This window comes from Rhineura floridana, chromosome 3 (assembly GCF_030035675.1).
Source record: "Rhineura floridana isolate rRhiFlo1 chromosome 3, rRhiFlo1.hap2, whole genome shotgun sequence".
Taxonomy (NCBI): Eukaryota; Metazoa; Chordata; class Lepidosauria; order Squamata; family Rhineuridae; genus Rhineura; species Rhineura floridana.
Genome location: NC_084482.1, coordinates 3,912,396 through 4,039,070, shown reverse-complemented (window position 1 = coordinate 4,039,070; position 126,675 = coordinate 3,912,396). Strand labels below are relative to the sequence as shown.

Below are 126,675 nucleotides of genomic sequence, written 5' to 3'. Positions count from 1 at the left end.
GGCCAACTCAACAAAGCAGACCTCCTCATCTTTCTACCCCAACCGCCCCTCCAATCATGTACCATGGCCTGTTCCATAATAGCCTCCAGAACTAACTGGGCAGAGAATAGAGGGATGGCTAGCCTGGGACAGCTAGCTGCTTGCCCACCCCTGCAGAGTCTCATGCTGAGGCTAGCTAGAGACAGAATGTAGGATGTGGGAAAAAAATCTCCCTTGGCCTAGCCCCAATAACAAAGAAGCAACACATAAGGCACAGCTACAGCCTTTACTTGAAGGGTATTAAGGATGGAGTGAGTTCTGACAGTATTATTTATTTAAATTTATATTCAACCCTTTCTACCAGAAGGAGCCGGGGTGACAAACAAGCAACAAAACGCTAAAAACATCTATAAAAGATGCATGTATGGGGTTGCCACCCAGTCATCCCAGCAGGGCTCATGTGGTTTTTAACAGTTCCATGACAAATGGCTACTTCCAGTTGTCCTGTCCCTCATAGCTTCACCTCTGTGCTAGGGATATCATCACTGCTTGCATAACCATCTGTCTTGAGGACTTAAGGAGCCATCTGGAACAAGTAGGCTGGCAACCTCACAAGTGAACAGCTGCCACCACTGCTACACCAGGTGTGGGGAACCCCTGATCCTCCAGATGTTGAACTCCAACCCCAGCATCCTTGGCCATGCTTGCTAGGGCTGATGGGAGATGGCATTCACTGACATCTGGAGTGCCAAAGGCTCCACACTCCTATATTAGACTGATGGTAGTGGCCTTCCTTTTGGCCTGCAGAAGCCTGAGTATGGGGTAGGTCCTGTCTGCTTCATTGATGGACAGCTACTTACAGAAAGCAAAAAGCAAACATGGAGAAATAGAACAATGTTCAATGGTCAGTAGCTGGTAGGTGTGGTTTCTGGACCTGGACGTAGAGTGGGTGTTTGTGAGGAAGTGACGGGAGAGAGAGTGGGACCACATGAGTGTTCTCCTAGTGAATTGCCCTCGGCCCATCTCTTTTGCCCTCCCCCATGGTGGTGTTGAGGAGGAGAGAGAGATGTCTGTGACTGAGGCTTTCCCTGTAGTGACAGCTTGTTCTGTTGTGTGCATCTAGACTGTGATCCTGCAAGGCAAAAGTGCTCATGAGAGCTTAGCAGCGTGTGGGAACGAGTGTCTCCTGTGTGTGAGTGACATTGTTCCTTGTCATTGGGGGGGGGGGAAGAGTGGTAGACCAATATTGTTCAGACATTAGACAATATTCATGTATGATAGGAGGGGTGTTCACATGTTACATTCAGTGAGCATACACAATAGTTGACCTGTACTGTTATTCACATGTAACATTCAATCGGTGCGGAGTCTGTGTTGTACCAGTGTATACATAACTGAGCTGTACAAATCAACAGGTGTACACTCTTCCAAGCAAATGCTTGTACGTGTGAAGAGTCTGCTTGTACCTGTGTTCACCGTAGCACTACATGTGTGAACAAGCCCGTGGTAAAGTGGGTAGAAGGGAAGAGACGGCAGAGAGTTTCAGCTGTTTTCCTTTGTGGCATGGCTGCCCCCTTCTCTCACTTACTGGGTGGGGTGCCCTGTCCGTGCATCTCCAGTTGTAGGAGTGGAGTGGAATGGAGGGGGGGTTGCTGTGGTCTCTTGTACCCTGACACAGAGCACCTGTAAGAATTCTAGGAAGACGAGTGTTAGGAATGTGCTCAAGTTTCTAACTGTGGTCTGGGGACAGACTCTTGGTGCAAAGTGCTCCCTCTTTTTGGCAAACTGCCTTTTCCCAATAGATTCCATCACCAGAACTCTCATTTTATGTTCTCCAAATGGACATGACGTCAGAGGGATATAGCCCCAAGTAGCACACCCCAACACCTAATTATGGCATCCCTGTTGGAAGCTATATATGCAGGTTCTGGTGTGCTGTGACTGACTACAGAGTTACGCCAACTCTTTTTACACTGTTGTCTCAAGGTGGGTGGGGCTGGCAAAGGGGCACAAGCTTCCTTGTTTCATCCCTTTCTCTATTGAATCCTACCGTGATAAGAAAGTGATCCGAAGGCTTGTAGGTAGGATTTGATGCAAATCTGTTCGTCTCTCCATGTTGTTTGCTACCTTTATATTGGTGGAGTGGGTGCACATGTGTTTCCACACATTTTGGCTAGTACAGATCAGCTCTGCCAGCCTACTGGGCCTTCCACCATATAGTCTTTTACCTGGCATGTCTCAAGTATACAGTGGGCCATTTTAGTGTAGCGGTTAGAGTGTTGGACTAGGATGTGGGGAAACCAGTATTCAAATCCCCACTCAGCCTTGAAGGTTGCTGGGTGACCTTAGGCCAGTCTCAGCCTCACCTACCTCGCAGGGTTGCTATGATGATAAAATGAGGAGGGAAAGAACCATGAATGCCACCTTGAGCTCCTTGGAGGAAAGGTGGGATATACATGTTATTTTTTTAAAAAGGATTGCACCCTTTATCTCAAGTAAGTGTGCATTAGATTTCTGCTTAAAACTTAGAAAGCTAGATAACACTTTCATATTGAAATCTGATATTAGCTGTGTAGCAGCACATTGTGATGAAAAAGTCCAGTCCGGTGAAGTCTAGAAATTTCCATTTGTATTTTGCAACTTATTTCAGTTCCTCTTATCCTACCCATATTTATTCTGAATTATTTTTTTTCATTATAATTGAGCAAGAAATGTAGTATGGGGAGCTGGTTAACTTTGAGGCAATCCTTGCTCTCTCCTCTTTATAATTTGTGCTCTGGCCTTAGGCAGAAAGAACTGCTGGTGTTTTTTAAGTAAAGCTCATGCTGGTAAATGCCCTGAGAAGAGCCTGACTGTAGCCATTCTAGGATCAGAGGGTTGAAGCTTAAAGGAGGAAAGTTAGAAGCTTGCTTGTACCATTTGGGAATCAGCAAGACTCATTGGAACCTGAAGCATGTGATACAGTCCGTATTCATACTGAGCAATTTCCTAGGGATGTAACATTCAGATTTTTCAGCAGTTTGCAAGCTAATTGTTCCAACTCACTTCCTCTTTTTTGGGAAGGAGAAATCTGCAGACATGACTTAAAAATTAAAAAGCACTTTGACCAAATATGTATTCCAGCCCCCACTCCCCCATGATTAAGTTGAGAAAGGCCCATACTTTTTTAGGATAGTTGGTGTAAATGTGTTTATTATCTGATTTGCTGTATAGCAGCCTGCTGGGGATTTACTTTATTTGTCTCTGGATGGGGTTGTTTGTTTATCTGTTGCCTTCCTAGGTGGCTGTTGTAGTAAAGTTCAGCACTTTCAAAGTATGTCACGGGCATTTTCTTCTTGCAGTCTTCACAGATAGATAATAGTTATTATTCCAGTGTTCCTGATGTAGGGAGGGGTGCTAGGACTGAGTGCTAGTGGTTTACCTAAGGCCTTGTAGCAAGCTGATGGCAGAGGCAAGATTTAAATGGGGGGTCCCTAACTCATAGTTTAGTGAGTCACTATGCAACACAAGCACCCTTTCTAATAAAAATATTTTTTCAAAATGCAAATTCACAATGGTTACTATCCACTGGTTGACTCCCCAAATAATCCCCAAATAAACTAAGAAACAGGAGCCAACCCTCCTCTCCTGAAAAAATAAGGAAAGGAAACATACAAGGGAATAAATGTTTTGCAAGATTTCTGTACGCACATATCCTGATCTACATTAGACAGGAAATTTGCTCCAGTTGTGCATGGATTTTGGATGAATTGCACTTTGCTGACATGAATTTGCACTTTGCTGGTTATCAGGTAAACAACCATTTGCATTCCAGCAAATAAAAGGGCAATTCAGTGAATCCTATCATAACAATAGCAAACCTCATCTACAGTCACTACGCATTCTCACTGAGCTCAGCTCATGTACTAAACAGTGCATGCTTAATAGCCTAGCTGAGCCTAAATAGATGATATGACTGCCACCTACTGGATTAGGAAATCCTTCTCCTCCAGGAACTATATCATTATGGGATTTATATTCTGCTTTTTTACAAATTAAAATAGGTGTTCTCAAACTTTCTATCCCCAGGACCCACTTGAGAGAGAAAAAAAATAACTGTAGCCCACCAGACACAAAATGGCAGCAGATGGAGGAAACTTTAGCACAATTAGCTGACAATTACTGACATCACTTTCTAATGACATCAAATCCATTTTTGGAAATCGATATACTCCTTGCAACAACATTTTCCTCGTGGCAAGGGATCCATATCTCAAGTTTCCTCAAGCTAAGTACAGTACTCTGGAGTTGTGACTCAGCCTCCTCATTTTAGACAGAATTTGCTCATTCAGAGGCTTTAAATGAAGAAGGCCTTTTTTATATATTTTCCCTCTCCTACCTCTCAAAAGTATTTTACCCATCTCCTGTAATTTCTTGTCTCATTCTCCTTTCATACTTAGCTCAACTGCCAGTTTCATTCATCCTCTCCAGATCTTTTACATTCACTTCTCCCTCCTATAAGAGCTTTCTTCTCTTTTCATCTTTCTTTCTATTACCAGATGATGATGATGATGATGATACATCAATAATATGATTAACATTTTATCTCACTTTCTAATTTCCTTTCACATGTCCTTTGGCCCTTTCCCCTCAGAGGAGGGAGACCTCCTCACCACCACCCCTGGACTTCTCTGTCTCTTGATCACCTTTACTCAGCATGCAAGGTGTTGCTGGGGTTGGCATTGGGCCAACCAAAAGGCTGTGGCACTGAGACCCACCTGAAAGTGGCCCAAAGCCTACTGGTGGGCCCCGACCAGCTGTTTGAGAGACATTGCTCTAAAACAGGGGGAAGGGCCATAGTTCAGCTATAGCGCATCTGCTGTGTGAGCAGAAGGTCCCAAGCTCATTCCCTGGCATCTCCAGGCGAGGCTGGCAGAGGCCTCTAGAAAATACTGAGCTAGATGGGCCAATATATGACGGTCTTTGAGGATGACCTTGGTTCCTATGAGAAAAGCAATCCTCAGTCCATTTAAGGCTTGAAGAGGCAAAATTAGCATTTGAAATTGGGCCCAGAAACAATCCAGAAGTGGTGTTCTCAACAGAGTATGCTTTGCAAAACCTGATCTCATCAGATCCCTTCTTGTATTTGCAGAGAATATGATGCAAATCACATTTGAAAAAAAGCTGTTTCATTTAGGTGTCAGCAGTACGCTGATGATACCCAGCTCTATTTCTCTGTAACATCTGAATCAGGAGAGGCCATGCAAGCCGTGGACTGGTGTCTGGACTTGGTGGTGGGCTGGATGAGGGCCAATAAACTGAGTCTGAATCCTAGCAAGACAGAGGCACTGTGGGTTGGTGGTTCCCGAGTTCAGATAATTGGACAGTTGCCTGCTTTGGATGGGGTTGTACTCCCTCTGAAAGAGCAGGTCTGGGGGTGCTCCTGGATCCATCTTTGTTGCTAGAGGCCCAGGTGACCTCAGTGGCTAGGAGTGCCTTTTACCAACTTCGGATGGACCGCGGCTGTTTCTGGACCAGGATAAGCTGACCACTGTTGTATATGCACTGGTAACCGCCAGGCTGCACTACTATAATGCGCTCTATGTGGGGCTGTCCTTGAGGTTGGTCCAGAAGCTGCAGTTGGTGCAAAATGTGACAATGTGACTACTCACTGTGGTAGGGTATCGCCACCCCACTGCTGAAAGAATTGCACTGGCTGCCCATTAGCTACTAGGCTAAGTTCAAGGTTCTGGTTTTGGTGTACAAAGCCCTGTACAGCTTGGGACCAGGATACCTGAAAGACCGTCATACCCCTTATATGCCCAGTCGATCACTGTGCTCTGCAGGTGAGGGGCTCCTGCAGATACCATCTTATGTTATTATATGCACCTCATTTTTTTTGTATGGTTTATAAATATTTAAATAAATAAATTTACTTCTCCCAACTGCCTGTCCCCAATATAGGGACAAAATCCATAACCTATACTCCTAGTAGCCCCCTTATCCCAGCACTCTTGCCATTCTTTTCCTAAATCTGCTTCAAACAATATTTTAAATGCCTATTTATGCCAAATGCAATTCCAGTTTATTGCCCACAAGCAACTGCTCACTTGACTGCTGTGTAAACTTTCGATACTCTCAAAATCTCAGGACAAATGAAAAACAGCCCTGAATAGTCCTCAGAATACACTGGTTGCCTTGGAACAGCAATTTGTGACTTCCCATCCGGGCTATTATAATGTGCTGTATGTGCGGCTGTCCTTGAAGATGGTCTGAAGGCTGCAATTAGTGTAGAATGCATCTGCTAAGCTGGGATGTGTCACTGGTCTGAAAAAAGCTGCACTGGCTACCAGTGAGCTACTGGGCCCAGTCCAGCAGGCTCTTCTTATGTTCTTATGTTAGCACTAGCATATAAAGCCCTAAATGGCTTGGGACCCAAGTATCTAAAAACCCAGGCCTTCCCAGTATTAAATAATCTTGGACTCTATAGACTTTGTTGGTGGTGCTGCCATCAAAGACTTACCCAGCTGATCTGTGATAGGGTCTTTCAGGGCCAGTGCCAGGCATAACTGGGCCCTTGGGCACCAGCCTGCCCTGGGCCCGTAGTGCTTCCTTGCACGCCACCCCTACCTCTGCCATTACCTCAACATGAATGTCATGTGTGCTGTGTGTGCATGCTTGCCATCAACCAAGATGGAGGCAGGGGCTTCCCTAAGGGGTTGATGCCCCTGCTGCCATTTTGATTGATGGCATGCATGCACGCTATGCTACATGGTATATGCCTGCCATCAACTAAGATGGCAGCAGGGGCGGCAGCCCCTTAGGGAAGCCTCTGCCGCCATCTGGTTGATGGTAGGTATGCCTGCGCAAGCCCACACAGCATTCACTACTACAACAGGAAAGGTAGGTGGGGTATGCGGACAGGTGTCACGGGCCTGTGCAGTTTATATGGGGGGCTGGCAGCTCCCTCTCTGTGATCTGTGGCAGGGTCAGGAGTCGACGCTGCTGTGGAATGGAAGTGCTACCCCCCCACCCTAAGGAGGGACCCTTCAAGGGCCGCAGGGGCCCTTGGTCAGGGCTTGACCTGGCTGCCCTCTAGTGCTGGCCCTGGGGCCTTTTCAGTGGTGGCTCCCCATTTGTGGAATGCCCTCCCCAGTGTGGTGCGTCTGTCTCCATCACTATTGACTTTCAGGAGGAATCTGAAAACATTCCTGTTTACCCAGGCATTTGATGACTGAAGGGGACTGTTCTTGGCAACACAAGTATCAGTGGCAATTATATAATGTTTTTAACTGTAACTGTGTTGTAGACTGTTTTTTCTTGTTAAATTGTTTTGTTGATATGTTTGGCATCCTGGGCTTCTTGGAAACTAAGGTTTAAAAAATGCCCTGCCCATATACGCAAGATTTTTTAAATTTTATTTTACAATGTATAAAATTTTTCAATGACACTGTATGAGACCACACATACACATGTATGTACAATAAGAGCTCCTATTTTTAACCGCTCCAGATCTATCTACACCTTTCCTCCTTGCCAATTCCCAGATGAATGAAAGACCGAAACAAGTTGCCAAATGGAGAGAAATCCAAAAAAGACTATGCACACATAAAAACAGTCTGGCCCCTTCTGTGCTTTTAACAGGCATCCTATACGCAGAAATCTGTAGGTTAAAATTTTCATGGCATGGAGCTAAACTTAATCTGCTAGTTAATGGGAATTGAACTGCTGTTAAAAGGCACCCAATGAAAGAGTTGGCAAAAAGATTTCCCACTCATTTATTGTATTAATATTAGTGCCACCTCCAAATAATATTTAGCATTTGTATGTGTTCAAGGCAGAGCTTGGAAAAGTTACTTTTTTTGAACTACAACTCCCATCAGCCCCAGCCAGCACCATGCTGGCTGGGGCTGATGGGAGTTGTAGTTCAAAAAAGTAACTTTTCCATGCTCTGGTTCAAGGTGTTTCAAATATATATAAAGAACTATTAAGGGTGATTCAGTATCATTTTTACAGCTCGTTTTGGAGAAGGGCATGGGTGCAGGATGAAAGTGGTTTGAATATTAGGCAGGCACCATCTCTATCTTTTCAGTGCCTTTTGAAGACTTTCCTTTTTCAACAAGCCTTTTAGGTTGAGCCCTATCCCAGTCTACGTCTGTGTCAGAATTGCTTAATAAGTTTTTTTAATAATGTTTTTAACCCTTTTTAAAAGTTGTTTTTTTAAAATGTTTTTAACACTGTTTTGTTTTAATGTATTTTAAGATCTGTTTTTATGATGTTTTAAAGTGTTTTTAGCGCTATGTTTGCAGCCCTGGGCTCCTGCTGGGAGGAAGGGCGGGATACAAATTAAATAATAAATAAATAAATAAAATAAAAGACCACCCACTGAATGCAAGGAGAGGGACCATGTGAACTGGGAATTTCATGGTACACTGCTTAAACCTACTGTAAATCAGCAAGCATCCAAAAATGCGATATTTCTGAGAATTTATTTGTTTTTATTGGTTTATTTTCTGCTTCAATTAAATGTTCGCCTACGCTTTTCATTAATGTAAAGGTTAATAAGTTCAGAGTGAAGACTTTGAAGCCTGTGATTGGCTAAATTCAGCAATCCAACCTCTTCTTTTAGATGCTACTGGTTCCCTACGTATCATTCAGCCTACGTATCATTCGGCCTGATAGATAATTGGATAAACTGGCAATCAATTAAAATTCTTCAGCTGTGGAAACCATTGCCCCAACCTATGATTTGTTCTGTTGAGTCTAAAGGATCAACGTCACGTCTTCCTAACCTGGACCCGGGCGGAAGAACCAAAACAAATAGAACCATAGATGAATAAATCAAGGAAGAGGAAGAGAAGAGTAAGCAGCGTAGTTATTGGTCAGAATGACAATCTTAGATGCACCCTGATTGGATGCCAAGGAGGTCTTGCTTAGACTGGGACTTTTTTTAATCGCACGAAAAGGAGGGACTACAATGCAAGCTTTGTATTGAGATTGGCTAGCTGCTTTTTCTTCTCAGCCCAGGCATTGGCTGCGGGAGATGGACGCGTTCTTTTCCCCACCCAGTCTTTCCTCCAGTTCTAGATACTTTAATGGTTCCAGCTGCCGCGTGAGCTGAAAGAAGGGTCGCTGTCGCCGCTGCTATGAATATCCGGAATGCGAGGGTTCGAGACCTGGGGTGACCGGAGAGGGTGCTGTTGTGGTTGGCGGGGTGGTGTAGGGACTGGGCTGGGGCAGAGGGGTGGTATGAGGTGGCGGCCTGGCTTGGACTTATTCCGCTATGGGGAACAGGCGAAACCGGCGAAGGCCCTTGTCTCCCCCTCCTTCCACTAAATTGATGTAAATGCAAGCTCTGATAAACTGAGTGTTTTGAATTTGGCCTCCGCATGCAAACTAGCTTAAGCCGATCCCAGGCTCCAGTTTAGTAACCGCCATCTCTGTCCCAAGGAGGTTTACTTGTCAATCTTAAGTCTCATTGATTTTACGAGAACTACATTATTGAATCAAATCAACATCAGGGATGATGAGCTGAACCTCCATGTTAAGAAGCAGTGCACCACTCAACACCTAGGGACAAACTGGGGTAGCCATCATCTTAAGGCACTTGCTGGTGAGCTCCCAGAGGCATCTGAGTGATTGCTGTTAGAATGCTGGATGAGATGGACTAGATGTGCCCATCTGCTTCTGGCATTCAGAAGTATATGTTTCTGAATATGGAGGTTCCATTTCACTTGTGTAACTAATAGCCAATGACAGACACATTTGTGGTCAATTTGATCTCATGAGGCAGTTCTCATTAAATCAGTAAGATTCGTATTTTGATTGCTAGTCCAGTATGTTATTTCCAGGAGTGACTAGCCAAGTGCTGCTGAATTTGAAATACGGAAGACAATCCACAAGGGATGGGGCATAATCTTCATGCTTTTAAAGTTTTCCAGGTTTTGATTGCCCCATATTGTGGCCTGCAAAATCTCTTATTCAGAGATATATTGCCTCTGAATAAGGAAGTTCCATTCAGCCATTGTCAGACCCACCTGAGGGGAGGGAGCAACAAGATTGGTACAGGTGTCTTTGCTGTGTCTCAGTTTTTCTTCCTTTTCCCACCACTAGCCCGAGGATCTGATGAACATGCAACACTGCAACCTCCTTTGTTTGCCAGAGAACTATCAAATGAAATATTACTTCTATCATGGACTCTCCTGGCCACAGGTGACTCCCTTTACATATCATCAATCAGCAGCCACTAGGTTTTTTTAAGGCTATGGAGGATAATGGGCCCAAGCACAACCTTGTCCCTCAGAGGGGCCTAACTGCAAATCTTGTCCTCCAACCATCACCACTTTTCTTTTTTCTCTTTATATTGGCTACCATGGTGGTAGCAGGGTGACCCTTCTCCAAAAGTTCCTTCTTGCCCAGGATCTTTCAGTCACTGTCCCTTAAGATGTGCCCTGTCCCATAGCCTGGGAGCTAGGCCTCACTTCTCACCTCCTCCTCCTGTGAAATGGCCATGATGCCTAATAAGTGACAGGGCAGGTTTTACAGGCCTCCCTCCTGCTTTAATTAGCTACACTTGAGATTTGATTGACTACTCAGGATCTTTACATTGTTCTTGACTGTTTTGTCACAGGGCCCAACCTGTGCCTGCTGCTACATGAGCTAATTAACACGCATTATGCTGGCATGATGTTACGGGCTAGGAAGTCTGTGCTTCACATCTCACCTGTGCCACAAGCTCACTGAGTAGCTAAAGGTTGCTACCCAGACAATGTCTCTGGGGCTGCTGTGGTGGTTCTGGGCTGTTCTCTTCCCACATAACCTGTCATCTGCCCCCTCCTCTGTCTGCTTTGCATCATACTTGAAATTTTCCTTATGACAGCAGGTGGGAAAAGGGAAGATGACTTGGCTGAGGTTGAGGGTGGTGATGAAAAGACAAAACTCGCATGACTCCTGCTGCACTGGAGACTAACTTGTGCACATTCCCTACATTTCAGCCTGTCAAGGTTGCAATGGTCTGCCTCCATCCCATCTCACCCACCCAATATGGAGATTATAACCATACTCATTTGCTTGTCAGGGTTGTTCTAATAAAGAATAAAATTAAGTATCCTAACCTCCTCCTCTTCCTCCAAATGAAATAATATATTTGAAGTGCTTTGAATACTCAAAATAATGATATATAAATGCTGAGTAGTACTCAGCTCAAACGCTGAGGTGGCTGGCTGGCTGGGATAATCTGCCCTCCCTTTGGCTTGCCTGCAGAACAGCAGCCCTTTGATCCAGCTCCCAGAAGAAGAGTTGCTCCTTCTCTCAGGGCACTGGAGCCTCCTGTCATGCCTGGGGATGGTTGTGGTGCCTCTGGCATGGGGAGTGTCTTGTGGAAGAGGCTTGATCGTTCTCCCTCTTTGGACTGCTAACCATCTCCTTGCTCTCCCCCCAGCTCTCCTACATTGCCGAGGATGAGAACGGCAAGATTGTGGGCTACGTGCTGGCCAAAATGTGAGTAGGAATATTGATGTGGACGGCTTTGGTATGGATGAGTGGATGTTTTTGCACTGTGTCTCCTATACTGCAGCTGAGGAGGAGGCTCCAGCATATGTTAGCGTTACACATAAATTTAAGAGTACATGCCTAAATCCTGATTGGGCAGATGCTCCTTTTTCCCCCTTTGGCAGCTGGGAGAAGAGGGAATTCAGTCACCTAAGTGGGATCTTGCAGGCTGGGGATAGGTGGGAAAGGGCAGAGAGGCATATGAATGCCACTCTTGTGGGTACCATCAGGTGTTAAGAATACTTGTTATTATCACCTCCTGTCCCTCTTTGGAGCGTGACCCACTTCCAGCATTCCAACAATGGAAGTGTTAGCTTTGGTTCTCTGGCCTCAGAGTTGCCCTCCTAGTTTTGGGGAAGTCCTTGTTTGCTTCAGCACAGAGAGCTGAGTGTTGGCCATGGCATGGCGTCATTCAGGTGAAGTAGATGGCCTTGAGTCTAGCCACGGGAAACGGGCCATGAAGCTTGCTGTATCTCATCTCTGTATCTCGCCTATGTCACAAAGTTGTCATGAGGACAAAATGAAATAAAAGGAAACATGTTGCACCTATTCTCGGCCCTTGGGAATTAGTTGGGGACAGGAAGCTAAAGAAATACTTGAGAAGGAGTAAGCAAAGTCATTGGGGAAGGATGGATATATGTGGGGGCTTTCCCCTTAGTTGTTTATGTAATTCCCTTTAATAACGTACATGTGTGAAAGCCTTGGCAAGAAATCTTGTGGGAGGGGAAAAGCTCCAGAACAAGGTTCTGAATCCTACTTGGAATACAGCTCTGCTTCAGCCAGTTACTTTCCCATGGAGTGTGGGTTCTTCTGCATATTTTTGCCAGGTTCCTTGCGTGAATTCTGGAGTGTATCTGTGTGATGTTCTTGTAGGGTTTTTTTAACCCAAATTGAAAAGAAGTGGAAAAGTCCAAGGAAGAAGATTACGTTCCAGATGTACAGGGTGTGTGATGAAGAGACTGGCACGGTGAAGAGAATGGGGTTGCCGTAGTGTTGTTATTGATTCTTAGCTAGGGGTGTGTGTGTGTGGGGAGGGAGGGTTGGAGGTGAGCTGACTTCTCTCTCTTCTCCAGGGAAGAAGACCCTGATGATGTCCCCCATGGTCACATTACATCCTTGGTAACACCTCCTTGCCTTTCATTTTCTAATGTTACAACCTCAGGACAGGCCTTACATTTGGGATGAGCTGAGTAGAGACCAGTGGGTTGGAGGGCTGGAGCTGTCTCCTTTCAGCAGGACTTCAGATCTTTTATTAGGACTGTCCTAGGCAATCAAATTGTGCGGATGATGAAACATTTGCAAGGGGAGAGGGCAGTGTCATGAGATCTGCTGACAATGGCTAGGGATCATCCTCCGAGAGCCAGAGCAATAACTCTGGAAGTGAAAGCTAGAGGACAGAACTTTTCAGTTCCTGCCATTCAGGTCAGTGCCCAGAGCATCCATGTACACCCTCCTTGACAGGCAAAAAGAGTGAAGATGAGGGGAAGCAGTTTTCTCTTTTGATAAAATGTTCTTTACTATCAATTCACTGTGATCTACAGACACTTGTTTACACCAGTGGGATTCATACCACCACAGCAAAGAGATGGCTGGCATAGCATTAGTGTGGGCATCCCAGAGCTTAATTTTAGAAGCAATCAAGCGGAGGGTGTCCTGAGGTAGAAAAGTTTATAAAATTATTCAGCTAGAGGGCAACCTTCATTCTGGGGAAAGCAAGGCACCAGGTTCTTCCTCCTAACTGCCTGTGTTCTTCACAAGGCAGTCAAGCGTTCCCACCGACGCCTGGGCCTGGCCCAGAAGCTGATGGACCAGGCTTCGCGGGCCATGATTGAGAACTTCAATGCCAAGTATGTCTCACTGCACGTACGTAAGAGGTGAGTCTCTGTTCCTCCTGTTTCTCTTTGCTGGGCTAGCCTTCCAAAGAAGTAAAACACAAACCATTCTCGTTACATAATTGTTACTCTGGGCAAGTGGCTAACGGCAGAGCTGCCACTCCTTCCCCCCTTCCAAATACTTTGTGGTTATGCACAGAGGAAGCATCCATCCTCCTGTGCAACCCTGATGGGTTGTTTTCAAGCCAGTGCTGTTTCCTCTTGCTGCATATTTGGGAAGCAGGCATCCAGTGATTTTTGTCTCTCTGTGTCTGGGGTTCCTTGTTCCTGGAGACCTCTTGACTTCCTATCAAGTCCCCCCTCCAGTCCTCTCTGAGCTTAGGTGGGATCACTCTCCTCATAATCCTTTTGTGGGGTCCTCTAAGGTAGATGCACTTTAGGAGAGGGGGGCAAAGGAAGGGCACGTGGGAATCCCTGGCCTTCCTGCAGTGCCCTTAGTCCTGAGATTAGTTCCACGTTCCCAGCCTTCTTCGTTTACCAAGCCACTCTTTTTTTTTTCTTGCTTTGCAGTAACCGTGCAGCGCTGCATCTCTATTCCAACACTCTCAATTTCCAGTGAGTACTATGAGGGCAAGGTGTTCATTGCGAAAGTGTGGTGAGAGTGATAAAATTTGTTGGAAATTGAGGTTTGGACTCCAGACTGGTTGGTGAAGCACTGGTTGGATTTGAGCAAGTCGTTCTCTCTTGGCATAGATTACTTTATCTACCTGTGTGGCTAAAGCTCCCTTCAGAGTTCTTCGGCCGGCAGGGGTACGGGTGGGAGGGGTTTAGTACCAGACACAGTAAGTAATCTGAGATGACTTGTATTCCCCAAAAGCTCAGCTTACTGTTAACCAAAAAGGGTTGAAGCAAGTTCTTGTTTCACTCGGTTTCAGCTTCAGCAATGTGTGATCTCACGTATAGGCATTTGTCTCTGCCAGTGTTCATAGGAACACAAGAAGCTGCCTTATTCTGAGTCTACACTGACTGGCAGCAGCTCTCCAGGTTTCAGGCTTGGGCTGTCCAAGTAGGGCTGGGAGACACTGGGGCTTGAGCCTTTCTGCATACTTTACCGCTGAGCTGTGGGTGCATTTTCTTCTGGGCAACCTTCTGGAGGCCACATACCAGTCACTTGTGGGTGGAGCCAGAGGCAAAAGTGGGAGGGGCACCAAATCCCTTGATACAGTAAGCTATTTTCTACTTGCACAACTCTCTATCCTCCATCCAGGCAAGCAAGAGGCATCTGAGTTTAAGGACACCCTGCAGCCAGGTGAAAACACTCATGGAGAGTGTGAAGCAGGGCCAATGAGGGGTGTGGCCTGGGAGGAGGGGGTGTGGGTAGGGAGAAAGGGTAGCCTGCAAAGAGACCCAAGGACCAGAATGAGAAGCTTGGAGGGCCGCATTAGGAGCTGAGCCTAAGGTTCCTCACCACTGGTCTAAATTGTGTGACAGAAGCTCTCCAGGGATTCAGACAGGAGTCTTTCCCAGACCCTCTCGGAGATGCTGCATTGAGCAAGGGCTTGGACTTGATGGCCTTATAGGCCCCTTCCGACTCTACTATTCTATGATTCTATGCCAGGGATTGAACTGAAGATCTTTTGTATGCACAGCATGGGCTGTGCCACTGAACCACAGCTCCTTGTTAAGCTGAGCTTACGTTTCTTCCATGGTTCCTCTTTCTCGTGACCTCTGGTACCCATGCTGCCTTGCTGCTCTGAATTTCTCCATTTGGCACCAGGGCCAACCTCGCAAACCACCAAACTGGTCTGTGTATATTTCTGTCAAGAATGAGTAGGAACACAGCAAGCAAATCTAGCAGATTTATTCAAGTCAGGAACTAGTTTGAATAGAATCAAGACTAGCCCAGTACTTTAACATGGACTGATTGTTGTGGCCTTCCAAGGTCCTAAACAAAGTTGAAGTTTCATCTGTGCAATATGTGCTGAATCCTAGTCTACAGTCTGAATTTGTGTAAGCCTGAATGCACAGCTTCATTTGCTTTGTAAATATAACCAACAGGAAATGAGGGTTAAAAAGATAACAAACTCTCTGATTAAAGTAGTTGCATATTTTTTTGGGGGGGGGATTGTTTAGGCACTGGGAAGTCCCCAGTGCTAGATATAAACAGTAGGTTAGAAAAACATTGATCTTAAAGGATGACAAATGTGTTTTTGTGACTTCTTGAAAGGTTCCCCTGCCTTTCAGACTCCTGCTTACCTTCTCAAAATATTGTTACTTAAGCATTTATATTGAGGATAGCGAACCTGCTGTTGGACTCATACTCCCTTCAGCACCAGTGTGGCCAGTCGTAAGGGATGATGGGAGCTGTAGTCCCCCAAAATCCAAAGGGCCACAGGCTCCCCAACCTTGAGTTATATAGTGGTTTTTCAGGATTCAAAACACTTCATGTGCCGTCTCTCAGTAATATTTACCACAAGCCTGTGAAGTAGGCGCGTATTGTTATCCTTATATTGCAGGTCGGGGTCTGAGGCTGAAAGACTAGTGCCCTGCCTACAGTTGCTTAGTGAATTCATGGCTGAGAGGAGATTGGAACTGGGGACTTCCCAGCTTGCACACCTACCTCTTCTACATTAACAACAGCTGTGAGCATGCTTGCGGCAGGCTTCTTGGACTTGACTGTGATGGGTTTTTTTCAAGTGAGGTTAGCTTCCTTGCTCTCTCCATTAGGATCAGTGAAGTGGAGCCCAAATACTACGCGGACGGGGAAGATGCATACGCTATGAAGCGTGACTTGACGCAGATGGCGGACGAGGTGAGCACAGACCCCGCTGATCCCTTCCCGATACTGGCGTATGTGTCCGTCCTTGGCATCCCAGCTCTGACGCTGCTCTTCCACTGACTACAGTGGCCCTTCAAGGCAGTTAAGCAGCTTCAACAGGTTGGCAGCCAGCCTGTCTCCTAGTAGGGGCAAGAGCCTAGCTTGCGGTACATCCATTACATCAAAAGCAACCTGCATAAGCCAGGTTCTTGGCGGTTGAATACCGAACTCCCTGGGGACAGGCAAAGCAGCCTGCAAGGGGTCCTAAGCAAACACAGGGAAGTTAGAGCCTCTGGCTGCCTTTCTTCATCTCATCTCAACCTGTAAAGCTAAGGGGAGAAGGGGAGTAGAGGGCAGAAAGGGGGGGATAAGAAAAGTAAACTATTAGAAGAAAAGTGTCTCCTGCATCCCTGTGTGTTGGCAGACAACATGGGTTCTGCATAACTAGCCTATGCACCAGCTGTGGGGAACCTCCAGCCCGTGGGCCTAATTAGGCCCACCAGGCCTCCTCATTTGACCTGTGAAGCTGTTTTCTCCAGGCCACGCCCACCTGCCCATACCTGTTGTCATATATGTCAGGTGTGAGGCAGGTAAAGACTTGGCTGAGCCAAAAGGCGGTTTGCAGGCACCAGTAATTGGCAATGACTACAAAGCCTGGTACACCTGGGTTCACAAGTGCCAGCAGTCAGCTGATGGTTGGATCTTGCAAAGCCACATGCATGGTGCTCTGCTAGCTCTCACAATCAGTGGATTGTCAGGGCTTGTGAAGCATGTGCACAGTGCTATGCAAGATCTTATGATCAGCTGATTGGTGCTTTGTGGGCTGTGCCTTTGCCTGTGCAGCTTGATTTCAGACTTGGCCTGTCATGGGTAGTGGGAGATAATGGTCCGTTTCATTGACTGGATCCTGTTTCCTGCTCGTTATACAAAATGGTTGGTAGTCACACCTCTGACTTGTGGCAGCCTTCCTCCCAGTTCTCACCTGTGTCTCCTCCCCATCTCTCATCTGGGGCACTAATTTTGATATTACTAAAGTCTGTTTCCACTAAATGTCTCTTCCAGTACTGTCTTCAAGGAAACAGTGGCTTTATCAGGCTCCAGGGTGATAGGTGTGGAGTGAAGCAGGTGGAAATGCCCAGCCCCTTGATGTTACTCCTCTCCATCAACCACCTCTCTCTAAACTTTAAAATTTCCCTGCTCTTATTTTTAAGATGAGTAGGTAGTGGATGAAAATCACCTCATATGTATATACATCTTGATAACATCAGAGGGGTCTGAATGCGGGTATCCTGTTAATCACCTGTGTGTGGTTGATCTAGGATGCTTGAGTTCGGAGATTTGGAAAAAACCCTTACTTCATTGAGGCCATTTTTGTACACATCATTTGCTAATTAGTTTCATTTAGTTCACCCATATTCCCTTTGTATATCTGTTGCACATATATTGTATTTTTTTAAAAAAAATTGACACAGTATTTAGCCTCTGGAAAAATTGTATATTTGCTCCAAATGGGATGGCACTTTCCATTGCTGTGGGGCTTGATGTTGTTACAAATGTGTTGTAGATTGTGCCTGTATATTGTTATGATGAACAAGAGAGCTTTTGCCCCATGCATCTGCCCGATTTTTAGAAATGTTGTCGGTTTTATTCCTTTTTTTAAAAAGTGTGCCCACACCTATTTTTGGAGGCTGTGTGTTCCTCTGCTGATCAACACCTACGCAAGAGTACTTATCCAGTTACAGACAAAAAAATAAAATGGCAGCAAAGCTAAAACCTGCCAATTCCCGTCCATTTTGTCTGCTTTTAGGGTTTTTTGTTTGTTTGTATGTTTCAGATTCTTGGGAGGCTTTATGCCTCCCTCTCTCCTGTGGTGGAGTGCACATGTAGCCACATTTAAAAGTGTGGAGGAGTTAAAACACCAGCAAGTTATACATATGTGCTTCCATTTTTGAGCTAGTGGGATTTCACACTATTTCTGTACAAGAGGGTCTCATGGGAGTATTCTGGAGAGTCTAAAAGTGGTTGGAACTTTCTTTGGACTGATTGCTTAGAGGCTGTTAAAAATATGAACAGTGGCAAGTAACTTCGAAAGCAACCCTGCATAGTTGCTTGTGGAAGCCCCTGTTCTCCTGTGGTCTGACTTGATTGGGCTGTCTCCTGGAAGTAACGCAAGACCACTGTAACTCAAGCCAGGGGTTTTGAGGTTGATTCCGTGGTCATGTCTGAAAATTGCTTAAGTATAAAAAATCCAACTGCAATGAGCATCTTTTTTCCCCTCACAGCTGCGGAGGCAAGTGGACTTGAAGGAGAAGAACAAGCACTCTGTCCTGGGCTCCATTGAGAACAAGGGTGGTGACCACAAGGCCAACCACGTGGGCGAGTGCTGCCGGGATGACAAATGCCCAGGAACCGTGGTGGGCACTGGGCCTGGGGCTGAAGACAGTGGGGACAGCAAGGATGTCAGTGAGGTTAGCGAGGCCACAGAGAGTACAGATGTCAAGGACAGCTCAGAGGCCTCTGACTCTGCCTCCTAGCAAGGACTTTCACCATGCCCTTCACTCCAGCTGAAGGATTTGTATGCTGCAGAGGATCTTTGGGCCCTGTCTTTGACTAGGCGATAGGCTTCTACAGGTGGATTGGAAATAAAAGTTTACAGAATCAGAAACTTGTGTGTTGGTGTGGTTTATGTGTACTCTCAACAAAACTCAGAGACAAATGACAAGGCCCCACAGTTCTTGTTAATGTAGCCTAGTACTTTGGCCCATCCCCCTTCTTCTGTACTCTAGTTACTTACAGTGATCTTTGCCGTCTAGGGTTGCCTTTATATAAGACACTGCCCTTTAGATTTCCAGTAGGAGAAAGGCAGCTGTGCCTTGGTCCTGTGACCTAGCTATCTCCATGTCTGCCCCCTGCCCCCTCATCTGGTGTGGTGAACAAGGCTCCAGTGTTGTGGACGAGTGTCAGACCAATACCAGGGAGACAGGGTTCAAATCCCCGTTGGGCAAGAAGCTCTCTGGGTGAGCTTGGGCCAGTCACATACTCTCAACCTAACCTATCTTTCAGGGTTGTTTTGAGGAGAAATTATGGGGAAAGGGATGAGAAGCATGTATGCCATATTGAGCTCTTGGGAGAAAAAGTGGAATATAAATATTTCATTATTTAACACAATCTATAGATGGCTCAAAATATCTTCAGTGATTTACATAAAATAGTATAAAATATTTATCAAAAATACTTTTTTTAAAAAAGACAATGAAATTACCAAATTATAGATAAAATCATTGTATTTGCATTTGCAAACAAGTGTACATAATAAAATTTTGCTGCCAAAAAGTTTTGTGCAAAACTACAATGAAGGTGACTATCTGGTTTTAAGTGGCAAGGAGTTCCAAAGCATGAGTGTTGCCATGGGGGGAAAAATGTGTGGAACAAACATAACACCCTTTTAAAAATGCATGTTTCAAAGACTGAAGCAGTCAAGGTGGCATATATGAGGTAGGCAAGCTGCCATTGATGGAAGCTTATCCACTTTCCGATCTTGTTCAGAACTCCATTATAAAGTGTCAATGAGCTCCATTTGGAAACAGATGCCTTAAAAGAAGGTGTCCTGAAGGTAGATGGTGGTCCAGATGTGGAAGCCAGTTGCACATCCCCCCAAAAGGAGGACAATATACACAAATTTGCATTATATTCGTATTGGCTAATTTGTATGCATACATGCAAATATAAGAATCCTTACTTTAAATAGAAATGCAAGTTGCCTCCACATAGTGGGGAATGCTGTGAGCTTCCCTGCTCAATCTGCTATCCAATGTTGATGCAGGGTTCATGACCACTCTTCCTGCTCTCCCCTCCAGGTTCTTAAAACAGGTTTGGACTGGTTGGACTGGACAGCCCTTCAAACGGAGGACTGGCCTCTGCCATGTAGGCCTCGTGGCCACCCTAAGCCCGAATCACAGGCCACTATCTGATGGATCACCTAGCAGTCTGCCGGTTGCAATGCTGGGATTCCCGCGAAGAATGCTGAAGCGGGCAGGCCTCCATCTGATGCAGCAAAGCACTTCTTTATGTTCTTAAGCAAGCGTGATGCATCCTCAGGATAACACTGATTAGTTATGCCTGAGCCATTAAAAGATCCTAAGGGTGCGCTCTTGCTTTGTGCTTCTAAAACATATCGCTAGCCCAGAGGGATTTTAGAGACAAGAGAAAAAAGTCGACGCAAGACTCCGGCGAAGTCAGACCACTCCTGCATAAAAAGATTTGCCGGAACGGCAGAAGCGCCCTCTTTTGGTCGGCGCCGTAGAATGGCATGAATAGGAACTCTGCGTATCTCAGCGCTCTAAGATTTCTTCCTGCCCTATCTCTGATTGGCCTCAGAGACAGTTCGCCGCGCGCTAATTGGAGACTCGACAGCTCTGGTCTGTCTTCTAATTCCCCGCCCCTTCAGAGAAAAAGAAAAGGGAAGGGGGGAAAAGGCAGGCCTGCACGTGGAGTCGAATTGAGCAAACAGGAGGATTAAGTTACGTGTGATTGCAGACTTCACCAATGGGCGAGGCTCGGGCTCTGAGCAAAGCTGAAGCAGTGCGCCTCGGCCCGCCCGACTGGAAGCAGGCTTGTCATGCCCTTCTGTATGCACCTTGTCCCGGCCGCCTTTTCGGGAAGATCCCGTTGCGTTTCGCGGTGCTGGTGAGAACTGAGTTTTGGTGGAATGGATGGTAGTAAAAAAAATAACAAAAAAGAGCGAAAAGGGCGTTTACAAGTAACGGCTAGCTTGCTCTAAAAGCTCAGCCCCGTCACCCGTTTTTAATGTCAGGGCTCGGTGCATGTGAAATAAAACGGAAGTGTTCCTGAATGTGTATAGTGTTTACCTCTCCGTCCGAGGAAAGGTGGGATAAATAAATAATAATTAGTAGTTCCTGTAAATTTGAGGCCTAGTTGTGATTTTCCAGAGGAATAGCCCTGCCAGTCTTTTGTGGCAGTTTGAAGATTCAAGTCACATCCACACCATACATTTAAAGCACATGACATGTTTTAGAAATTAAGCTGTGCAGTTTAGGAACTCCGGGTATAAACAGTGGGATTGATTTTAATGAGCTTTTGGGGGGGCAGGGCAGGGAATAGGGAGCCTGAAGTGGGCAGGTGGACTGTTTTCTTACTAAGATGGATAAGCCATCAACAAAGTGATGAGTGTGGTCTGTTGAGAAGAAATCAGGCTATGCTTGAACTCTATAAACCCTTGGTTTATGTTGATCATCAAGGGATGATCTTGATCTGAAAAAAAATAGTAAAAGATGTCCATAATTTCCTTTCTTAGTCTTTCCTAGCAAGTCTGCCCATAATGATTAACATTTATGTAGTGCTTTCAAATGTTCAAAGCACATTACGTGTGTTTATCTTCTTGTAATTCTTACAACCGTAAGGTAGATATTATATATTATTATCTCTATATTACGGGTGGAAGACTCTGAGACAGCGAGTGAGAATGAGCGGCTTGCCTAAGGCCACTTGGTGAGCTCCAGGCAAAAGTGATATTCGTACAAGGGACTTTCAGATATTTAGCACAGTCGCTTAGTTGCTACACTAAGACAGCTCTCAAGCATACCCAGTTTAATCCATAGTGCAATGAAAGTTAATTTTCACCCATATCAATTTCTGGGTCTCTTGTTCATCACCTGTGACTTTCTCTAGTACAGTTTCCCCCTTGCTTGTAACATCCCTGCATACAGGCATTGTTGGAATATAGGAAGCTTGGTCCATTTAGCTCAGAATTGTCTACACTGACTGGCAGCGGCTCTCCAGGGTTTCAGGCAGGGGATATTCCCAGCCCTACCTGAAGATGCTGGGTATGAACCTGATACCTTCCTGCATGCAAGGCAGAAGCTCCACCACTGAGCTACATCCCTTCCCCAAACTCATCTTCTTCTGTCTCCTTCTTAGCTAGTAGTACTGTTGGGCTCCAGCAAAGGTTATTTGTTACAAAGATGATTCCACATTCTTTGCCTTTCTCCCCCATGCTAAATACATGTATTTCCTCATTTTGTCAGGGTTGATTGCTCTTCCTTTGACACAGGAAGTTGCCCTCAAGGGGTTGCACTCAGTTCCTGCTTCCAGGCTTCCCAGACATCTGGTTGGCACTGTATGACCAAAATGCTGGACTTGATGGGCCTTTGGTTTAATTCAGCAGGGCTCCTCTTATGTGCTCTGTGCACTGCCTATGACATTTTATTTTTGAGCACTACTGCACCAGGGTCCAGGGTGTGCATGTGAGCTAGCAGGCTGACTCTGTTCCCTTTTCAGATGCAGATGCGGTTTGATGGACATCTGGGATTTCCTGGTGGATTTGTGGACCCAGGGGACATCTGCCTAGAAGAGGGACTGAATAGGGAGCTTCATGAAGAGTTAGGCCCTGGCGCTGCTTCGCTGCATGTGGCTGAGAGTGACTACTTGAGCTCCCATGCCTCCGAGAAGCCACAGCGAGTAGTGGCACACTTCTATGCCAAACAGCTTAGCCTGGAGGAGCTCCGGACTCTAGAGGACAGGGCCACTCAGGCAAAAGATCATGGCTTCGAGGTGCAAAAAATATGGGGGGGGGATGCCAGAAAAGGAAAGCTGCATAGGGCTGTGTGTATTCTGCATTAAGTATTATAAACATCTGTATCAAGGTGATCCAGTTTTTTTGCCAAGATCTGCTGAAGTCTGCAGCTTGCATGAATCCAGTAAACTGAGGGGATTTTACAGAATCTTGCATTATTTATTCTGCCCTTAACAGTCACGGGGTGGGAGAAGGAATTATGCAAGGTACTGAAGCCCCATCCCTGACCACTGGAAATCTTATTCAGCAACTTATCTGGGGCTTGAGGTTTCACCAGTCTTTGCCCAAATACTTATGAGAATGTTTTGGAAGCCATAGGGACTAGAAACTTAACAACAACAATTATATTATTATTATTCTATTCTATACTCTTGCTGAATGCACGCAGCCCTGGTTGCATCATGAAGTTGGGGGGATTTTGTTAAGGAGAGCAGGGTTCAGAAGGGGGTACTGTGACCTGATTTTTCCCTTCTCTGTTGCTTCAGGTGATGGGGCTTATCCGTGTCCCCCTCTATACCCTGCGTGATGGTGTTGGGGGGCTTCCAGCTTTCCTTAGCAACACTTTCATTGGCAATGCCCGGGAGCAGCTGATTCATGCCCTGGACATTCTCCAGCTTGTGCCAGGAGAGCAACTTCAGAAGGCTGTTACTGTGGCCCAGAAGAGACCTTGATTGTCATTGGTGGTGGCTATCACATTCCTTCCCCTGATGGTTATGTAACTGGATTCCCCCAAGAACATCAGACTCTTGAATGCAGCAGCTGTAAGGGAGAAATCCAAGAACGTGGGAAGAAAGGTTTTCCCTCTCTTACCTTCTCCCCCTGTGCCCTGTGTGAGTGGCTCACTGCCTCTGAATCTAGCCTAAAATGATTCAAATTTCCAGGTGGTTGTGTGTTTAAATTACTGAAGATTTCTGTCTGGCTTGGATCTAGTTAGGCAAGAGTTAAGAGTGAAGCCACCTAGTCCTCCTCTTGCCTTTGGAGCATGTGTGTTTGTATATAGATATATATGATACACATGCGTGCACATATACAGGGTTTCTTGGATTTGGAGAATGATACTACAAATAACGCACTGACTCATCTATGGCTACTATTTTTCCATCCATAAACCTGCTGCTTCCTTGAATTCCAGTATTTGTATATCATGGAAGTTGGGTTTGCTCTCCCCACAAAAAACCCATTGCACATCCCTGTTGGTTTATTACTTTATTATTTCATAGTTGGAGTCTGTCTTTCTAATCTTAGAATGGTGTAAGACACTTTGCGGTTCTTTACCTCTATTTTATTAGCTCGTTAGGAAGCTGATAAAAGGATGCATGTAGGACAGCATCTACCTAATTAATGGTGTATGTAAAGGTGGAACTGTATTGGAACTGTATTGGACCTTAATTTAAAAGCAGAATCAAAGACATGACAAAATAAGCACATCTTTATTTGGGGATGAAAGCTCAGCAAGACTGTTGCTGCTACAGACTGAGACCTGCTTCCAGTCTCCACTTGATCACTCCTCCCGAAGAGCTGGAACTCAAAACAAGACTTCTTGTCTACCCCTCCTCCTCCTGAGTTTCAGCCAACAAATCTGGAAAGTACTCCCCTTGATCCTTGGCAGCATAAGATAACATAAGATTACCCCTAGATTTGTAAACTTTCATCATATTCACATGATAAATGCGATCTCGCCTTGTGGAATGGGGATAAGCCAATAAGTAATTAGTGCTATTCAGCTTTTCCTGGATGATCAAGAGACCTTCCCATTGTGAGGTTAATTTGTTGCCTGACACTGCCTTCAGGACAAGTACCTCAGCTCCAATTGGAAAATGACAGACTTTGGTTTTTCTAACATATAGGGCTTTTTGCTTTTCCTGGGCTCCTTTTAAATTCTCCTGAGCCACTTCCCAGGCCCCCTGCAGAGTAGCCTTTAACTTCTGCAAGTAAGCAGCCACTGGAACTGGAGAGGAACTAATCTTGCCCTCCCACTCAGCTTTCAACAAAGGGTCCACGTATCTCCCTCCCAAAAAGTAAATAATTGGGCGTGAACCTCGTGCTCTCCTGAATGTCATCATTATAAGAAAACATGGCATAAGGAATTCCCACATCCCACTCCCCAGGATGCTTCATGACATATGCCTTCAATAGTTTCATAATGGATTGATTCAATCTCTCACATAAACCATTGGTCTGATGCGAGCCAGCTACCGAAATCAAATGTTCTACTCCAGACACTTCCTACAGCTTCTTGATCAACTTAGCCACGAACCCTGGACCTTGATCAGAAACAAAGTCTTTGGAAATCCTAGTCTGGAGAAAATTCCCAGCAAAGTTTTAGCTATACATTGTGCAGTGATACTGGTTAGGGCTATTGCTTCCCCATATCTTGTTGCAAAGTCTATGAAAGTTAAGATGAATTTTTTTCCAGATTTGGATGTGGGCAGAGGACCAACCATATCAAATGGCTCAGTCATAATTTCAGACACTTTCAGGGGCGCTTTTGCATGATCTTGAGGATATCCTGTGCGTTGGCAGACGTCACAGTGGCAGAGAACTCTCGGACCACCTTGCTTATCTGAGGCCAATACAGACTCTTAGTGATCCTAGATAGGGTCCTCCTGACCCCAATGTGAGCTCCGAAGACTGACCCGTGGGCCAGCTCCAGCACATCAGCTCTGTACTCTTGCGGCACAATCAACTGTTTAGTCACTTTCCAGTCTATTGCATTCCCTTGAGGGATGAACTCTCGGTATAACAGTCCATTGGACCAGAAAATCCGCAACCTCACTTTATCAGATATGGCGTTTGGGGCATTTTCTGTCATTTTCCGACTTTCTTCTAGACTGGGGTCTGTCTGCAATGCTTGCTTAAATTTGTCAGAACTAGCAACTCCTTTCCCCAACAACATATTAGATTCCTCTACTGTAGTGGCATTAGCATCTGAATGCCCCTCCTCTGAGTTAGGTGCCTTTCCTTTCTCAGCATCTCTGCTTTCATTAGGCATTGCTATGGAAACTATCCCATCGTTAGTGACTCTAGCAGAGTCTGCCTGTCCCAGTACACATTCCTCTTCTAGTTCTGCTGGCTGTTCAGCCTTTTGGACTTGACTGCGCGTTATAACTTGCATTGAAAGTCTTTTAAAAGAAATATCGTTCCCCAATAAAAAAATCCAGGGAGAATTATTCTGGTGGACCGTAAGGTTCTGGTCCCACTGCGCTCCTTTATTGCAAATGGGAATCTTAGCCACAGGAACTTCCACTGATGCTCCCCCATACGGGTTAACAGTAAACTTCACTCCTGGTAGATATTGATGAGGCTCAACCAAACTGCTTGCCACTGAGCTTAGTTCTGCGCCGGAATCCCGGTATGCATGAACAAGAATCTGGTTGATATAGGTGGACTCTGTAAATTGTTTAACAGCCCATGCCTGTTGCCCAGGCTCAATGAGGGTCATATTAACATGCTCTGGGGCTTGTCCTCCCAGCCCTTCTCTCTGGGCTTCTCCCTGGGGCTGCTTAGTAACACTTACCACTCTGGTGCTGACAGAAGCGATGGTGGCACCTGGTTCACCAACTGGTTCCCTTAGGGTCCACTCCTCTTCACGGGCATCCTTAGAAGCTTGTGCAGGAAGTCCAAGGGATCCACCCCCTCCTGGCTCTGCCATTTCTGTACAGATCACCGGTGCAACGGTAGGAGCTTTGGGGCGCGCTCCTGCTGGCTTTTTCAGGGGGTTGGAACATTGCCTTTTTACGTGTCCTTTTTCATGACAAAGCAGATTACGTCAGTTGGGGAAGTAGAAGGTGTTTGCACCCTCGTAGGATTCTTTTCCTCTCCTTGCGGCTTCAACGGGCTCCAAAACTTCTTTCTTCCCTCTGCCTCCTTTTCCTGTGGTTGCTGTTTGAAGGCTCCCGGCTTCTTAAGAGGCTGAAAATGCTGGCTCTCGCTGCCACGCCCACGGTTTGCAGCTAGCTTGTCTGCAAGTCGACCAGCTTCCTTAATGGTCTTAGGACCTTGGTCCCGAACTATGCCAAATCTGCAGGAAGTCCTTGATCAAACTTTTCCCTCGCCATCAGATCCATAAAGTCTTCCACAGTAGCAACTCCTGCAGCTTCTTTCCACAAACGCAGGGCTTCCCACCGCTGCCACCATGTCAAAGATCCATCCACCAGGGTTCCTTACCTCAGTACCACAAGAGGGTTCTTTGCTTCTGAGAACAGTCCCCACCCCACTGGGTTCCCACTTCTCAGGCACACTTCTCCCTTTCCACAGAAGTAATTATCCCTGGTATTCACTGCCACCACCCTTCTTTCTAAATTCTTTCCCTGAGTGAAGGGACCTCAGAGAACTATGTGATTTTAGAGGGGTTTACCCTCAGTAATCAATCCGTAGCGTTCAGCCTTCCAGCACTAGATTTAGAATCCTTAGTTCCAAGCCAACACAAACCTTTTATACAAAGATTGTCTATTTAAGAGTAGATACGTTGGTATATACAAAAAGAGAAATAGTAGTTTGATTCCTTAAAGCTAATCACCCTCAGGCGACACACGGTCATTGGCATAACAAAAGGAGAGATGTTCAATACAGACACGAAACAAAAGAAAGACTTATCTTAACTAAGATCCTATACTTACATCCAAGTAACTCTATTCCTTCGTGGAGCAGCCAGGTTCCCAAATGGCTGTCCCTGTTACACGTCAGCGAGTCGAGGTTGATGGAACAAGGGGGAACTCTGTTTTGAAAGAACCTCCTTCATATTTATGGGTTTCTTTTCCTCAACAAGGAGGGGGGAAAGTAAATAGCCATATCCCGCCCCTGCTGGGGATCCCTTCCTTTGAAGTCTTTGAAGATTGAGAGAGCTAGACAGCATCTACAACATCCCCTCTTCCTGACTTTTAATCCCAGGAAGCTGATAAGGTGTAACACCTAAGAATCAGTTGCATTTCCTTGCAAGGTTGTAAATTGCCTGTCTGACACTGAGCTTCGGATCTTCCCCAGTAGGGAATCTTAAGGAAGCCACAGGCTCCCAGAATTCTCTCTGGTTGCCTCACTTCAGCTTGACCAAAGTTAGCTATTCTTGACAGATTCTAACAGCTCTCTGATTTCCTGCTGCTGAGAACCCCTTCATGGTACCTCAAAAACCACTTTATAATGAAAATGTGAGTGTGAGCCCTGTGTTTACAGTAGCAGTTTCCCAGAGGCTCTCCATGCAGCCTCCACTAACTGGATTATAGATGGTGTCAGCAGGAGTGGTTTAAGTGAGCGTGATAGGCAGGAGAGCGGGCAAGACTGGGTGATTGGGGAGAGGCAAGGCTGTGCTTTCTGGGCTGGAAAGCAAAGCTATTACTACCATGAAACTTTGCTCCTGTTCCTTCCCCTCTCACAGAGTTCCTCATTTTTCTCCAGTGTCAGCTATGGTCTGCTTGAGCAGCCCTGCGATGCCTGCTGGCTCCTGAGCTGCAGGCCTTACGCTGTTGCAAGAACTCCTTTTTCTCCCTCTGCCCCTCCAGTCTCTTTTGCCTGGGAGAGGAGTGTGAAAATACACACTGAATAGATCTTCTGTGTGTGTTTGTATATAAATAAAGCCACATATATGTAATTTGGGAGGTGTGGTTTTGCGGGCAGAGGGTGGATAATCCCAGCCTTAAGAGTGCCTGTTCAGCTGCTTTGGGGTGGGTGTGCATGCAAGGAGCCATCTGAACTCTGCTGAGACAGCGCAGGGTGTGGAATTGTAAGCAAAGCAGCTTCCTGTGATGGGAAGTTCCTCTTGCAGTGGGCTGAGGAGTGTGGAAGCTCCAGTTGCAGCTTGTCTGTGTGGCTAACTAGAGAGAGTTCCAGCCATACTGGGTCATTGTGATAGGTCACAGAGGGCAGAAAATTAGGAACATTAATCTTTTAATTGAACCAGTTTCTGTTTCTCTTAAACACACACACAGTGCAAAGTTGTGAATTCTACAGTTTTTTTAAAAAAAAATGTATTGGTGTATTTTTAAAACTGATTCTGCCTTTCTACTCCTCTAATCCCTCAAGGCAACAACATTATTTTTAATCATAACTGTTCAACTAATTACATATTTTAGTTGATTAATATCTCTTCCTTGGTCATTCATAAATTAAATTTAAATATATTTGCATATTGTTGAAACTAAAACAGAAATACTGAAGGACAGCTCTAAGCCCTTAGCTATATTACAATTAAGTGATGCCCTGTGAATCCAGGTCTCCTGGTGATGGTTTCACATCACTGGCAAATAACCAAGCATTTGATGGATAATTGAGATGTGCAAGCGATCTAAAGCAAAGATTTTATCCCAGGATAAAGGACCACATAAACAAGAGCATCCTAGTTCAATACCTGCCTGGTATTGATCACAGCTATGTTCTGCCCTGTGAATGAAAGAGCTACTAGGTACTGCTGTAATACATTAGGACTCAATTGGAAGGGCCAAAAGACAATCTAATCCAGACTTCCCCAACCTGATGCCCTCCAGATGTTTTGGATGCCCAACTCCAATAGCCCTATTCAGTATGGCCAGTGGTCAAGCATGATGGGAGTTGTGAGCAACGTCTGGAGGGCATCAGGTTGGGGAAGGCTGATCTAATCAAATGTTTAAAAATTATTTATAGACCACTTTTCACCATAGATAGAAACTGCTTTATGCATGTCCACTTGACTGCATCATCAAACCTGATGACTTGCATGTAGAATATAAGCCATCACAGACAAAACTTTCAGTATTTGCCTTGGATTCATTTCACAGATTCATCTACTAGTCACCAAGGACAACTCTACACAATTGCTGCATATAACAATGGTGTTGCTTCTTTCCCAGACGCTTGTACCCACCTAATGTCCACACACGTTTACCGTGGGACTCCAATGCTACTGGTATAAGCCCAGGTTAATTAGCCTGTTACCCCACAGAACGTGTGGGGTTGCCCCGAGTAACAGCTCCCAACTACTGAAGGTACATGTGTGAGCCGAGTTTTAACTCGTTAGTATTTGCCAAGAAAGAGGACGGTAGCTTGGAGGTTCAGTTACTCCAGCTCAATTCATGCACAGGAGGAGAAGGGTATGATCTGGTGGTGCAACAGTCGCTTCTCTCTCGGGCTTGTGTCTGTGTTGCCACAGCGCTGGGCAGAGTGACACAAAGCATTTGGCTCAAGCCCTGAGGGAGAGAGTGCGCCTGGCACGGGCTGCTGGTTGTGGCTGGCACGGCGAGGAGGGGAAGCCAGAGCGCAGCGGGTTAACGGCGCCGCCGCTCCAGCTTCTGCCTCTGGGGAAGGGGGGAAGGGAAGGGAAAGGGGCGGTGCCTCGCCCGGGAGCGCGGCACACCGCGCCGCATCCCCTCTGCGCATCTTGCGGACAGGAGGGCAGCGGCCCTGCTGCGCCCAGCAACCGCTGCGATGAGCGCGCCGGGGAAAGCGCGCCGCGAAAGAGGCAGCCTGGCGGAGTACGAGACGCAAGTGAAAGGTGAGAAGGGGGGGTGGATGTAAGGGGAGTCAAGCGGCCAGGTGTTGGGGCAGCTAGGGAGGCGGTGGCCAAGGGGCGTATGTATGTGCGCGCGCGCGCGTGCCTGTGTGGTTGCAATGTGGTAGGTAGGTGCGTGGGTGGGGCCGCACTGAGAGAGGAAGGGCAGATGGCGAGGTATGGGGCAGGAAAAGGGAGATCAGGGTGCTGTTCTGTATGGAGGGATAAGGGGTGGGTGGGCCTGCGTGTGCAAGAGGGCCAGTGGAAGGCCAGGGGTTGAGAGGGCAGTGTGCACAGGGGTAGGTCCCTTGCATTTGATGGTAGGCGTAGGGGGTGGGCACCTGGTGGATGGTCATTGCGCTAATGCAGCGCCGGTGGTGTGTGTTAGGAGCAGCATCAGAACATCTGCCTGCCTGCGCAGGGGTTGGCGACGGCAGTGGCACTCTGTTCCTTCCCATCTACCTCTGTGCTTGGTGACTTGGGTGGCCCAGGCCACACAGTTGCTCCACCATCCTAATCTGCCATCCCCCCCATTTTTGGGATGCACCCCCATCAAATACCATCAGCATCTGATTCTATTAGAGCTGCATGTATGTGGATGCAAAAGGACCGTCTCTCCCTCCCCAACCTAGAGAAATGTGACCCAGATTTTGCAGTCTGGTGGTAGTGAGGAGTGGCTGAAATCTAGGGTTCTGTTTTCAACTCTGGGAAGGGAGGAATGTGGTCAAGTGGCTGTAGGCAAGATGTGGGTTCCTAAGTAAAAAGAAAAATGTGTACTATGCCAGACTGACAGGAAAAGAACCCAGGCGTCCTGGCTCTTTGTAACCTCCCTCTGCTGTTAAACACTAATTTCCACTTCCCCTGTTAAGACACCCTTGCACAGCAAAGCTGTTGATTGTAATGCAACATCTGGGTTCCGGTCGTTCAAACTTCCTCTGCTCTGAATGATTCTATCTCTGCCCCAACGCTCTCAGCTGCTTCCCTCCCAGTGGCACAGCACTATTCTGGGTACATGGTGTCTCGGTTTACGATTACAGCACACCTAGATTGCAAGCTTAGAGTCCTTGTGGTGCTCAAAATGTTTTGACTTGTCCCTGCTCCAATAGACACCAGCAATCCTGTCATCAGCGCACTCGTCTTTATTCCAGGGCCAGTTCAAGGCATTTTTGGGATCTGAGAGGTGGGAAGGCCAAGTGTCCCCTGCACCATACATAACATAGGGCACCATGACACTGTCCACAAGAGTCCTGTGCCAGCCCTGCTGAAGTGATCAAGAGAACTGTGCAAGAGGACTGCAATTCATTTTAAGGGGTATTTGTGCAGAAAACCAGCTAGTGGGTTGTTCCCCATTAGGACAGCTTTGTCTTGCCTTGCCTTAATGGTAGCAGCCTCCACTACTAGGCCTCATTTCCTCTTTGTCCTGCCGCACTGCTTGGTTCTACTACTTCTACACTTTCCTTGCTTTATAAAGCTGGAAACAGAAACTGTTCCCACAGTTGGTGCATCCCCCCTCTTCCCAGTTCTTCCGGGTGAGCGAGAACTCAAACTTTACAATAAGGGACATTGAGCAAAAGAGAAGTAGAGAGTGGTTTTAAATCTTCTTCAGTTCATTTTAAAAAATGAATTTCCACCCCTACCCCTCAGTAACAGAAGCTGCCCTACCATGAAGCAAAATGAGAGCTGCCCAAGACTGACCCAAGACTGTTGCTGCCTGAGGCAGAGCAGGAAATGATGCGTGCATTGCACTGCCTTGTCCCCTCAAGTCAAGCAGTGTAGTACCCAAGGCCAGTCAAGCTATTTTGGCACCTGAGGTGAAAAATCCCCCTCCCTGGCAATAAAAAAATACAACATAAAAAAATGAAAAAACTAACCATTTGCTTCCCTTTCATGACACCCCAAAACTCACTCTGCCAGGCAGAGCGGTCATTCTGCAGCTGCTTCAGGTAGCAAGTATTACAGCAGGTTTTGACTGTCTTGATTTGATAAGCTTTTCAAAGGTTTGTAGACAGAAGAAGCCAGAAAGATGCCTTCAAGATCAGAGCCAGCCCAAGAGATTTTGCTACCTGAGGTGGAGCGGCAAGTGGCACCTCTTTTTCTTCCCCTGCTCCCCCAAGTTGTACCCACGGTTGGCCAAATTATTTTGGCACCCGAAGCAGAAAGTCTCTCAAGCAGGAGCAAAAATAAAATAATACATTTAAAAGTAACAAATTGGATTTTGACACCCAAAACCAGCTGTCTGGTGCATCCATCTTACTCTGCCTAATGGTAGGGCTGGCCCCCTGGCTCATAGGTGCTTACCAGGGTGGTTACTTCAGGGCGATGCCATCTTGGAGAAGATGGCATGTTCCTAGAACAAATGTTCTAAATGTGAAGGGCAGCAGCCACCACCTTGGAAGTTTCCCTCCACCACCGTGGGGCAAAGACACCAAGCAGATGTGTGTGTGTGTGTGCACGCGTGTCAGAATGAGAGGGGGGGGTAGGCAAAGGAGGAGCTACCCAGAGTGAGGAAGCAACTTATTCCTTTAGCGTCAGGTAGAGAAAGTGCTGACTGGGTCTGCTCTAACAGCGTAGTTATGTTTTAAATATTGTGATCTATGATCAGGGGAGGTGAAAGCTTGTAGGTAAACTGTGGTCTAGTTTATGCCATAGTTTGCAACCTTGCTCAGCCATATACTCCTTGGTGGCAGCATATTGGGCAGGCTCCTATGTTGTTATTTATTATATAATTTATTAAGATGAGTTATGCCCCGCCCTTCTATTGCAGTTATAATACGTAGGGCAGCTTACAATATGCATTCAATAGATAGTCAGTGAACTAATGCACACACTCTCTCTTTCTGAAGAATAAGCTTTGTTCTTAGCACTGCAAAAGAAAATGTTGTTACTTATAGTGAGCCCAGGGGGTATGATGGGCTATAAATCTGACTACAGGCCCTTGAACTTCTGACCCCTGCACTTGTCAGTGCAATTGCACCAACCCTTTCCTCTCCCGCTTCTGCTGCCACCAGGACTGGAACTGGAGAGCATAAGAAGAGCCCTGCTGGATCAGGCAAAAAGGCCCATCTAGTCCAGCACCCTGTTCTTACAGTGGCCAACCAGAAGCCCCTGGGAAGCCCACAAGCAGGACCTGAGTGCAAGAGCACCGTCCCCTCCTGCGGCTTCTGGAAACTGGTTTTCAGAAGCATACAGCCTCTAACTGTGGAGGCAGGGCATAGCCGTTATGGATAGCAGCCACTGACAGCCTTATCCTCCAGGTGCCTCCAAGAGGGCTGAAAATATCTTCCTATCTTGTCTTCCATGCCATGCCACTGGTACTTCCACCTAGATGCCCTGTTCTCATGCAAGTATTAACCCCGTTCACAGTTGGGGTGAGGGAGGCCCTCGATCCTCCTCATTTCTTTCTCTCTCTGTCTCTCCAGGCACCAGCAGCCAACTCATTCTCCTTTATCCCAGACTCCCATCTGAGCTTTCTCTGCTCATTGGGTTGAGTTCAGCCTCCAAACTGTCAGGTCTGATTTTTCAGAGGCTAGCAAAGGAAGGGGGTCCCCTGGCTTCTTGGCTCGGCTCTTGTTCTCCTCTTGTTTCCTTCTCCTTACCCTGCCTTTGCACCCAGCTTGGATGATCAACTTTTGTCCATCAACCAGCTGTCAAAAGGAGCAGCTGCAAAACCAGTGTGTGAGAGGCCAACTGCCTAATATCCGATGAACCAACAGAGCCATAGATGTGCTGTTTGTCACAGAGCATCACCTCTTAGGTCCTGCAGTGGTTTAACACTGACTTTCTGCAAGCATGGTGGTTGTTGAGTCTGTGGACCATTTCAGTGCACAGTACAAACCACATGCATGCCATGACATTTTAAGAGTGTATGCTTGCCTATGTAAACATAAAGTTTTTTCTTTCCAATTAATACAAACGGCCACTAGGAAATGATTGGATTCTCTCTTGCATGGATTTTAAAGCCGTTATTCCTATGCATGTGCATCTTTCCTATCTGATGTGATATTTGTATTTTTCATGCTTGAGAAGCTGGTCTCAGTTGAGCTAGTAGCGTTATGCATGTCCATAGCTTGGTGCTTGTATATATAATTATGCTCGGAGTTGTGGCTATTGCTTTGCTTACCATACCTGGACACACCAATGCTGCTACAGCTATTTTGCATGTACTACATGCAGTTTTGTCTCTGTATGAAACATAATTTGCTGCAGCTAGGTTGGTGTTTACAGTTCCACCTTTGTATGTGTTAAGTCGGAGTGTACAGATAAGCATCTTGGCCTGTATATGTGATTCATTTAATGTCTAGCCTTGCATTCTAGAATGTCACTACCTGGACTGTTGCTGGATGATTGTCCCAAACTGGATTTTTAAAAATCTATTCCTGCTGTGTAGAAAGAGCAAAGTATAGGAATGTGACAATGGATGGGGATCCCCATTTAGCTTTGTAGGCATGTGTAGCAATTTAGCAGTGCTTTAACAGTGGTGGTCCTGCCATGAGACTTAACAGACTTTTTGTAAGACACTTGCTGTCTGAGATGAAGCAGCAAATTACACATACCCATAATCAGCAGTCTGAGATAGTTGCCTTACTCTGCCTAATTGTAGGGCCAGCCCTAGGGAAGTAGGCAATCTAGACAGTTGATTTTGAGTGCCACTAATGATGGCACAGTTAGGGAACAGATAGATATAACATTTTGACCTAAAGGGCACAATCTATTTTGCTTGTAGACAGAGACAAATGACATTTTGCTGCCTTTAAAAAAATATTATGCTAGAATCTGTTGTTTAAATGGCATTTGTCATGATGCAGGGATCTGCTGTGTGTTTTCCCTGAGTCATGTTGAAGTGTGAAGATGTCACAGAGCATGTGGGTATCTTGTAAAATGTTGGTGGTAGGTGTGAGAGGTTAATGAGGGATTATGATGTTTACTAATTACCTGTTCTATAAAAAATTTACATTGTTTGTTACATTGTCTGTTTACATTGTTTAAAATGGGACTAGCTGCTAATTTAGTTCACTGGTGCAGTGGTGCCTGTAGTGACAATGTACCCAACTGATGTATCATGAGGCTATTTTCTCCATTTGGGGAAAAAAATCTAAAACTTGAAATGCCATGTACATCTATGGACTTACAACTTTAGGGACAGATACCTGGGTGTCTGTCGGACTTGTAATAAATAAAAGAGAAAAGGCATTTATTTTAAGAGCCATGCTATGATGATGGCACTTCCAGATGGGAGTTGATTGTGGAATCGGTGCAGCTCATGCCCACAAGTTTTCCCCCCAGCATTCACATGGAGTCGTCGTCATGAAAATGTCAACCCATACTTTTTAAAAATTTAATCCAGATTTTCCCTACTGGGAGGAAGGGCAGGATAGAAATCTAATAAATAAATAAATAAATAAAATAATAAATAAAAATAACTTTTTATATATCTGCAGTTGCTGTTGGTGCAGAAGCTTATTAGCACATTATTGTTGGGTACTTTCTCATGTCGATGGAGTGACATTTCAGTGAATGATCTCTCACACTGCACCCCTACTCCCATTTACTCCTCACCCAGCACAGCGTAGCCGTTTTGTTTCCAGAAGGCAGCAGTACCAAAGGAAAGAAACCCATTTCCACTTTTTGCAACATATCTGGTTTGAAGGAGCTGTTCTCTCAAGATCTCCACACAATAAATGTGGAGGATTACCTGGGAGGAGACTGTAATTGCAGTACAAGCATTGGGCTTTAATTTTTTTTAATAAATAAATAAATAAATACAGAGGTCTTGCAAAAGATCTCTTTATCACTGTTGTGCAGTACATAAGTATTATGATGATGATGATGTATTTTTTTAAAAAACACAAATGATAATGGGTATTGCTCCCCTCCCCAACAAAAGCATAAGCTCAATTTTACCCACTGTAAAACTGGCTGATTAAGGTTGGTCATATTTGCTTTTGCACACTTTCTCATTCTTTTTTTTTAAGTGTGTGTGCACAGGTACAGAAATACTCACATGCAAGTCCAGAATGGGAAAAGATAGTGAAGTGATAGTGAAGGGTGGGGGAGGGGAAAAAAAAACCCACAGCCTGGATGCATTCCTTGAAATTTATTAGAAATATATCAAATGTACAAGTATTTGGTATCACAAACAAAATTTATGTAGTTTCAAACAAAGCAATCCCTACACACCCAATTACATCTGGCGTGGAAATTATGCTGTGGCTACACTATTGGAATGGCTTCCACAGCCTAGATGTCCTCTGCGCAGGAGGAGAAAATTATACAACCAGAAAACACAAAAGCAGCCTGAAAACGGCAGACAGTCAGTCCCAGCAACCCTGGAAGCACCACCAAAGCCCACCAATCAGGGAATGTGCTGGCAATAATGTCTGCATGTCACTCATATATGGCGAGTGCCAATAAATTTAAGACTGGGGCAATGGGAGTTTCCTACTATTGTGAATAGTAGGCATAGGGTTAGGAGAGGCCAATTTCCCCATGCTGTGATCCTGATTCTGCTTTCCCATCCACAGTAGTACAGATAGCTAATTTTAGATTCTAGACTTCGATGGTCATGTGTACTGCTACACTTATTTTAAAATGGGTTAAGTCAGCCCTGCTCTGTTTAGGGGCCCTCCTTTTCAGTGGGCCCTGGACATCTGCCCCCAAATCCTGCCCAGGTGGCACCATTGCCCCCCAAACCCTAATGCCAGCTATTTATTAAAGGAATATGAACTACACAAGGACAAATGATGTGACAAATGTCATGTTTAGTTTGGGTTAACACAGTGGTGTCTACATTTCTTACCTGCAACCTTAGAGGAGGGCAACAAGGATGATCAGGGGACTGGAAACAAAGCCCTATGAGGAGAGACTGAAACAACTGGGCATGTTTAGCCCGGAGAAGAGAAGACTGAGGGGAGATATGATAGCACTCTTCAAATACATGAAAGGTTGTCACATAGAGGAGGGCTGGGACCTCTTCTCGATCGTCCCAGAGTGCAGGACACGGAATAATGGGCTCAAGTTGCAGGAAGCCAGATTTCGACAGGACATCAGGAAAAACTTCCTAACTGTTAGAGCCATACGACAATGGAACCAACTACCTAGAGAGGTAGTGGGCTCTCCGACACTAGAGGCATTCAAGAGGCAGCTGGACAGCCATCTGTCAGGAATGCTTTGATTTGGATTCCTGCATTGAGCAGGTGGTTGGACTTGATGGCCTTATAGGCCCCTTCCAACTCTACTATTCTATGATTCTATGCAAGGAACTCATTCTAAATTAATTTGTCTGCCAAGAAACCTCATTGCATTGGAAAGGCTTCTGAGGCATGTTCTATGGTACATTTTCAGATTACGAGGGGACCTATTGAAGTTTGTTGGTCCTGACTGTTATCCTCGCATGAGCACAGAATGCTGAACACTTTCCTGTCTGACCATGTGCTGCAGATGGGAAATTAGTAATGCTAATAGCAAGCAAGTTTCGAGAAAGCTGGTCTACCCTTACTGGTCTTTTATTTACTTTACTGTCCCTTCCCCTGCCCTCCTCGGATTAATATGAATCAGGGATCAGCCCTTGAACACATATGAAATAATAGTAAAGAGTCTCTAAGCATGTTCAGAGTGCATTTTCGTAGTCACTAAGTGATATAAAATCCTTGCATGTGAACTTGGAATTAAGAGTGTAGGGCTCCTAAGCCAAAGTTTGTGCCTCTTTTATTATTGCCTCTTTTTCTTTTCTCTCTTCCCCATGCACTCCCCCTCCAAGGTTTGCTGCCTTTTCTTGAATCCTACAGCTGGCAGAATTTTTAAAACTGGTAGTGACATTTCAATTTTTTTTAAAGTGTCTCTTGATGCTGTCTCTAAAAATATAGGTGCAGTCAAGGGAGCTAACATGTTTTTTAAAGATGCTAATTATTAGATGGGTTGTCAGGAAAAGGAGAGAATTGTGCTTGCAGCTGGGTTGGCACATCATAGTTAGGTGTAGTAGCAGCAAGGTTTTGGTGTATGTTTAGCTTAAACTTGCCAACAGACACTGAGGTGTTATAGAACTTTCCTCTCTGGTCTGTTTCATTATTTAACTTTCCAACCAAGTTGGCACTCTGGGTGAGGTTGGGGAAGTGAGCATATGAATATGTGCCTGTGTCTGTAGAGCTGTGTGGCTATGTGTGCGTGGGTGAGAGAGGGAGAACATGAGTGTGAAAGCATGCGCATGTGTCCCCAGGCCAAATAAAGCTGGCAAGGTTCCTCACCTACGCATCTAAACTCAGCCTTTGTATATGCTTCCTCAAGGGAGGTGTGAGCTCTCTTAGATGCACCTTTGCCCCAACCTAGCTTTTGAGCAAGGAGGGGAACTTGTATTCCAGATCTGCTTCATTAGTCATGTCACATGTTATTCAAATCAGAAGCAAATAGGGTTTCGCTTTGCCACTGAGTTTACACTCAGCAGGAAGCTGAAGCAAACCATGATTTATTATTAGTGTATCTGTCTTAATAATAGGCGCGCTTACTTTCTAAAAATGTGTTTGGTTCATTCACATTTTGCAGTTTAATAGTAGCCTAAACAAAACCTGGTGCTAAAATAATTATGTGTGTAGCAGCCCCAAAGTATTGGGTTCTCAAATAGTGGGGAAGGCCATCTTGGGGAGCATGGCAAACCCGGAGAGAGCTGCTATAAGTTCCTGTGAAGTCCTCTCCAAGCTAAGGGTTTGGCATTGCAGTTGCTCTGCCTTGAAGTGGCAATCCTGGGATGAATGAGGTGCTTGAGGAGGGAGAGACACCAGCCTCCATAGATCTTTCTGTGCATTGCCGTGGGCAATGGTCCATATGTGCTCATGTCTGGGGCTGCTGCTGCTGCTGCATTTTGTTGTGTAACAGGAGAAAATAGAGTAGGGTTAGCAGTCTAAACTAGAGAAGGTCAAGAAATGCTTTGTAAACTCTATGTTTGTATCTTTAAATCAGGTTGCAGTGGGAGCATCAGTCAAGAGCACTGTTTTGCTAGTTTTATATGGAGGTAAAATAGTAGCTTTTAAGTTTGTGTCCAGATGGTGGCGTTATCTTGCAAACGAGTCGTACAGGTCTGATTTTTTTTCTGTATGTGCGACTGGCACGCAGAACTCCTATACACGGGTTTCTTTCTGTCACTATAATCATTGCTATTCCACCACTTGTCATTCACTCCATCGGGCATAGCATTTCCTGGGTATGTTTTTTGTCCTGTCCCATCCCATAATTACTCCTCCCCCGTCTTCACTACTTATTTACATTCTGGGCATGCACATGCAGGGGTGTAGTCATCCAGGGTCTCAGGGGATCTTAGATCCTTACCTTTGAGGGAGCCAGATCCCAGCAGGGTCCCTATGTCTCCAGCATCATAGTAGTCAATCAGCATGAAAGGGAAGTGTGTTAGCCACTGAAGAGAGTCTTCTAACATGCTTATTTGTCTTTTCCTGCTGATTGGAGTCAATTAGAATGAAAGAAGGTGAATCAGCCACTGAGAAAATTCTTATCAGTAGCTAACATACTCCCCTTGCATACTGATTGGCTCCTAGGGACTTCTGTTGCTGTGGAAGATGGTATTTACAAGGATTGCATTCTCAACCCAGCAGCAAAAGGGGGAAGATATGTGCTTTTGTTCCAGCCCAAATACAGGAGTAGGGAGAGGAGAAAAAAGGGAAAAATATGTTGGGAGTGTGGAGTGTGTGTGATGGTGTTTCAGCTTTTAATGATGTTGTATATTTATGTGTTGTGCATGGTAAGGTGAAATGCAAATGGATATGCCTGAGAATTTGTTTGTCATGCAGAGGTTAGGATGAGGAATTTCTGTGCTTAAGTTTCCTCCTAAAACTCATAAGCTCTGCCCAAATGCAGTTACTCTGAGTCTTAGTATGGCTGTCAAGAAGGGAAACTCAACAAAGGAAGTTCCTTACCTTACAGCATAATGATAATGATAATGTATGAGTGGGCTCTCTCTTAGTTTTTCTAATATTCTAAGTATGTGTGGAAGGAGAAGGGGGTGGAAAAATCCCTTCCTACCTTCCAGAAAGTGACAAAGTTCAAAGGGTTACAAATTCCTGTGCAAAATGAGTGCCTGGCCTGCTTAGAGAGTGTAAATTCCTTCATTTAGGAAAAGCAGGCTTTGTCTTAACCGAGCAGGAAAAAAGCCCCGCATGAAATGGAGGTGGGAGCCTATGTACACAGCAGTTTTTTAAACGTTTGTGTTTTCCTTTATTGCTGTAGGGCTTTCTGAGTCAGTTATGTAGACCCCAACAAATGTCAATTGCACACAAGCCTTTATTAGTTCCTACATCAAAAAGCCAAGACAAATTGTGGAGAGTGAGAATTCTATAATTGCAGAAGAAGAGACAGTGGATCCTGATGATAGCATCCCATCTACATCATCAAGCTGTTTGCCACCAGCAGGAGATAAACATGTAGACATTGAATTCAGTAATTCAAGCAATATCTCTGACAGTGAAAAAGGACAATCAAACGGTGACAGTGATAGAGAAGCAGAAAGCAGTATTCAAGGCTGGCCAGATTATTCTATATAATCTTAGAAGGGGTGTGGCTGTGACGGGGCATGGCTGTGACTGTCATGAAGGGACCCTGCACTTCTGAATTTGCCACTATACTACTGCATGCATGGACAACAAAAAGGAAGAGGAAAGGAGGGAATCCACAGCTCCTTCAACCTGGGCTCTCCCCCATCATCACCACCAACTTGCTACAACTGCCATATTTCAGGCTGGCTGCCTGGGTCAAAGGGGCATGGAACTCATAGTGTGGCTGTCCATTTATTACTTGCCTGCTCCTACTCCTGTAGCTGCCAATCCTCATTTATATCTTGATGAGCCAATTGTTTTTTAAAATACAGACAGGAACAGTTTTGTGCAAACCCTCTGTATTAACAATAAAAATAATCATAAAAGGTTTGGCTCTATCCTTTGAATGCAGTAATTAGTGGAAATAAGCTAGATTTGCTTAGGTGAGGAACAAATGGAAGTAGCGATTATGACGATAGGGAGCTCCCACCAAAACATCACCACTCATGTGACAATCTGCCCACCAAAAAAATTAAAATAAAATAAAATGGCATGCTAAGGACACACTGACTACAAATGTGTACTGGGTTATATTTTTTCATTGGATTTCTTTCCATAAGGGGAAATCTGAATTAAAGTACAGTCAGATATTTTTTATAACAACAGTGCCTTCAAGGACACTGCAAAGAACTTCTGAACATGAGCTGTGTGGAAGCACCCTAAGAGAGCTGAACATGGTTTGAGAGAGACTTCGTTTCTTTTGTCTTCTGGCCAAATAGGTTGTACAAAGCCATAACTTTGAGCAGTGGAGCCACTATGGCAGTGTACTCTCCAAGTCAAGTACGGACATGCCTATTCCTCTCCAGAATCTAGCTTTGTGTGAACTGATTCTGCCACTTTGTAGCTGAAGTCTGCTGTGCACAGCACTGATTGGTCTGTAGTGGTGACATCTTAAACCCACTTCCTCTTCTTTCCTCTTCTCTGCCATCCCAATAGCAGTTTTGCTGCATGATTTTTCTTTTAAAATAAATACAATTAAGTGGTAAACAAATGTTTACATTACTAAATAATCATGCAGTGGTTTAAAGAACAAAACATGCAGGAAGGGGCAAGATAAGCAACTCAGTAGCTATCCCTGTTCTATGCAGTGTAATTGCAGGCTCACTCTAAGAAAAAGATGAGCCCTGTTTATAGGTGTATTTTTATTTTTATTATTTAATTTATTTCATACACACCCCAAGTTTCTGAAACAATAAAAGAGCTGTTTGACAAATGGAAAAGTAGGATGAGTGTACAAAAGAGCAACCCCTCCTTTCAACTCTCAGGGGGAAGTAAATAACATATCTCCAACCTCAGGTGTCTTACAAAAAAGACCTCTCCAGGCAACCTGTTTATTCAGCATTCATCCTGATTTGCTTGGACAAAGCTTATGCGGAGGTTGGATTATTTCCAGTCTTAATTAAGCATTCAACCTGATTTGCTTGCAGAGTGTAGGACAACAGAACGCTTTCATCCACTTTAACTGCATACACCCAAAGTTCCAGGAGGCTTGAATCCCTCCCACAAAATAGTGACCGTCTAGAGGCACCCAAAGAGAGCTATAGGACCCCAGTACCCCCAACCAGTTCAGATACTGTGATCTTTGCTTCTCTCTTTCAGAAATGCGCTGGCAGATGGGGGAACAAGTCCGAGGTCTTGACTCTCAGGCTGAGAGTCGCCAGCAGTTACTCCAAGATGTGGCTGACTTCCTGCGCCGGAAGGCTGAGGTGGAGCAAGAGTATTCCCGGGGACTGGAGAAGCTGTCGGAACGCTTCTCAGCTAAAATTCGTGGCTCCAAGGAGCATCAGAATTTCAGGTGGAGTCTTTGGGTTCTTCAAAGGATGGAAGGATGCTGGCAAAGTTGGAAATGAGGCCCCAGAACTATGACAACTGGCTAGTGGGAAGTGTAGGAGCTGAGGAAAGAACGACTAGAGATATTTCTTTCATTAAAACCTTCCCCTGAGAAGATGTGAGGCATTCTTTCCTGACAGTAGATTAATGAATGTCAGAATTTTGCCTTTGTCTGAGTGGTTATTTTATAATTTTAAAACATGTCCTTAAAACTACAGTTGGAGGGAATGAGTGATAGGGTATGGGATGGAAGAAAGGAGTAGGCTACTAATGAGGGTGGGTGGAGGACAGGGAACAGGGCTGCATGCACACCATACACTTAAAACACATTTAATGCACGTTTTCCTCCCAGACAATCCAGGGAACTGTAGTTTGTTAAGGATGGTGGAAATTGTAGCTCTGTGGGGGGTAAATTACAGTTCCCAGGATCCTTGAGGGGTGCCTTAAATATATAGTTGCATGCACACCATACATTTAAAGCACATTATTTTTCCTGAAGAATGTTGGGAATTGTAGCTTTCTCCTCACAAAGCCTTGTTTGCTTGTTTCAATAAGTCTAACTGTGGGTGTTTTTCTGAACACTCTTGAATATATTCATATTTTGGTATATTCATATTTACAACAAATAATCAAAACATCTCATACCTCATGATACTCCCAGGTTATCCCACAAGCAGACACAATGATGCGTGTCGTCATTAAGGTACTGTGTTGATGCAGTGCCACCACAGCAACACCATCCCCTTCCTCCAAAATAGAGAATTGTGATCTTTCATAGCTAGTGGGCAGCTCATGTAGATGGTCAAATCTTTATCTTACAATAAAGTAATAGAAAGTGAACAACAAACTGCAACATTTGGTACTCCCGGTATAAGGTAAAACTTGTTAACTTCTCATTGAGTATGGTGGAGTATGGTGAGTATGAAACAAGTTACACTACAAATATATATTAGATTTATATTTGTGTAAATTCCTAGGCTGCCAGTAGTGAACCCTGGAAACTATAGTTTGGTAAGGGTGCTGAGAATTCTGTTAGTGATTCATAAGTGCCCTGGACTTGAGGACTGACAGCTAAACCAGTTTTAAACATGTGGTGTAGATATGTCTAAGGAGTGATTGCCGTCACTGAGTTGTGAGAAACGTGTGCTTACTGTGAATTGACCAGTGATCAATGGTGACAAAATGAATGGTGATCATTCATTAAAAATATTATTAGAAACACCGTATTAGAACGACAGACCATTATTGTTATTTATTATTTATACAGTACCATCATTATACATGGCACCATTTATTTATTTAAAGCATTTCTATCCCTTTTTTGATATTTCAAGAGAGGTTGCATAAATATTTTAAAAGCAGAGGTGAAAAAGAAGCCATGCTAGCTGGGGAAGTTGAAGTCCAACAACATCTGGAGGGCCAAAGGTCCCCCATCCCTGCCTTACAGTCTAAACTTTGATAATGTAGAACAAAGCAAAAACAAGAACAGGGTATGGTCTGAAGCACCTTGCTGAAGCTAAGCAGGTTTGGTCAGCATCTGGATGGAAGACCACCTGGGAACTACATGTATGGCGCTGTGGGTTCCTGGATGAAAGAAAGGTGGGGTATAAATGTAATAAAATTAAATTAAATTTAAAAGGAGCACAAGAATAGGAGAGACAATAGAGGTGAGTAGTTCATCCAATCCAAGATTAAAGAGCATCCCTGTTTCCCTGCAGGAAGGACCAGAATCTCCCATCCCCTTTGAATTGCTGGTACACAATTCTCAACCAGACGCGACAGGCAAGCCGGGATCATGGTGCACTGAGCGAAATCTGCACAGGCCACTTGGCACTGCGGTTGGTGCACATCAGTGAAGATGTTGGGAGGCTGGCCCGTAAGGTAGGTACCTTGGATGGTAGAAGGGTAGGATCCTGATAAGGCCACTTTCACAAATCAAGAAAAGATGGTGCTAGGCCTGAAATAAGGTGCTATGTGGTGGCAGTCACTGGCCATTGCCACTGCCTCTGCTGAAGCCTCACTTTGTCCTCAGCCAGCTATTTTGCCTAGTTTAAAATGTGAATGTGTTAGAAAGAAGCCTTTTTGTGGCTCCCCAACTGCTTCCAGGTTAATTTCAGGAGTGGTTGGGGATTGGGAGCCATTTCTGTGGTTGCTAGGCAACTGTGGCAGACATCTCCCTTGTTCACCCATAAGCTGGCAATACAGCAGTTGGTGATCTCAGTCATGGCTGTAGAGGCAAAAAGCTAATAATGGTGGGTTGGGAAGGGGGGAGAGAGTATGTAGTTAGGGAGGAAGTGGCATACCATCATGGCTGCCAACTGTATCTCCTAGGTCAGTATGCTACTTGTATTTAGACTGTCCTCAAGATAAGTGTGTGTACAATCCCTGACTACTCTGCTCCCTACTCACAAAGCTCAATGACACCTGGAATAGAGGGTGTCCTCTCCCCACACCTTGTGTCAAGAATCCAGATGGAAGTGTGTGTGTGGTTTAGATTTGGTCCTTTGCTTGGCAAATGCAGCTTTCTACTTCTTCCTTCTACTGTTTCCCTTCACTGTCTCCTGACGTTGTGCAAGAGAAAATGATGCTCAGGCTCCAGCCTGGGTCTGATATCATGGAAGGCCATGGTTTCCTGCTACTTGAATGAGTCTGCGTGAGCACTGGTATTGCACACTATCCCCCCTTCCCCCTTTTCTTTCATGGCTGTGAGGTGATTGAAGGCTTCCACTTTAAACAAACACACTTCCTTGAGTTTAGACATCATTGGGAAATGTAGTTTGTTGTTTGTGAAAACTAGTCAAGATCTGAAACCAGGGTTCCACATCCTGGTTTGTTTTCACTAACTAAAGCAGGGGTGGGGAAAATACATTCTGAAGTATAGTTCAAAGTATAGTTTCTTGCGTTTGGATATCACTTTCACATAGAGGGAAACCATGGTTTACCATTATATCTGAACTGGAACTGCACAAAGGTAACCTATATTCTGTGCAATGAACAGCTGAATTCTGTGACATTTATCAGTTTTGGAAATTTGTATGTTTGCTTACATTCTGCTTCTGCTAGTTATGTGGAAGAGCAAGAAACTATGTAATGCACTGAAGTCCTGCCTCTTGGCTATTGGAAATCCTGTTTAAACATTTGCCAAGCATTATTCACACACTTGGAAACCTGTCTTCATAACAAGGACTCAAAACTTGCTTTATTAAAAAGCAAAATTTGAGATTCTCAGCAAACTGCAGTACCAAATTCCATGTTTTTTCCTGCATTTGTGCAGAATCACACATAGCCTGGGAAGACCTGTCTTAACATTTATTTGTTTTTATTCCCTGATCAGAGCAAAGAGATGGAGCAGCAGATGCAAGATGAGCTACTGAAGGCTATTTCAGAGTTACAGATGGTAAGTGGGAAGCAAGAACTCCTACCTTGTAACCACCACCATTCTGATTGCTTATGGTACTGGGTCAGTGATGGCAGTGGTGGAGTGACACTGGCTTCTGTGCAGCAGTGGGAGTATACAGACCTTTGTGTGTAATTTTGTAGTGCAAAACCCCTGTAACTTCCCTCTAGGGCAGCCTTTCCCAACCAGTGTGCCTCCAGATGTTGTTGGACCACAACTCCCATCTTTCCTGACCTTTGGCAATGCTGGCTGAGGCTGATGGGAGTTGTGGTCCAACAACATCTGGAGGCACACTGGTTGGGAAAGGCTGCTTTGGGAGTGCTGTTGTTCTGTAGATAGTGCAGTTTTTCCAGGCAGTGAAATAGAAGCTGGCCTGCATTGATATTGTCAAGACTGGGCTGGGACCATGGACCGCTTTACCCAAATCTAGAGACAGAGTGTGCATTCTCAGATCCAGGGCTGCTGAGATCAGTACTGTTCTTAATATATTTATTAATATGATATGAAGTGTTTTGATTGTCCTAATATTTTTGAATGACTATTTACATGTTGATTATATATCTTGTTTTCGTTAAATGAAATACCTTGAGAAGTTTTGCCTGTTTTCTATTCCGACATTTTGAATCACTTAGTATGGTTTATCATGGAAAAAGTGGCATACAAATAAGCTGATGATGCTGGTGCTCCATTGACCATCCTTTAAAGTCTGAGTGAGTGCATTGTCTCAGGTAGCTCAACGGGGAGGTCCCAGCAGCAAATAGATGAGGTTCCTGATACAAGCCATGTCCTTCGTCTTCAAGAATCATTAGGATGATGCTATTTTGTACGTGGGTGAGAACACAGTACTGCACTGATCACCATTGCAACAGCAGCATTTGATATGGTTGCATGAATGTTGCAAGCAACTGTTATTTATGTAGTTTGTGATGTCAGTTGGGACGAACATATGAAGTGCCTTATTCTCAGGTAGAGATCGTTCTTAGTCCTGCTACCAAAGGTGCTTTCCACTGGGAATGTCAGAGATTTATCCTGGAACTTTGCTCATGTAAAGCATGCGCTCTACCCCCTTCCCATGAACAACCCAGTTCTTCCACAGAGGCAGCCCTGCTGTAAGGCAAGATGAGGCAGCCGCACCAGGCCACAGATTTTTCAGTGCCTTTAAGGTTGCGCAGGAGGACAAACAGTATTTAATGTACTAAATAATTTTCATCTACGCTTGTTAGGCTACTTGGAGGATTTATAGTTCCCTACTGACTTTGAATCCTTCCTTTGCCCCTGGTCTGCATCTCCTCCAAAAAAAATCTAACTGCGGGTCTGTGATTGCATCGCAGCTACGGGCAGAGACACCCTTACTGTTCTGCCGGTTCCAGTGCATTTCCACCTCTCTTTTCTGAAAACTGGGGCACACTATGCTAGTCAAACCCCACCTCTTTTTACTGTAAAACCTTTTGGGAGTAGCCTGAGTGTGTTTTTTAAAACATTTGCTTCAAAGAGATTTTGCAACTGATCAGCAGATCAACCCTCCCTCCAGGTGTTGCCAATGGAAATGCTTTGCTGTAGGTGACTAGTGTGCTCACAGCCTTAAATGCAATTTGAGGCCTACTCTACATGACCATGTAGAAAGACACTAACATTTGGGGTGCCTTATTTTATATCCTGGCTGAAGCCCAACAAGCTGTGGGTTGGTCTGCTTTTTTTGATGGTCACTGTCTCCATGCAGGCCATGAAGTCTTATCAGACATACCACATTGACTGTCTGAATGCTGAGGCCAAGCTGCGTGAGGCGGAGCGACAGGAGGAGAAGCGCAGTGGCGGGAGGCACACTGACCCTGGGGGCTCCCCTGGTGGAGCAGGCCTTGATAGGCCCCGTCGCACCACCTCACTCCGGAAGGTTGAGCGGCTGCTGGAAAAGGTAGGGAGAGGAAAACTATCAGGTAGTAGGGAGATTGTTAATGAAGCATGTGAGGCTTTCTAAAAAGATGCTAGAAGGTTTAAATCATTAGGACTACAATTCCATGCACATTTACTTTGGACTGGAGTAAGGTTGATTGAACAAAATGCATAGGTTTTCTCATGCAGGGTAGTCAATTAATTAAAAATAATTTTATATTAATTGTCTGCTTTTTAAACAAATGCAAACAATAGATACATGTTATCAAAACCTCCAAGATACCTTTCTGAGATATTGGGGTGGGCTAGGTTTTATTATCATTGTCTTTAGATTTTTAATGTCTAATGTATTTGTATGTTTATTTTGTATGTCGCCCAGAGTGGCTGGATAACCAGCCAGATGGGCGACTAATAAATTTAATAATAAATAATAAATAAATACTGAGGTACATATGAGAGAATGTTGAATATAATAAAAATGACCACTACATTTTGCTCCCTGAGATGAAGGGATGCACCTCCCCACATGCTACATGCAGAAGCTGGTAACTGGCACTTAACTTCAACACTGCCAATAGGATAACATCTTCCATTGCACCTGAGGACAACAGGGTAGCTTTGGGGTATGCAAGACAGGCCCAATGGCTCTCACACTGTCACTCCCTGCCCCCTAGCATTTGCTACCTGAGGGGGCTACCACTTTAGGTCCAGCCCTGAATGGGACTTAATCCCAGTTAAGTGGGTGTAACCTGGTCAAACTTGGGCTATAGTCTGCCCATTGTGGCCTCCTGCTAATTAGCAATAATTTATTTATTATCTATTTATTATACTTGTATACCGCCCCATAGCCGAAGCTCTCTGGGCGGTTTACAGTAACTAAAAACAAATACAATTTAAAATACATCTTTTAAAACACAATTTAAAAACTTAAAACAATATAAAACACATGCTAAAATGCCTGGGAAAAGAGGAAAGTCTTGACCTGGCGCTGACAAGGTAACTGTTGGCGCCAGGCGCACCTCGTCATGCAGATAATGTCATTCTATGAGCTGTAGGCCACAGACCACTTCTGTTTAGAGGACTCTTCCTTCTGCTGTTGGCTGGACTGAGCAGTCCGTGGATAGTATGAGGGAAATTGCTGCCTTTGTGTGTCAGGAAAAAAACATAGTCTGCACAAGGCCCAAGCTTCTAACTAGGGAAGGTGGGAGAGGATGGGGGAGCTGGCTGCAGTTTGAGCCTAACTGATTCTCCAACCACTGCAGAGACAGTCTAAGTTCCTGGAGAGCAAGCTGAAATGTGCCAAGGCCCGGAATGACTACCTGTTGAGTCTGCACGCCGCCAATGCAGCCATCAGCAACTATTATGTGCGCGATGTTGCTGACCTGCTAGATGTGAGTCTGTCTTCCTTCCCAACCTAGTGCAAGCAAGATAAAGTTAGGCAGCACAAAAACCAGTGACTCCTATTTAGTCATGCTATCTCTGTGGGGTGACAAATGTTTGTTCTTTACATCATGCCTTGGGTATGTTTGTGTGACAGATGTATATTGCTTTTATACCAATTGTCAGGGCCTCCTCCTGCCCCATTTTGAGGGGAGACTGTAGTTTGGTGAGAATGTTGAGAGGGCTCCCTAGCCGCTGTCAAGGAACAACCATTCCTAGGATTCCTGGGAGGATGGAGAGAGAAAGAAGTATGACTGTTAAATTACTTCAAGCCTGTAGAGCAGATATGTGTTAGAGGAATCAGTGCCTTCACCATGCCTTCCCTTGAATAATTGACTGGTGTTTCAGAAAAGGCCATGTCTGCAGCAGACGAAATGCTCCCTTAACAGGCAGCTTTCTCTCATTTAAAAACACCAAGCTTCTAGTTGTCATCGTTCCAGGGGGGAAAAAGCTGTGAAAATATATGGGCAACTTCTTATACCAGGTTGGAAACACCAACTGGGGGCTTATAAAGGGGTAAGACTTCTGCATTCTGCTCAGTTTCCTCCACTGTTCTAGAATTCCTAACTTTCTGACCATGAGAAGAAAAAACCAAGACCCAGAAGATTACAGATCCTGTAAAGCTTTTCTCCCTTCCCCACCCTTCTTGCAAATCAACCTGCATAAGTGGCCATGGCTTCATTTGCAGTGTGCTATCAATTTCATTATGTGTTATGTTTATATATTTAGCAGTCTCTGTTTTCTGACAGAGGCATTTGTACCTTAAACAGCTGCATAGGAGAGAGAAATCCAACAGGTATAGCTTTCCTTCATCGTGGAGCTGTCAAAACAGGTAAAGCTGTGCTTGCTATATGTTGCAGTTCTCCCTGTTATGAGGCAGCTGTTAAAGGCTCAGGAGCCTCTCTCAGAAATGGAACTGAGCAACTTATCAGAAAGTTCATCTTAGTGGAGTGGGGTGGGGTGGGGTGGGGGGCAGCATGTGGTTTTGTTTGAGAACTGACAGTGTCTTTTTAATCTCTCTCTCATGGTTCCCAGTGTTTTGACCTTGGCTTCCACCTTTCTCTGGGCAAAGTGCTGAGGACTTACCTAGCAGCAGAGTCCCGGGCCCAAGCATCTTGGCAACAGGGTCTGTGCACCATTGAAGGAGCAGTGGATGCCTTGGACCCACTGGGGGACAAGTCCAGGTTGATGGAGGCCAACGCTGCAGCTTACTGTCCTCCTATGTGCTTCGACTACCAGCCTCATGAGGGTGACGAGGTGGGGGGCTGCTCATTCCTGTCTCCTTGCAGGACTTTGCCCCTTTTGTCTGGCAGTTACTCTTTTCTTTTCATCTCCATCCCCCTTCAGGTATCTGAGGTCCGGGCTGAGGGTCCCTTGAGAAATGAACTCGTCTCCCGCTTCCAGCACATTCAGGCCCGCCTTAACGCCATCACCCTGGAGACAGACGAGGTGGGTATCAGCAGAGAACAAAGTGAAGCCCCCTCCCCTCTGATATCCTTGAGCTCAGAAATTTCTAAACGGTAGCCATGGATATTGATGGTGAGAGCTGGGATTGATATTGCACAAGACATAGGCCTGGTTCTCACCGAGATGGTAAAGATGTCTCTTCAGACTTCAGGTTGGGGCTCATCTGACTAAACGCTCCTCCATGCAAAACCAAAGCATAGCAAAAAAAATGCCTCCACCTAAAAAAAATAGATTTAGCCTGTAATCCAGACCCCAGCCGGGGAGCAGCAGGGCTTCACTGAGTGGCGGAGCCACCACTGTATTCACTACGCTGCCACTCACACCAGCTTATGTGTGGAGGGACACACATAGCTGCACTAGCCTAGAGCTGGGACAGCAGCTAAGCCTGAATTGGGCCTGATGCCATCACATGATGGCAGTGGGGCTGGATCAGGATCCAATGGAAGCCCCGGCCAGCTCAGCTCCTCTTCTGCAATGGCTAGGGATGTATGAAGACAACGATTTCTGTTTTGACCTCTCTTTGTCACTGCCAGCTCTGTTTCTGTTCTGCTGCAGGGTTGCTTTTCACCAAATAGTATGCTATTTGTCTCACTGCCCGCTAATTTGCATAATTTACATAAGTTATGAATTTAACATAATTAATGGCATAATTCCACACCACTCATTTCCATGTCAAGGAAATGTCAAAACAACGTAAAAAAGCCTGCCATTAATTATGCATTGATTGTGGGCTTAAAAACAACAACAACAACTTTGTCCCAAACCTGGGACAAAAAAAAAGTGAACAGTGGCAATTTCTGCTTCTTTTTCCGTTTCTGATGGAATTCTCAGACATCCCTATGTAATGCTCCATTGCGGGGCTTTCATGGGCTGCTGCCAGCAGTGATCCCACTAGCAGTGCTTCAGTCTGCCCACACATTTGGCAGGCAGAATGTGGAGCTCTGCAGTGGTAGAGCAGCACTGGTGTCACTCCGCAGGTGGAAGCCAGCAGAGACCAGCAGGGCCTGAGAGCAAAGGCCTCTGCACAATTCAGTCACTACCACCCCAGCCCTGCACAAAGGTAGGGTTGGGGGGTTGGATTGCAGTGTTATTTATTTATTTATATAAAATTAATACCACTTCATAAAATAAAAAAATCCCTAAGCAGTTTACATAAAAACAATAAAAATACAACAATATTCAATAAAATTTACTAGAAACTTTATAAAAATTAGATTAAAACAAAACTATGTATCACAAATAAAACTGAGCAAAACAAAATACAACATAAAAATTAAGAGTCAGAGTGCAGGGGAGCTTGGGGAAAGATGTCAGACAAGGGTTCTAGCCCAGGCTACTCCCTGACATGATGGAAGGATTTTATTGTATTAAGAAGGCATCCTATCATGCCAGATTTCACACCTAGCTTCAGTCTGAAGTGGTACAGCCCAGACACAGTTTTTCCCACTTGAGTGGAACTGTGTCTGAAATGCATAGCAATTATTCAGTAGTGAGCACTAAACACTCTGCACATGTTCAGAAGAACTGGTTAAATGGATGGGAGCCAGTGGACTTCCATGGTTTTGCCCTCACCAATCATATAACACTTTGCTTTTTTCTCCCATACAAGTTAATGACAGTCCTCATTTAGGTGGGAGAAAGTAAGGAATGTACATACTGGCAGCAGTAGATTGCAGAAGGAGGGAGCAGGAAATCTGCATCCCTGGTGGCCCCTGTGTCTGTTTTGAGGGACCAGGTTTTGTTTCCTCTCAAGAGGTGGTGGGAGGTTGCAACTCATCCCTCCAGAAAAACAATGTGCATAATAGCCACAAGCTACATGCAGGATCACTGCTGTAAGACATTAGTTATTTCAGAGATGTTTGTGGAAAATTTAGGAAAAGTTTATTTTAGGGACACTGTTCTGTTGCTTCCATTCCATCTCCATTGTGAACATGGGGGCACCCAACGCTAGTCAAACCCTGCCCCTTTTTTCTGTAAAATCTGGCAGGATCAGCTTGAGTGCGTTTTTATAAAATTTGCTTCAAAGAGATTTCACAACTGATTGGCAGATCAACCCATTCCCCCTCCAGATGTGGCCAACAGGAACGCTTTGCTGTCAGCGACTATAGTGTGCTCACATCCCAAGTCAACCCTTCCTGCACCCACTGATTTGCCTATGCAAATCGCTCCCCCTGGACTTTTGGGACCTGCTGGGTGGAGGTCCTTTAAAATAACTGCTGCTGGACAATTGCAGGGGATATTTTATTGGGTAGGGGGAAATTTAAGCATTCCCCGTCCACCCATCTTCCCAGCCCCTGTATTAGCATTGCAGGGCGCAGTACTGAGTTCCCTCATAATGGCTTGCAAAGTTCCAGCAGTCGACTAGGTACCTTCTACTGCAGAGGGCTCTTGGTCTGGAGTTTTCTCCTTCCTTTCACAGGTGAACAAGACTCTGAAGGCCACCCTGAAAAGCCTGCTAGACCTGTTGGCAGCGGAGGAGCCAGAAGCGCTCGATGCCTTTCAGGGTTGTCAGTCCACGGAATCACTCAAGTCTACAGGCTCTGATGCTGGTGGGAAGCAGGCATTGGCGAAGCGCCGGGCCAACCAGCAGGAGACGGAGAGCTTCTACATCATGGTATAGTTGTTGATTCTTGGAACGGTGAAGTTCAAAGCACTCTTGATAGATGTTCTCGCAAAGGTGAATCCCCATGACGAGACCCAAACCCATCTGCTCATCAACCCTTTGCAAATCCCACCTGTGCGATCCAGTCCACAGTGTGCTATGGTGGAGAGTGGTGCATGGGTGGAAAGAGCCTTGCAGAGCAGAAAATTCCTGATTACTAAGCAAGAGAGCCAAGCACAAGTCAAAAGAAGCAGCCTGAAGGCCCCTGGGTTTGCCATGGGAGCAGACAGCTTTCCAGCCCTAACTCTGGTCAGCCAGTTCAGCCGCTGAGCATGAGCAAAATCTGTTTTTGAAACAAAAAAATGGTTGGAATGGGCTCAGCTTCATGGCATCCTAACCTTCTACTTGTAGCTATTCCTGATCCCTCCCCCCCCCCGGAAAACTCTGTTTATGTTGTGAGGGAGGGGATTCCTTCCCAATTTCAGTAAACTGTCATGTGGACATCAGAAGAGCTGTTGCCTCTAGGCATTGTGGGCCGTTGGGCATGGCACCTTCAGAGGTCCCTGAACCTTCAAGGTTGGACATGCAAACTGAGAATTTTCTTTTGGTGTATGTGATTTTCTTGGGTATTCTGTGCTAAGTAGAAATGGTTGCACCATTAGAGTGATGGGCCCTGGCAAAAATGCCCAACCTTGCCACCTTCTGGAGCTCACCCTGATCACAACATATCCTGCATAATTTTACTCAACACTGCACTGAGCCTGCTCAAGTTGTCTTTATTTGAGCCAGAAAGTTCAAATGCTCCTTTCTTAGTATGGAGTATAATCCACCAAGACGTTCTGTGACAGAAAAAGAGGAAAGGAACTGAGCTAGCCCAGGACATTGTAGTAATTGAAATGGAAAATCCAAATGGCACCTTCTTTTAATTAACATATATTTATTTATTATTACATTTAAATCCCACTTTTCCTCCAAGGAATTCAAGATGGTGTACATGGTCTTCCTCCCTCTCCTCATTTTATCCTCACAACACCCCTGTGAGGAAGACTAGACTGAGAGACAGTGACTGGCTGAAGGTCATACAGTGAGCTTCATGGCTGAGAGGGGAAAAGAACCCTGATCTTAGTCCATCACTCTAACCACTATATCACACTGGCTTTCTTGCTAGCTGTCTCATGGGACAAAATCCACCAGGAAATTCTCCTGCTCTGTTTGCATGCTTTCCCTGTTCATTTCAATGGATCTTGCTCTGGAGAGCTCTCACGCTCTCCCACTTTTAAATATGCCTCCGTATCTCATGCCCCAGCTTGCTTTACAGCAAGGCTGTCCCTGGTGAGGTCCTTTTCTCCTTAGCTTGTCTAGAGAAGACGGTTCTTCACAGTGCCAGAGCTGTAATCCCAGGTCTTCTCTGTTTAAGACCCTGAGCTCTCTTTGCTGCTTTCTCTGATAACAGACTTCTTGGTGTCTCTTGTGCAGAAATTCAAAGAATATCTCTCCGGACGAAGCATTCAAACAAAACTGCAAGCAAAGCATGACCAGATGAAGGAGGCAATAGAGAAGGGTGAGAATGTGAAGAGTAGATTGCCAATCGTGTCATTTTAGCCTTTGGCTAGATGCAGCATTGGAATTTGGGGTGGCTTTTGAAGCACAAGAAATATCTATAGTTTCAGACCTGTTTAACTGCCCAGCTGTCTCACAAAGAATCCTGGGAATCGTAGTTTGTGGCGTATTGAGAATCTCTGTTAAGAGGCCTCCAGCCTCAGCACAGAATTACTGTTCCCAGGGCTTCTTGTGGGAAAAGTAATGGCAATTATAGCAGTGTAAAGGTGAAGACAGATGTCCCTGTGAACAGGAGTACATGGAAGGCTTTTTAGATGAGCCTTGCTCTGCCAGTCTCCACTTGTTTTAAAGACACTCACACACACACACAACACACACACACACACACTCAGCATATGCATCAAATTCTGGTTGCCTCACCACCATATTTTAGGTAGGCTGCCTGTTTCTCCCCTCCCTCCAAAGTCCTGGCATGTTTACCTCATTACATGTAAATTCAGCACTTTTAAATTATTTGGGTTTTCACACTGTTTTTAAACATTATAAAAACTGATCCAAGAAGGGAAGAAATTGCTTTTCTGTGACTGAAACAAGTGCTGCCCAATCAGCACTGTGCACAGTCATGCTTGAAGAGCAAGGGAGAAGGAAGCTTAGTGATTTGATTGGCTGGGCCTTGGGTCAATCTGTACAATTCTGGTTTCTGATGAAAGCCAGAAGGACAGGTTTCCTCTCTGAGCCTAGTCTGGATGGGAAGGCTGTAAGTGGCAAGGGAGGGCACTTCCATGACATGCTCACTGATAAAGATGTGAACATCTATCTTCATACTAAACCTGAAGTGTAGATATGGCTAAAGAGAACCAGGACTCCAAATGCTAATTTCCCTGTCTTCCATCTTCTTGCTCTCACAGGTGCTGCAGTGGACCGAGAACTTGCCAGGTAAAAGGAAATATAAGGAGGGGGGGAGTCATGAAAATTGTGGCTACTCACACGGGGTGGGGGAGGGGGATTGATGGGAGCTCTGTTTATTGTCCCTTTCCCTGTGCACAGTTGGGCAGCGAAGACTTCCTCTGTCCCATTCTGTGGCTGAGGAACCAAGCCGAACTATGGGAAGGAGTCCAGTTCCATTTCTGGGGGGTAGTCTCTGATATCTTCCTTCCTCCCCACACTACACAAATGTGGGTTCCAGGCCACAGTCCCAGCGTATCCGGCGTTCCCGCCCTCCCTCGTGCTACCATCACAAGCTCTTCGAGGGTGACCTGCAGGCCTTTTTGGAGGTACTGGTTGCTGCCCTGAGCTTATGCCCTCCTGCCCAGCTTCTTCTAGCCCTGCTTTCTTGCCCTACTGCCTAGTACATTAACTCTGTGCTTACCTGGCCTTGCTTTTGCTCTGGCTCTTGCCAGTTGCTCCCGCTGCTCCCTCCACTTGTTAACGTGCTTGCTGACTCTGTCTCTCCTGTCTGTGCTGCCCCAAGGAGGCGGAGGCTGCAGGCACGGAAGCAGGTACATGACCGGGGGGGGGGGAGGAAGGAGAGCAGATTAGACCAGCAAAATGGCGGGCACAGAGAGGATGCTTAGCTAGCTTTTGCAATGTGGCTTTTTCAATAGTTTTGCAAAAGTATCCATGTGCGTATTTGTGGTCTGTAATGTGTACGCAAGTGTTTGTGGGAACATAAAGTGATGCTTTTGCATGAGCGCATGTTTTGCACACCGAGATGCATGAGGCTGCATCCCTGTGGGTGCATGTGTATGACATTGCGCCCTGCCTGTGTGGGTTTTGCACATGCTGTTTACCATCTCTTTGTTGCTGTTTCTTCTTTGCTTGTAACTGGGAGCTCTTGGCCTGCTCTCGTGATGAACAGAGGACATATGTGGCCACTGTCACCACATATTACCCTTTTTGTGATGGCCTCTTTCAATCCATTGACTGAAATGGGAGGGGGAGACTGTGCTTTGGGGAGGATGGCAGCAGCAGGGAGGGCTTTTGGGGGTTGAGAAAGGCTGGCGGAGATGAGCAGGGGCATTTTCCCCAGCCCCCAGAATGGTTTGGGGAAATTGCCTAACTGCTCCAATTTTTATGAGAAGAACTCCAGCCATTTCCAAGGAGGTGAGTTTGAAAGAGCTTGTCCATCCCTGCTGGTGTGGTACAATGTGTGACATGAAGTTGCTGCATTTTCCTTGCCGTTGCCAGCAGCCAGTGATGTGAGGTAGGGGTACGGAAGCACACAACGTGGGAGGCATCTTGCCACACACACGTAGCCAGGAAGAGGGGAGAAGTGACACAGAGCAGCGGCAGCAGCAGCAATGTGGCCCTTTTAACATGTCGTTCCGGCCATGTACACTTACATAACAATACTTAAGGTAGCACAAAAGAGCAGCCAAGAATGTTGTCAGCTCCATCGTCTATTCTAATGAATAAATAAACAAACGTTCAGGGTATCATCATCCTATCCCTGATGATGGTGCAATAATTTGCATGGGTTCTAGGGGTCACATTGGGACCCCCCCTAAATGGCCTGGGGGAGTTAATGTTTGGCATCCCTTAGTGCAGGGGTAGCCAATGTGGTATCTGTCCTCCAGATGTTTGATTCTAGGTCCAGTCAGCCCCAGCCAGCCTGGCCAATGGTCAGGAATGATAGGAACTAGTTTAACAACATCTGGAGCCTTGACTATCCCATCCCTGCCTTAGTGGGAGAATCATATCCCCTCATGCACCACCTAGTGCAATTTCTAGGCCACAAACACTGCAGCAGGGTAGGGGAATGGCCTGTGAATGGAAGATTCAGCTGACATATGCTTGGCATTTATTCTTGGCACATCTGCAAGAGCATGTTTACCTCAGAAAGGCCATGCTTTCTTTCTAATTTCTGCCCCCTACCTATTAATTTGTTGTCATGTGGGTGCAAAGAAAGGGGGAGATATATTGATAACCTAGAGCTGTGAAGGGAGCATCTTACCACCTTTGTTTGCCTTTACTATAAGATTCTGGTCAGAGCATAGCAATTTTCTATGGTGGGGCATAATCAGGGCTGTGTGTACACCGCTTTGAAAAAAGTAGAACTGAATTATTTGGCCTGCACAAGTCATGAAGGTAAAGGGAAATTGGGCCCTTTTTGCACAATTTATTCTGGTCTTGCTAATCATGGGGAGAGGCAAGGAGCTATATCAGGCACTGTAAGCCCAGCCCCAACTACTAGGAATCTGGTTGAGTGATTGCATTTATAACTCACCCTTCCTTTAAAGAACTCAGGGTGATGTACATGGTGGATCTTTTCTCTATCCACCCACCTTTCCATTTTACCCTCACAACACCATAAGGTTGGGTAGGCTGAGAGATAGCAACTGGCCCAAGGTGAGTATTTGAACTCAGGTCTTCCCATCACTCTCATCTCTCTAGAGAAAGACAACAGTCTTCTTTCGGAGAGTTGAAGGTGATATGAAAGAAAGATCATGCTTGTGGTATGCGTGTGTTCATCCATCTGGAAACAGGTTTTTTAAATGGTTCAAAAACTTTCCAGATATGACCAGATCCTGGGTCAAATGAAATACGCTTGTACTCTGTGAAAATAGAAGCATGTGATAAATATAGCACTTTCACAGTTACGTTTCATATCTATTATCCTAGTAATCCTTACAATAGCCCTGTAAAGTAGGTCAGTAGTATTCGCATATTGCAGATGGAGGGCTGAGACTGAGAGATATGTACTGAGAGAGAGAGGGAGAGAGAGAGAGAGAGAGAGAGAGAGAGAAGTTTGTCTAAAGCCAGGTAAAGAATCCAAGGTTAAGAATAAATGTGAACTGGCAATTACAATTAATTTGCTTACCCTCTACACTACACCAGTCGGGATAGAATAAAAATGTAATTATTAATAAATAAGTATCTTCACAATCAAGACAGCTAGAAACTTTTTTTAAAATTGAAAACTGAGATTATTAGGAATTTGAATTCTGTATCCAATACTGCATTCTGTGCTTTTCATGGGCTCCTGTGAAATGGCAGCATACATACAGTGGGCTGTAATGAAACTGCACCATGACATTCTGCTTTCCTTCCCATAACTCCAGAGCTCAGGCCAGGCAGTCCCCCTCGTTGTGGAGAGCTGTATCCGCTTCATCAACCTCCATGGTAAGAGCTGTGCTAAACCCCTCTCCTTTAAAATGTTCTTCTTTGGGGATTTGGACCAGGATCCTAGTCTTCACAAGGATCTCCAGTTTGTGCACTGCTGTGAGTGGATCAGAGCAGTAAAGGTAACAGTTCTATTTCTTCATTGAAAAAATGTGACAGTCCCCCCTTCTTCTCCCCAGGGCTCCAGCATGAAGGCATTTTTCGGGTGCCAGGGTCCCAAGCACAGGTAGCAGAGATTCGGAATGCTTTTGAGAAAGGTGAGTGGGAGTGCTTAAAGGTGACACATTGTGCAGAGTAGAGAAAGGATAGAGACACACTTACTGTTGTGCCAATTCCAGTGCGTCTCTACCTCTCTTTTCTCAAAACTGGGCACATGACACTAATCAAACGTCACCCCTTTTTACTCCTAAAACCTTGTTGGTTCAGCTCCAGTGTGTTTTTTAACAATTGAGATTCAGGGAGGTTTCACAGCTGATTGGTAGATGGACCCCTTTGTCTTCCAGGTGTGGCAATGGAAACACTTTGCTGCAAGCTCAGGCAGAGACACTGATTGGCCCAATGCTGCTGTGGGTGGTCCTGAAAGGTCAGAAGGCAGCAGTGGGGAAGGGAGGTATGGCCAGCAGAGGGCAGTGTTGCTTCAAAACGCAGCCAGAAAAACCATTCAGGCTGCTTTTGAAGGGGCTAGTGTGCCGACAGCCAGAGAGAGAGAGAAGGCAAATTCATTGTGCAGTGGGGTTTGGCAGAAGGGGGAGAAATAACAGGGAGGATCTTAGTTTCCCTTGGGGCACAATATAGTGGCTGTATTGAACAGAAGATGCACTTCACCCATGAATCAGTGCAGCAATGAAGGCATAGCTGGTAAGTAGTGGAAGACTGTAGCAGAGTGACAGGGGTGCTGGGTCTGGAAGGAGCTTGGGACTACCACCAGGGTTTAACTTGAGCCACATATGCCACTGAGCTTGTGCAGACTTGGATTGCTTTTTCTTCATTGCCTAGTTGTTATTTTACTTACAATATTTATATCATGCCCAATGAGTAAAGTTCCCTGGGTGGCTTACAATACAAGTTAAAGCCGTAGCTATCCTCCAAACACTTGGAATTGTTAGGGGGAAGTCCTCCTTTTGGGTTAAAGGGAACCCAGGAAGTTACCTTATACCAAGTCATACCATTGGTCCATCTAGTGTCAACACTGACTAGCAGTGGCTCTCCAGGGTTTCAAGCACCATGGGATTCTTCCCAGCCCTGCCTGGAGTTTCCACGGATTGAATTTATATGTACATGCGTGCAAAGCGCGTGCTCTGCCTGCTGAGCTATGGCCCTTATCCTAGAATGACTTCCTGTGCAGGTTCAATCCCACCCATCTTTCTGTCCAAATCAGTCACCTTGCTTTGACTCAATTATGTATTTATTGCTTCTGTAGTATTTTATTGTGTTTTTTCAAAAACCATACCCTAAAGGAATCTCAAGGCAGGTTCCATGCACAATCATCATCTCCTTTATCCCCACAACAGCCCTCTGAGGCAGGTTAGGCTGGAAGATGCTACTTACATCAAGGAAAAAGTTTGTCAAAGAAGTTTCATGGCTGCGGAGGGATTTGAAATGCATCCTACTGCGTCTGGGTCTATCTACACACCATACATTTAAAGTACATCCCCCACTCCAAAGAATCCTGGGAGCTGTAGTTTACCCCTCACAGAGCTATAATTCCCAGAACACTTAACAAACTACAATTTCCAGGATTTCGGGGGGGGGAGTGCTTTGAATTTGCTTTAAATACATGATGTGTCTTCAGCCCAAATGTAATGCTTTTGCGCCTGCAGCACAGTGGTTCACAGACTAATAATAATAGTAATATTTTTTCTTGAAAAGCAGGTTATAAATCTGATGATGGTGATGATTAAACAGATTTATTAACTGCTTTTCAAGAAAAAAAATCTTCTCAAAGTGGCTTACCAAATATGCGAAAACATTATAAAATATAAATTAAAACCATTTAAAAATGTACTTCAAATCATTTCAAACGTAGTGCAAACAACAAGAACCCAGAGCAGCCTGAACATACAAAACCGGACCACAACAGCATTTCTACGGCTCATTGTACCGTCGACCACTGGAGGCCATAGAAAAGATGGGAATAGCTTCTCTAGGCCTGCCTGTATCCTGAAGATACACTGAAGAAAGATTATCAAGTTCATTGATAAGGGTGAGAAAATAATTGCTGAATGCCTTGTGTCTCTCCACCACAGGTGAGGACCCACTGGCAGATGGCTACACACAGCATGACCTGGATTCAGTAGCTGGAGTGCTGAAACTGTATTTTCGGGGGCTGGAGAAGCCACTTTTTCCTAATGATATTGTTCCTGAGCTGCTGGCAACAGCCCGTAAGTGAGTGTGTGTGTGCGTGTGCGAGTGTGTGCGTGCATGCAGAAGAACCATGTCTGATCCTGCCTGTTCACTGATGTATAATGCATACAGTTATTAGTGTGCAAGAGACACATTATTGGGCTGCCGTTATGGAACACGTGTCCCTGCGGATTGCCAAAATGTTTCTTACAAAATTGAAAGAAAGCTATAATGTTACAGTATGGAATTTCTTTCTCTCTCACAACTTCTGAAAACAAATTTATTTTCCTTACAAGAGATTAAAACTGAGCAGAGGCCTGATAAAAATGCTTTATGTTTCACATCTGGAGCATCCCTAATTTAAAGAATTCACTTACTATATAACTGTAATAAGGGGAGAGTATTCTTTTGGTCTCGATCTGGAAAGAGGCATGTAACTGGGCCAGAGGAGGTGGAGGCAGAGATGGTGTTTGGAAACACATATCTCCAAGGGCAGGGAGTCCCTACCAATGAGAGGCCCTCTGCTACTCCCCTCTCAATGTTGTTTAGGCTCCCAAATTGTTTGCATGTGCATCTTCACACTTGCAAAAGGAAAGAGGGAGACAGTGGTTTTATGGGGCTGACCTCTGTCAGTGCAAAAGGTATTTTACAGAATAACATAAGCAGAGAGAGAGAGAGAGAGAGAGATCTGATCCCAGTAGTCTTAAATATTGACAGTGTTGTAAGGAAATGACAAATGGAAGTCAGGGAAAAGAGGAACAGGGAAACAGATGAAAGGGCACAAGCTTTGGAGCTGCACAGACTCTCAATTGGGCAGAATGGAAAAGTAGCTAGTTTTCAACCACTGGAACAATGGAATGGTTTAATCACGCAAGCATTTCCCATACTTTTGAAGGTTAAAATATTTAGTGCTTCAAGCAAGAATACTTCACCAACAAACAGGAGGATGCAGACCAGGAACTGAAGTTTTCAGCTATTTGTTTGTCTGCTCAGTAAGCTTATGAAACATGACTCTGTGCATTGTGGTTATGTAAGTCCAAGTCCCATGTGTGCTGCCACCTCTGATATTCTCTTTCCAGAACTGGAGTCTTCAGCTGAGCGTATCTCTCACCTCCAGGCTCTCCTTTCCCAGCTCCCACCCGCTGTACTGGTGGTTCTGCGGTACCTCTTTGCTTTCCTCAACCAGTGAGTTTCCAGGTGCTGGGTGGCTACGTTTAAAGTGTTTTTAGTGCTTTGTTTGCTGCCCTGGGCTCCTGCTGGCAGGAAAGGCAGGATATAAATCAAATAATAAATAAATAAATAAATATGTTCTGTTACCTGGCAATGATCTGTCACTGCTCCAGACAGGGTGCCATACAGCCTCCCCCCCCATGTGATGCCCCCTCTTCTCCCCTCAGCTTGTCCCACTATAGTGACGAGAACATGATGGATCCCCACAACCTAGCCGTGTGCTTTGGCCCCACCTTGGTGACTGTCCCTGCAGGCCAGGATGCTGTGTCGGTGCAGCCCCACATCAATGAAGTGGTGAAGTGCCTGATTGTGCATCATGAGGCTATCTTCCCTGGGACCAGCCAGCTGCCCGGGCCCCAGTATGAGAAAGTCATGGCGTTGGCCGAGGAGGAGTACTGGTATGAAGGGGCAATGGGGAAAAGGGTGACATTTGCACATGATTCCGCGCAGCCTGTAGTGCTAGCCGCTCCATCCCATTTGAAAGGCCCCTGCAAGGAAACGGTAATTGTCACTGCCTCTGTGTCTCCTCTTCTTGTTGACAGTGATGTGCTGCAGCTGGAGGCCACAGCAGAGGAGGCAGAGACAGAGGGGACCCCTGAAACGCCAGCTAGCGAAGATGGTGAGTAGTGGTGGCGAGGACTGTGCACAGCCAAGGTTATCATGGCTGGCTCAGCTAGCTGCTTTATTGCCCTAAGTGAAAATGAATTTTTTCTCTGTCTCTCTTGCCCCCACCCCACCCCGTATTCTGCATCCTGCTATGTTATGGGGCATGCTTTCTTCCTCAAGGGGGGGAAAGGGGCAGGGCAGGGGAGGAGTCATGTTTTCCCTCTTAAGGATTTTCCCCAGTTGCAGCCCCTTCTCCCGTGCTTCTGTGAAGGAATACTTTCACTACTTTGGAAAGAGGGATGAGAAGCTGCAATCAGGGAAAACTGGGGAGGGGTAACACACTTGCTCCTATACTTCTGGTACTCACTACCACCAGACATAGTGATGACAACTAATTTAGATAGCACTTACAGAAGGAAAGAAATTCATAGAAGATACGTGTATTAATGGCTCTTAGCCATAGGAGATACATAGAGCCTCCATGTGCAGTGGCAGTATTTATTTATTTATTACATTTATATAACGCCCCATAGCTGAAGCTCTCTGGGAGGTTTACAGCAATTAAAAACAATAAAAACTAATATACAAATTTTAAAACACAAAAAACCAATTTAAAAACACAATTAAAGAAAAAGTATACCTCCGACTAAGTACTGGCTGCTGGGAAAAAGCAGAGTAGCCATCGCCTTCATGCCTTGCTTGCTTGTGAGCATTCAGAGGCATCTGGTCGACCACTTTTAGAAACAGGCTGCTGGATAAATGGACCCTTGGTCTGACTGTTCTAAGAAGGCTATTCTTACAATACTAATAGGCAGGGGTAGTCCAGTAGAGCAGGAGGGTGGAGAACCTGTGGTCCTCCAGATGATGTTGGACTACAACAATTGGACCTCTGGCCATGCTGGTTGTGGCTGGTGAAAGTTGGTGTCAAACAGCATCTGGAGAGCCACAGGTTCCCCACTCCTGCTCTAGATGATGTTGGACCACAGCTCCCAATTCTCCCTGAAAATTGGCCCTGCTGGCTGAGAGTAACGGGAATTGAAGTCCAATGGTATATGTGGGGTCTGGGGTCTGTGAACACAGGTTCCTCACCCCTACTCTAGGAAGTGCAGGGTAGGCATTGCACTTGGACATCTCAAAGAGCTCTAAAACTCTTGTTTCTCACACTGAAGGGCCATCAGCTGCTGTGACTTCTAAACTGAATTGTCTTGCAGTTGGAAAAAGAGAAAGAAAAGCAGGCAAAATACATGCGTGAGTTTCTCAGAGGTAGATGAATGAATCATTTATTATGGTCACAGACCAGAAGATTAAAATTGGTTTAAAAAGCTACAAAATTTTTAAAACCATTAAAATATAGAACACAACTACTGGTAATTATTGCAAACCAAATAAATACAGATTAAGCAGTTTGTTGGTCAGAGGACTGGCAGCATTTTTTCCTAATTTGAATTGCGATAAAAAAGAGCTTTGCAACACTTTCAGTAACAGAGGGTGAGACATCCCTTAAACAGAACAATACTAAATTTGCAGAAATACCCCTAGGCAAAAATATTAATAAAGGGGAAACTTTCTTCTTTCTGCAATCATTGTACAAATTACATGACAGTAAAACATGTTGAACAGTTTCCACTGCACCTGCTCCTCTAGGACAAGTCCGTTCGCTGGCTGGAATTTTGTTAAATCGTCCTTTTAACAGTGTTGATGGCAATATATTGAAACGGGCAAGAGTAAATGGTCTCCCGTACTTTGGAATTGTCAGGGAATATAAGTATGAAGCTGCAATAATTCCATAGTTGTTAAAATTATTATAGAGTAATGGTGAGCAGGATTTATTAGCAGCAATTCTCAAATACTGCAAGTCTAAGTATTAATCTTTGGCCGACAGAAATCTGGGCCATCTTAAGCCTGTAATTACCCAGCACTTCAGGGGAAAAGCCCAGCTTAGTTATTTCCTTCCCATCTCACGCATCCAATGACTCACAAAGGAGTCCGAAAGCAGTAAGGGAAGATAGCTCCCAGGAGCTGCTAAGAAATGTGGCGTAACCACCATTTTAGGGCATCAATCCAAACAACTGTGAGGTGAAAGCTGCTCTTAAAATACTTGGAAGAAACAAATCACCAGGAACAGATGGCATACCAATAGAGTTGCTACAAGTTACTGAGACTGAATCTGTTCAAATTTTGACAAAAATCTGTCAACAAATATGGAAAATAAAACAATGGCCCACAGACTGGAAGCGTTCAATATAGATAGATAGATAGGTAGATAGCTTTATTACAGTCATAGACCAGCATACAAATACACATCTTCAAAAAGCAATTTTCGTTAAAAGTCAGAGCTTGACAGTTCTAACAAAGTCTATTAAAAACTAGTTCTAAACCTTATACAAGCTACGAAATTACCAAACTTCTTCTGCAGAGAATGGCAGCAGCACAGAAGCTGGCTACCTTGGCTGATACTTGGGGAGTTTGGTCAGATAAAAGGAATTTGACATAAAAAGCCTCATCTCTGCCAGGAATTGTTTGTAAAATTGGGGTGATTAAAATGGATCAAAGGTCACGATAAAATAAGCAATGTAGTAAAACATGACCTACAGACTCTATAACCCCCTCATCACAAGGACACACCTGCTCATCATATAGAATTTTTTAAACCTGCCATCCAAGAGTGCAGAAGGTAAGATGTTAAACTTGGTGAGCGTAAACACTTTCCTAGATTTAGGAATGGTTAGGGTAGCTAAATAGTGAGCAGGAACAAATGACCTTGTGTTAAATCTAAAATCAGGGTAAGCTGTGGCCAAGGATAAATGACTTTGAAATTCAGTATCAAGAATTCGTTGGAGAATGCACGTTTTTGCTTTGGAGTAGCCTAGCGCAAGAATCGTAGAGGGAGAAAATCCTAAGCTTAATAGTTTAGTGTTTAAAGGTTTTTTCCATTTTGACTGAAAGACGTCAGTTAATGTAGATGGAGCCAGGCCCACGGGTGCAAACATCATTTTTAGCCAAAATTTAATTTTGCACATCCATATACGGGCTTCTATCGTGGTGAGCCCAGCTTCTAGACATAGAATAGGGTTAGGACACAGCATGGAGTGCCAAATATAAATCTCAAAAATTTAGTTTGGACAATTTCAAAAGGGGCATAATTATCATAAACACATATTTGTGAGCCATATAGCAACTGAGCAATGACTTTGGCAACAAAGACCTGTATGACTGACACCCTTTAGAATAATAATAGGAGAGGAGCACCTTTGCACTGCTCTGAGCATTGGCAGTGGCGTTTTTTGCTCAATATACATCCCAGTTCCAAAGAAAGGGGATCCCAGGGAATGCAGTAATTATCGAATTATTGCCTTAATATCCCATGCAAATAAAGTAATGCTCAAGATTTTACAGCAAAGGCTATTACCATATATGGAGCGAGAAATGCCAGACGTCCAAGCTGGATTTAGAAAGGGAAGAGGCACCAGAGATCGTATCACAAACATACGTTGGATAATGGAACGGACCAAGGAATTTCAGAAGGAAATCACCCTGTGCTTTATAGATTACAGGCGGGCCCCGCTTATATGGCGGGGGTCCAGAACCTTAAAGCGGAACCCCATTGAGTATAATGAGGCACATCACGTGAAAATGCCACCAAAATGCAGCAAAATGCCGCAAAAGCGCAAAATCGGCTTTAAAATGGGGAATGAAAGCCACCGCATTAGCGGAACACCAGGAAGCGAAGCGCCAGGAAGCGGGGTCCTACTGTACAGCAAAGCCTTTGATTGTTTAGATCATGAAAAACTATGGGATGCTTTAAAAGAAATAGGGGTGCCGCAGCATCTGATTGTCCTGATGCGCAAGCTATACTCTGGACAAGAGGCTACTGTAAGGACAGAATATGGAGAAACCGATTGGTTCTCAATTCGAAAGGGTGTGAGACAGGGGTGTATTTTATCACCCTATTTATTTAATCTATATGTAGAACATATCATACGGAAAGCAGGATTGGACCAAGATGAAGGAGGTGTGAAAACTGGAGGGAGAAATATCAATAATTTATGCAGACGATACCATACTACTAGCAGAAACCAGTAATGATTTGAAACGAATGCTGATGAAAGTTAAAGAGGAAAGCAGAAAAGCAGGACTACAGCCAAACATCAAGAAGACTAAAGTAATGACAACAGAAGATTTATGTAACTTTACAGTTAACAATGAGGACACTGAACTTGTCAAGGATTATCAATGCCTTGGCACAGTCATTAACCAAAATGGAGACAATAGTCAAGAAATCAGAAGAAGGCTAGGACTGAGGAGGGCAGCTGTGAGAGAACTAGAAAAGGCCCTCAATTGCAAAGATGTATCACTGAACACTAAAGTCAGGATCATTCAGACCATGGTATTCCCTATCTCTATGTATGGATGTGAAAGCTGGACAGTGAAAAAAGCAGATAAGAGAAAAATCAATGCATTTGAAATGTGGTGCTGGAGGAGGGCTTTGCGCATACCATTAACTGTGAAAAAGACAAATAATTGCGTGTTAGAACAAATTAAACCAGAACTATCACTAGAAGCTAAAATGATGAAACTGAGGTTATCATACTTTGGACACATCATGAGAAGACATGATTCACTAGAAAAGACAATAATGCTGGGAAAAACAGAAGGGAGTAGAAAAAGAGGAAGGCCAAACAAGAGATGGACTGATTCCATAAAGGAAGCCACAGACCTGAACTTGCAAGATCTGAACAGGGTGGTTCATGACAGATGCTATTGGAGGTTGCTGGTTCATGGGGTCGCCATAAATCATAATCGACTTGAAGGCACATAACAACAACAACATCCAAACTTTACAGGAAACTGATCGAATGCCTACTTCCAAGTAGATGGCAGGATTGTACACGTAGGGAGGGAGATCCAGTAATTTCCTAAGAAATACATACTGGACTCTTTCTATTTGAGAATTAAAGCCCAGGATCCAAATTGGTATGCTGTAAATGAGCTGGGCCAGAGTCTTTGCTTTGTAAGTTTGAATAGCAGAGATAATGTATTGACCACCTTGCATAAAAAAGAATCTTAATAAGCTGCTGACTAAAATTCGCAGAATCAATTGCCTGCCTATGTTGTTGAGACCAGAGACCAGAACTTTGCATTTTAATCCCTAAGTATTTTATATGGGAAACTTGCTCAATTACATTACCATTTAAAATCCATTTGTAGTGTTTACGAGCTTTAGAAAACACTAAAACTTTAGATTTACAGTAATTAACAATCAGAATATTATTAATGTAGTAGGTGCCAAAAGCAGCCGATAACCTATTTAACTCTATTCTGGACAAGGATAACAATACAGCATCGTCAGCATACAAAAGCAATGGTATTTCAACATTAGACAATTTGGGAGCATGAGAATCAACATTATGAAGAAATGGGGCCAAATCATTTAAAAATAGATTAAAAAGAAAAGGGGCCAAAATACAACCTTGTCTTACCCCCTTAGTAATTTTTATTTATTTATGAGATTTGTTAGACGCCCATCTGGCAGAGGTTAATTTGCCACTCTGGGCAACTTACAACCAAACACAAGTACACTCCATATAGACATAATCAAAATCCTAAAAATTAGAGATTAAAAATTAAAAGCTTTAACTATAAATTTCTACAAAACACTGTCTATGATTGGATATTAGTAATGGTGAGAAATGTCTGAAAGAGAAAGGGAAATAGAACAAAAGCACATCACCATCTTTTCACAAATCAGTTACAAACACAGAATACAACAGGATAATAAATTAAAGGGTATAAACTGTAATGCTAACATCTATATCCTCAAATACTTCATCAAGCATTGTTGAAACTTTACTCCAATTCAGGCGGTCAAGTCCACACCCAATTTTGGGCATAGAAATACAAGTTACAGCATTATTAAGGCAATGGATTTTCATAGCTTCCAAGCTCTTCCGTAGATTGTCATAGGTAGGCTTATGAAAGTATTTGTTCTTTGTAATCAGATAGAACACATATCGATTCTCTCTCTTCAGAACAGCCACATCCCCAGTCTTCTTTCTCTTCTTTTGCCAACCGGGCGCTAGCCATGATAGTATGGAGGACTTTTCAAGATTTTTTCAGATATAAGAACAAGGAAAAAAGACACAGAAATGCATCCTGCCCTGCACATGCGTAGAGCAAATAACTAAAAGTAGAAGGAGGGGAAGGGAATGAAGTAACAAGGATTGAATTAGTAATTTGACCGTGCTCCTCACATCTAACTTGGCTGGACGTCTGATTGTATAAGGATTTGATGAGAAATAATAAACGCTTGTCCATACCGCTGTTCTGTAATTTAACCCATAGCAGATCTCTTGAAACCAAATCAGAGGTAGATGTTATTGGAAACAAAAAATGAGAAAGCCCAGATTAAGGGGGAGCACACCAGCCCTATGTCCTAGAACAGGGCTAGGTTGTGGGCCCCTCTTTTGCCCTGCCTTACCCCATGTGGCAATTTAGGCCTACAATAAAAGGCTTGTGTGAATGAGAGTGCGTTTCCCTCCAATAAGCATAGTGGCTGTGTGTGTGACAATTTTGGAGGGGGGTGGCAGCTGGGGAATGGAGAATTAACCTTTCCCTCCCCATGGACTACAGCTCCCCCAAAATCACACCCTTCTGTGTGCCCTGATCCATTCTCTCTTCCTTTTCTCTTTCCTTTTAGCACTCTGCAAACACATCATTAAGAGAGATCCCACAGAGTGTAACAATCTGTGTGGTGACCAATTCATCCCCAGATTCTAACAATAATATTAGGTGTTCCTACAAATATACAAATCAGAAGAAGGCTAGGACTGGGTAGGGCAGCTGTGAGAGAACTAGAAAAGATCCTCAAATGTAAAGATGTGTCACTGAACACTAAAGTCAGGATCATTCAGACCATGGTATTCCCGATCTCTATGTATGGATGTGAAAGTTGGACAGTGAAAAAAGCAGATAAGAGAAAAAAGAGGAGAGCTTTGCATAAACCATGGACTGCAAAAAAGACAAATAATTGGGTGTTAGAACAAATTAAACCAGAACTATCACTAGAAGCTAAAATGATGAAACTGAGGTTATCATACTTTGGACACATCATGAGAAGACATGATTCACTAGAAAAGACAATAATGCTGGGGAAAAACAGAAGGGAGTAGAAGAAGAGGAAGACCAAACAAGAGATGGATTGATTCCATAAAGGAAGCCACAGAGCTGAACTTACAAGATCTGAACAGGGTGGTTCATGACAGATGCTTTTGGAGGTCACTGATTCATAGGGTCGCCGTAAGTCGTAGTTGACTTGGAGGCACATAACAACAACAACACAAATATACATTCTTTCAACCACTATCATAACAATGGCAATTTCCATAAGCTATTTGAAATCTTCAAGCTCCTGATTTTATAATATGTCACAGTTGCCCTCTTTCCACTACGCACATCTAAATACTCCAGACTTGCTAGACCAACTCTGTCAACAAGAACTGTCTTGGGCTACAGTCTGGCTAAGGCTTTGCTTCTGGCAGATGCTAAAGCAATCTAAAACTACCCCAAGGTGGGCAATGCCCTTGGGAATAGCCCTCACGCTTAAAACTTAAGCCACCCTGTTCCCTGTGGGATCTACAGAAATGTATTGCCCAAACCTTGGTTGTGGGTAGGATATGTTGACCTTCTGCTCTTGTGCCTCCTTGCCCCCAGAGTGTGACTCCCAGTCTGAGCCTGTGTCCCGCTCTACTCCTGTGGCTCCACATGAGGAGCGGTTTGTGCCACAGCGAGTGGCCCCTGTTGGCTGGCGGCGAGGTGAGCATGGTGGCAACCGTGGACTAGTGCCTCCCATTGTCTTGCCTGACAGGTGAGTAACACACCTTGAAAGGGGAAGAGGGTGGTAACTGACCCATGCGAAGAGAGCTGTGTGCTATTAAACGATAATGCTAGGCTTACTGAAATAGGCTACAGAAGTAAAAGCATCAGGGTAGCTGGTGCTGAAGTCTTCCAGAAGCCCTCTCTGCTAGCCAATCAAAGCGCATTCAAAAGCACCGGTTCATTCAAAAGCAAAGTTCTATTAAACTCCAACTGTTTTTATTAACTATGGGCCAAACTATACATGACACCAGCCCATGCAGTTAACAGTTAATGTAAAGTAAATCATAGAGGTGGGGTGGGGGCATGGCAATCCAGATTGTGACCCTGGACTGAGGGGCAGTGGGGTCATAACCATCCCCCACTGCAGTCCCAAACCATATCACCTGCTATTTGCATTGGTAGGGCAGTAGGGGGGAACCTTCCGTTCATAATAATGGGAGCTCTTTTTCCAAAGCCAAGAGCAGTCATGGGAAGGGACTGATTTAGATCAGGCCAGGGGGCGGGGAGCAAAGGGTCAAAGCTACCTAACCATCACAGCCCACAGACACAGCCCTGATCGTGATCTAGATTACTGTCCACTGCAGCTGCAATTTTTTTTTTTAAAAAGCGCCATGTGCTAATTGCGCAAATGGCAATTTGTCCAAGATGAGGAGGGTTTCTATCCTCTGGGCTATTGACACTTGTCAGCAACAGCAATTCACCAGTCTTATTTGGAAGTAAAGGTTCATTACCTGTCTACTTCTTGGGGATAGGTTTGCAAATAGAAGTTTCTAGAAGTCTCTGGTACCACCAGCTCTCCTCTGTTATCATGACCTTAGTTTTTATCTTGTTAATGGGAGCCTTCTACTATAATTCATTCTTCCTATACAGCACCTCATTATTTTAGGAAGTTAGTTGCAACACCTTGTAAATGCTTTCCTATTTTTGAAGGGAACCAATTTGCTTTAATGAGATGGCTCTTTTTATTTTTATTTTTTTTACTGAAAATGGCTGAATCCAAGCAAGCAGGCTAACAATGGCTGGCTAATACTGGACTGCAGTCTGCATGGTTTCCTGTGGGTTGCTTGTAGGATGAAAAGTAGCACAAAATATCTTTTCTCATCTAAGCAAGAGTGCTCATTACCCTTCCTACAGCACCAAAGCCCAGCCTACACCCAACTGCAGCATAGAAAGGATCTTTTCACCAGATAGTGATGAGAGCAGGCTATATTCACTGTGGAGCCACAACTTGTACAGGAGAAAAAGGGGATTGCACTCGTTTCCTAAAATGTTTAATTCCTGGGTCTAATTAAGGCTGGTGTGGAGTTCATGGTCCAGATTAGTTTGCAGGTGGGAGTAGGGTTGCCAGGTCAGAAGCATCCCAAAACCTGAGATTTGAGGGGCGGGCCCTAGTGATGTCACGGGGCGGGCCCGAATGATGTCATTAAGCATGATACATTAAGCATCAATCACAGTTGCTTGGAGCATACAATTAAAAAAAAATCTGATTGGAAATTAAGGTAGAAATCTTAGCTAAAAGATGGAGCCTGGGTAGGGAATATTTAATCTAGCCTACTTGCTTTCAGCAAGAAGGGTTAAGTGCCTTCAGGCCAGGACAGTCACCAGAAGGCCAATGCAGGGACAAAGGAGCCTAGTTTTGTGGAGATGTTAGATGAGAGCTTTGGGGAGTAAAGATGGATGCTCCTGAAGGCTGCAATTCTAAACACACATACTAAGGGACTAAGCCCCCATAGAACTCAACAGGACTGACTTCTAAGTAGATATAGTTTGGATTGTGCTGTTGGTAAACCTTGACTAGGGTTCTTCTGCAAAGACATCCATATCCAAGCAGGGCTGGCAACCCCCTGCCTGGAATACCCTGCCCTTATCGTTTAACGTGGCTGCTCCAAACTTTGTTACAGATTTGACCCTTCAGAAAGAGGTCTGAGAAATGAGTAAGATTAAGAAGTATCTTTAAAAATTGTTCTTTTCAATTCACTCTTGAATGAACATCATAACTAGGGCAGATCCACACCATTCATTTAAAGCACATTCAACACCCATTTGAAGCACATGAATCCCACCACAGAATCATGGGAATTGCAGTTTGTTAAGAGTGGTGAGAACGATAACTGTGAGGCGGAAGTGACACTTCCCAGAATTCTTTAGGGGAAGTCATGTGCTTTAAATGCAAGTTGGATATGCTTTACACGTATTGTGTGAATCCACTTAATAAATTTTGCCTGCATGTAAATTGTTTTAATTAATTTTTCAAAATGGAAATGAGCTATAAACTGTAGTGGGTGACCATGGGCTACTCACCATCTCTCAGTCTATCTGCCCCTCAGGATGAAAACAATGGAGAACCATGACTACCCCAAGGCATACTTAAAATGTAAAGGAAGTATTGTACAACCATAGTATGAAATCGGATACTTATAAGGACACAGCATGACAAAACTGGGCGGAAGTAACAAGTGGGGTACCACAGGGCTCGGTCCTGGGCCCAGTGCTCTTCAACATTTTTATTAACTATTTGGATGAGGAGGTACAGAGCATGCTTATCAAATTTGCAGATGATACAAAATTGGGGGGCATAGTTAATACCGTGGAAGACAGAAAGAAAATTCAAAGGGACCTTGATAGGCTGGAGCATTGGGCTGAAAACAACAGAATGAAATTCAACAGGGATAAATACAAAGTTCTACACCTAGGAAAAAGAAACCAAATGCACAGTTATAAGATGGGGGATACTTGGCTCAGCAGTACGACATGTGAGAAGGATCTTGGAATTATTGTTGATCACAAGCTGAATATGAGCCAACAGTGTGATGTGGCTGCAAAAAAGGCAAATGCTATATTAGGCTGCATTAACAGAAGTATAGTTTCCAAATCACGTGAAGTATTAGTTCCCCTCTATTCAGCACTAGTTAGGCCTCATCTTGAGTGCTGCATCAAGTTCTGGTCTCTGCACTTCAAGAAGGATGCAGACAAACTGGAACAGGTTCAGAGGAGGGCAACAAGGATGATGAGGGGACTGGAAACAAAGCCCTATGAGGAGGGACTGAAAGAACTGGGCATGTTTAGCCTGAAGAAGAGATATGATAGCACTGTTCAAGTACTTGAAAGGTTGCCACACAGAGGAGGGCCGGGATCTCTTCTTGATTGTCCCAGAGTGCAGGACACAGAATAATTTTAACGTTTTAATGTATTGTTTTTTATCTTGTACGTCGCCCAGAGTGGCTGGACAACCAGCCAGATGGGCGACTAATAAATTTAATAAATAAATAAATAAATAATGGGCTCAAGTTGCAAGAAGCCAGATTTTGACTGGACATCAGGAAAACCTTCCTAACTGTTAGAGGCATACAACAATGGAACCAATTACTAGAGAGGTAAGTCCAAGAAGAGAACCTAAACAGAGACAAGTTTGGTAAAGCTTTCATAATAAGGAGAGCTGCTTCAGGACGGGGTGCACTTTCCCCCCCTTTCGACTCCCCCCCCCCGAAAAAAACACCAAAGAAAATCCCTGCAATATGTTTTCTTTTCTCCTCAGGGGATGGAGGGGAGGGGAGAAAGAAAACAGCCTGCAGCTGTTACAAAGCCGACTCCAAAAACCTTGCTAAAGCTAATGCGACTCGAGGCTGGGACATACCTCACACCCACACCCCCAAAAAGAGGAAAGGATTAAGTGTGCAGCTCTGAATCTCTAGAATAGATGCCTGGGCGCAAGAAAAGGAGGTGCAGGGGCAAGGAGACAGCCCGAGCTGGAGCAGCAGGAAAGGGAGGGCGATGGCAAGCGCAGCTGGGCTTCCCCGGAGAGGCCGCCCTCTCTGCTGCAGCCCACGGGAGAAGCCGGCGGGTGGGGGGCCCAAGGATCGGCTAGTCTGAACTGGGAAGGAGGAAGCTGTGCCTGTTCCGGATCCTCGTGCGCTGCAGCGTGGCCCAGTCCAACAGCTCCTCCTCTGATGCCCTCCGTGCTCTCGCTCCTCCGATGGCTCTTTTCAGCTTAATCAACCCCGAGCCAAGGGCACAGGGAGAGGCGGAGAAGGAGGCGCCTTCCCGGTGCCTAGGGGCGGCTCTGGGTGTCACCCCCTCTGATAGTGTCACCCGGTGCGGTCCGCACCCCCCGCACCCCCTAGTGACGCCGCTGCCAACACTGGAGGCATTCAAGAGGCAGCTGGACAGCCGTCTGTTGGGAATGCTTTGATTTGGAGCAGGGGGTTGGAATTGATGGCCTTATAGGCCCCTTCCAACTCTACTATTCTATGATTCTATGAAAATATTTGTATAAGCATGACTATCAAATATGTTTATTATTTATACAACCTGTAAAGATATTTATAGTGCAATCCTATGTTTGTTTACTCAGAAGCAAGTCCCAATGTATTCAATGGGGCTTACTCAACCAGGGAAAACTGTACCCTGAAGTGATAAAGAACTTGTTCTTTTAACAAGTCTTTTAAGTTGAGACTTTATCCCAGTCTGCGTCTTTTTAAAGATGTTTTGTTTTAATATATTTTAAAGTCTGTTTTTATGATTTTTAAAGTGTTTTTAGTGCTTTTGTTTGCCGCCCTGGGCTCCTACTGGAAGGGTGGGATATATATCAAATAATAAATAAATAAAAATAAATAAATAAACTTCATTCATTTTTAAAAAAAATCAGTATTAGTTTCCTACATAGTAAAAACTGTGATAAACCCTGCCTAATTTCTTTAAAAATAGGGTTGGAGGGGGAGAGAAAGATTTACAACACAAACACAAGTCTGCGCTATGTTTACTCATAAGTTCCATTAATTTACAGCACAATCCTAACCATGTCTACTCAGAAGTAAGTCCTAATGGAGTTCAATGGGGTTTACTCCAGGTACATGGGATTATTAGAATTGCTTTACTCCCAGAAAAGCAGATATTGGATTAAATACTTTCATATTTCATAGCCCAGGGTCTGACTCTTGGACAGAAGAGGAAAAAAACTGTTAAGCCATATTACTTACGCAGACTGCAAAAATCTTAAAGCCACCATTTTCTGACTTTGAAATTAAGCCTAGGCATGTCTGGATCAACAAGTCACAACCCTGGCTTCATTGGCTACAATCCTGAAAGGATATTTACAGCCAGAGCTTTGAAAAGTTACTTTTTTAAACTACAACTCCCATCAGCCCCACCCAGCATGGCCACTGGATTGGGCTGATGAGAGTTGTAGCCAGAGCAAGGAATTGTTGTAAAGATCTGTAAAAAACAGTTGCACGGGGGGGGGGGGTTGACGTTTTGGTGTATATCTCGGGAACCAGACTACCTAGAAACTTAATATTTTAAAAAAATTGAGGCTGAGAGTCCGGAGATTAAGGGGTGCTAGCTGGAGATATATAGAGCATATAGATAGAGGTGATCCAGTGGACATAGTGTACTTAGACTTTCAAAAAGCATTTGACAAGGTACCTCACCAAAGGCTTCTGAGGAAGCTTAGCAGTCATGGAATAAGAGGAGAGGTCCTCTTGTGGATAAGGAATTGGTTAAGAAGCAGAAAGCAGAGAGTAGGAATAAACGGACAGTTCTCCCAATGGAGGGCTGTAGAAAGTGGAGTCCCTCAAGGATCGGTATTGGGACCTGTACTTTTCAACTTGTTCATTAATGACCTAGAATTAGGAGTGAGCAGTGAAGTGGCCAAGTTTGCTGACGACACTAAATTGTTCAGGGTTGTTAAAACAAAAAGGGATTGCGAAGAGCTCCAAAAAGACCTCTCCAAACTGAGTGAATGGGCGGAAAAATGGCAAATGCAATTCAATATAAACAAGTGTAAAATTATGCACATTGGAGCAAAAAATCTTAATTTCACATATACGCTCATGGGGTCTGAACTGGCGGTGACCGACCAGGAGAGAGACCTCGGGGTTGTAGTGGACAGCACGATGAAAATGTTGACCCAGTGTGCGGCAGCTGTGAAAAAGGCAAATTCCATGCTAGCAATAATTAGGAAAGGTATTGAAAATAAAACAGCCGGTATCATAATGCCGTTGTATAAATCTATGGTGAGGCCGCATTTGGAATACTGTGTACAGTGCTGGTCGCCTCATCTCAAAAAGGATATTCTAGAGTTGGAAAAGGTTCAGAAGAGGGCAACCAGAATGATCAAGGGGATGGAGCGACTCCCTTACGAGGAAAGGTTGCAGCATTTGGGGCTTTTTAGTTTAGAGAAAAGGCGGGTCAGAGGAGACATGATAGAAGTGTATAAAATTATGCATGGCATTGAGAAAGTGGATAGAGAAAAGTTCTTCTCCCTCTCTCATAATACTAGAACTCGTGGACATTCAAAGAAGCTGAATGTTGGAAGATTCAGGACAGACAAAAGGAAGTACTTCTTTACTCAGCGCATAGTTAAACTATGGAATTTGCTCCCACAAGATGCAGTAATGGCCACCAGCTTGGATGGCTTTAAAAGAAGATTAGACAAATTCATGGAGGACAGGGCTATCAATGGCTACTAGCCATGATGGCTGTGCTCTGCCACCCTAGTCAGAGGCAGCATGCTTCTGAAAACCAGTTGCCGGAAGCCTCAGGAGGGGAGAGTGTTCTTGCACTCGGGTCCTGCTTGCGGGCTTTCCCCAGGCACCTGGTTGGCCACTGTGAGAACAGGATGCTGGACTAGATGGGCCACTGGCCTGATCCAGCAGGCTCTTCTTATGTTCTTATGAGAGCCGGAGGGCCCCCCCAAAAACTGGAGACTCCAGCCAAAAAACAGAGATTAAACAACATGGGGGCAATTCTGGCCGGAGGTGAGAAAAGCAAGGGCGGGGCCGGAGTCTCCAGCCGTTTGCCGGAGACCTGGCATTGCTAGGTGTGAGTGCTATGTCGCAGGTTTACATTTTGCCCAGATCCCAGAGTGCAGCTGTGAGTTAAAGTGCTGCTGTCTCTTTAAGGAACCTTTTGGCCTTGTTCCAGGGAACAGCTTTTAGCAGAGCTGAAGAGTGGAGCGATGGTGCCTGTCAAGGCCTGGTCTCGGGCTAGACATGCAATAATTAATAGAATGAGGTAATAGAATCCTTAGGAGGCAGAGTGGACTGCATTAGTTCAGGCTTGGACTGCATTAGTTCAGGCTAGGGTTTCCAGATCTCTAGTTTTTGCCCGGAGACTCTGGTTTTTGGGGGTCCTTTCTGGGTAAGTCACCTTTATCTCTGGACTCTTAGCTTTCATTAAAAAAAGTTTCTAGGTGGTCTGATTCAAAATATATAAACCAAAATGTCAGCTGCCCCCTGCAACATCTGTTAGTACTGTCTGTTCTAATGCCTGTCCTTTCAGGTTTTTAGCCAATAAGTGAAGTCAAGTTTGTGATTGACAGATTTGTTGACCCCCAGGCAATAGCTAAACCCAGTTTCAAGGTCTGAGAACAGTTTCCTTTTCCTGTTTGTCTCACATCAGGAATTCAGTGAATATATAGCTTTCAGCAGCATAAAGAGCAGAGCTTGGAAAAATCCAGTGGCCATGCTGGCTGGGGCTGTTGTAGTTCAAAAAAAGTAACTTTTCCAAGCTCTGATAAAGAGTACATTCTCTGTACAGGATTGGGACTTGCTTCTGAGTAAACATGCATAGGATTGCACTACAACAAAGGATCACAGGATCTTGGTAGGCATAAAAGTGTACATGCAGGGTTTTTTAATTACTTGGAAAAATGGCATATATTTTATCTTTCAAATATTTTTGAACAGATGTTTCCAAAAGTATACATGCTGCAGTGTTATACTTTTCTAATTAAGGAGTCAAACAAGTTTAAATTTTACTGGACTGTTGAAGAGGGCAGTTTATTTGTCTTATTCATAACCTGTTTTGAAAACCTTCTCAATATGAAGCTTTTCTGGGAGTAAAGCTGCAATGCCAATTCCACATATCTGGGAGCTAATTCCATTGAATTCATTAGGACTTACTTTTGAGTAGACATGGTTAGGATTGTGCTGAAAATCAGTGAGACTTTTGAGTGAACATAGAAAAAGGATTGTGTTGTAAATCTTTCTCTCCCCCTCCGATCCTTTTTTTTAAGCAGGTAGGCAGGGCTTAGGTGCCACTGCTTTTATTTGGCAGGAAACTAATACTTTCCTCTTTCAACAAGCCTTTTAGGTTGAGACCTATCCCAGTCTGCATCTGTGTTAGAATTGCTTAATATGTTTTTTAATAATGTTTTTAACCCTTTTTTAAAGTTCTTTTTTTTAAAATGTTTTTAACGCTGTTTTGTTTTAATGTATTTTAGGATCTGTTTTTATGATGTTTTAAAGTGTTTTTAGTGCTTTGCTTGCCACCCTGGGCTCCTGCTGGGAGGAAGGGTGGGATACAAATTAAATAATAAATAAAATAAATAAAAAAGTTCTACAATGGCCAACTACTTTTAACAATAAACTGTTATATGAGGTATATGTACTTTACCATCTCCAGTGTGTGTGTATATGGAATATTTCCAACAACCCTGTGAGGTACAGTTGGAAACCAAGGCAGCTCACAACAAGAAATAAAGCCATTTAAAATCCAATAACCATAATAACCATAAAACAAGTATAAGACATTTGAAAAACAGCTTAACGTGGCATGATTCTAAATTTTGGATTGGGTGAGTGAAGGTCTTGATCACTGAATTGCACTCCTGTGCATGCTTCCCTGTCTGAGTAAGCCCCATTGAATACATTGAGGCTTGCTCCTGAATAAACATGCATAGGATTGTGCTATAAATATATTTATATGTTGTGTAAATAATAAACATCTTTGACGTTTATGCTTATATAAATATTTCTTCATACTGTGGCTTGGTATGTATCTGATTTCACACTATGGTTGTAAATTATTATTTACAAATTATTATTTCCTCTACATTTTAAGTATGTTCTTCCTTGGGGTGGTCATGGTCCCCCTCTGTTGTTTTCACCCTGAGGGGCAATTAGGCTGAGAAATGATACGTAGTCCATGGTCACCCAGTAAACTCACTGGAATTGGGTTGGCTGTCAGTTTATAGCAGCCCACAGAATAGTCAGGAAAGAGTAGAAAATCTTCTTAACTCTTACTCATTTCTTAAATCTCTCTGCAGTGAAGGGTCAAGTCTGTAAAGAAATTTAGAGCAGCCACTTTGAAAGGCAGGCAGGGGGTTGCCAACCCTGCTTTGATATGGATATCATTGTAGGGGATCTCTAGTCAAGACTTACCAACAGCACAATCCTAACAATACTGCTCAGAAGTAAGTCCTGTTGAGTTCTATGGGGCTTAGTCCCTTAGTAAGTGTGTTAGAATTGCAGCCTTCAGGGGCATCCATCTTTACTCCTGAGTGCTCCCATCTAACATCTCCACAACACTAGGCTTGCTTCCTACAATGGCTTTCTAGTGACTGGCCTGGGCTGGGCTCTTAAACCCTTCTTGCCAGAAGCAAGTAGACAAGATTAAATGTTCCTTACCCAGGCTGTCTAAGCAGGTGAGAAGGAATGGTCCCGTCAGTTCAGCTGGACTTGGAAACACCCTCATTTAGCTAAGATTTCTATCTTAATTTCCAATGAGAATTTTTTTTGTTTGAGTGGTATGCTCCAAGCAACTGTGGTTGATGCTTAATATAGCATACTTAATGATATCACTAGGACACGCCCCTTATGATATCATATACCTTATGACATCACTAGGGCCTGCCCCTGAAATCTCAGGTTTGGGATGCTTCTGATCAGGCAACTCTAGTTCAGGCTGTGGGTGGAGAATGCCATTGTGGCGAGGGGAAAAACTCAAAGCAGAAAACTAGCACAGAAAGCTGAGCTAGACCTTTTCTCCCTCCTGTCCTCATTTTCCACTTGCAGGGAAGTTTTTATGTAGAGGAGCATTTAAAAAAACACGTACATTCCTCCAGCTGCAGTCTGAAATAGTACAACTCCGTCTACCACTTTGGGAATCTATTCTGCTACAGTTATTTATTTAAGAAGTATTTCTATACTGCCCTTAAATTATAAATTTTCTGGGTGGTTTAACTAATAAAAGCACAGCAAAGCAGTGCTTATGATTGTGGCAGGGGTGGGGGAGAAATACATCTGAGGTTAAAAGCCTTGCAAAATAACAAAGGGTTTGGACTGATGCCTAAAAAGACATTAGTGTAGGTACCAGGTGAGCCTCCCTGGGAAGAGAGTTCCACCAATGAGGTTCCACTACAGAAAAAAACCCTTTCGTCAGCAACTACATACCTTGGTGGGTTTTACATGATCCATAGCCTTTAAGGATGAACTTAGTATACTGTGTGATATGGGAGAAGACCTCAAGTATCCAGGTCCCAAGTAGTGTGTAGCTTCAAAGGTAAGCACCAATGCTCAGCTGCATGTGTAGACTAGATCTCAGGAGGAAAGTTCATGAGTATTTTGAACTAATTGGCAAAAATGTTGTAAGTTGCTTTTGCAAGGAAAGCAACACAATAATAATAATAATAACAATAACAACAACAACAATAATAGATGGATGTACGGGTAAAGGAAGCAGTGATCTTCAGGGAAGGACATGATGCACATATACTGTGACTTGTTATTTCTAAGCTTTATCTGCCATCAGAAAAACTTAGGGTGTTTTTGTTTCTATTTTAGAAAAGAAAAAAACAGAGGTAGGGTCCTTAACACTGTGGAAAATGAAAATGGGAGGTCTGGGGAGATGTCCCTCTATACAGAATAATTCATTCACGTCTTTCTGTTTCTCACGAGTGGGATGAGTATGTAGTTAGTGGATCCAGCTCCCCTAGCATGTCCATGCTCTGAGGACCCCTAGAGAGGTGAATGTGGGGAAGTGCCTTAGTCTAGCTTGGGAGGAAACGTCCTCCCACTTTTTTTAACAAGTGTCTATTTCCCCCTTTCGCTTACCCTGGCAGCGAGAAACAATCTAGCCCCCGGAGTTCCAGGTTAGAGATTGACACGGGATCCTCTCTGGATGAGCTGCTCCCTGAACCCGCCAGCAGGTAGGAGAAGGTGTGGCAGATGGACCTCTTCCCAGGAAGCGGCAGCATCTCAGCGCTGCATGGCGGAGGAAGACGGCACCTGTATGAACTGTTGCATTCCATCCACCCCAGAGGTGGCTGTTCCTGGGCACCTTGGGGCTGGATCCATATCATACTTTTTCTCTCTCTTCCCCAGACTGCGGGTGAATTCAGATGCAGGTGGTGGGGGTCGCCAGCGTGGTGGTGGGAGCAGCCCCATCCGCAAGCTGGCATCGCCCTTCATGGATGGGGGCCGTCTGTCCTTCCCCCTCCTGCAGGCTGCCCACTCCAGATCCTTTCACCCAATCGAAAGGTGAGACCATTGAAGGAGAAGGCAAAGGGCATGGGGTGGGATGCGTGGAGGGGGTTCCCAGTGGATGAGAGCAGAGCCAGGAGAAATATTAAAGGCCAATGCTTACATTATCAGAACAATGAGGGAGCCATTTCTGTGGGAAGCTCTCATATAGGGCAGGAGAGACAGAGGTGTTTGCTTCTCATTCCAACTCCACTGATGATACCAGAGCGGCATGGGATCCAGACAGGCAGAAGTGGATTCCATTCCACCACTCTGACAATGTGTGGTTGGATCTCCTGCTTCTGCAGCAGATGAGGTGGGAGATTCCTGAGGTGGTACAATGGGCTTGTACTACTAATACTACTGATTGCAGACAAGAGGATCTTATTCTTTTGTGGAACATAGGAAGATGCCTAATAGCAAGTAAGACCATTAGTTCATCTAGCTTAGTATTATCTACACTGACTGGCAGCAGCTCTCCAGGATTTCAGGCAGGATTCCCTCCTACCCTAATCTGGAGACGCCAGGGATTGAACCGGGCAACTTCTGCATGCAAAGCAGATGCTCTACCACTGAGCTATGGCCTTTCCCCCATAAATACTTCCCTACATTTAAAAAAACTACTTGCAAGTAGAAATCTAATACAGCAGCGGCAAAGCTAGGGTAGAATATTTACCTCTGAAGAGCTAGTTTCCTACTTTTTCTGTGTGTGCTTGCTGCTGTTTTTTTTAAATGTGGAAGAGCATTCAAAAATGGTATCCCTCCATAGGCAAGTCTGAAGTGATAATATTTATTTATTTATTTATTAAATTTATATACCGCCCGACTAGCAATAGCTCTCTGGGCGGTGAACATAAAATAGCATAAAAATACATTGAATAACAAAATAATACTAAAATACAATCAACAATCCAATACAATAAACATTTTTAAAATTAAATCAGTGTAACTTAAAATGCTTCAGAGAATAGGAAGGTTTTGACCTGGCGCCGGAATGAGAGCAGAGTCGGCGCCAGGCGTACTTCCTCGGGGAGACTGTTCCATAGTTCGGGGGCCACCACTGAGAAGGCCCTAGATCTTGTCATCACCCTCCGGGCCTCCCTGTGAGTTGGAACCCGGAGGAGGGCCTTCGTAGCAGAACGTAGTGCACGGGCCGGTTCATATCGGAAGAGGCGTTCCGCAAGGTATCGTAACTGCCCTAGGAAGTTCATTCTGCCATCTCATTCTGCTGCCGCACAAATAGATTCAGCCATAGGGATTCAGTAGTGGGGAAGGGCCAAAGAACAAACAGGTGAGCAACAGAGGTGCAAGTAGGATGAATGGTGCTCAGAAGCAGGGAAAGCTTTGTTGAAGGGAGCATTGAGCTGAAGGAAATAGCTTGATGAAAATATAAGGGATGCTGTTACTGACATAATAAGCTCAACAGAGCAGTCAGGAGGCAGGGAAGCAAAGGAGGCAGCGAGTATCTGAGTTTGTATGGAACAGAGAGATCAAGAACATCTAAAGGGAGATGTAATTACACACATTAATCTGCTACAGTGTTACACAAAGATAAGGCATAGGCCTCATAGACCTTTGGTGTAGCGTGGTAATTGACACACACATGTGGTTAGAGTAGCAATTCTCAAACTGCAGAGGCTCCTTTAGTCTCCAGTGTACTCTTCTCCCAAGGACATTTACTCTGTAACCCTGCCCAGAACTTTCCGCCACTCTGGGAATGGAAAGCACAAAACAATATAGTTGAAGGCAGAGAAGTGTAGAGCTTTAAAAATGAGGACTAGAATCCTGATGGTTCAGTTATGTAGGGAGTCAATGTGAAGTCTTAAATTTGATATGCTGTTCTATCTGTTCTTTCCCCAGGCCAGACCGCTGGAGTGAAGTTTCTCCACGACCCTGGGGAGGCAACACCTCTGAGAGGCAGGAAGCAATGGAGAAACGGGTGGAAGTAGATAAGGTAAAGTGTCCACCCTTTCCTTTTTCTCCTAATAACCTTTGTCACCCCTGGAGATCATTTCTCTCTCTCTCTCTCTCTCTCTCTCTCTCTGCCTTCACGATTATTTTTCTTTTTTCACTATTTCTAGGAGGTTACCAGGAATATGGATTCTGTGTTCAAAGAACTTCTTGGAAAAACAAGCTTGAAGCACACGGGGGCTGACAATCCCCTAAACCACCCTGAGACACCAGATCCCCTGAGGGGCAACCTTGTTGGCAAGAAGGGTGCCATCCCTGCCAAACAGGTCTATTCAAACAGAGTGCTCCTGCGGGGCAGAGGGGTCTTCAAATCCTCGGGGAATGGAGAGTGAGACAGACTTGGGGTGGGGGAAAGTATCCCCAACATGTCCTGCCCAATACTGTGATTATCTCTTGCCCCCCACCTCCCCTTTAATTTTCTGAATACCAACTCAGGGCAGATGTGTGTGTCTCTTTCGCTTTCCTTTGCAAAATGATTTGGGAGGATGCTAATGGGAAAGCTGGTGATTTGATTTTTATGGAAGTTTAATTTTCAAACCAAATGTTTAAGGGACATTTGCTGTCCAGCGCCCTCATGCACTGGAGGTGAGTCTGAAGGTTGTAATATTGTGGGATCGGGTGGGTGCTTAAACATAGGGCAACTTTTAGGATTGTTTGCACCCACCCTTTCACTCTCTCCTCTGCTACCAATGGTTTGCACTTGGATTTGCATGTGAAAGTGGTGCGGTGGGGGTGGGGGTGGGTACCAAGATTCCTTGGTTCTGTTCTTGACTGTGGGCAGGGTGGGATGGGGGCTGTAATAGTGACTAGTGTGGGTTACCATGCAAAGTGTTGAAAGGGAGGATTCTCTCTTGAATGTGTGTTCCTAACATGATTCACACAAGCCCCTGGCCAGCTGCGCTCTATTCCTCCCTCTGTTTCCTTCCCCTCTGAAACACTGCCATGTATCCCTTTATGCTTTTCATATTTGTCTGAATTTGTAAACTCTTCCTACACGCTCTCCCTGGTGCAACCTCATCCCTGCACTCATCACCCTTCCACATTGGGGCAATAAGTAAGGGGACGTAGGTTGGGGAGGGAATCCATGTGCCAATTATTTCCCTTGCGTTTAAGATATAGTTTGTTCCTTCCCGCTCTCGCTCTCTCTTTTTTAAAGTCTTAACCGCTCAGTATTAATCAGGGCTGTGTGTAATTCTCTGCTTTACAATTTTGTGCCAAGAAAAGCTGACTCCTTCAACTTATGTAAATTATGCAAATTAAGCAAATTTGCGTGGATTATCTCATTTTTCATAATTTATTTTGCTTGTGCTAGTCAAGAGAAGGTGGGATGGATCTGTACAGGGCACCAAAATTCCACCCTCTGGTCACTGGAAATCCTACTAAGCCACTCCTGTGGCTTCTAAAATGTCATCAGGCATTGCACCACATGCTTTAAGGTATATCTTTTCCAGCCATTAGGACTAGAAACTTGCTTTAAAAAAATAAATAAAGCTGAGATTCTCAGGAAGTGGAATTCTGTGCCCAGTACCATATTCCTGTGCCTTTTCTGTTCTCCCACAGAATGGCAGCATACACACAGCCCTGGTATTAACCTTCGTTTCCATCACCAGAAACAATTCTGTACTGTGATCTCCCCCTGCTGTCTCTTGCAATAAACTGGATTTGTACACTCTCCACAGAGAGTGCCCGCCAGCCGGGATTTTTTTACAGAATAAACAAGACACTGAAGGATTGCTTGGACTTTATTTTCATACATTGCAGATGTATTTTCATTTTTGTTTTTTGTTTTATCAAAAGAAAATGGCCATCTTTCAGTTCAGAGTAGGAATTGAGATTAGTGGCTGCACTTGGACTTAGAAATTAGAATTTGCTGATGACTCTTGGATTAAATATGGGTGTCTTTCCCTTGGAAAAACAACAAAATATTCACTTGCTTTAACCAATCTGTTGAAATCTTAAAACTGAGGTTTGACCTCAGGTAAGGGTGAAAAAAAAACTAGTTAATAGTCTGTTTGGGTGCCAGGCCTATCGGGGAATAGCTACTGTGTATGATTTGAGAATAACCTGAGGCTTTGGGACAGACTGACAATCGAGAACCACTATTTTCTCCATTCACTTGTTGATCTGAGGCAAGCAGTCAGGATAACCCAGCTGCTTGTCTCCTGAAATGGTGCTGAGGCCTTCTTTTCCCATCAAGAGGCAGGAACCTTTTCCCCCAGCATACTGATGTCACTCTCTTTCCCCCTTGGGCAGTTGCCATAGTGCTGCTGTTTCACCTGCTGGGAAAGAGCAACACTGAAAGGCTATCCTTGATGGCACATCATAGCTTTAAAGGGATGGCATTGCAATGGTGAGATGAGGTTGGTGAAACCTTAAATCTTGTGACTTTCAGTCCTAGGTGAGGATGAGCCTTTATTAAACACCTAGATGGCACAAGTTCTGTCAACAAAGGAATTCATACTGTGCCACACTGCGAGATGGCTGCTTCAGGTAACAGATGTTCAGGGTGGCAGAATAGGAGACAGACCCATGACCCATGAGGCAAATCCTACTGGGAAGGCCTGCTGTGCAAGCCTCAGTGATGGGGCTTGTGCAGAAGAACTTCCCACTAGATTCTGTTCTCTGTGTGTTCACAGACTATCATTTGGATTTTCCACCTTGGGCCACCAGTTTGTCTTGGTTTGGTTCTGCTTATAAAAAAGGGATGAAGCAGGTTGTGGGGCAAGGAGTTAAAAGCATAGCTCCATTGGCCAGGCAGATCCTGCTTACATGTGTTGAGATCAGGACTCTAGCTGGGACCCTAGCCTGACTTGAGGAGACAAGAGGAAGAAGGCAACCCCAGAGTCCTGTCCTGGTCCCAAACAGAGCCTCTCAGTCCTTGGCATGTTCCTTGCGCAGGGCCACTCGGACATCACTGCAGACCTTTCCCACAGCTTCAAAGAGTGGGTCGCAGAAGGTGCGTATACACAGGGCATAGCAGCGCCCACAGCACTGCACCTCTATGAAGTAGCTCTTGATGCAAGGCACAGCCCCCCAGATGTGGCAGAAGGAAACGCAGGCGAAGAGGAAGCCCCAGAGCAAGGCAAGCGGCACGCCTAGCATCCCTGACAGAATCCGGTAACACCAGTACTTGCTGACTGTAAACGTGGTCTTGCTGGCCTTCCACACCCCGTCAAAGCTGTGGGTGCCCTCCGGCTCAGCAATCACATCTTCAAAGTCCACCTGGCAAGGTAGGAGAAGGAGCCGTGAATCAGGCAGGGCTTAATTTTAATCAGGATATGAGCTTTAGAGTAAACACAGTGCTGTTGAGAATCCCTACCTCTGGGGCAACCACAGCCAGTTTTGCTCTTCTGGTGTAAGGGTTGCCAGGTTCCAGTGGGTGACTATTAAGTCGACTTTGACCCTAGCTAAACATTTCATGCAAGTGCAGGTAACAAAATTGCAAGGCTACTTCTTGATTAGGGCTAAAGCCCCTGCTAGTATATGGTGATTTTGAGCAGAGAAACAGCAGGGGAGGCGTACTTAACCCCCCTCTTCTTTTCTGCCATAACTCCCCTCCTTGAAGCTGCATTTCCTCTTTGTGGGGTTCTAGGAATGTGTTTATCCTCAAAAACATGATTTGAATCCTGTGTAGGAAGCTGCGGTAGTTTGTGCAATTTGTTTCTGTGCACAAACTCTGCACCCAAGAAGCTGCTTTTCCCCATGAGAAGCAGCCATGTAGGGTTTTTTTGGCATATATTTTCATTGTGAATGTTAGAAGATTCAGGACAGACAAAAGAAAGCACTTCTACACACAGTGCATAGCTAAAATGGAATTTTGCTGCCACAAGATCCAGTGATGACCACTAACTTGGATAACTTTAAAAGAGACAAATTAATGGAGGATAAGGCCATCAGTGGCTGCCAATCACAATGGCTATGTTCTATCTCCACTGGTGGAGGCAGAATGAGGCAGTGGAGGCAAAATACCAGTTGCTCTGAATCACAAATGGGGAGAGTGCTGTTGCACTCAGGTCCTGTTTGCGGGCTTCCCACAGCCATCTGGTTGGCCACTATAAGAACAGAGTGCTGGACCAGATGGGCCACCGGCCTGATCCATCAGGGCTCTCCTTATGTGCTTATTCTGCCCTGGTTGTCCATACACATCCAGAAGAGCCAGGAGGTCCACAATCAATGGGCAGAAGGGGGAGGTTAGATGGGGATGCAACACCCCAGGGAAAACTCTGTCTTAAGCAGGGTGTGTGCCTACTTACTTGTCTTTCTATATGCTACTCTGGCTATGTTCTCATGTTGTATTCATCTTGTTTTCATGATAATTTCCTCAGATTGCTTGTAGTTTTACATGGGAATATTTTAACCTATGCTGAAGGTACAGTGTACAGTAGTAACTTTTAAGGCTCTCTCAATGTCCATGGGCTCCAGCCTACCTCAAGGAGCCCCTCTTTGAGTATGAACCCTTTTGACCATGGGTTCATCAGGAGGTAGCTCTGCTTTGGATGCTAACTTCCTGTGAAGTGACCTCAGTGTGGGCAAGGAGCAGCCCACTAGCGTTTGGCTGGTTTTGTGAAATTTCCTTCCTTGGGGAGTCCTGTCTTTACTGGCTGTTCCTTGCATTTCAGAGCAACAACTGTTGTTGAAGCAAGCCTTTTTAATCTCCTTTCAGAGGCGGACATCTCATGAGTCAAGAGGGGGCAGCTGCCTTAGCCTTTTGGATGCCTCCATTAAAGGTGGCAGACAGTCAGATCTGATCCATGAGACCAAACCCACAATAACATCTGCACAAGTCTAATTTAAGGGGAAATTTGAGCATAGTAGAACTCCCTGGTGGATTGTACCTCCATGTTCATTTGTTGAAATAGGGTTGCCAGGTTAGGTTTTCTGCCTCAGATACTAAAACAGTTCTTAGTCTTCTGTGTGGGTTGAACATGATCCAGTTTAGATTAGAGAAATAGTGATGTTTTCATTATGTACTGTTTTCAGTTCTTGCAGGGTAGGCATATTTTAAACAATGAGCAAGAGTCAGATTAAAGTGTGAAGGAACAGAGAGCAAATCTCCCAAAGGTAGAGCAAGATGATCATCATTCAGTGGACTAATCCAAAGTATTACTAATATTTTGGAGTGCTGTTTTCTTCTTTTTTTCACTCTGTCCATTTTATAGCCTTGTTAGCTTCCTTGCATGCTGTGATAACCAACAGTTCATAGAATCTCAAAGCTGAAGAGAGAACTGCATCTAGTTCTACCTCTTAGGGCCAAATTTAGATGTTTGCCTAAGACTTGGCATGTAGCTATGCATCTTGGTTTTCCTTAAATTACCATTGTAGAGGGGATTTTTACTGGCATGTGGAGGCTTCACTCTGCTGCACCAATTGGAATAGACACACACACACATACAGCTAGGAGCCTTGGGGTGGAGTCCCCACTGGCACCTGAGACACAATCAAAAGCCACTTGCATGGTCACCCTCAGGGAATAAGAATTGTCATGAGGTGACCATATCCTATCACTTAAACAGAAGAAGCCCCTAACCGAATGTCCTGGGCTAAGGAGGTACCCTCAGAGGCACCCTGTTCCTTAATCCTAAGTGTGTGTCTATTTCTCTTTTTAAGTCACTGTTTTGCACTTGGCTCCAACTGGTGGACTTAGGGGCAAAAACAAAAGTAAACCCTGCAAGTTTTACGTCTGCCTCTCCGTAGGGCATTCTGTGTACAAATTATAGTAAGGGGAGAGCACTGTTTTCTCTTCGTTATGAGTGGCAAGACTTGTTACTACTGCAAAGGAGCATTGGTGCTATCTTTGAGTGCATGAAGAATTTTCTTTTGTGGCTGAGTTATTTTTGAAAACTGTGCCCACCTCCTCACTCCTGTCTGCTCTCCATCTAAGGGGAAAGTCATTGCCTACAACCCAGCGCACCCCATGCTGCTTTCTACCATTATATTAGGAAGGCTCTCACCTTTACCACCTCTTGGTTGATCTGCTTGGGGTCTCTTTCCACCAGATCAATCTCTTTGGTGAGTGGGTCCCGGGAGTCTATCTTCCCCAGGGTCACTTCTTCTTCTTCTTCTTCTTGCTGGGCCATGGCACCAGGCCTTTCCCTGCTCAGCCTCTTTCACTCAAAAGAGCAGCTGGCCAGTTGTCCCCGGCTGTCAGGCCAGAGCTGCCTCTCCCCCCTGCTCTCCCCCCTGCTTCTTTTTTCCCCACCTGCTAACTCTTTCCTGACTGCAACCCACAGATAGGGAAGTCTGTTCTGAAAATAGGCTGCCTCAGAGCCAGAATGCATCTGCCTTCCTAGGGCAGGGCAGAGTTGTTTTTAGTAAGCCTTAGTATACTTTAAAATATAGCAATGGCTTTCTGCCTTTTTTATTCATTGCTCAAAATAATTGTAATAGAACGTTGTTATTATGATGGATCTCTATATTTGTCTCCTTGGCTGGATAGAGTTATTCAGGAGGCACAGCAGCCAAGATTTTAGATGGAGTTTCAGTAATATCTGGATTATCCCTATTTTGTGGAAAGGAAAAATATCTTCCCTTTTTTACTTTTTCTCCAGTCTATAGCATGGGTAAAATAAAGATAATCCATTAAATGTTAAAGGACAGACCATTATTTTTAAGGGAACTGAAAGTAGGAAGACAGAAGCATCATTTTCTTTTGTCCTGCTGTTCTTGAATAGGTTTTTCAAGTAAAATGCCAGCCTGAAAAAACTGTGAACAGCGATGATAGGGGCTGTGTGTGTCTGTGTCTGTGTGTTTCCAGAAGGGTAGTCATGTTAGTCTCTTTCGACAAAAATAACAAGGACCTTAAGGACTAACACATTTATTATGGTATAAGCTTTTGTAGAATACAGTCTACTACTTCATCAAATGTATGAATTGTTATCCTGATGTATAGCTGTCTCTGTGTATAAACACATACATTGGGAAGGGGAGAGATTGTACACTGTGAGGTCAGAGGGAAATGAACTGCAGAAAACTGCAAATGGTGATGCTTATTACTATTAATGGCCATTGAAAAACACTTGTGTTGATTACACAGACATCCTGGCATTGGTAAGCCAATTCATGCATGCAGTGTGATAAATATCCATTATACTGATTCAGTCCATATGTGATCAGAACTGAGTAGGCCTGAGCCTCTTTGTGAATTGCAATTCAGCAATTTCACAGCAATTTCTTTTTGAAGTCCTTTTGTTCCAGCATGGCCACCTTAAGATCAGTTACAGAGGGTTCTGGGATACATATATAAGACTCCTATACTTACATAATCTCATAGGGTTATTGTGAGGTCAAGCATGATGAAGCTTGTAAAGTATTTGCAAACCTAAATCCAGCAGGCCAAACAAATAACAAACTGATGGGCCAGTTGGGGGGCAAAACAGATTTTTTTAAAAACTGATGCTAAGCCTGCTAATAACAATGTTAAAAGTCCACATTGCTGGTTATAATATGAAGCACAGTTCACCAACTCCTACAAAGAAGCAACAAGGTTGTGGGAATAAATGTGTCAGTAGTTTGATGATCATGTGCTTCCTTTTTTATAGATGTTACCTGTGCAGCATGGGACAGGACTAGACAGAAATGGCTCCCATTGCCACATTAGTAACAGATGAATCAGGCCTGTGGCTCTTTTTGTATCAGTCTGAGCTACAGCAATAAGGGTAGGGACACACATACTTTGTGCCAGTTCCAGCGCGCCTCCATCTCTCTTTTCTGAAAATGGGGGCACACGATGCTAGTCAAATTCTAGCCCTTTTACTCTAAAACATGGTCAGATCAGCTCATTTTTTAGAAATTCACCTTTACATAGATTTTGTAACTGATTGGTAGATCAACCTGTTGCCCCAGGTGTGGCCAATAGAAACTCTTTGCTGTAGGCCCATGCAGAGACAGCGATTGGCCCAACGCTTTGCTGTAGACAATCGTGAAAGGTTGGAAGTCAGCAGTGGGAAAGGGAGGTGTGTCCAGCTGAGGGCAGTCACTTCAAAACGCAGCCAGAAAAAACATTTTCTGTGCTTTTGAACTAGTGTGCCCTCAGCCTAAGAAGAGTCCCCTTTCCTATAGATCTGTTAAAAGTGGCAGAGAAGGTGTGTGCTTCACACTGAAACAGGGATGGGGAACCTGTGATCCTCCAAATGTTGTTGGACTACACAACTCCCATTGTCATTGGACATGCTGGCAGAGGTAATCAATGTAGCGCGGTCCTGGGCTTGTGGACGACAACTCTCATAATTCCTGACCATCGGCTATGCTGGCTCAGGCTGATTAGACTTATCATCTGAGGGATCTGGAAGGCATCATATCTGTAGTGTGTCACATGTCTCAGGCTGTGAACACACTAGTTGCCCACAGCAAAGCTTTTTCATTAGCCACACATGAAGGGGGAACGGGTTGATTTGCTGATCAGTTCTAAAATCTCTGTGAAACTGAATAATAAAAAAAAAACTCACTTGAGCTGACCCCACCAAGTTTTACAGTAAAAAGGGGTGGGGTTTGACTAGCATCGTGTGCCCCGTTTTTAAAAGAGAGAAGTGGAGACGCACTGGAACTGGCAAAACAGAGAGCGTGTCTCTACCCCTAGTCTTTGTCTGTGTGACAAGGCCTAGTCCTAGCTGCTAGAATGCTAGAATTATAGTAGAGTTAGAAGGGGCCCATAAGGCCATCGAGTCCAACCCCTTGCTCAATGCAGGAATCCAAGGTAAAGCATACTCAACAGGTGTCTGTCCAGCAGCTGCCTCTTGAATGTCTCCAGTGTTGGAGAGTTCACTAGGCTGAGGCTGTAAACACACTAGTTGCCAGATCAAAGTATTTCCGTTAGCCACATCTGGAGGGGGGACGCGTTGATCTGCTGATCAGTTGCAAAATCTCTGCAAAGCTGATTTTTTTTAAAGAAATGCACTCAAGCTGCTCCCCCCAGGTTTTATAGTAAAAAGGGGTGGGGTTTGACTAGAGTTGTATGCCCCCGTTTTCAGAAGAGAGAGGTGGAGACACACTGGAACCTGCAAAACAGTGAGTGTGTTTCAACCCTGAGTTGCTGTTCTGTTTACTACGAATAAATACAACTATTGAAGTTCTCCTGATTCCTGCTGCTTCCTGGTATTAGAGCAGACCCAATGCAAGGTTTCTTCACACAGTGAGTAAGCGTTTCCCAAACCCATGGAATAGTACATTGGCTACCCCCATCTAGAGCGGTATAGCATCCCCATCCCTGGGCTAAAACAAGGACCATAATGCAACTATGCTGTTCAAACCTACTCTCACATCCGTAGCTTTAGAGTTAAATTTAATAGCTGCTGGCCATCTCTGGTGTTTAGGCAAGAGGCGGCACATAGATCCCTCCTCTAGCGCTGAAGTGTCTGGGGCAGGAACAAGTCCACAGCAGTGTGCAGCTGCCTCTTGGGTTGATGGCAACTGTACAGAGCTATACAAAGGCATGCACCAGCTCAGAGGCGTGGCTGGGAAAGGGAGGTATGTACTCGTAACGTTACACTTGCTGCATAAATGCACGCAACAGGCTTGCTGCCAGCCAGAGCTTTAAGAGGTACCCTGATGATAGGCACCAGCAGCTGGAGCCTGCAGTATTCCTGGCAGCAGCATGCAAAGGAAATGTGGCATTTTGAGGTGTGGTTCCTGGCACTGGGGAGGTGTGTATTTGTCTATCATCCATCTATGGGTATTAGAATGGCAAGGGATTGCAGGGGGAGACAGACTCCTGCTGCAATTTTTATGCACACTCAAATCCAGCATATTGAATTGTGCTGCATCTTACACAAGGTCAGCATAGCTGGGAAGGGTAATGAAGCAACTGGGGTTGCAGTCCTCATGTCCTTATAACTTCCACACATCTGCCACCGATCCCCGTAATCCCTCTGTGAGGAGGCAGCCAAGGTCGCTCGTACAGAGCTTTTGTTTTCTCCATGTCCTTCCTCGTAGCTCTCATTTGTGTCTGTTTTGCTGGACAGAATCAAAAGGAGACAAACCAACTTTTTTTCTTTTATTAAATGGGGGCTGGGAGGGGGTTAACATAATTTTAAATCCTGGCTATTGTTGTGGGGGTGGTGGGGCTGGAGAGGGTGGAGGCTGGCTCCCCCAGAAGTGACTGTGTTCTCCCAGAGCCCAGCACTGGGAGTGGAGTTGCCCCATTTCCTCCCCCCCACCTTGTGCAAATGACACACCCCAAATTGTCAGGTTAGAAGGCTAATCCCAATAATGGGATAATGGGAAGGTCGCAACCTCTGGAGGGGCCTCAGGATTCCCATCCCTCAGTTGAACTGACTCTGAGATATTAATTGATACATGGGCTGACTAGAATCTTAAGGAACAGAGGAGAGTTGGACTGGAAGCCAGGACTCATACATTTCCAGTTCCCAAATGGGGAGGAATATTTGAGAATCCGCTCCTAGAAGAATCTGCAATTCTGTCTGCAGATCTGGCCAAATGAGGGCAGAGGGTGGTGGAAATCAGAGTAGAATATGGATGTTTTGATTTACATCTTCCCTGGAGCACCATTTCCCTCCAGTCTCCCCACTTTTCTTCCCTCTGGGCCTGCTCCCCCCCACCCCTGCCACTGACTCCACTTTTCCATCCCAAGGTTAAAAGGTCTCTGTTAGTTCTATCCTCTTGTGTGAAATCAAACATATTCAGTGGGTCTTCATGAAATGGGAAGGTGAGTCTTTGTCATGTAGGCCTTAGAGGGAGGGGGCATCTCGGTGTCACTTCTCAGTAATGGTGAGGTAGATGGCACTACAGCAGCGGCCCAGGCTGGTAAAAAGTGGGGCCACTACAACATCCAGGATACTGGCCCAGAGGGTGCGAACTGGAGGCATTGCCATTGTGCACAGCTGGATACAGGGCATCACACACCTGTGGAAAGGAGGAGGAGGAATTATAAGGCTGGCTTTGCTAGCTTCCCTTCAAACCAGAATCCTCCCAACATCTTCCTAATTTAGGCTCCAGTTATGCCACCTAAAGGCCAATTTAAACTGACCTGCAACACTGTTTGTAAGAATGTCTTTAATAGCAGGTAAACAACCTGTGCCCCCCCTGCAGCCTCATGTTATTGACCCCGATGGCTCCTGACGCTGCTGCGATCTATCAGAGCTCCTTCTTTCTTGTTCGCTTCCCTCTTATTTTTTTCTGGGCTGCTCCATGTGACCTCTTTCTTGAGTATTCATCCTTATTTGCTTGGAGAAAGCTTATGCAGCCATTATATGTTGTCTTCTCTTTCTTGAGCATTCATCCTGATTTGTTTGCGCAGAAGTTATACATCTTTCCATCAATTGTTATCCCATGCTTAATTTAAGTATATTTCGCTGTCACTTTCCTAACAGTAAAAAGTCTGTGGGTTTTTTTTAAAAAGTATATTTGTTGTGCTAGAGCAGCATTTCCCAACCAGTGTGCCTCCAGATGTTGTTGGACCACAACTCCCATCAGCCTCAGCCAGCATTGCCAATGGTCAGGAAAGATGGGAGTTGTGGTCCAACAACATCTGGAGGCACACTGGTTGGGAAAGGCTGTGCCAGAGCAACATGGTGCTCTAATTGTGCAAACCTAAGTAAAGCAGGAAGGTCGTTATTTCAGATTAGTTAATCCAGAACACTTCTGTCTCTGGCGCTGCCCATTGTCATCTTTGGTCCAGCTCGCTGCCAATGTGCAGCCCCTATCAGAAAAAAGGCTGCCTGCCTGTGACTTCTAGAAAATGTATGTGAACTGTTTTAAGACACTATTGTACCATATAAAATGTGATAGAATCAGAATTAAGCAGTAACCATTTTTTTAACTGTACCACTTTAGGCTGCACATTTTTTGAACAGCTCTCAATTAAAAAATTAAAAATAAAATATCCCTGCACACAGGAAAGAAGGTTCGGTTGAATCCTTTCCTTTGACATGTTCGTTTTCTGTTTACAGGGTACTTTTGTTTTCCCCACAGTGATGTCCAAGAACATTCTATCATTTCATTAACTCCATTTGTTATCATTAAATACCTCATTTATTTCATGCTTCATTGCAGAAAATCACATTCATTTCCTTAAATGTAATCCATTTGATGCTCACATTTATCTTTCTCTTCCTGTTTCTTAACCTTAAAAGAGGTTGGGTTTTTTGGGGGGAGGGGACTGCCACCTGTGGTGATTGTGCCACTAATTTTGGCAGCTCTATCTTGGTAGCTGATGCCGTCTTTTCCATGAATATTCTGGATGTTACATCATTCTGAGGCATTTGTGGGAAGAATAATGTTTGCTACAAACAAAGGTGGACCCTAGTGGTGGCCCTCATTCTTCTTAGAAAACAAAATAATGTCTGCTAGGAGTACCCATTGCCATAATTGGCTTTGTTGTCACTGCTAGAAAAATCCCACCCCTGAATTGATAATGAATGGACATAAATGGGATAGTGGACCAGGGACAAATTGCCACCCCATATTTCACAACAGGAACAATTATATCATCTCCTGAAGTGCTGCTTGCCAATCTCTGCATACCAAATGAATAAGCTTTTCTCAGAAAGAAACCCATCAAATAAGCTGAGCTGAGAAAAAGGTAGGTTACATTAGTGAGTAAGTCTAAGGGTTAAACTGCCACTTTAGTTTTGAAAAGTGCTGAAGTCGCATTATGATGATGAAACAATACGTCACTAATTATTGAGCAAGCTTTTGAGTCTAACAGAACTCTTCATCAGGCTGAATGTTAAGCAGGAGCAGAAGAAAAAAAGTTGACTAGGGATAAGAGGCCATAATGCAGGGGTGGGGGACCTTTTTTGGCCTGGCAGGCCAGATTTGTATCACACCCCAGTCCCACAGGCCAATTGTGACAGGTGGGCAGTCACCCATGATGCCATGATGCTGTCAGGTGACTGACAGGTGGGCGGTCCCTGTCAGTTGACCCATGGGGGTGGGGGGAGAGATCTGGTTTACCAATGCATTCCCTGCAGGGACCATGCTGGTAAAGCAGCACTCAGCAGAATTAAACCCTGCTGATGAGCTGGTGGGTGGGGTTGAGGGAAATGGACGTCTTAGAGCCCTGCTGAGCCAAGACTGATCTGTGACTGGAGCTTCCGCACCTTCACCATAAATGCTGCGTGGGTCAAAAATTCATTTTTTGTTGTATATTTTTAGAAGGGGTGTGGCTATAGGGGTTGTCTTGAAAAGCACCTGCACTTCAGAATCTACCACTCCACCACTGCTAATCCTATTAATTACTGAATGCATTTGTTTCATAAGGAATGAACCAAATGGGCCCCATTCAGTTTAATCTTTTATTCATTCTGAAACGAATGCGTGCTCCCAACTGCAGTGGGTAGATGGAGCAGGGTAAATGACTGATCACCCTCATCCCCTTTCCTGCTTTTGTAGCTTGCTTACTTAATTACTAGCTGCGCTTAATAGAGTTTGAGGTGTCCATGCTCAGTTACTTATGGTAGGCAACATTTTTGGCCTCTCTGCCTTTGTAACTCCCCCATATGCCTCCACTTTTTCATATCCCTGCTAGGCAGACAATGCTCATCTGCCTCTTCATCTCGCAAAGCGAGGCCTTCACACAAACAGTAGGTGCTTCCAGGTTATCGCTATTTTGCAGGTCAGATTCAGTTACATGCTGGCAAATTCAGGTTGTGCAATTAAAGTGGATTTGGCACTCCTGCACAACAAACTTGCTTACAAAAATATTTTTAAAAATAGGCGATGGGAAACTGCATGGAAAGTGAGGGATAACAATCACTTGACACGACATCATATAGCCTCCACTGCTTACAAATCAGCATGTGAATGCTCAATAAACAGCTGATGTCATATAACCATCCCCAAACTTTGTGCAAAGAAATCAGGATGAAAAAGAGCAATAAATAGGTTGTCTGAAAGGAACTAGAGCCTCCATGTCTGTGCTGGGCTGGTGCGTGCTTCTATGCGAGGGACAGGATAGAGGAGCTGCCCAGCTCGTGTGCCCTTAAAATCACTTGGGTGTGTGTGTGGCAATGTTAATTTTTGGGAGAGTCAATAAAACCCACACACAGGTTGACAGTTGCACTACAGCATTCTCTGCAACAACAGACATTCACCACTTGGAGCATAGCTGATCCAACACCTGGAGGCAGGAAAATGGCTTCAGCTGGCCGTGAAAACCAAGGGATGTACATTATATGTTGTTGCTGGCCCCTAATTCAATCCACTTGGAGCCTATTCTGCAGGACAGTCTTTTTTTCTTCCCACAGTTTACCTTTGGTGACATTTCCCATGAATTGTGGCTATTCATGTCTTCGACTCCATCCTTTCATCTCACACACAGGAACAGAGGACTTTCTAGCTGTCCCCCCAGTATGTCAGCTGAGAGCAGTGTAGGGTTAAATGGGCCCTTGTGCATTACACACACATTCACCTTTCTCTGCCAAGCTAGGAAGAGACTTAAGGTCACACTGTAGACTGCAGTGGAGGATGAGCTGATCTATCATGTGGCTGTTTCATCATTAAGCATAACTGCTCTACCACTCGTCAGCTCCTGCCAGGCCATTTCACAGGCCCAATGGATGGTGTGGCCCTTCTTGATTTGTAACTCAACCATTCTGTTCATTGATGTTTTCCTCTTTAGTGGCCTTCCTTTGTCCAGCAGAGGGCACTGCAGGCAACAGCTTGGTTCTGTAGTTCCTTGCTTCTCATATGACTTTTGGCAGATAAGTAGAGAGACAGATGAAAGGTGGGCGACAGTAAAGACAGATCTCTTCAATGGCCGGTTTTGGAGCTGAGTAGGGGCTACAAATTGCTGGTGGTGGTACATCTTGATCTCTCTAGACTGGTCTGGGCACTTTTGCCTGTTACAACTCTTCATGTGTTAAGTATGAAAACAATTTTTCTGTCTTCAGGTAGCCCTTGTCAGAGTGCCTTGCAGTAGTGGAAGCTGGTGACTCAGATGTCTGTGAGGCAGTGAATCCACTCCAGGTTTTAGTCTGAACTTGCAAGAAGCTGTCCAAATGTTTGGACTAAAACCCAGAGCAGATTCACTGCCCCACTGACATTGGAGCCTCCAGTCTCCCCTGCCTTGCAGTAGTGGATGGCATGGTGGTGCTCCCCCCCCCCCTCACCATGTTGCTACTGCTTACTGGGAGGTAAAGAAGGAGGGGTGAGGTCGGTGCAATGCAAATGCACCACTGGGAGCCTCAGATTGGCTTTGGTGGTGGTGTGCTTGCACCCTACCAGCTTTGCTGCCACCTCGCCCCTCCCCTTCTCCCTCTCCATAAGCAGCACCAGCACGGCCATTCGGAGGTCAGGGGAGTGCCGCCACACCACCATAGCATCCATTATTGGTAACTTGTGTGCCAAGGATCCCCTGGATGCTGCAAGGGAAGCTGGGGTCATATTTTATCACAGACTTCCCTAACCTGGTCCCCTCCAGATGTTGCTGGACTCCCACTCCCATCACCCCTCCTGACCATTGCTTCTGCTGGCTAGGGCCGATGGGAATTGTAGTCCAACAATACCAGGTTCGGGAAGGCTGTTGTTCTAGGGCAAACGCTCCATTCAAGGGAAGCACTGGCCACCGGGCCTATCACTCAGACACAGGATTGGCAATGTTTGGCAAACTGATCTCAAGGGAGCTGATTTGTCATTATTAATCTACTCACTGAGTGAAGAGCCTCTGTTAAGCATCCAAGAAATCATAGGACCATAAGCTGAAAATCATGGTGTAAGAATGGACTTCACCAACCTTGTGTCCTCCAGACATTTTGGACTACAACTCCCATCAACCCCAGGGGCTGATGGGAGTTATGGTCCAAAACATCTGGAAGGCAGCAGGTTGACAAAGGCTCCACTAGAATCATATAGTCTCCTTTTGGCAGTTCCCCAAAAGACCATTAGACGTAGCTTTGGGGCTGGTCAACGAACGTGCAGACAATAGTCAGCAAAAGGCTGGCCATGCGATTTGGCAGGCCAAAGGGGCAAGAGGAGGCAGGACAAAAGGAATGGACCCTCACCAGATATGCAGGCAGCCTAGGCAGGCAAAGAGGAAGCCTGAGAACAAGGAGACTGGCACGGCACACAGCAGTGAGATGATGCGGTAGCACCAGAGGCGCGAGCTCTCAAAGACTATGTCGCTCCAAGTCCAAACCCGGTCAAAGCTGCGGAACGAAGAAGGTTCTGCCAGGATGTCAGAGAATTCCAGCTGTGTGGAGAGGATTGGGGTAATTGGGTCACTGAAAGTGTTCCAGCCAAACGAGCACATTTTATGAAGCAGAGTAAAGCATCTTGGGATCAGGAGGATCCATGCTATCTCCTGTGTGGCTCCAGGGCATGTAATGGACAGCCAGCTAGTGGGCTGGAGAAGAATCTGTTGGGCAAGCTGGCAGAGAGCTGGAAGCCTACACTTCAATACTGGGAGGAGCCTAGGATCAAACGGGACACAACTCCCACCTTGGGTGAGTAGGAGGGAGCTCTGGTCTTAGATTTTAGGAAGTCAGAGACTAGGCAGCATGCCCCCCAACCAGAAAGAGGCTATTCCTTGGCTTCCCTTGTTACCTTAAGATGCTGGTTGATCCCATGTGGGTTCCGTGGGTCCACTTTGGATGGTACGTTGACAGTGGACTGCAAGAGAATGGGGGATCCTGGCTCCTGCAAATGAGAGTCTTCTAGATCCAACTTGCACTCAGTCAAGTATTTGTTATTAATCATCTTGCTGGGAGGGAGGGAGTGAAAGTGGGATCAAAACAGCAGGCAGGATCACTCTGTCAGGAGGCAGAATTCTGGAACGTCTGTCTTCAACACTTGCCCCTTGTTGCATATGCTACTTGTTTTACTGAAATTATCCTATCTCTCCTTATCTGTTCTGTCTGGCCAGTCTCCCCTTGCACAGCCTTTTTCTCTCTGTGTGTGCAGGAACTTGACTCCAGTTCTATTTTCAGCTTTGGCCAACATAGATTGGAGGGCAAGGGGGGCTGAGGAAGGTGGATCTCAGCAGTCGCACGCCCCCGCCTGGTATTTGCATTCATGGGGCTAGCCAGATACATCGGGACAAGGGGTATAAATATGCCACCATCCCAGAGCTCCTTTGCTGAGAAGCGGAAATGGGTGGGGGGGGGAAGACCCAGCTAAATATAGTGAGGTGTCACCAGTATGGTGATAACACTCAGCTCTATCTCTTTCTTCCATGTGAATTGGGAGAGGCGGCTGAAGTGCTAGGCAGGTATCCGGAAGCAGTGATGGGCTGGATGTGGGCCAATAAACTAATGCTGAATCCTGAAAAGACAGAGGTATTATGTGTTCCAAATTCTCAAGTCCAGGAGATGGGAAGATAGCCTGTTCTGGACAGGGCTGCTCTCCCCTGGAAGGAGCAGGTCCTCAGCTTGGGGATACTCCTGGAGCCAGCATTGTCACTGGAGGCTCAGGTGGCCCCAGCGGCTAGGAATGCCTTTTGCCAGTCCCGGCTGGTGCGCCAGCTGCAGCCCTTTTTGGGCAGAGATGACTTGGCCATGGTACTCCATGCTCTGGTAACTTCCAGATTGGATTATTGCAATGGGCTCTGTGTGGGGCTGCCCTTGAAGATGACTCGAAAACTTCAACTGGTCCAAAATGCAGTGGCCAGAATGCATATAACCCATTGTTTGCCAGTTCACTTCTGGGTGCAATTCAAGGTGCCCAAATATCTGAAAGACCACCTTCTTCCCTACAGACCCAGTCAGGTGTTAAGATCAGCAGAGAGGCTCTTTGGGTATTTCTGCCAGAGGTTTGGGGTGGCGGCGGCCTGGAAGAGGGCTTTCTTTGTGGCAGTCCCTAAGTTGTGGAATTCCTTCCCTACAGAGGGGCACCTGGCACTTATGCTGTACAGTTTTTGGCAAATGCTAAAGTTTTAATTGTTTTTAATGCCATATTTTAAATTTCTGTAACTCACCCTGGGATCTACTAGTGAAGGGCAGGCAGCAAAATGATGATGATGTTGATGATAATGCAGGAACAGGCTATTCCTGGAACTGGGAGCAAGATGGGGTCCAGTAGGTCACAACAGAGGGGCTCGAGGCAGGGAATTAAATGGGGTGTATACCAGTGGCAGCCAAATGAGATTTATAGATGCAGGGCACCATCTAGTGGCTGTGAACTCCTTTTTGATAGACCAAGAGAGCACACAGCTGTGCATTGTGCAATCTTGCTAGCTTGCAATAATGCTCATGAGATCAAAACTGCAGGAATCAGAGGTACTTGGTGGTATCTGAAATATTTCTTAGAATCTCACAGGACTAGGATAAAGCATGGCAGTGCAAAGGTTTCTGCTGAGGTTCTGTGAGATTTAAATGGATCTGATTTTATACCACAAAAGCTCTGGATTTTTTTATGGGTCCCACTTTTGCTGCACTATAATGTGGTAGCATTGGGAAAGCATCCCATAACATCTAATAGTGCAGATAAAATAGTGCAGATAAAACTCACCAATAACATACTATTATTGTGTCAAGAACATGTTGCAGAATACATCTGCAATAAAACACCAGTCTGGAGGGGCCAACTGGAGATCAGAGGAGCACTTTGACCCCACCACATAACCCAAATAATTCGTATTTATTTCTGTCAATAAAAACATTTATTAAAAACAACAACAAAAATAAGTGTTGTTAGTCAAATGATGTACTTATACAGTTAGGTAGCTTTGCCCAGCGAGCAGGCTGAGGGCTCTTGCTTATTGTGAGCTATGTTAGGATCTTCTACGTGTGGGTTATGCAGATTGTTGGTAATGTTGACACAATTTTGATTTTTGATCTTCCCTTTTTATATGCACTATGTGCATTTGTCATTGTTAAGTTGTTACCTCTAGTGGTTTACTCTTTTTTGCCTACGAGATAGTTTGTTGTCTGAGGAGGTAGAAAATCCAACCACTCACCACCAGAGAGAATGGGGCATGATCCAGTGGTGAAATCTTTTGCACAAGCTGCGTTGGAATAACAGGTGACAACCTGTTAGGGCCATGAAGCAGATCTGTTTCTCCCTCCCACCCTTAATGGTGTGAAAGAGGCAGCCGCCTTGTTTTGCTTCATGCTTGTGCTACCTCCTGATCTTTAATCTGACCCTCTAAGCCTGATTGGGGGGGGGGGAGGGATACAAAAGGTTAGAACATTTCAAATAAATGCAGTGTGTCAAACAATTCCAGTCCATCCTTCCCAAACCTGGTGCCCTCCAGATGTTGTAGACTACCATCAGCCCTAGCCCTAGCCCAAAATGGAAGGTACCAGCTTGGGGAAGGCTGATCTAGCCAAAGGCATCATTTCACAGGTTCCAGAGGGCACTGAAGACAATGATCATCCAGCAGTCCTATGTGACCCAGCATCCTTTTACTAAGCTCTGCTCTGCTGAATCATGCTTCTCTGTTGCGCCGCATCTCCTCCCACTGCACAGTACTGATTGCCGAGAAAGAAGAGAGAGAGTGGCTCTCCTTTCCAGGAGTTTCTTCTGCATCCACTTTTCTGGCTATGCCTGTGGAACAGAAGGAACATATTCCTGGCCAGGTGCAGCATCTGTATTGAGTGTGGAGCTGTGGCTCAGGAAAGGGTGTCCCGTCCCAGGGAGGAGCTAGCCGTGAGGGTGGAGTCCTCCTGCAGGAAGCCAATTCGCTGGTGGGCCAGCCTGGGGCAGAAGATTCGACACAGCTCACCCGAGATGCTGCTGCTAAAAGTGGCATAGACCCAGGGGTTTGTGCAGCTGTTGAGACTGGCAACGAGCATCAGGAGGGTGAAAGCTGGACCTGGAGTAGAGCAAAAGAGTGAAGATCAACTCTGGGCTATTGGCACAGCCTGGGACTTCCTAGAGCTCAACCCTGGCACATGTTCAGGAATACAGATAATAAAGGCCAGGGCACCTCTGAGCACAGAGAGTGCAGTTCCCCCAATCACAGGCTGCTCATGTGTGTTTGGGCTTCCAGGGGAGATGGTGGTGGTAGTTGTAAACTTGTTTTGTTACCCGCCCTTCACTATAAAGGCCAAGAGTCACAGCAATTTAAAAATACAATATTAAAAAAAAGTTCAAAACAAATATGATGAGATTTCTAAAGAGAGTTGAGCCCCAGTTTATCTCTAGTTTGTTTATTATAACATTTATATCCCACCTTTCCTTCAAAGAGCACAAGCTAGTATACAAACAATTGTTATCTTCAAAAAAAACTGGCCACACGGCACAATCCTTGCTTATCCCTGAATTCCTAATGGAAGGGTGAGTGGGACTGTCTTGTATTGGGAGCTGGTTTTTTAAAAAAAATACTGTTATAGGGTTGGGGGGTTAGGATGATGTCTGTGGGTTCCCTTCAAGCCTGTAATCTTGTATGTAGAAGCTGGGATTTACAGTGGAAGAAACCTGCTGTACTGATCCATTCAGTTTCTTTGTTAGGTTAATTGGTCTGTGAAATACCCAATCTACATGTCAAAGACTTGACCAAGAGAAGGTGTGTTGCCATAGGAATGAGGGTAGCCCTCCCCCCTCCCCTGACTGGGGCAGGATTTTTGAGTTAGTCTGAGGTGAAGCTGGAAGCTGAATGGACACACAGAAGCTTGCCCAGCTCTCTGTGCTGAACCCCAAGCCATGGCTTGGAAGACTCCTCTAGAAGCCTAATGGGGAAGCAACATCTGTTGGACTGTTCATAGAATCATAGAGTTGGAAGGGGCCTTGTAGGCCATCGAGTCCAACCCCCTGCTCACAGCAGGAAATCCACAGCTAGAGCATCTCCCGCAGATAGCTGTCCAGCCTCTGCTTGAAGACATCCAGCGAAGGGGATCCCACCACCTCCCTAGGCAGTTGGTTCCATTGCTGAACCGCCCTTACTGTCAAGAAGTTCCTTCAGAGCATATAGATAGAGGTGATCCAGTGGACATAGTGTACTTAGACTTTCAAAAAACGTTTGACAAGGTACCTCACCAAAGGCTTCTGAGGAAGCTTAGCAGTCATGGAATAAGAGGAGAGGTCCTCTTGTGGATAAGAAATTGGTTAAGAAGCAGAAAGCAGAGAGTAGGAATAAACGGACAGTTCTCCCAATGGAGGGCTGTAGAAAGTGGAGTCCCTCAAGGATCGGTATTGGGACCTGTACTTTTCAACTTGTTCATTAATGACCTAGAATTAGGAGTGAGCAGTGAAGTGGCCAAGTTTGCTGACGACACTAAATTGTTCAGGGTTGTTAAAACAAAAAGGGATTGCGAAGAGCTCCAAAAAGACCTCTCCAAACTGAGTGAATGGGTGGAAAAATGGCAAATGCAATTCAATATAAACAAGTGTAAAATTATGCATATTGGAGCAAAAAATCTGAATTTCACATATACGCTCATGGGGTCTGAACTGGCGGTGACCGACCAGGAGAGAGACCTCGGGGTTGTAGTGGACAGCACGATGAAAATGTCGACCCAGTGTGCGGCAGCTGTGAAAAAGGCAAATTCCATGCTAGCGATAATTAGGAAAGGTATTGAAAATAAAACAGCCGATATCATAATGCCGTTGTATAAATCTATGGTGCGGCCGCATTTGGAATACTGTGTACAGTTCTGGTCGCCTCATCTCAAAAAGGATATTATAGAGTTGGAAAAGGTTCAGAAGAGGGCAACCAGAATGATCAAGGGGATGGAGTGACTCCCTTACGAGGAAAGGTTGCAGCATTTGGGGCTTTTTAGTTTAGAGAAAAGGCGGGTCAGAGGAGACATGATAGAAGTGTATAAAATTATGCATGGCATTGAGAAAGTGGATAGAGAAAAGTTCTTCTCCCTCTCTCATAATACTAGAACTCGTGGACATTCAAAGAAGCTGAATGTTGGAAGATTCAGGACAGACAAAAGGAAGTACTTCTTTACTCAGCGCATAGTTAAACTATGGAATTTGCTCCCACAAGATGCAGTAATGGCCACCAGCTTGGATGGCTTTAAAAGAAGATTAGACAAATTCATGGAGGACAGGGCTATCAATGGCTACTAGCCATGATGGCTGTGCTCTGCCACCCTAGTCAGAGGCAGCATGCTTCTGAAAACCAGTTGCCGGAAGCCTCAGGAGGGGAGAGTGTTCTTGCACTCGGGTCCTGCTTGCGGGCTTCCCCCAGGCACCTGGTTGGCCACTGTGAGAACAGGATGCTGGACTAGATGGGCCACTGGCCTGATCCAGCAGGCTCTTCTTATGTTCTTAACTACAACTCCCATCAGCCCCAGCCAGCATGGCCACTAGATTGGGCTGATGGGAGTTGTAGTTCAAAAAAGTAACTTTTCCAAGCTCTGGTTCCTTCTAATGTCCAATCTGAATCTACGCTCCTGCAACTTAAAACCATTAGACCTAGTCCTACCCTCTGGGGCAGCAGTGAACAAATCTGTACCCTCCTCTATGTGACAGCCCTTCAGGTACTTAAAGAGTGCAATCATGTCACCCCTCAGCCTTCTCTTCACCAGACTGAACATGCCAAGTTCCTTCAACCTTTCCTCATAAGACTTGTTCTCCATACCGGCTATCATCCTCGTCGCCCTCTTCTGAACCCGCTCTAACTTGTGTATATCTTTCTTAATGCTGTTAATGCTGCGAGTCCCTCCATCTTATGATCAGGCTGTAGGGCCCTGCTTTACAGCGCTTCGCATTACAGCGTTCTGCTAATACAGCGGTTGTGAATTGTGGAAAGGCCCCGCTTTACAGCACTTGTTCTGCTTTTACGGCGGTTTTTTGCCGCCGGGTGCCATTTTGGTCAATGTAAGTCAATGGGATCCGCTTTACAGTGGTTTTCACTTTACAGCGGGGATCTGGAACATAACCCGCTGTATGAGCAGGGCCCTACTGTATCCTAAAGACACCACAGTCTCCGCTGATCTTCATTCCAAGGAAACTGAACCCTGGGTAAGCGCAAGAACCCCTGGAAATCTCTCACTGCTAGGAGATTGTGGTGTGTTCCATGTTCTGTGCCGTAATGAGCTTAAATTCCTTGTTCCAATTTTGCAAAACAGGACAATACATACAATTTGTCTTATTTTTTCCTTTTTTCCATAAGCTTATTCCAATTCCATTATTTACACACTGAGTTCATTAAAAGATTTTCCAAGAATGTTTGGTCACGGGGCAATGGAATGATAAGAGGAAAACTTTGGGCAAGTGCAGAGGCATGAGTAGGTAGACAGATACCCTGTGAAGGAGGCCCAGGTAGCCAGGCTGGAATGCCTTAACAGGAACTAACTGCACATGGTGAAACATCTCTAAAACTATTAGGATTAAAAAGGCTCACTCAACCACAAAGGCAAACTAGGCATCTGTCCGGGGTGCCAAAGTTCTAGGAAAGTTCTACAAAAAGGTCTTGGAGAGGGAACCACTGCCTGCACTTTTGGAGGAGTTACGCAGAGAGAGCAGTTAGCCATGTGCCAAGTGGGCAACACTGCTCACATTCCAGGGGACATGAACAGCGATGAACTTTCTGCAAATAGATCTTCATAGGCTGCCCATAGACGGTGGGTGCTTCCCGATTACTCCTATTCAATCACATGTTGGCAAATTCAAGTTGTGCAATTACAGTTGATTGGGAGGTCTTGTGCAACAGACCTGCATCCCCCAAAGATCAGACTTCTTGCGATAAGAAAAATGCACAGGAAAGTGTGGGGTAATGTTTGACATGTCATCTAACTGCTACACACACAAGTCAGAATGAACTCTCATTAAAAAGCCAACATAGTCTAATCTTCCTTCAAATAAACCAGGATGAATGCTCAATGAACAGGTAATTTGGAAGCACCTGAAGAGCCAAACTATGCATTCTGTTAGACCTGTGTTCTTAAAAGCATGCTCAGAACTAGTCACTGTCTGTTCAGAAGCAGAGTCCATGGGGAGTCCATGATCTGGATCATGACAACGCAACAATGGGTGGAAGGGTGGTCAATCCCATTCCATTTTCCCATTGAAAATCATCCCGAAAGCTGGGGGAAAGTGCTGGGGGGGGGGGAGAGGAGGAGCATTAAACTCCCTTCCTGCCACACTGTGCTCCAGATCGGCGGGGGACGGGGCGGGGGGCTGCAGCTGCTTTTTCTGAAGAAATAATAGCCCATTTCTAAGCACATTTTTATGTGTGCACAACATAACTTGTAGCTTGGATTCATATTTGTAAAGGGAAGGAAGTAAAGAAGTGACAGAAGTTAAAAATGAAAAGAAGACTGTCCAAACCATAGCCTTGATCATTACAATGTCCCCTTGTTATACTGCTCCACATACGATAAGAGATAATGGGGAACACACTTTTGATCTGCATATGGGATCAGGAATTGGAACGCTGCATCGCATGCCAGCTTTAGAACATGAAACCCGGCTACCTGTGTGGGCCCTCCAGATGCTGCTGGGTGACTCACCATCAATGGGTGCCTGAGGATCCCACACAGACCACAGTTGGACTAGGAAGAAGGGGGCCCAGCAGAACACGTAGATAAGTACAATGACTAAAGTCATCTTTAGTGTCTTGGACACAGCGCCTGATATTGGGGAGCCCCCTCGCCGGTTGCCCCGGCCTCCCAGTGCTCCTTCTGGCCCCAAGCGCAGGCTGCGGTGGACCTCACAGAAGATCATGACCTGGCAGGTGGCAATGAAAAAAGTAGGGAGGATAAAGACCATCAGAGTCACCCAAGTGACATAGGCCCGGGCTCCCCAGGGTTCAGCAAACTTAGCCCAGCATTCGTGGGCTCCGCTAGGCAGTTCAGTTTTGGAGAAGATGAAGAGCTGGGGGATGCTGAAGAGGAAGGATGCTGTCCATGCCACCACCAAAGGTCGATGCCAGCTGGCTGGACCCTTCCGGAAAGCCAACATGGGCCGGCAAATGGCTCGGTGGCGGTCATAAGTCATGGCCACGATGACGTAGGAAGAGGCAAACATGCCAACCACCTGCAAGTATTTGATGGTGCGGCACAAGACATCGGGGCCCTGGAAGCGGTCGGTGATGTCCCAGATAAGCTGTGGCAGCACTTGGAAGACAGCCACGGTCAGGTCAGCCAGGCAGAGGTGGCGGATGAAGCGGTGCATGGATGTGGCCCAGTGACTGTGGCGGAACAAGGCTCCCAGCACCAGCCCATTGCTCAGGGTGGCTAGCAGGAAGATGGAGGCCAAAAGGGCGATTTCAGCTTGGGCCAGAGCATTGTCACGGTCATCGGACAGAGGGAGGGAGGCGTTAGAGGTGGGGCCAGGCAGCATGGCAGTGTTGATCAGTTGCTTCTGCAGAAGGTAAGAGAGAGAATAAGAGAGTCAGAGACGAGATCTGAAAAAAACCACAGTATACCCCCATTAATCCAACTGCTACGCAACTCAGCACTGCAGGAGAAAGCACAAGAATGCAACACAGAGAGAGACATAGTGTTATTCAGCCCTATTACATGATGTACTGCTGCGGCTCAAGGCTGCACAAGTGAAGGATCTTAGTCTGGATACCTGTTCACCTATGGCACTGCAGAGATTTGGTTTATTGTGAAATGACTTTTTTTTTGTAGGCAATGCTGATGTATTGGATAGAGCAGCCTGCTCCAACCTGCCGCCCAGATGTTTTGGAATACAACTACCATCATCTTTGACCATGCTCTGTGGGGATGATGGGAGCTGTCATCCAAAATGTCATCCAAAAGGTTGGGGTAGATAGTTGGATTTGGACCAGCAAGGCATAGGTTCAAATCCTTGCTCAAGCCAGAAGCTCAGTGGATGACCTTAAGGAAATCATGAAGGGCCGTTAGCGCTATGCACAATCACTTGGGGGGCGGAGTATTGAGACCCATTTAGATGAACAAAGTTACTTCAGAGCAAATATGCATAGGATAAGGATTCCCATCTCAGGTTGACAGGTTGTAAGGACAAAATGGGAGTAATAAATGTCACATGCATAATGAAATGGGCTGAGAAGGTGTTAGTTGTATACATTGGGTTAAGAAATGTTATTTTAAATATCACTTTTGTGCCACAATGGCTTCTAAGCAGGTTACAAGCATAACATCAATAATAAAACCCATGCACAATGAAATAATTCCCTCAAAACACTGAAAACATTCATAATTAAAATTTAAATATAAAACAAACCTGTCAAAAAGTAGTTCTTTTTAAAACAGTTAAAAGAACAATTAAGTAGATCAAGGAGTTCAGGTTCACTGGAATGCTTGCCTAAACAGGTGCATCTTCAAGAGTCGGCAGAATATGAAAGAGTAAACCAAGATGAGAATCTAAAATTAAGCAATGGGCATTTTTAAAAAGTGTATCTTGATATCTGGTGTGCCTTCTACAGATGAAGTACATATTCCAAACATTTATCCTTCCAGCAAATGTTTGAAATATGCATTTTATCTATGGAAAGAACGCTAGATCTCATAATACTTTTTTTAAAAAATTCCCATTTCTTCTTATTTATTTTTTACATTAATATCCCACATTTCCTTTAAAAAGCTCAAGATAGCATACATGATTATCTCCATTTTATCCTCACAACAACCCTGTGAGGTAGGTTGGGCTGAGAGACAGTGACTGGCCCAAGGTCACCAAGCGAGCTTCATAGCTGAGTGGGGATTTGAACCCCGGTCTTACAGGTCATAGTCCAACATCCTAACCATTACACCACACTTGCTCTCTTAATTTTAGATCCTCATCTTGGGTTACTATTTCATTTTTCTTGATGAGTGAACATTACTTTTTATAGTGAGAGAGCCAGACATTCACTCACTCCAACTTGTCTAGTTTTGCTTAGGAAATTCTACAAAGTGCTCACGGGTGCTGGCTCCTAGTACAGTGGAAAGCAGAAACTGAATCCACCGCCCCAGAAGCATGAACTGAGGGTTATTATCACCCCTAAATCTCTGCATCACAGCTGCTAGTCAAGCCCCTCTCCGTCCCTGCCTTAGGCCCCTAGCACAGGCCTCACACATCCCAGTTTCCCATATAAGCTGCTTCCTGCAGGCCAGAGCCATGAAATCAGCATATGTGCACTTTCATGGTTGTGGCAGCAACTATTCTCTTCTTGCATCTCATGCTTCTGAGACACCAACAGCCTTGACCTTCTCAGTTGGGAATAGCATACTTTTTACATTTGACACACTGAAAAACAAGCTCAGGTGTTTTCCTGAAAGTGCATTTGTTAGTATTGTAACTAACGGCTATTGGGCTGCTGTGTTTTGTTTGTGTGGTTGCTTGCTAACTATCAGGGATGGCTGACTGATATTTCCTCTGCGGGAATTAATGGCTGGGGATGTTTCCTGAATGGGCAATCGATCTGCAGGGGGTGATATGAGCCCAATGCACACTTCTCTCTCTGTGTGTGTGTTTGACTATGAACAGAGAGAATCAGAGAGCTAGTCAAAACTGGAATGCAACTGTTGTTATTGGGAAATGTGATACTGCATCATTGCTTTGGCTGCCTGCTGTTTAAGGCTGTTTACATGCTAAGAGTTTGAAATTCACAGGACTCATTTCCCCCTCAGAGTGCTTCTGTACATAGTGCTTTGCAGTTGTCCACACCTGCACTCTACACTGAGAGTTGAAGCTGCAGCTATACTGCTGCTACCTGTACTCACAGGTGAGTATGTACTTTGCAGGTAGTGTTCATCAGTGTTCGGAACTCTCTTTCTCCAATTATGGTTTCCACGCCACATGCCCGAGGTGTTTGCTTACCTGTGTGCCCACCATTTATTGTTTTTTTTGGGGGGGGAAGCTTTCTGCTATACCAGACAAAGTGTGTTACATCTTCTTAAAAAATGGGTGTGTCCCACCAGCTGTACCAGTAGTCTATCCTCCCTGAATTCAGGAAACCTAAGGTCTCTTGTGGGCATGCAATACCTGTGCACATACAGCCGTGTTTTTTTAATTTTTGAGATACATGTTTTCCAGTATACCAGATTTTCACAAAATAGCTTTTTTTTTTTTTTTTGGCAAAGAGTGCGTTGTGCCCAGCCCCACCAATGGCTCACTGGGAAAGCAGAAGCGAAGGTGAGTGAGTGAACAATCGGAAGCTAAGTGACATCCCAAGGGGCAGAAAAGAAGTGGGATGCTCTGCTGTGGTGTCACTGTGGTGGGGAACTACTCACACAAGAAAGGTACTGTTTAGCGTGCACTTTCACCTGTACACGTGTGCTGAAATGCAAATTTATTCAGTTTTAAAATATTTTAGTATCAAAACTGGTTTGTGGGGAAAAAACTGCATTACAGAAAGAAGCAGGATGTGCTGGATCAAAGTTGAGAGCACACTGAATGTGTACTAAATATCTGGTTGTGTGTACATGGCCTCAGAATCTACTTGCTTCCAATATGCTTTCCTTGGATTATTTGTTATTATTATTTGACATAGCTATCACAGAGATGCCTTGAGTCTCCAGCACTCCCTCCCTGCACAAAGAAGCAGACCCTGCAAAGAGACCATCCCTGGAACTCCTTGCTGTTTTGGGGAAATGGAGGGAACAACCTGCCTCTTTTTTAGCAAGCCTGCTTGCGGGCTTCCCCCAGGCACCTGGTTGGCCACTGTGAGAACAGGATGCCGGACTAGATGGGTCACTGGCCTGATCCAGCAGGCTCTTCTTATGTTCTTATGGTTAGGCGCATGCTTATAGCTTGCAGTTACATAGATTGTGGGCACACTAGTCGCCTACAGCAAAGTGTTTCCATTGGCCACACCTGGGGGGGGGGCATGGGTTGATCTGCTGATTAGCTGGAAAATTTGTTTGAAGCCGAATTCTAAGAAAAAAAACCCACACTCGAGCTGATCCCACCAGGTTTTACAGTGAAAAGGGGCAGGGTTTGATCAGCATAATGTGCCCCCATTTTCAGAAAAGAGAAGTTGAGATGCACTGGCACCAGCAGAACCGTGAGTGTGTCTCTACCCATAGATTAACTGGAGTCTGATGGCACACTTTTTCAAAGTGTACATCATGTAGCTGCTTAGAACAGAATCAGATACTATCTCTCCATCTATCCCAGTTCTCCAGGCTCACTGGCAGCATCTCTTTCCTAGGCTGTATTCCATTAGCTACACCTGGAGGGGGAATGGGTTGGTCTGCTGATCAGTTGTGAAATCTCTTTGAAGCTGAGGCTAGAAACACTGTTCTGGTGGTTCCAGTGCCTCTCCACTTCTCTCTTCTGAAAACAGGGGCACACGATGCTAGTCAAACCCCGCCCCTTTTTACTGTAAAGCCCAGTGGGAGCAGCTTGAGGGTGTTTTTTTAAAATTTGAGCTTCAGAGAGATTTCACAACTGATCAACAGATCAACCCGTTCCCCCTCCAGATGTGGCTAATGGAAACGCTTTGCTGTAGGCAACCACTGTGTTCACAGCCTGAATTAAAAAAAAATCACTCAAGCTGCTCCCACCAGGTTTTACATTAAAAAGGGGAGGGGTTTGAGTAGCGTCATGTGCCCCCATTTTCAGAAGAGAGAGGTGGAGAGCATTGGACCTGGCAGAACAATGAGTGTCTCTCTCACCCTAGTCCGACTGTTTGAAATCCACCAACTGGAGATGCCAGGAAGGGATTGAACCCGACACCATCTGCATGCAAACCATATTGCTCTACCAATGAGTTATCCCCCTTCCTTTCCCCACCTTTCCCCTTAACAACCTCTTCTTCGACAACTTTTCCCAGATGCAGTCTATTTGTATTTTGGTGTTCACATAACACCTAATACAACAAATGCTGACATTCTCCGATATTCCAGCCAAGCAAATAAATCCTATTTCCAAGGCAGCCAACATCAGGCCAGCCAAAAAACATGCCCCATTCATTTCACTGAGCTTTGTACATGATAATTTTCTGGCTTATTATGCCCCTTATGATCCACCTGTTCCCCGCTATCCTGTCTTTAATGATGGCTCACTTTGCTTCACTGTAGGGTCATTTCCGTGGTGCAGCACAAGAGGAGGAAGAAATGTCCGGATTTGGGGGTGCTGCCACTGACATTGGGGGAGTGTATGGCAGATTAAAATGGGGGTGGGGTGGGACAGACAGTGGGGCTGGAATCTTGGCAAGAACAAGAATGGCAGAACAAACTTCCCACCTTGGTGTGTTACCTGTTCAAGCAGTTACCTGGTCGTCCATGGTCAGAGCATGAGCTGGCAAGTAGCCTCAGAGGTGAAACCTCACCCTCTCTGCTGCCCACAGCTTGTTTGCAGAACTCACGGGGGAAAGAGAAGCACCAGCCCCTTCAAAGATATGCTGGGTGCATCCCTCTGAAGGGCAGCTGCTGAAGTCCTCTGAGTTCTCTCACCTGGATCTTGGTGAGGATGCTGCAAGGTGCCTCTCAGTGAGAAAGTCAGTGCAGGAGTCTTGGGTAGCTAGGAGGGAGGGGCCCAGTGAAGGGGAGGAGTTTGGTTGGGCTGGCTTTCCCCCACCCTCTGGACAACACAGCTGACAAAATTTGATCTCATGCCAAACATACAGACTCTGCAGTAGGTGGACTTTCTCAGGAGAGCCAAGGAGAACCTACAGGAAAGGGAAGGGGCACCCCAGGAGATGTGTTGATGGATGACCCCTTGACCCCATACTCCAAATGTGTGAAATGTTTAGTCACAATATTAATCTCAATAGCAACATCACCCTAATTCTGGACCTGGAAGCCTCAAAATCAATAATGGTGTGCATATATTTTGGGGGGCCCTGGGATCAGGATGTGCTGTGTCCGAGGCGCCTCTTGCTCTAACCAGTAGACACTACTTTCTTCCCAGAGCAGGCCTGCACATTTTGTGTCCTACATGTTGTGAAGGCCAGAACTAAGGTCATCACCTTGTTTTCTGGCAAAATGTTGTTCCCCCCTTGTGTTTTGAGCAGTGACACAACAGGCAGGAATTTAACCCTCTCAGAGGGGCAGGGGGAAAGTTCCACCTACTGAATGTTCTGCCTGTGCCATGCAGCTGTTAAAGGCACAGCAGCAAAAAGCAGGAAGGTAATGCCAGCTTGGACAGAAGCCAGAAACCCTGGATTATTAAGCCCACATGCACACATACCTCCCCAACCCTTACCCTAAAGGAATTCGGTTCCTTTCTTCCTTTTCCACATCAGTTGGCACCTTATCAAGCTAGGGGATATGGGGCAGAGAGATTGTATCACCACTCCAGACCTGAAAATCTCACATTGAGTTACCTGGGAGAGGAATAAAAATATCTGCCTCCTCCCCATCCTCTGCAGGCCCACGGAGTACATGGAACAGTTGCACTTTCTAGATGCTTGGCAGTGTCAATACTAGAGCTTGATTCATATATTCATCACTGTGCAAAGTGAGGTGGGCACCCCTGGTGGCAGATGTTGGGTGTGCTATTAGGAATAGCAGAGCGGGAAGCAGACACTTCTGAGCTATGGGGCACAATTCTCCAGAAAGTCATTCTGCAGAAGCCCCATGGAAATGAGGAGGAACTGTGCAAGAGTGTGGCAGGACAGGTCTGCGGGATTGCGTGAGCTGAGGACAGAGCCAGTTCCAATCTCTCCTCAATCACAAACTCACTAGGACTCAGAGGCAGCCAGGGTGGGTGCCCTCTGGATGTTGTTGGACTCCAACTCCCATCAGCCCCAACCAGGATTGCCAATGGTCAGGGATTATGGGGGTTGTAGTCCAACAACATCTGGAGGGCATAGGGTTGCCAGGTCAGAAGCATCCCAAACCCTGAGATTGCAGGGCGGATCCTAGGGATGTCATGGGGGTGGGTCCCAGTAATGTCATGGGGCAGGCCCTAGTGATGTCATTAAGCATGATGCATTAAGCAATAGCCACAGTTGCTTGGAGCATACCACTCAAGCAAAAAAAAAATTGATTGGAAATTAAGATAGAAATCTTAGCTAAATGAGGATGTTTCCAGGTCCAGCTGAAGTGACGGAAGAATTCCTTATCACCTGTTTAGGGAGCCTGGGTTGGAAACGTATAATCTAGCCTACTTGCTTCTGGCAAGGAGGGTTTAAGTGCCCTCAGGCCAGACCATCATCAGAAGGCCATTGTAAGAAAAAGGGAGCCTAGTGTTGTGGAGATGATAGATGGGAGCACTCAGGAGTAATGGTGGATGCCTCTGAAGGCTGCAGTTCTAAGCACACTTACCAAGGGACTATGCCCCATAGAACTCAACAGGACTTTCCTCTGAGTAGATATGGTTAGGATTATGCTGTTGGTAAGGCTTGACTAGGAATCCTCTGTAAAGATATCCATATCAAGGCAGGGCTGACAACCCCCTGCCTGGAATGCCCTGCCCTTGTCTTTTAACATGGCTGCCCCACACTTCTTTACAAACTTGACACTTCACTGCAGAGAGAGTGAAATGAGCAAGAGTTAAGAAGATTCTCTATCCTTTCCTGCCTACCCTGTGGGCTGCTATAAACTCACTTTGAAGCCAACCCAATTCCAGTGAATAATAATTGACAGAGAGAAAACACACATGGTTTGGTCTACCTGCACAGGCAGTAGCGTGGGAACAACAGCAATTGAAGCCACACTTCCCAGTATGTGATTTTCTTTTACCTCTATTGGGCAAGAAACAAACCATAATGCAAACAACAAGGTGCATCATCAATGGGTTTCAGGGGTTGAGCTGATCACATGGGACCACTGTTGTTGTTTCTATAGATGTAAGGGAGTGAGGTCAGAGGTAAACGAAATGCAAATCAAAAAAGAAAAACACAGCGATGATTTCCTAAAGGCAATACCATGCCAACCACAACAAGAATCCTACAAGTAAGGCAGAAAACTCAGCATCCCACAACCAGTCAGGGTTCCTAACCAAAACTAAAAAAAATCCTGGCAGCCAGTCAGCCAAGTCACATAAATCTCCATGCAGCACAACCTGACACGGGCTGCAGTTAGTGCAGAATGCTGCAGCATGATTGCTGACATGAGTGAGACCATGTCAGCACATAATGTCTCTACTCTGAAATCTGTACTGGTTGCTGGTTTGCTACCAGGCCAAGTTCAATATATGCTTTTCATGTTAAGGGTGCTTCATAGTACTTGTTCTGCTCTTATAAGAAATCAATCCTTTAGTGTGGCAGCACCTACACTTTGGAACTCCCTGCCTATTGAAATTAGGCAGACACCTTCATTGTACTCTTTTTGGCACCTGCTAAAAACATTTTTGTTTAGGCAAACCTACCCAGGCATGTAGAAGCTATTATGTTTTTTATCTGTTTCTAACCCGCTGTTGGTTTTATTATTTTGAATATTTTTAAATACCTGTCTAACTGTTTTTGCCAATAATTTTACTGTTTTAATTCCTTCTGTAAACAGCTTTGAGATGTTTTACAATAAAGCAGTATATAAATGTTGTAAATAAAATACATAAATACATTTTGGAGTCAGTGTGGCCCTTTGGTGTCTTTCCACTTTTAGGAACAAAGGAATCTGCCTTATACTGACTCAGGCCATTAGGTACCATCTAGCTCAGTACTGATGCCATGGAGTAGGATTGGCTCTCCAGGATTCCAAGCAATAGTATTTTCCAGAAATTGAATTTTGGACCTTTGCATGCAAAACATATGCCCTACCACTGAGCTACAGCCCTTCCCCTGTTTAAAGAAGTATCTTTTAAATAGTTCTTTTCAATTCAGAAGATTTATGTAACTTTAAAGTTGACAATGAGGACATTGAACTTGTCAAGGATTATCAATACCTTTGCACAGTCATTAATCAAAATGAAGACAATAGTCAAGAAATCAGAAGAAGGTTAGGACTGGGGAGGGCAGCTATGAGAGAACTAGAAAAGGTTCTCAGATGCAAAGATGTATCACTGAACATCAAAGTCAGGATCATTCAGACCATGGTATTCCCAGATGTATGGATGTGATAGTTGGACAGTGAAAAAGCGGATAAGAGAAAAATCAACTCATTTGAAATGTGGTGTTGGAGGAGAGCTTTGCACATACCATGGACTGCAAAAAAGACAAATAATTGGGTGTCAGAACAAATTAAACCAGAACTATCACTAGAAGCTAAAATGATGGAACTGAGGTTATCATACTTTGGACACATAATGACAAGACATAATTCACTACAAAAGACAATAATGCTGGGAAAAACAGAAGGGAGTAGAAAAAGAGGAAGGCCAAACAAGAGATGGATTGATTCCATCAAGGAAACCACAGACCTGAACTTACAAGATCTGAACAGGGTGGTTCATAACAGATGCTATTGGAGGTTGCTGATTCATAGGGTCGCTGTAAGTCGTAATTGACTTGAAGGCACATAACAACAACAGCATTGAATTCAATGGGGTTTAATCCTGGTATGTGGCATTAGCATTGCAGCTTTACTCCCAGAAAAGCAAGTATTGAATGAAAGCTTCATATTGGGAAGGTTTTCAAAACACTGCCCTCTTTAACAGCCCAGGAAAATTTAAACTTGTTTGACTCCTGCTCACAAGAGGGAAAAAGACTGAAAGCTATATACTTACTCAGTTTATGAGATTTTCAGATAAGCAGGAAAAAACAACCATTTTCTGGCCTTGCAATGGGGTCTAGTTACTGCCTGAAGGTCAACAAATCACAACCCTGACTTCACTTATTGTCTACACACCTGAAAGGATGGGTTAGAGCAGCCAGCTACTAGCTCATTTAAAGAAGTTGCAGGGATGGGGGGTGATGTTTTGGTGTATACCTCTTGAACCAAACCACCTAGAAACTTAATTTTTAAAAAATGAAATCTGAAAGTCTGGAGATTGAGATGACTCACCCAGAGACCTGGAAAGGACCCAAAAAAATCCAGAGTCTCTGGCAACTCTAGGAGGGCACTACATTGGCTACTCTGCTCTTGGTGGTCTTAGAGAAGCCATTGTTTTCTCCATCTTGGTATCCTTCCTTCCGTACCTGCAACAGAATAATTATGACCAACTTTACAGGTTTGTTGTAAGCTTGTGGCAGGGCTGAAGAAAGTGTGGCTTTCCAGATGTTATCAGACTAAACATTGGCTATGCTGGCTGAGGCTGATGGGAGTTCAACAAAATCTGAAGGGCCAGAGACTCCCCAATCCCTGGTATAGATAATAATGTTAGTAGAGTTCTGTTCTTTCCATTTTATATAAAAGGAAATTTTATATATTTTATATATAATAATGTATATATTATATATTTAAATTTTATGAGGCTGGAGGTTGGAATACCAAATTCCTGAATGAATAAATGTAAGCCTGTTTTCAATTAGTTGGACCATCCTGGCTTTTGTTAGTATATTTCACTTCTTTGTCACACATTTAAAACCCTCTTATACTACTTAATTTTTAAAAAATGAAATCTGAAAGTCTGGAGATTGAGGTGAGTCACTCAGAGACCTGGAAAGGACACCAAAAAATCCAGAGTCTCCAGGTGAAAACTGGAGACCTGGCAACTCTAGGAGGGCACTACATTGGCTACTCTGCTCTTGGTGGTCCTAACAGTTCTCAGCACCCATAACAAACTACAGTTCCCAGGACTCTTTGAGGGAAGCAACTACTGTTAAAAGTGGTATAAGAGTATTTTAAATTTATGGTGTGGATGTGAATATATGCTCTCTTACAAGCCATATAAAACCTATCTCTTCCTTACTTCACATCACACCTCTGATGATGTAGGTTTTCAAAGCCTCCTCTGGGGAACCCTGGAGTCTCCTAGAAGCTGATCAAGGAAGCGTATCCTCTCGGCGAAAATGGTCAGCAAGCAACCTCAAAAGACAGCTTGCCCTCTGCTACCCATCTTCCCCTGCAATGTCCAGCCCTCAAGGGTGTGTGTATGTGTTTGGGGTGGTGGTGTTCTAATGTTTCTCAGTTCAAGGTTTGTCCAGAGCCCCATATGAACCAAGTGTGCCCTGGAACATCACCCAGAATCCTCTGAAACATTCATAATCTTTTGTGGCATATGCATTGGGTTTCCTTGGCAGAGGAGATGTGAAGGTATGGAAAAATATGGAGAACAGAGGTATAGGTGTTTGCTTACAAATGCTGAGGCCACAATCAGCTAATTGGTCTTCAAGCATCTGAGTTTTTTCTTTCTGTTTTCTTTAATGGCAACTGACTCCCAATATATTTCCTCTTGAATGCACCTTTTGTATGTTTTCTGTGGAAGGGATTCATAACCTTTAAGAAGAGGCACAACCTCATGCCTGAGGTTGCCATCTTTTTTCCTGGCAGGAGTCGGACCCATTTGCCTATAATGATGGGACAAGAGGCAGAAATTCTACAGGGGAAGATTTCCCCCATCATTTCACCTCTAAGCACTCTACATGGGTGGAATTTCTTCCTTTTCTGCACAGCAGGGATGAAAAAGACACAGGGTTCTCCTCTCTGGCAGAGTTTACTTGCTTTTAACACTTACAATGGGCAGAAATTCAACAGGCAAAGCTATCCCGTCACTGTATCTGTATAACAGAAGAGGTGTCACCTAAGTCAGCCTTCTCTAACCTGGCATCCTCTAGTGTTTTGGACTATAACTCCCAATTGTAGCCCCAAAAATCTGGAGGGCACCAGGCTGGGGAAGACTGCCCTAAGGCAAGGATGGGGAACCTGTGGCTCCCCAGATGTTGTTGGACTACAGCCCCCATCACCCCCTGGCCACTGGCCATGGAAGCCAGGGCTGATGAATGTTGGAGGCCACAGGTGTCTCATCTCTGCCTTAAATATTTCTTGAACCTTTGCTGTTGTCTTGCTCCCCCCCCTTCTTCCCCCAGCTTCTTCTCAGTCCCATCCCACAGTTCCTTTTATGGCCTTCTTGGGAGCTGGGAGGGGGTTGAGCAGAGAGGGCAGCTGGCTAGCCAGCATGTGTGATGTGTATGTTCCCACTTTATCTGCAAAACATAAATTATGCAACCCAGGGTAGGTCCTGGCCAACTGGCAGTGGGGAAGCAATTAAGGAAATTGGACTGCAAACTGACCTCCCGCTCCTCCGTTCTTGACTCTTGATATGCCAGAGTCCTTTTGCCCTGATCTGTTTCACACTAGAGGCATTGAACAGGCACAATTCACAGTCAACTTTCCTCGTCCAGGCAACCTGTTCATTGAGCAATTGTCCTGATTTGTTTGCCAAAGTTTGCACAGAAGTTATAGGATATCGGGTGTTTATTGAGGATGCATTCTGATTTGCTTGTGTGGAAGTTAGGTCTCCTCCAGATGGCCATTTTATTGCACCTTCATGATGATTTGTGCTTATGATGCTATTGGGGCAGTCATGCAGACGTTTTGGGGCCTCCTTGTGTCTCATTTTCTTCAGTGCGTATCCTGTAAATTGCTGCTGAAATCCTGTAACTTTTTATACCACAAATGTTCTGGGTTTGTTTGTTTGCTCCCACCTTTGTTGTGCTATAGCCCCTTCAGGCTGCAATAATGTTGGGAGAACAATCAGAGAACAATTGATAAAGCAGAATGATGTGTGCACAAGCCAGTATAAATCCACCACGAATACTCTGTGATTGCGTTCAAGAACATATTGCAGAATACACCTGCAAGCTGGGGGAGGGAAACTAATTTGGGGAGGGCTTATATAACTTCTCATCAATTGATTCTTATCCTACTCTTTCTAGTGAATTTTCCCGTCACTTTCCTTACCACAAAAAGCAAAATAAAAATTTTGAGCCAGAGTGCTTTAATGCACTGCAATTGCACAACCTTAAATTTGCAGGGAAAATAACTGAATCCACTGATGGCTGGTGGCTCCATGTCAGTGAGGCAGTAGAATCCACTCCGAGTTTTAGTCCAAACTTTCAAGGAGCTGTCCAAGGAGCTGAAGCTCCTTGAATGTTCGGACTAAAACCCGGAGCGGAGTCCACTGCCTCTCTGAAATGGAGCCGCCACTGACTGAATCCTTCTTGCAAAATAATGACAGTCTGGAGGGAACCCCAGACAATAGTTGCGGAAAGCAGGAACAAGCAACAAAGCTTCCCCAAGTCCCAGCCTGATACGCTCCCGCCTGCCCACAAAGTGGAAGAACATGCAAAACGGGTAAGCGAAGTAGTGGTACTTCAAAGCAGGGGCCCAGCCTTGGTTCTGGTCTGATAGGTGGGAATGTTGCCTTATACAGGCGTCTCCTGGAGTATTAGATGTTTCCCGTCCGCTAGCGGGAGCCAGTTGCTCTCCATATCTAAATTCAATTTAGGGAGGGAATGGGGTTTACAGCAAGGTCTCGAGGGGAGGCCTGATGTTCAGGACCAGGGGCCCCTGCGCATGTACCTGAGGAGATTTTAATGTGCAGCTAGATGCATTTTTTGCAGTGAAAAAAAAAGTGTAATGTGAAATAAGTTTTTGTGCAGTTAAGTATTAGGGATTTAATGAGCTAGGTGGTTTCTAAAAAAACAATAGATCAGAAAAGAGAAAAAGAAATAGAAAATGGAGATAAATACTGGTTTCTTTCAAATCTTCACAACTTTATGCTACTAGTCAGTGCTCTTTTGGGTAAAAAAGGAGGTGCCGGTACTCCGTACTGGCCAGTACTATCACACACACAAAAAGCCCTGCTTATAGTATATTAAAGAACTAATTACTAGGTTGGGGGCGGGAAGTGTGCAGGCTGGTTGTGCAGTAAGAAAAAAAGCTAGAATAAACCCTGAGAGGAGGGATTTTAGCTTGGCTACATTAGCAGGATTTTAGCTACATTCCCTCTTCTAAGCAACATTTAAAGCCTTTCCCATCCTTTGGGCCTCTAGATGTTGCTGGGCTACAGTCCCCAGAAGTCCTGACCATTGGCCATGCTGGCTGGGGCTTATGGGAGTTGGAATCCAGCAGTGTCTGGGGACCCAAAGAATGGGAAAGGCTAAAGGTACAGAGCCCTCTTTTGCATCTGGCCACCCAACCATCCTCTTATACAGAGAAGCAGCTGTTTGTCTCTCGAGAAAATGAATATGTATGGCCAGATTCACAGCACTTATTTTCTCCCTTTCCTCTAATCCAGAAACTCTATGTGGCATATGTGGTCCTTTCCCCTGGCCCTGCCACCCATTTTATTCTCACAAGAATTCTGAGAGGTTGATTGGCCTGAGACCACCCAGTGGGGATTTGAACCTGGGTCTCCCCAGTCCTAGCCTGGCTCTCTAACCACTGCACCAGGGGCTCCCACACTGTGGTCTGCCAGCTTCATTCAGGTGGTCCACAGTGTGCCAGTGAATTTGCGGTTGAAGATGGGAGACGACACATCCACTGCTTCAATATTTATATTGATTTTTAATTGTATTTTAATTCTTTGTTTTATTCTTTAGATCTTATTGTATCCCAGTTTGAATTCTATGGAATACAATAAAATACGATATATAAGTAAGAAAAGAAGGAACCAAAATACAATTAAAAATCAAACAGCACCCAGCTCAGTGCATCACAACTGCTGCAACAGGCAGGACAATCATGAAGTGGTCCACTGAGTTCCTCAGCAAATTTTAAGTGGTCTGTGGAGGAAAATAAAGTTTGGGAACCCCGCACTACACCACAATACAGTCAACCACCACAAAATATAGCTTATAAATGTTTGAGGTGAGGGGGGGAACCCAATGAGTCCTGTGTTCTCAGAATGCTGTCAAGGAAGGTTGCAGCCCTGCTTCATTTAGAAAAGAAAGGTGCAGGGGCTCAGTCAGGCCTGGGAGGGAGCCCTGTTGGTTAAGTGTGTGGGAGAGGGTTGCAGTTGCTTCAGTGGTAAAGAGCACAGATGGTCTGCCATAACTGTATTTGACTGTATTTTCCCATTTTATTTGTGTGAGCCTCCCAAGAGGAGTGGAGGATATAAATGCCATAACATTTATAGCACAATAAATAAATAAAGTAAAGCAAACAAGCGAGAGGCACTTTTCTTTATTATACAATATTAACTTCATGCATGTTTTTTTCCGTTGCAGAAGCGCCTCTTAGGTCAGTGATAGAGAAGGCCCCGGGTAGACTCCAGTTAGAAAGGATCAGGTAGCAGTAGGTGGCTGGAAAAGGCTTCTTCCCGAGAGCCTGGAGAGCTGCTGCCAGTCAGAGTAGAGACAGTAGATGGACAGCAGCTTGAGCCAGTATAATGCAGCTGCCTATGTGAGTGGGTGGTGCTAAAGAGGAGTGGTCAGAGGAGGAGTGGGGCTACAAAAGTAATAGCGCGGGGCTATGGAGATCTTTTGTGTGAATTGCTCAGAATGGCCTTTTCCCAACCTGGTTCCTTTGAGACGGCTCGGACTACGATTCCCATCAGCCCCAGCCAGCATGGCCAATGGACAGGGATGATGGGAGTTATAGTCCAGCAAATATCTGGAGGGCATCATGTTGGGGAAGGCTAGCTTAGAACACTACAAGGAGAGCAGTTGCATTATATACAAAAAGAGAGCAGCAATTGTTTCCTTAAAGCTAATCACTCTCAGCCGGGCTACACGAGATACATTGGCATAACAAAGGTGAGAGGTTCAATACAGTCAAAGAACATAACACAGAACTTTCTAAACTAAGATCCTATACTCACAGTCGAATAGCCTGGTCCCCAAACGGCTTTTCCCCGTCAAACTTCAGGCAAATAGAGTAGATGGAAATAGGGAACAAAGACTGAAGGAGCATCTTTTATTTTTATGGAGTTTCTTGGTCAATGGGGGGGGGATTAGCCATATTCCGCCCCTGCCTGTGATCAACTCCTTTGATGATAAGGGGCTAGACAGCCTCACCCAGGAGTCCTGATCTACAACACTCCCTCTTCCTGACTTTTGATCTCAGGAAGCCGATAAGGGATAACAGTTAAGGTTCAGTTGCATCTTCTTGCAAGGCTGCAAATTGTCCGTCTGACACTGATCCACAGATCTCCCCCAGTAGGGTGTCCTAGGGACCCACAGGCTCCCAGAATTCTCTCTGGCTGACCCCTTTCAGCTTGACCAAAGTTAGCTACTCTTGACACCTATCACCCCTGACTTTTGGCCATGCTGCCTGGGGCTGATGGGAGTTGGAGTCCACAACATATGGAGGGCACTAGGTTGGCTATCCCTGGCTTAGGAGGTCTCTCTGTAGCAGTAGTGTAGTGGCAAATTCAGAAGTGCAGGGTCCCTTCATATTAGTCACAGCCATGCTCCTTCTCCCCCTTTTTGCTGCTGAGTTGAGAATGAGATCCTTGTTAATGCTTCTCTCACAACAGCAGACGTCCCTAGGAGCCAATCAGCATGAAAGAGGAGAGTGTTAGCTACTGAGAAGAGTCTTTCACTCTGATTAGCTCCAGTCACTAGGAAAGGACAAGGAAGCATGTCAGAAAACTCTTCTCAGTGGCTAACACACTCCCCTTTCATGGTGATTGCCTCACAGCATGCTGGAGACATAGGGAACCTGTTGGGACCCTCCTCCCAAAAAAGTAAGGGGTCTAAGAAGGGGTCTAAAAGTAAGGGGACCGCGGACCACCACATCCCTGCTCTGCAGTATATGGTGCCTGTCATGTTGGCATATGAAACAAAGCAGCCAACCTAGTGCCTAGCTGCTGTTGGACTCCAGCTCCCATCAGTCCTAGTCAGCATCTGAAGGCCAAAATATCTGGAGCACAGTAGATTGGGGGAGGCTAAAAGAAAGCAATAACAGGTCTCATAGCAGTTGTTCTTGTCTGTCTGTCCTCTGTTTGCTTTCCTTTCTTTAGTAAGTTTTTCAGTCTAAGCTTTCTGCCGTATTTACTGTTGCATGTCCTCCAGCATCTGCTTGCTAAAAAGTTTCCAGTGCTTAATGGTTAAGCTTTGCTGCCACCATCCAGCAAGTCATTGTTTCTTTATTCATAACGCCTTCTGCTTTCCCCCCTCCCATACAGAGACAGCAGTGCACGAGCAGGATGCACACTAGGCATCCGGTCCTGTTATTTCAATGACCATTAAAAAAAATTCTGTACAAATTCATGTACGTTTGCACACTTCCCCACCACTCCAGGTTGAAAGCAACAATCTCTGCCCCCTCACCTTGAGCAGGAATGTCATCCATTTTGGTTTTCAAAGGTGCTGCCAGTTTAGAGGCCAGGGCACCAGGCAGGCATCTGTAGGGAACACAGATGTGAAGGCCCAGAAAAAAAATGGCAATTTTTAGGGGGGAAACGGTTTCCCCTAAAATTTTCCAGTTTTTGGGGGGCCTTCATATCTCAAGTAGGGAATTCTAATCCAAACGACTCCATCCTTATACAAATGAATTGACTTAAGGCCCAGTCCACCGAGACATTCTGTGCATGCCTCACTGAAATGAATAGAATCTGTGCAATTTTTCATTCTGGAGACCATTTTTGTGTGGAGACCTTTCCAAACAAATGACCTCCTGTGAAGTAATAATCAGTAATAATCAGAGGTTGCCAATCTTTTTGGACCCATGGGCCCACTGGAGAAACTGTCATGGCCACCACACATGACCCCACTGCAGCCATGCACATGCCACAGCTTAGGTTGTGAACACACTAGTTGCCAGAGCTAAGCATTTCCATTAGCCACGCCTGGAGGGGAAATGGGCTGATCTGCTGATCAGCTGCAAAAGCT

The 126,675-nt window shown here is 45.0% G+C and overlaps 6 protein-coding genes across 8 annotated transcripts; 3 read left to right on the top strand and 3 right to left on the bottom strand.

Moving 5' to 3' along the window:
- The first annotated feature begins 8,965 nt into the window (after positions 1-8,965).
- Positions 8,966-18,823, top strand: NAA10 (N-alpha-acetyltransferase 10, NatA catalytic subunit). Of its 2 annotated transcripts, none has more exons than XM_061613921.1 (8): positions 8,966-9,125; positions 10,072-10,170; positions 11,399-11,457; positions 12,582-12,627; positions 13,267-13,382; positions 13,911-13,955; positions 16,068-16,152; positions 18,441-18,823. In XM_061613921.1, exons 1-8 carry the CDS (start codon positions 9,105-9,107, stop codon positions 18,690-18,692), a joined length of 723 nt encoding a protein of 240 aa, XP_061469905.1. In that variant the 5' UTR covers positions 8,966-9,104; the 3' UTR covers positions 18,693-18,823. The 2 variants fall into 2 exon arrangements, with proteins under 2 accessions (XP_061469905.1, XP_061469906.1); XM_061613922.1 differs by having other exon boundaries at positions 8,966-9,139.
- Positions 18,824-20,539: 1,716 nt separating this feature from the next.
- LOC133379181 (U8 snoRNA-decapping enzyme-like) lies at positions 20,540-23,876 on the top strand. Its single transcript, XM_061613919.1, has 3 exons — positions 20,540-20,844; positions 22,456-22,728; positions 23,236-23,876. Exons 1-3 carry the CDS (start codon positions 20,704-20,706, stop codon positions 23,419-23,421), a joined length of 600 nt encoding a protein of 199 aa, XP_061469903.1. The 5' UTR covers positions 20,540-20,703; the 3' UTR covers positions 23,422-23,876.
- Positions 23,877-30,041: 6,165 nt separating this feature from the next.
- Positions 30,042-85,105, top strand: ARHGAP4 (Rho GTPase activating protein 4). The gene is made up of 23 exons (XM_061613956.1): positions 30,042-30,209; positions 42,398-42,593; positions 44,347-44,509; positions 45,963-46,025; positions 47,746-47,937; positions 49,178-49,306; positions 50,391-50,612; positions 50,703-50,804; positions 53,242-53,436; positions 54,901-54,985; positions 55,893-55,920; positions 56,171-56,258; positions 59,046-59,106; positions 59,286-59,363; positions 61,353-61,487; positions 62,529-62,634; positions 62,847-63,077; positions 63,222-63,298; positions 70,996-71,149; positions 82,001-82,087; positions 82,263-82,418; positions 84,261-84,354; positions 84,482-85,105. The coding sequence occupies exons 1-23, from the start codon at positions 30,143-30,145 to the stop codon at positions 84,701-84,703; spliced, it is 2,931 nt and encodes a 976-aa protein (XP_061469940.1). The 5' UTR covers positions 30,042-30,142; the 3' UTR covers positions 84,704-85,105.
- A 995-nt stretch (positions 85,106-86,100) lies between these two features.
- Positions 86,101-90,545, bottom strand: LOC133379192 (caveolin-3-like). The gene is made up of 2 exons (XM_061613965.1): positions 90,323-90,545; positions 86,101-87,593 (listed from the first exon to the last, which is right to left on the bottom strand). The coding sequence occupies exons 1-2, from the start codon at positions 90,446-90,448 to the stop codon at positions 87,243-87,245; spliced, it is 477 nt and encodes a 158-aa protein (XP_061469949.1). The 5' UTR covers positions 90,449-90,545; the 3' UTR covers positions 86,101-87,242.
- Positions 90,546-94,185: 3,640 nt separating this feature from the next.
- LOC133379180 (caveolin-2-like) lies at positions 94,186-101,226 on the bottom strand. Its single transcript, XM_061613918.1, has 3 exons — positions 100,869-101,226; positions 100,328-100,515; positions 94,186-95,228 (listed from the first exon to the last, which is right to left on the bottom strand). Exons 1-3 carry the CDS (start codon positions 101,019-101,021, stop codon positions 95,078-95,080), a joined length of 492 nt encoding a protein of 163 aa, XP_061469902.1. The 5' UTR covers positions 101,022-101,226; the 3' UTR covers positions 94,186-95,077.
- Positions 101,227-103,847: 2,621 nt separating this feature from the next.
- On the bottom strand, positions 103,848-114,553 carry AVPR2 (arginine vasopressin receptor 2). Of its 2 annotated transcripts, none has more exons than XM_061613917.1 (3): positions 114,330-114,553; positions 108,668-109,520; positions 103,848-104,076 (listed from the first exon to the last, which is right to left on the bottom strand). In XM_061613917.1, the coding sequence occupies exons 2-3, from the start codon at positions 109,497-109,499 to the stop codon at positions 103,874-103,876; spliced, it is 1,035 nt and encodes a 344-aa protein (XP_061469901.1). In that variant the 5' UTR covers positions 109,500-109,520; positions 114,330-114,553; the 3' UTR covers positions 103,848-103,873. The 2 variants fall into 2 exon arrangements, with proteins under 2 accessions (XP_061469901.1, XP_061469900.1); XM_061613916.1 differs by having other exon boundaries at positions 114,346-114,553.
- Positions 114,554-126,675: the final 12,122 nt, after the last annotated feature.

What these genes read in the sequence shown, in the direction of transcription:
- NAA10 (XM_061613921.1), top strand. Translation starts at nt 9,105, where the DNA reads ATGAATATCCGGAATGCGAGG. An exon ending in ATGGTCACATTACATCCTTG is followed by an intron (nt 12,628 to 13,266) that starts GTAACACCTCCT and finishes GTTCTTCACAAG; the next exon opens with GCAGTCAAGCGTTCCCACCG. An exon ending in TCCAACACTCTCAATTTCCA is followed by an intron (nt 13,956 to 16,067) that starts GTGAGTACTATG and finishes TCTCTCCATTAG; the next exon opens with GATCAGTGAAGTGGAGCCCA.
- LOC133379181 (XM_061613919.1), top strand. Translation starts at nt 20,704, where the DNA reads ATGGGCGAGGCTCGGGCTCTGAGCAAAGCTGAAGCAGTGCGCCTCGGC. An exon ending in CGTTGCGTTTCGCGGTGCTG is followed by an intron (nt 20,845 to 22,455) that starts GTGAGAACTGAG and finishes TTCCCTTTTCAG; the next exon opens with ATGCAGATGCGGTTTGATGG. An exon ending in CAAAAGATCATGGCTTCGAG is followed by an intron (nt 22,729 to 23,235) that starts GTGCAAAAAATA and finishes CTGTTGCTTCAG; the next exon opens with GTGATGGGGCTTATCCGTGT.
- ARHGAP4 (XM_061613956.1), top strand. Translation starts at nt 30,143, where the DNA reads ATGAGCGCGCCGGGGAAAGCGCGCCGCGAAAGAGGCAGCCTGGCGGAG. An exon ending in GAAGGAGGCAATAGAGAAGG is followed by an intron (nt 54,986 to 55,892) that starts GTGAGAATGTGA and finishes TTGCTCTCACAG; the next exon opens with GTGCTGCAGTGGACCGAGAA. An exon ending in AACGGGTGGAAGTAGATAAG is followed by an intron (nt 84,355 to 84,481) that starts GTAAAGTGTCCA and finishes CACTATTTCTAG; the next exon opens with GAGGTTACCAGGAATATGGA.
- LOC133379192 (XM_061613965.1), bottom strand. Translation starts at nt 90,448, where the DNA reads ATGGCCCAGCAAGAAGAAGAAGAAGAAGAAGTGACCCTGGGGAAGATA. An exon ending in TCAACCAAGAGGTGGTAAAG is followed by an intron (nt 87,594 to 90,322) that starts GTGAGAGCCTTC and finishes CTACCTTGCCAG; the next exon opens with GTGGACTTTGAAGATGTGAT.
- LOC133379180 (XM_061613918.1), bottom strand. Translation starts at nt 101,021, where the DNA reads ATGATTAATAACAAATACTTGACTGAGTGCAAGTTGGATCTAGAAGAC. An exon ending in GGATCAACCAGCATCTTAAG is followed by an intron (nt 100,516 to 100,868) that starts GTAACAAGGGAA and finishes CTCTCCACACAG; the next exon opens with CTGGAATTCTCTGACATCCT. An exon ending in CTAGGCTGCCTGCATATCTG is followed by an intron (nt 95,229 to 100,327) that starts GTGAGGGTCCAT and finishes TCCTTTCCACAG; the next exon opens with GTGTGTGATGCCCTGTATCC.
- AVPR2 (XM_061613916.1), bottom strand. An exon ending in TCCTCAGGCACCCATTGATG is followed by an intron (nt 104,077 to 108,667) that starts GTGAGTCACCCA and finishes GCTCTACTCCAG; the next exon opens with GTCCAGCTTTCACCCTCCTG.